General features: G+C 32.4%; 12 protein-coding genes, 1 non-coding gene and 1 pseudogene across 14 annotated transcripts in view; 6 read left to right on the top strand and 8 right to left on the bottom strand.

The window, feature by feature from the left end:
* The window catches only part of LOC129889812 (nudix hydrolase 8-like), a 3,828-nt gene extending 881 nt beyond the window's left edge, over positions 1 to 2,947 (bottom strand). Inside the window, exons 1-8 of the mRNA XM_055965265.1 lie at positions 2,642 to 2,947; positions 1,379 to 1,638; positions 1,066 to 1,131; positions 805 to 942; positions 648 to 725; positions 493 to 543; positions 363 to 397; positions 1 to 2 (exon numbers count right to left, since the gene is read on the bottom strand). The exon at positions 1 to 2 is cut by the window's left edge and continues 107 nt beyond it. Coding sequence (XP_055821240.1) covers positions 1 to 2; positions 363 to 397; positions 493 to 543; positions 648 to 725; positions 805 to 942; positions 1,066 to 1,131; positions 1,379 to 1,638; positions 2,642 to 2,771 — 760 coding nt within the window. The 5' untranslated portion in view covers positions 2,772 to 2,947. The remainder of the gene's footprint in view (positions 3 to 362; positions 398 to 492; positions 544 to 647; positions 726 to 804; positions 943 to 1,065; positions 1,132 to 1,378; positions 1,639 to 2,641) is intronic.
* A 1,592-nt stretch (positions 2,948 to 4,539) lies between these two features.
* Positions 4,540 to 11,105, bottom strand: LOC129888506 (plasma membrane ATPase 1-like). Its single transcript, XM_055963468.1, has 21 exons — positions 11,046 to 11,105; positions 10,709 to 10,828; positions 10,513 to 10,611; positions 10,154 to 10,291; positions 9,926 to 10,060; positions 9,668 to 9,847; positions 9,309 to 9,515; positions 9,071 to 9,190; positions 8,439 to 8,558; positions 7,992 to 8,114; positions 7,638 to 7,742; positions 7,411 to 7,555; positions 7,126 to 7,290; positions 6,570 to 6,808; positions 6,441 to 6,473; positions 6,239 to 6,320; positions 5,971 to 6,131; positions 5,683 to 5,889; positions 5,380 to 5,565; positions 5,114 to 5,292; positions 4,540 to 4,970 (listed from the first exon to the last, which is right to left on the bottom strand). Exons 1-21 carry the CDS (start codon positions 11,103 to 11,105, stop codon positions 4,874 to 4,876), a joined length of 2,901 nt encoding a protein of 966 aa, XP_055819443.1. The 3' UTR covers positions 4,540 to 4,873.
* A 10,953-nt stretch (positions 11,106 to 22,058) lies between these two features.
* On the bottom strand, positions 22,059 to 23,256 carry LOC129889811 (ethylene-responsive transcription factor ERF105-like). The gene has a single exon (XM_055965263.1). It carries the CDS (start codon positions 23,166 to 23,168, stop codon positions 22,200 to 22,202), a length of 969 nt encoding a protein of 322 aa, XP_055821238.1. The 5' UTR covers positions 23,169 to 23,256; the 3' UTR covers positions 22,059 to 22,199.
* A 24,560-nt stretch (positions 23,257 to 47,816) lies between these two features.
* On the top strand, positions 47,817 to 48,892 carry LOC129888505 (ethylene-responsive transcription factor 2-like). The gene has a single exon (XM_055963467.1). The coding sequence runs from the start codon at positions 47,933 to 47,935 to the stop codon at positions 48,620 to 48,622; it is 690 nt and encodes a 229-aa protein (XP_055819442.1). The 5' UTR covers positions 47,817 to 47,932; the 3' UTR covers positions 48,623 to 48,892.
* A 16,868-nt stretch (positions 48,893 to 65,760) lies between these two features.
* On the top strand, positions 65,761 to 67,002 carry LOC129888503 (ethylene-responsive transcription factor 2-like). The gene has a single exon (XM_055963466.1). It carries the CDS (start codon positions 66,022 to 66,024, stop codon positions 66,709 to 66,711), a length of 690 nt encoding a protein of 229 aa, XP_055819441.1. The 5' UTR covers positions 65,761 to 66,021; the 3' UTR covers positions 66,712 to 67,002.
* Positions 67,003 to 76,439: 9,437 nt separating this feature from the next.
* Positions 76,440 to 78,122, top strand: LOC129888502 (oleosin 1-like). Its single transcript, XM_055963465.1, has 2 exons — positions 76,440 to 76,720; positions 77,754 to 78,122. The coding sequence occupies exons 1-2, from the start codon at positions 76,446 to 76,448 to the stop codon at positions 77,893 to 77,895; spliced, it is 417 nt and encodes a 138-aa protein (XP_055819440.1). The 5' UTR covers positions 76,440 to 76,445; the 3' UTR covers positions 77,896 to 78,122.
* A 1,756-nt stretch (positions 78,123 to 79,878) lies between these two features.
* On the bottom strand, positions 79,879 to 82,929 carry LOC129889810 (receptor-like protein 9DC3). Its single transcript, XM_055965262.1, has one exon. It carries the CDS (start codon positions 82,721 to 82,723, stop codon positions 80,420 to 80,422), a length of 2,304 nt encoding a protein of 767 aa, XP_055821237.1. The 5' UTR covers positions 82,724 to 82,929; the 3' UTR covers positions 79,879 to 80,419.
* A 4,169-nt stretch (positions 82,930 to 87,098) lies between these two features.
* LOC129889809 (pentatricopeptide repeat-containing protein At1g79490, mitochondrial) lies at positions 87,099 to 90,080 on the bottom strand. Its single transcript, XM_055965261.1, has one exon. The coding sequence runs from the start codon at positions 89,849 to 89,851 to the stop codon at positions 87,476 to 87,478; it is 2,376 nt and encodes a 791-aa protein (XP_055821236.1). The 5' UTR covers positions 89,852 to 90,080; the 3' UTR covers positions 87,099 to 87,475.
* Positions 90,081 to 92,960: 2,880 nt separating this feature from the next.
* Positions 92,961 to 102,232, bottom strand: LOC129889807 (ubiquitin carboxyl-terminal hydrolase 3-like). 2 transcript variants are annotated; one of them, XM_055965259.1, is made up of 9 exons: positions 101,945 to 102,228; positions 101,311 to 101,442; positions 101,196 to 101,234; positions 99,773 to 99,884; positions 98,757 to 98,815; positions 98,594 to 98,668; positions 95,190 to 95,238; positions 94,872 to 94,948; positions 92,961 to 93,340 (listed from the first exon to the last, which is right to left on the bottom strand). In XM_055965259.1, exons 1-9 carry the CDS (start codon positions 102,002 to 102,004, stop codon positions 93,239 to 93,241), a joined length of 705 nt encoding a protein of 234 aa, XP_055821234.1. In that variant the 5' UTR covers positions 102,005 to 102,228; the 3' UTR covers positions 92,961 to 93,238. The 2 variants fall into 2 exon arrangements, with proteins under 2 accessions (XP_055821234.1, XP_055821235.1); XM_055965260.1 differs by lacking the exon at positions 92,961 to 93,340 and adding an exon at positions 93,385 to 93,942 and having other exon boundaries at positions 101,945 to 102,232.
* Positions 102,233 to 102,824: 592 nt separating this feature from the next.
* Positions 102,825 to 109,803, bottom strand: LOC129889806 (probable enoyl-CoA hydratase 2, mitochondrial). The gene is made up of 9 exons (XM_055965258.1): positions 109,786 to 109,803; positions 107,168 to 107,360; positions 106,902 to 107,071; positions 105,382 to 105,456; positions 105,017 to 105,107; positions 104,888 to 104,939; positions 104,555 to 104,658; positions 104,158 to 104,234; positions 102,825 to 103,102 (listed from the first exon to the last, which is right to left on the bottom strand). The coding sequence occupies exons 2-9, from the start codon at positions 107,355 to 107,357 to the stop codon at positions 102,926 to 102,928; spliced, it is 936 nt and encodes a 311-aa protein (XP_055821233.1). The 5' UTR covers positions 107,358 to 107,360; positions 109,786 to 109,803; the 3' UTR covers positions 102,825 to 102,925.
* A 1,252-nt stretch (positions 109,804 to 111,055) lies between these two features.
* TRNAV-AAC (transfer RNA valine (anticodon AAC)) lies at positions 111,056 to 111,129 on the top strand. The gene has a single exon. It is a non-coding gene; the product is annotated as a tRNA-Val (tRNA).
* Positions 111,130 to 116,604: 5,475 nt separating this feature from the next.
* On the top strand, positions 116,605 to 117,576 carry LOC129888501 (increased DNA methylation 1-like). The gene is made up of 4 exons (XM_055963464.1): positions 116,605 to 116,784; positions 116,869 to 116,968; positions 117,114 to 117,328; positions 117,489 to 117,576. Exons 1-4 carry the CDS (start codon positions 116,681 to 116,683, stop codon positions 117,574 to 117,576), a joined length of 507 nt encoding a protein of 168 aa, XP_055819439.1. The 5' UTR covers positions 116,605 to 116,680.
* A 519-nt stretch (positions 117,577 to 118,095) lies between these two features.
* LOC129890764 (gibberellin 20 oxidase 3-like) lies at positions 118,096 to 119,908 on the top strand (annotated as a pseudogene).
* A 1,107-nt stretch (positions 119,909 to 121,015) lies between these two features.
* Positions 121,016 to 123,475, bottom strand: LOC129889805 (probable polyamine transporter At1g31830). Its single transcript, XM_055965257.1, has 2 exons — positions 123,293 to 123,475; positions 121,016 to 122,944 (listed from the first exon to the last, which is right to left on the bottom strand). The coding sequence occupies exon 2, from the start codon at positions 122,902 to 122,904 to the stop codon at positions 121,501 to 121,503; it is 1,404 nt and encodes a 467-aa protein (XP_055821232.1). The 5' UTR covers positions 122,905 to 122,944; positions 123,293 to 123,475; the 3' UTR covers positions 121,016 to 121,500.
* Positions 123,476 to 144,179: the final 20,704 nt, after the last annotated feature.

Below are 144,179 nucleotides of genomic sequence, written 5' to 3'. Positions count from 1 at the left end.
GCCTGAAAAAGAACAGTAATTAAATTGAATAATGGTCTGTTCTTCGGAAAATGTAAGTCAACAACTAGTGTTAGATAATACTCAAGGTCTGTTCAATAGGTTTTCATTTTGTAGAACGAACAAAAAATTAATTAGGTTCACATCCTTTGTACAAATGTCTAATCAGAAGCAAGAAGTGAAAATCATGATGAATGAAGTTTGGAAAAATACTATGTGTTTGACCAAATCTTTAGCTTGGATAAATAACATGTTCGTATTCGTGTTTTTATTCTTGCTAGTTCTTTCCTCCTAAAAAGGCATCAAGTATCCACTTTTCATAGAGATAGAATCATGGCCATTTAAAGAGTACAAACTTTTTTCACCTGAAAGCCATAACCTCCACAAATTCAGTATCAATCTGGAAAGATAACCAGAAAAAATCATAGTTAAGATTGCGAATACTCGTTTTAGATTACATATTTATAGGGAAAATATGTTCCTATGAGTACGTACCCCAGTCTCCTCCTTCACTTCTCTCACAACTCCTGTATAGATCTCCTCCGACTGATATTGGCATTAAAAGGTAGAATGAGTTTAGGGATTGAGGCAAAGATTTCATGTTCCTATATTTACTGTTGTTAACAAACAAAATTGTAACCAGAACATACCGCAAGAATGAAACCAGTTGGTATTTTCCATAGGCCTGAAAGAGCTGGTGCAGAATGTTTTTCTTGTACGACAAGCACCTAAAGCAGCCATTTCTCTAGGTCAAGGGACTGTAGAAACAATATATTATATTTAGGAGTGTCTTCTAAAATCTAATACCTCGTTTTTGTCGTTGATCACAAAACCCCCAACTCCAACTTGATGAGATGCATTAGAAGGAAGCATGCAGGGATCATCGGGAAGCCAATATGTCATCATGAGATAACCTCTTTCTGCGTGATGGTATTGAAATCCTTCCTACGAAATTAGTTACTTTAGAGTTTGGCTTGAAGGAAGAGTTAGCATCGGAACCTAAAGGAACATGATATAAACTTTGTTCTTCAAAAAAGCTATCTGTGTTCAGATATTCATAGTCAATACCTTTACTGCAATAGGAACTAGATCACATTTCTCGACTGGTAGTTTAAGCCAAACTCCTTTCTTACCCTGCAGCGTGCAACGTCAATTGGAAATTAGTTGTTCCATGAACTGTAATAATATATTTATATCTGAAGATACACCAGACTGGTGGCACCAATCGTCTCCAATCAACAAGCATTTTGGCAATAGGACAAGCCAAAAAATGAAAATGCAATAGCTTCCTCTACATAATAAGTAAACAACATAAAGGTGTTGTGGAATTCTAAATAAAGATAAAGAGAGGTCAACATCTTTATTGCTGCTTAGGAAGTACCTTTATTTTCCAGTGAGACAGCGATTCACGAAGTACAGATGCAAATATGTTGGGATTTGATGGTAGTGTTTGTGGATTAATGAGTATTCCTCCATATTCATCATCAGAAGCATCAAGAACTCTTATGTCTCTAAGATACAGTCCTGAACAATTTTTTCCATTTATCTGACAAGAAAATTCGTCGAGTATAAAATTCTCTTTGCTAACTGAGCTTGCAGCTTCATAAGAAGCACTTGAACGAGAAGCCTTGAGTACAACACCTGGATGTAAAACAGGCAAAAGCCAATATCAATCCCAAACTACGGACACCTCAATCCCAAACATGTATCAAATTGATATCATCTATTTATGGTATTACCATACGAAATGTTATCATCTTAGATCTAGGCACTACATTCTGTAGTGAGAACTAACATGTCTTGTCTAATGAAACAGCAAGTGTGTAGTCCTCTAAGCTAAAGATGCACTTTGTACTACCTCATGGTACATTGTTCTACTTCAAGTTCATGCTCCCCATTGTAATCACTTGGTGCCAAAAGACGACAACAACACCTCAATCCCAAGCAAGGTGGGTGGCTATATATATATATATGAATCCTCACTGTCCATGCCACTCTATTTAAACTCGTCTAATTCCAATATTATATGAAATAAAACTAAGAAAAACACTTTCCCTAGCACACGAAGTTCTCTACGCTTTCGGCTGGAGATAAATGATTACGAAATCCTCAAAAGGGCAAACATGACTCAAATGGGATAGACTTGGTAAACACAAGCTTAAGTCTTCTCAGATAATATTCAAAAACTGGAAATTGCACTTTTCTCCCCTTCTTTGCTATGTTGCTCGGACTCTTCAAGAATGTTGACAGGTGACTGTCGGATCCTCCAAAAGTAGTGCATTTTCGGAAGACCCACATTGGCGTGACATCATTTTGGAGAGTTCGAGCAACATAGCTTCTTTATACATGAATTGCAAGTAAGAAACTTTTCCACTCCTTTAGGTTGAATAAGAATAAGCTCAAAAATGCACACAAGACAACAAAAGGACAGTCCACAACTTAAGCAAAGCAACAAGAAAATGCCTGCATAAGTTTAAAATAAGCTCATGAAAATGTTGCGCTAAAGGGGGGGTGGGGGGGGGGGGGGGGCTTATTCTTCTGACTAAACCAAGAAAAATCCAAAATCTAAAGAGGACATACAATGATGAATGATTAACACTAAAACAGAAAAAAAAATCTCATTTTGCCCACATTAGAAAATTACCTGTGCAAGAACATAACTTGTGAGTCCCAGTAAGACCAAAGCTTAGCTTTGTGTGAAGAAATAAGGTAGATTTCATCACCTCAAAATTAGACAAAAATAATGACTTGGAATCAACCAATTTCAGCTCCATTCTTTTACACACTACAAAAACAAAGCCTTTTTCTTGTCTTTTAAACAAACAAAAAACTGCAGATTGACAAACTCCCTTGTCAACTTAAAAAACAAGAATTTCTTGGGCATATTCCACCAATGGGAGAATACTAAAAAATCTTGAAGAAACAAGTGAAAACTGAGGAATAACAAGTGAACAAAAGAAAGGGATATTTTAATTAAGGTACAAATACAATACTACCAAGAAAAAGTATCATAGTCTTAGGTGGCAAAATGTTGTGGTGGAAAATGAACCTTCAATTAGAAATTTTTTATTAAAAGACAAATAAGGTGGAAAAGATATTTATGAAATCATGTTATTAGTAGTAAGTAACAAATACTAATTATAGAAAACGGGCAAGTAAAACTGAAAGGAAAGACAAGTATGAAGTCACTGTAGAGACTTTTATTAGAGAGGAAACAGGAAATGTAAATTTTTTTGGCATGATTTGAGTGGATGCAAAGATTTTAACAATTAAGGGGAAAAAACAACTTATTTTTCTCTGTTTTGTACTTCTTTAGGGTTGATTAATTTTAATTTGCAACAAGAAGTTCTCTTAGGGCGAAGATACTCACCGTCTAAAGCAATTTTATTCTCAAAGCTCGAATCTTAAATTCTTTTGATATTACTAATGAAATTTTATTATTAAAGTTTAAACTAAATTTTTTGATTAAGAATAAAACATTATGCTTATTTGATTTTTGATTAAGATATATTTTTTACTCGGCATACAGAGTCCGTATTAGAATCTCGACCTCTGATGAAACTACTTCACTCTTAATCAGAGGTCGAAATTCCAATACGGACTCTGTATGCCGAGTAAAAAATCAAAAAGATTTTTTTAATTTTCTTAAAACATTTTTTTTATTTTCTTTTTTATCACATGAATCATGCATGATGTGACACGTATATAATAAAGCCAATTAATTAAACTTAATAGGTAAGGGGCTGCTTTCCCAACATGTGAAAAATTAAAGTAGTTATCATACGTGTTGCCACTATTTGTCCAAGTCATCGATGACTAGGTGCCTTATCTCAATTGATATGCCCATATCACTGGCATCCATATAGGAACGATATTATATAGGTACTTGAATGATTAAAATACTTTAGGTAGATAAAATACTGTAATAAAAATGGTCTTAACAAACTTTAATGTTTTGATTTAATGGGAATTATGATTAAAAAGTTCTATTTTTTTAATGAGAAAGCACATTTGGAAGTACAATAAAAAGTGTGAATTTTTGCCAGTTGTGACTACAGACACTACTTGTACAAAATTCGTTGTATGCCACTTGATACCACACAGCATCCCAGATCCCTTCTTAACTTGCTGTACATTATAAGTATGTAGTTTATTAGTCTGTTTGGATTGAGTTATTTTTAAGCAGTTTATAAGTTGAAAACTGTTTATAAGTAAAAAAAAAAAAAAAAGTAGATGCAGACCAACTTTTTTTTTGACTTATAAGTTGTTTTCAACTTATAAACTGCTTAAAATAAATTCATCTAAATAAACCCAACTATTTATTGGGGCTTATTTTAAGCACAAAATGACTTTAAGTTAGACCAACAAAATACTTAAAAAAAATTGAAAACAACTTATAAACAGCCTATAAGTCAATCCAAACGGCCTCTATAACTTGAAGTTCATGAACACATAAACTAAAGATTGTATAAAGAAGAGTTAAAAGAACAAACAGCACATTTATGAAGAAACAAGTATTTAGCTTTACTCCAAATACTGGTATAATTCAATAATCTATTCCATGAATCTTTCATTACATCAGTCCAACATCGCATAGTAACTGAATCTCTTTTTGGTGCGTGCTTCTTCTTGTCACAGCTTCTGTGGACTCTCAAAAGAATTAATTAAGGGGACTAACTCAAACTTGCACTTTGCTGCAGTCGACAGAATGAAGCTGGAAAAGCTGGATTTTTATTGACAATATTGTGCAAATGGTTGGAGTTTTTTGCACAAGCTAAATCATGAACTAAAAATGCAAACGAAATTGAAGAGAAGAACTCCACAAATGAGAAAAGGGGAATGGTATCTGCAGCTTTATCGGAGGACTCTCCTCTAGTTAGACGGTGTAATGTGGATTGACATGATCAACATCTAATCCTCTAAGCTTTGCAAATGATTCTACCCTCCCTTTAAGTGTGTGAAGTTCCCTCAACCTGTCAAGTTGAACAATACAATAAAAAGATTGATACTATCAACGAAGGATAAAATTAAATGTAGGCATGTTCAGCTTCTAATTTGAGATTATAAGACACTCTTAGAACCTAATCTTATAGAAAAAGGTTGAAACGATGTTAACCTTGCAATATCCGCGCGCCTTTTTGCTTCCTCAGCCATCACACTGATCTCCCTGAAAGTGTAATTCTCTGGAAATGTTTTAGTTTCTACAGACTGAAGGCCATGAATTGTCCTCTGTTCAGCAGCCCATGCTGCTTCGCGGGCTTCCTTACCAAAGTCCTTTCTGTTGGTGAAAGCCGTCTGACAAATACAAATACGTTACATTATATGTATGTCTAGTATCAAATTATTATATGGCTTTGTGAAGAAGAACATATAGTTGCTCACCTTTTGGTTCAGTAGTAAGCCCCAGGCTCTCCCACTGAGAGCATATCGAACAGCAAATTTGATGGGATCAAGAAGAAAATATGTAATAATATTAAACAACCAAATCACACCGGTCCATCTCCATCCAATCTTCTCAATACCAGCAAATTTAACTGATGTAACCATAGCAGACATAAAAGTTGCAACCTGCAAGAGAAACGAGGAGTGAAAATGAGACCCCTATAGATTAATTGCGGGGTTGGTCAACTAGATACGTGACTAATTCCCAAAAGGGGAAGGAGAAAAAAGAAGGTAAATTCTTACCATCTGAGCAACAATAAAGGCAGCAACAAGGAGTAGGCCAGGTCTTTCCATGAATGACCATCCTCTCGACCGTGTAACAAAGATCAATGCTTGGCTGATGGTGCTAACTTGGAGATACACAGCTGAAGCTAGTTTGGCATTTAGAGAATCAGTGATGACCTTATTATCTGGAATATGTTTGTTGAAATCTTCCACGTGAAAGGCGTTCTGAAGAAAAAAGAACATGATCAGCTTAATTCATCGTTCAATATTTATCCAAGTTGCATAGATGTAACAAGGGGAAAGTACCGCGAAGAAGCTGGTCTCAAAAGTTAAATAGAAGAATAAAGCGGTCATCAAGGCAAGGTAACTGCCTAGCACAATTCCTGTTGCAAAGATTTCGCTGAGCTTCCAACTGTCAGGAAGTGGAGATGGCTTGACTCTGTCCTTGGATATAGTCATGATTGTGCCTGCAAAACAATTTACGATGATTCAATAAATGAATATAGAGGAAGAATATAATATCATCAAAATCTTTTAAAGTTGTGAAATGTCCAAGACGCGTGTGAGCCCTCACCATCATTGAGAATGGCAATGACAAGGACCATAAAGGGGGGGAAATTGAATTTCCAAAATGCAGTCAGCAACATGAATCCCAACTGTTTGGTCATCACAAACATGAGTTACATTTTGCAAAAGAGAGGGAGGAATATGTTCTCCCTTTTTTTTATCGCGCATATAGTTCAGGTTCCAGAATATAATGACTAAGGGTAACTTACCACAATACGAATTGTGATGGACACTGCATATATCTGGACAAACGAAGATTAAGCATTAGTACTATGTTAAGATATACTGAAAAGTACTAGAATAATTTTCTCTGTGGGATGAAGTGGAATTTTATTAACTGTGTAATTTTTCATTCTCTGGAAAATGGCACGGCTTGTCAATACAGCATGGATAATAACACTTAGTCCTGGTTCTGTCAGAACTATATCCGAAGCACCCCGAGCTGCATCTGTTGCATCTGCTACAGCAATTCCTATGTCTGCTTTCTTCAGAGCAGGTGCATCATTTACTCCATCACCAGTCATACCACAAATGTGTTTCCTGCTTTGTAAGATTCTTACGATTTCGTACTTGTGCTCTGCAAGGAATAATATATTCAGATTATGATACAAAATAAAGATTTCAAAGTCTCTAATCCCTCCATTTCAAATTATTTGTTTGATTTTAACTTGACAAGAAATTTCAAGAAAGTAAAAAAGACTTTTGAATCTTGTAGTTTTAAATTAAAGATATGTAGAATGTACTAAAATATCCTTGAATCTGGTTTTCATAGACATGTCATGTGGAAGTTTAAATTAAAAAGTTGCCAAAAAGGGAAAGAGGCATTTTTTTTAAACGGACCAAAAAGGAAAGACAAAGAAATTGAAATGGAGTGAGTATTTCGCTCTAACTTACCAGGAAAGACACCGGCAAATCCATCAGCGCTTTCAATGAGTTCTTCAATTGGAAGGACTGCAGCTGAGGAATCCTTTTGTTCTCCAAGCAAAAACGATGAAGGATACATGTTCGTACCCATCCCTAGACGTCTCCCAGTTTCTTTACCTATAGCTAACTGGTCGCCTGGTAAAAATACCACAAGTCAGCTAGAATATGAGTCCACATACCAGTTGAGAAGTAACAGCTATTTCTCATTATAACGAGAAAAGGTAATGAGATAAAAGGGCTATCGGTTGAGCAAACCTGTAATCATCTTAACACTAACTCCGAGTTCGAGAGCTCTTCTAATTGTTTCAGCACTGTCATGACGTGGTGGATCGAAGAGAGGGAGAAGACCAACAAATTCCCAAAGTCCACCAGGACTTTCCTTTGTACCTTCTGGTACTTCCTATACGAAAAACAAACTCACAACAGTCATCATCTTGTAAGCAACAACTTCACTGAAATTTACAAGTCAGCGGCCTAATTACCTGGCGAGCGACTGCAAGGGATCGAAGCCCACGCTCAGCAAACTTATCTATCACTGAATGCACTCTATTTTGAAGGTCTGATTTGTTCCAAGCCAGGTTCAAAATCTAAAAGTTACAGAGAACATATCAGAAGAGTTTAATAAGAGTTGAAATAACTGTGGGTACTGCATTCCACCGTTCTGATGAATACGAACCAAAATCAGCAACCTTTACTGTCACGTGCTCTAAATTGACTGACAACAGATGACTAGTGTTGATCAATCATGCAAGTATGTAATCAAGTTCTTTATGGTAAATGTTCTGACTTCTCAGAGTCTTATTTATTGAAATTATTTTAAAGCATACAGTCTCTACCTGCTCCGGAGCACCTTTGCTCACTCTGTGCATTTTACCCGCGCTGTCTAGGTAGGTAAGAGCAGTCCTCTTATCAGTTGGATTGAATGGAAGGAAATGAACCTCTGTGATACCAGCTCGTGCCTTACATGAAAATCAATTAAAATAGAACAATATTAGTCTTCTTCACAGTAACAAAATGATAAAAGATTTTCATAGAAGTTTAGTAGCTAAAGCATACTTGCATGAGAGGGTTCTTGACCATTTAAAATGCATCAGAAATGCTCTGAAAAAGTTCTATTAACTAAGTAACTCTTGAATTTGTTTCACTTTTCATCTCTCTGTGAAGAGAGGATACCGTGGAAGAGAATGGAATAATGCACTAAATCCTAGATCTATATAGAAGTCTACATTTTTCAAGTTGTTTTAGGATGAAGAGACTAAAAGCTGAACAGTTGCAGCATGTACCTCCTTAGGGTCAGCAAGCATGGATACTATCGCAGTATCAATTGCATCTTGGTTCTCCAACCGGGAAGCTCTGGCAGCCATCAAAACTACCATGTCCTTTTCAACATCTTTCGCAAAAACCTATAAGAATTTGATTGAAATCAACTACTTTTGGTTCACAAAATGCACTGATCAATATAGTTTGATGAGAAACTTCTGGTTGCTCAGGAATAATGCAACACATAAACAATTTATTCGCCTCCTTAAAGTTTCATCTATCATTAATCTGCATAATACAGTCTGAATCATGAAGTGATTGCTTGAGCCACTTATTGTCCGTATAAATCTAAGGACTTCTTAAGCCATGAGGTGAAGGTTGTTATTTTATATTACTATGCAACTAGTTTTGACATTTTGATTGCTCAATGCAACACAATAAAAAAATATTACCAAATAAGTACTGATTATATCACAATTTTGCACTATGTCAGTACTATAGGATTTTGGATATGTGTTCCAGAATCGAATTTGCAAAAGTCAATAGGCATTCCAATCTAATGATTATTGTTATGAGACTAAACTTATGATAGTATCAGTTTAGTTTAGTGATGAACATCTGACAAAAAGCTCTTAAAAGAGGATTTAAGGACCACCTCAATCAGATTTTTGTCCACTGATAACTTGTTTAAAGTTAGAGTGCCCGTTTTATCACTGCACAAGACATCCATCCCCGCCATCTCCTCAATAGCTGTCATTCGTTTTGTGATAGCTCCCTGCAATTATAGGTGGTATCAGTTATTTGTCAGTTATTAAAAATTTCAGATACTCTAGAATAGTGTAAACTTTCTTCATATCAACAAATCGATATATTAAACCGGGAACTCAACACACCTGCTGGGATAGTCGATGAGAACCAATTGCCATAGTTACGGAGAGAACTGTTGGCATGGCAATGGGAATTCCACCAATGAGCAGAACAAGAAGGCTGTCAACAGCTTCACGAGGATGTCGATGTTGTCCCCCAAATATTACAATGAGCTCAATAATCATACCAGTAGCAATAGAGCAGATGCAAAAGTTACCAATTGAAGTTAATACCTGAAACCATCAAATAAGATCTTAATGCTATTTAACACCTGCCTCATCACGTACTTCAGTGCATTCAAGTAGGATTAGTTCTGACTAGTACAATATTATGGGTTTAGGTCCTAGAATAAAGGAATTACGAGTAGAATATATGTGCTCTTCACCTTCTGAAAATGTCCAACGTGTGTAGTATTTTCCACCAGATGAGCAGCCTTTCCAAAGAAAGTGTGAACTCCGGTAGCAATAACAACAGCTTCTATTTCACCTTGTTTACATGTTGACCCAGAGTATACACCATCTCCAGGATTTTTGGTAACTGGAAGTGACTCTCCTGTAAGAGCAGACTGCAGGGGTACTCTTAATTAAAAACCAGTCGTTCAGGCCAAGTTGCTTGTGACATAGATCATTGATTCAACTGATACCTGATCAATTTTCAATGGATCACCATTAAGTAGACGCGCATCAGCTGGAATTATATCCCCGAGCTTTATGCTAATGATGTCCCCAGGAACCAACACGGCTGCATCCTCTTCATTCCATTTCCCATCCCGTAAAACCTGATACACATGATTGAATATTCTTGTACTATTAATCTATTGCGACCTTAATAATTACATGAAGAGGTCATGGTATTTTGACCTAGATCTGACCTTGGCTTTTGGAGCTAACCGAGCCATAAGAGCTGCAGCAGCATTTCCAGCATTATTTTCTTCTATAAAACTAATCGTTGAGTTTATGATAAGTAGTGCAACAATGCCAACAAAGTCTTGGTAATCAACTCCCTTGTGCTGTAACAAAAATTTATACAACAAACATCAGTTTCCAAATTCTTGTATGCTCTTGTAGACAACAACATATATTCCCAGTGTAATCCCACAAGTGGGTGTGAGGAGCGTAGGATGTACGCAAACCTTACCCCTACCTTTGCTGGATAGAGAGGCTGTTTCTGATAGACACTTAGCTCAACAAGGCATTAATGCAAATTTGTAGATAACACAAAGTAATCTACCTTTCCGTGTGGAAGAAAAAGAGCCATGATTGCTGCTGCTTCCATTACCCATGAAAGAGGATTCCACATGAATCCCAAGAACTTTAGTATTTTGCTCTCCTGTCAAATGTGGGGTGGAAAGATATATATATATATTTAGATACAAATTAGAAGAATTTCTTCAAGGTGGAAAAGGATTGTATTGAAGAGGAGAGACCTTTTTCTCTTCGAGTTTGTTATGACCAAACACATTTAGACGTTTCTCAACCTCCGCGGAGTTGAGTCCCTCTTCTGTACATTTCAGATTCTCGAAAACCTCCTTAATAGGAATGTTTTCCTGTAAAGTGAATAAAAGATTAAAGATCAGAACATTCTCATTAACACGTCATATGATCAGCGACAGTTTTTTCATCAGGACTAATACTTTTATTGGGAATTAGACACAATATATTAGTCTGCCTCATTTTTTCTTTGAATATCAACTTGCGTCGAACTCCACATATCACAAGATTTAGTACAATTCATTGCTTTGTAATACTTAAAACCAAATTTACCAGATCAACAGTCTCATTGTTGATAGCCTCCAGAGTAGTGGTTGTCTTTTCTGTGCTCATGGTAGTTCGATTTATTGGACCCCCAGCCAACAATTGGTAAAATTAAGATCTACATTTGAAAAATGTTCCATGAAATCACTTTTAACATAAACCTTGCATGAGGTTGAGGAATATGAATGGTAAACAGGACAATACTCACTTACATTATAGGTGTAATTTTACATGTTGTAACAGGTCATTTACCATATTTTGCAATCTATGTTTGCTATAAAAGGTTATCTGTAAAACTTTTTAGGACAACTCGAAAGAAGATTAGCATAAGGAGAAGGATTCCTTTATTCTTCAACCAAATTTTGCTTAATGGCTTTATTTTAACTAATTTTTGCTAAATGACTATTTTACAAATGAGATTTTTTCATAAAGCCAACATTTTAATCTTGAGAGAACATATCAAAATTACACACAAATTTCTGTAGCTCAAAATTCTAAATGCATCAAATTCACTTTTCAGTTGATGGTCAAAATCACATCCAAACTATCATTTTTTCGCGAGTTTCATACCTTAACTATCATTGTTCCTGAAGAATCTATCAAACACATTGTTTGCAGGATCCTTAGTCGGGATGCATAGGTGAGTCAGTCTAACAGCATAATCACATACTAATACGAACTATATCATATAAAGCCACAGTCTATAATCGCATACCTGTTACAGTTGTTCGCTTTTTCATAGAAGAAATCTTCACAAAAATCTTCACACAGGAACCTTTTAGGAATTGGAGAGGGAAGAAGGAAGAAGCGTTTCTTTCTTTCTGAGATAAAATGTGTTGTTTCTCAGAAGAGAAACCTTTTATAAACTTAAAAGGACACAACTTTTCAATGTCTATTCCTTTTAATTAATAAATAAATATATAATAATTATATATTAGTTATTTATTAATAAGGATCCGAATTGACCCACATGGATGACCCAATCCAATTTCCTTTAGTTCCCTTTACCTAGTTAAACTATTAAAACACACCTCGATGATGCTGAGTTGGCCAAATAATTGTTCCCAACCCACAAAAATATGTTTTGACACAAAAGGATGTGATAGCTTAGGTAGGTAACTATAACAATGAATAGTTGATGTATGAAACTCACGAAAGTTTAGGAGCGTGTTTTTGACCATTAACTCTAACTGATGAAAATGCATTATCCATAACAAAATAGTAGCAAGACTCAATCTTTTACCAATATAAGAATTTAAGAAATAGCATACCGTGGTGAGCTGAGAGGAAGGATCGGAGGAATGAAGTAGGAATCTCCATAGAATAAATAAGGGAAAAACAGCATTGTTTGTATCTTAAACAAAATGCATTGGGATTTTCTCAAATGACAACACATAATGAGTTACTCTACTAAGCTTCTAAACCTCCGTCAACAAGGTTTTTTGGTAAGTGCAAATGATTTTGGACTACTTAATTAATTGCCTAAGTAAAAATCAAACAATACTTTGGAGCTTGTTTATGATATTTCAACAAAACTTTAACTTTCATTTGAAATTTTAATTTCAAACAATAACATACTCAATGAAATCTTACAAAATGAAATTTGAATGGGGTAAAGTATACATAGCCGTTAACAATACCTCTTGCAGGTAGAGTAATTCCAAATTTTGATTTCAAATCCTAAATTCACCTAAAAGGTAGGATTTCAATTTTTCAAGTTTGTGATTTAATTTTTAAAAAAAATAAAAAAACTTGACCAACAAGTTTATGTTTTATAAATAAATAAAAGTTCATAATTTTTAAGCAAAAAATATCATTCTTGATGCGAAGAGATTGACTATAGTATGCCGAAAGATTGTTTTAGAGAAAAGTTAGTTATTACTATTATTCATTAAGTGGATTAGTGAATCTTTGTAAAGTTATATGTATTCGAAATTTTGTAATAATATGTAATCACGAGTATTTATTTATAAAAGAAATATGTAGATATGTGATTTATTAATGGCCCCTTAGGATATTCCGACATCTTATTTATGAATTATGATTTACCCATGTGGTAAGATTATAAAAATTATGAAAGTTTTGATAGTTTTCACAAATTGCCGGATGTTCATATTTATGATAAAAAAATACAATACGATTCAAATTACATATCCAAATAAAATTTCAAGTTAAAATCAACCTGAATTCAGATCAATGATTTAAAATCATGTCCAAATGTCTACTTAGATTTTTCGGCATAAAATGGGTAGATTTATGTTCCTAGTTTGAGCCTTAAGTTGAAATCACTTTTGTTAGAATAGATTTACCTCAATACGAGACTTGTCAGCGCAAATGATCAAGAATTTAAAAATTTATGAATTTTTATAATAACTTTAAGTTAATATACAAATTACAATACTAATTGAGTTCATAATTATAAATTTACACATACTTGTATTTGATATTTACAATCTTTTGTGTCCATCCAAAACATATTCATGAATCAATGAAACATATCTTACAAGACATATTCTAACAATTATGGAATCCTTTTTATTTAATTATATCTTTTTAGAGAGAGATTTTTCATTCATAGGACACCCAAAAGATTTCTTCGTCATAAAAAAGAAGAGATTTTTCATTGGTGCCTAAGTAACAGAGAACATTGTACTTGCAATCAATTAGGAGTATCTAGTGAGATCACTATCTTCAGAGAAATGCCACAAAATGATAGTAGTACAAAACGTAGTGGGTTGTACACAGTTGTACCGTCTACGTTCTTGGAATATACAATATTTTAAGAAAAAGTTACGGACATATATCCTTCAGCTAATTAGTTTATTCATATGGTGGAAGTATACATTATCATTATATATGTTGTGCATAGATATTATATATATCATATATTATATTTTTCGTAAACTAGATGGTCCCATATTTATTTATTTTAATTTATTGTACCTACAATACATGTATTATTCTAATACGAATGAAATAAAAAAAAAAATATAAGACAAGTCCCGAGTTTTAATTAAAATATGTGAAGAATTCCTAGGGAGCAAAAATAAGGAGAAAAAGACACATAAAATGGTAACAAGAAATTCTTAGAGAGATCCAATGATGGATTCTTTGAAAATATAATTGGCACAAGGAATAAAATTATTGCGTGAGAGATATTTGTTTTATAGTTAAATTTATTTTTATCGATCTTTATTGAATAGTACCATACAAATGTGTTAGGAAGTTGCAAATCTACTTCTTAATTTGTTTTAAAGGAAGCAAGAAGCATAATGAGACATTAAAACTTTGTTAAGCATCTGATTATCCAATATGTTTTGTTCAGCCTTTACTTTGACTATTCTAATTATCTAATGAACAAATAAATACTAACCAAAAGAGAAAGTGATTGGATATATTAATAGGCATTGTGGTGTACTAACATATGGTTTAATTTAAATGGCTTAATCTTAATTAAAGGAAAATTAAGAGGGCGTTGGTGTTGAACTCTGGAAAACACATTTTGACCAAAATTGTTTCCACTTTAAATTATTCATAAAAATTTAAAAACTACGTTTTTCAAAAATACGAATATATTTTATTGACAAACGCCCTCTAAATTATTAAAATGGGAATCAAAATCTCAAGGAGAAAAAAACCATCTTTGTTCTTAAAAAATTTCAAGATAGTTATTAACAAAGTCAAAATCTCAAAATATATTTTGTTTAACAAAATATTAAATAAAAATTAGAAAAGTTAAGTAATCAGATCAAAATTTGTTCATACGTAGCTTTCCTACCCCAAACTCAATAGGGAAAATTACACGGATAAGCAAATATATACAAGTTAATTAGTTAATATAGATATAGTTTGAATTAATTATGGCTCGCAGCAAACATCGAGTTGTTATTACAGTTTGAGTTTTGTATAATTCGCGTGATTTATACAAACATTGTACGCGAATCGAATTGAATAGCGAAATATACAAACATTACAAATTGTATAGCGAATTATACAAACATTGAGCATGAATTGTATAGTGAAATATACAAACGTTATATAAAAAATAGGAATTGTATAGCGAATTATACAAACGTATACAAATGCTGCATGAATTATACAAACACTGCTATAACTATATCTACGGATTGTAAATAGAAAAACTATAGCTATGGAGCATAATTAAGATATTTTTGAATGGCTATATGCGAAAATTCTCCAATTCAATATGGTGCGGCCCACACTTTCGCCCACAAGAAAGACTTGGGCTATGATCCAACTTTGGATTGGCCCAAAGTCATGAATAGCTTTGGAGGTGTGTCATGTTTGAACTTTTAATCCCGTTCGCCTTAGGTATAAAACTTCAAGTTTAACTGTAACTTTCACGATTTTAATGATTGATATACACAAATATCTCTTTTTAAGTCATCATTTAGATTTTTTCCCCTATAATTAAAAGTTGTGCAAATATAATTTTTGAAAAGTTATCCTTTAAAACAATATTAAATTCAGGTCTAATGCTCGCTCATAAATATATTACTCACACTATAATAGATTGTAGTTTAACATTTTCTTATAAGATTTTCAGTTTACTCATAAATAATCTTTACACCAAAATTGGAATAAAAGGTTCATAAATTACAAAAATAAAAAGAGAATTGAATTTATTTATTTTCTTAAACTCTTATCTAATCAAACATAAAAAATAAAAATAAAAACTAAAAACGGAATAAGTACAAGAAAGAGATATAAAAAGGAAAAAGGAGAGCCACAAACTTAAAACTATTTAATAGTCAAGTCTTGTGGAATCCATACCCCAAAAAAACATTAGCAAAAAAGACTAGTAACTTGTCTAAGTCAAACCACATGATACATATGTTCAAAGTCAACAAAATAAATTAAAGGCCCCAAATTAATGGAATAAAGATCAAAAAAATAATAAAATCTTACCTCACCAACAATCATTTATACTATATTAAAAACATGAAAATTCTTAAAATATTATTTGAACTTTGTACTCTTCATTAAAATATTATACTTTAAACAAAATCATCTTTTCATTATTTTTATTCAATTATTATACTATTATTTTAATGATATTAAATATTAACTATAATATAAATCCTATAATATTGGCCAAAATCGTTTATGGGTAGGATTGGTAATGTAAGGCTATAAAGAAAGGTTTTATTGAAAATTCAAATGAATCCTAAGCTAGCTAATTTTCCTGGAGTTAACTTGTACATATGTTTACTCCTTGATTGCTATGAGCTACTTTTTCTGGAGTTACACTTATACATATTTTTATTCCTTGATTGCTATGAGCTACTTTTTCTGGAGTTACACTTATACATATTTTTATCCCTTGATTGCTACATATATAATAATCACTTTTATGGTGTTCATTATCTTACTAATTTATGATTGTGTTGTGTAGATTTCTGATCTAGATATTGAGATCACCTGAGGCTTAATGTGGATCATTGTCAACGGTATCTTCTTTTTTACAAGCTTTTGTCTTTTCAATATATTGTCCTAATTATTAAATTATTTATTTATACCCTCATCTCAATGTACTACTATTTTTTTTTGTTGATAAAAAATATTGTATTATTTCGACATAAACGTATCAAGGTTTTTCATATCACAAGTGCTGAATACATAATTTTGACTTTTAATACGTGAAATTTTATTCACTATATTTAATTTTATTCCTTCGTTAGCGTGATTGTGAGTTATCATATTCCTTTTTAAGTTCTACATTAATTTCTTAAAAATTTTGTACTTAATAATATAACATACCTAGAACAATTTAAATTCACTCTATAAAATGGAAATAATTACAGAAAAAGAAAATATAGTCAAATTAATTTAACAACTTTAGAATTAATTGTTAATAATTTCACATCATGGAGAGATATAATATCTATATCTATCTATACTATATTAAAAGTACGAAGGTCCTTAAAAATTGTTGTTTGAACTTTTTGCCCTTTATTAAAAGACTATATTTTAGATAAAATTGTATTTTCATCATTTTTCTTAAATAATTATCATTAAATTATTATTCTAATATTTGGAATTTGAAATTAATTAAAGATCTTTACTTATTGCAATAGGTAAGAACTCCTCATATTTAATACTTTAAAATTGATTAAAAATTTTACTCCTTTAATATTTTCTGATTTGAATCAAATTCTAATAGTAATTTGTAACCATACTCTTATAGTAATATTTCGGATAGTTATTTAGTTAAAAAAATCTAACAAAGTCAAAGTGTGGAACATTTTAATAAATAATCTTCTACAGAAAGGATTTATATAAAGAATAGTGACTTTTAAATTTAAATTTCCAATAATAGGAGTTTCTTTAAATTAAAAAAATTTTATAACCAAGTAATTGTTAAATCTTTATCTATTTGTATAGGTAAAAACTCCTAATATTTTATATTTTAAAATTGACTAAAATTTAATTAGAGTTAGGAAAACTACCAACGGTGTGGCCTTACTTTGGATTGTTTTTTAACATATTGTTGATTAATCTGACAAACATAATACGGTAAGGTAGTAATTTTAGAGTGCTAAATAAAATAATTTGAGAGACTAATTCGATACAAACACTACTAGCCCAAGCAAAATTGGAATTATAGTATATGTTATAAAGATTTATTTTCCTTTGCACCACGATCATCATATGTATTTTCAAAATTTATTATTATCCATTTATTTTGGAACAAATTTTACAAGCGTTTTTTTATTTATTTTGATTTTGCTTCAAGTCATCTTTTTGCATTGATATTATCATCCTCCTTTCACTTTTCTTTATTTTTTTCAATCAATAACTTTTAAAATTATATATGAGTTAATACATAATCAATATTTGATAATAGATTCTCCCCTTCTGATAATTTCTCTTTCTTTTTTTGTTGGATTTTTTGATAGAAAAATTGGACGAAATAAGTATGTTGCCGCCAAATGAAATAACCATTGGATTTCTTCAACAAAGAGATTACCCACGTAACAATTCTTATATTTTTATATTTTTTGTTTTATAATGTTCAAGCTTACTACAATTGTTGCTGAAGAACCAGGTCATTCAATAAGTCCAAAAATTGAGGGTCTCTAAAATAGTACTTCTTTTATAGGATATATGTGTCTACTTATTCAACTTTATATAAATTTAAGTGTCTATTTATATGCACCCAAAGTTAGAGGGCATAAATGTTAGTTGAAATCAAGTTAAATGGAACATTTATATATTATCCATATAAAATGGAGATCTTGTATTAAGGGGAACATAAATTGAAAATCTAACCGAATAGAATTAATTTGATTTGGTTTCGAGATTTTAAAAAAAAATGATATTCAATTAAATTATTGATTTTAGAATTTTGATTCTTCGATTTAACCGAATTTTTCATGTTTGAAGTTGTTGTATGGTGTATACTTCATTGTTTTGGTTGTCGTACTGATTGGTTGTTGTTGTTGTTTCTTTATTCATTATTTTCTATGGGATTCCTTTACTACATATTTCTTTACGATTTTTGATATGCTTTACTTGAGTCGGGAATCTATCTGAAACAACATTTCTATTCTCATAAGGTAAGGATCTATTACGTTATGAACTTTTCAAAATTATGTGTACTTAATAATATGCGTCACACATATAATACTTTATTCATGTTATATATAATTTTTATAAATTAGCACGGTCCACACATGCGAAACATATACCCTAAACTAGTCAAATAATACTTGCATGTAGACCCCTCTCATTGTCTTTCATTCAACGTAAACAGCAAACCACAAAAATAGTCACGAGACAATTAACATGCAGATGCTAACATAAGCACCAACATATTGGGGGAGGGGGACCTAACAAGGATAGAGGGGTTCGAATAAACTTTTTTTATTGAAAATTATTTTTATTTATAAATAAAAAAATATTTTTATATATATATAATAGATATTGAATTCCTTTTGATATTTTTATATATTTACTTTTTATATTTCAAATCTTTTTATTAAAAATTCTGACTCTATCGCTACTTACTTGCGAAATTGATGAACATGTCTTATGCCTTTATCTTTCGTGCAGGATAGAACAGCTTCTTTTTTTTCTCAGAGTAAACTGATAAGTATTGTTCTCTCCCTTTATTTTATTTGTCCAATACATTAATTTAACATATACTTGAAAAACACTAAGGGTCATTTAGTTGGGAATAAATTATTTTAAGATTAATTAATCTGAAATTAGTTATTTTGAAATGGGATAACTTATCTCATCATTATGGTATAAATGGTGAGATAAGTTATTTCAAATATGGCAACCAAATAAGACATCAAAAATTTAATCCATGACTATTTATTTTTATCCCTCACACCAAACGATCCCTAAATAGAATAATAATTTTATTATATCATCCATTGAATATAATAAATTTAATGTTTTGAGAAATACACTGAGAAATGACTATAATTAATAATAAGAATATATTATGAATTACGCAATAAATTATCTCTTGATTTCTAAAGTGGACATCTATTTTTAGTATAATGGACAAATAAAAGTGGACGGAGCGAGTAAATTAAAATACTACTCCTTCCATCCCAATTTAAGCGTTTCAGTTTGATTGAGCACGAAATTTAAGAAATATAAGAAGACTTTTAAATTTTCTGATCTTAGATTAAAAATGTATGTAGTCCTTTAAATCGTGTAGTTTTGAACTCATTACATATAATGTTGGAATTGAAAAATAGAAAGTAAAAACTATTTTTTTGAATATGCCAAAATAAAAAAATAAAACACTTAAATTAAGACAATTTAAATCTATAATTTCAGAGGGTGACTTTATTTGCGTTAATGTAACCAATTAACTATATATATGAAATATTCTTTTATCCAAAAATAAATTTAAAAAATACCTTATTTTTCAAAATTGGTCTAAGTCGTAAAGTCGGTGTGACACTATTTTAATTTATATGATATATTTTTCTTTTAAGTCTTTCAAAAAAAAAAGAAGAATAATACTCGTTTAAATTTTAAAATAGTTAATTTTGCTCTTCTCATGTTGTCTCCAAATGATAAGTCGTTATAAATTTTAAAATAAATTGTAGTCACACACAAATCTAGATTCTAGAGTTTCAAAAGTCAATTGTTCTTTTTTAAATTTCATACCACTCAATGTCAACGTAAATTATTAAAACGATGTGAATAACTTTGAAATTTCTTCAAGTTTTAATTTGGGTTTTGATTTGTGTGAGTTTCTTAGTTTTGACAAAGTATTTTGAATACATATTACTAGTATCATCAATTGCAGTCAAAACGATCTATTTCACTTGCTCTTCTTGCTGCCAGGTTGACGTCTTCTTAAATTTTTTTAAAAAAAGAAAAAATAGTAGTACTAAGTACTAGTAATGTTTTAGATAGATAGATAGATTTTTGCATTTTTGTTTTTCTCTTTTTGACTTTGAAAATTGAAATTGCAAGTTTCCTCAAGTAATTATTGACGTACACGTTGTTATTTCTTCTCTGTTGTGTACTTGTCGAAGATTTTACTTTTTGCTTCTATTCTAGAATCCATTGCTTGCTTGCACTCTAGGAAAAAGATAAGGGTAAAGGATATTATATTCCAATACTTGTTGAGTTTATTATTTTGGTTTGCAAACTTAGCTACTAGATGGTATTTCTTTATGCGATAATATGATTAAAAAAAAAAAGTTTTGACGACAATAAATATGCATATTAATAAAGAATACTAAAATTTTTATCGATATTAATTAATTGTCATTAGATTCAATGTTGCTTTAGACTTTAACGACATTTATAAAAAATGCTAAAATATACTCTCTCTACTCCATATTAACTGAATTTCTACAGCTTTTTTCATTGTTCAAAATAGATAAATTTTTCAAAGTTCAAGAGAAATGTTTGAATATTTTTTCATATTTATCCTTTGTATTAAGGAAGTTTTGTAATTTTCTAGGAGTTAAAACAACACTACTTATAAAGTTATACTCTAAGAAGGGACTATTTGTATTTATGATTTCACATTCAATCATCTTTATGAGACTGATTAAACAAAAGGATAACAAAGAAAAATATGATTCAAATTTTATCCTTGAATGTTTTTCTTAATATATGTGTATTACAACAACAACAACAACTCAGTGGAATCCCACAACGTGGGGTCTGGGGAGGATAAATTGTACGCAGATCTTACTCCTACCAAGGTAGGACGCCTGTTTCCGGGAAACCCTCGGCTCAATAAAACATAATTTTTTAATATGTGTGTATTACCTTAGAAATTCAATTAATATGGAATAGAAAAAATAATTATCACTTGTAATTACATTTTAAATATATATTTAGCGAATTATTGTTAATTAATTAGCGTAAAAAAACTTTTGTGCTATAATGTGATGACTAGGAAATATCTCCCGAGCTAAAAGTAGAGAGATGAAAACAAATTAAACAAGACTAACATCAAAAGGTGAAATTAAACTTATATATCAAGGATGTCAATAATATAGTATGCTATAAGAAATTAAATCATAGGGTTTTCTTTTCTTGAAAAAGAGAACTTTTTTAGCCTAAACTAGGAACTTTTATCCAACAGTTAGAAGACAATCCAACCTATCTAATTTACAATTTGGGTATGGGAAAAATGATAATAGGCAGTGGTTTTTCCTCTGATGAACTAACACAAATTTGATTTAGTCACGAGGACTTCAAAACGAATATTAAACATTAAAAGATAAAACAACTAAAAAATAATTTACTTATGCATCCTAAAATTACAAGTAAGTCTTGTGGCACACGGTAAGAGTGTCCAAATTCAGCTCAAAGGTTCAGAATTCGAACCTCTGTACAAACCTATGATATGATTATACAGAATATGTTATTGTCGTCCATCACAGGCCTCGAATCTATCCAATGGCCTGCCAGAAAATGAACTTCTTAGTTACATTCAAGTCTTCCTACGACTATTGCTCTCCCTTTACGTGAACGATAAGCGTCCTCAATAGACATGGAGAAATAGTATGAAGTATGAAACAAGTAGGTACTTTGTGTATAAAAGATCAAATTATCTGTTTCATATACAAACAAACATAAACTAGGTTCATAATGATCATATAGTTTGTTTTTACATTAAAAATTAGAAGTATTGCTCTTATAGTTACTTCAGATTTGAATAAGCTGCGAACAGCCCAGATGAGGAGATAACGGTGATAATGGCGGGAGGTTAAACATTCCGTTACAATTCTGTTCCCAAACGAAATTCCAACTTGACGGCGTTAATTGCCATGATTCCTCTTCCTTACACCTCTCCACTTTCTTCAGTACCCTCTCTTCTCCAGTTTCCGCCGATTCTCTCCGCCGCTTCACTCCGCCGTCCACGGCGGATCTCGAATTTGCCAGGTTCTTCCCGACATCCAAAGGAAAATTCAGTATCGCTTTACTTCCTCGCATCGTAAATGCCGCTTTATCGTAAGCCTTCGCCGCTTCAATTGCGGTGTCAAATGTTCCAAGCCAAACTCTAGAACCACGGTGTCTCGGATCTCGGATCTCCGCCGCGTACTTTCCCCACGGCCGCTGTCGCACTCCTCTGTAATGCCTCTTTTCCTCCGCTTTCCTCGTCTGTTGAACGGAAATGGAAACAGTCGGATTCGAGTGTGCGGAATTACCGAAATCGATCCACTCATATTTCTTCACCGGAGGTAAATCAATTCTCAGTGAAGGTTTCCGATCACTACCGCTACTCGATTTCGGCGAAGTAAGATCGATGAATACTTGAGGTTCCGATTCAAACTGAAAGCATTTGCTCTGACTTTTCTCGTAATCAGAGCTTGAAATCGACTGCTCCGATTCAAGTTTAACAAAATCCTTTCGATTATTCACCGAATTAGCTGGTTCGGAACTCAAATTAGAAACTCCAGTTCCAAATGGAAAGAAATCAGCTTCAAAATCGGAGAAAAAATCGAACGGAAGAGAATCTGAACTAGCAGATTCAGAATTAGAACTCTCCATCACAGTATCACTACACTTATTACTCATCAATTCCGCTCCAAATTTCAAAGTTTTTGGTGAAAATTCCCCGAGAAGATGACTTCTGATTTTCTCCAAAGCAAAAAATTCATCAGCATATTCCATTGAGAGTATCAAAAAAAAGGAAAAAAATACAGAGAATACTGAACTAGAAGAATGAATTTTAGAATTGGAAATTTTGTAAGTGTTTGAAGAAGAGTGGAATGTGGGACTATATTTATACAAGGAATTCGGGTAAAAGAAAATTTTGTTGTTATATAGTTAGAAGGTTCCTATCTGGTGCTTGAACGAAGCTTCGGTCAAATAGATGATGACTTAATAATTGAGTATTTTTCAAAGGAGATTGGGTCTTCTTTTGTTTCTGAACCGTTCGATCATTTGTTTTTTTGTAGGACGTGCAAGATCAATGGTGCAGATTTTATCAAGTAAATTTAACCACGTTGTCCTTTTTAATTTGTTAGTTTGTACCGTTGTTAAGTTTCTTTCCCAGATATTTCCAGTAATTGGATTATGGATTAAAAATAAATTAGAAAGTGCTAAGGTCATCATTAAGCTATGATTATTGCATAATGCAACAACAATACCAACGTAATCACTAAGTCAATTTTTAACTTTACATATATCGTACAATTTTATAGTTAGGAGAGTTAAGATGGACGTGGATTCCTTCGCCAGTCGCTATCTTCTAGATTCACCGGAGAAGGAGAGACTGTTTTTGAATGATTATTGTTTTATGCTGATTTGAAATTAAATTCAAAATTAATAATATAATGACATATGCAATATGTTAGTTGGTACATGTTTTACACTGATTTGAGTAAATTAAAGCTTGTTAGCTTAGTCCGATTTCTTACATTAATAGCATGATCATAATGGAAGTGATTGGAAATGATTTTGTCACGACCCGAATTCGGGTGTGATGGCACTCATCTCAACCCACCGAAATAAGTCAGCCTAAAACTCAATGGAAAGTAAATGCGGAAGTAATTGAGATAAAATAAGGTTTAAATTAGTCAAAAACAAATAAATAATCTCCAAAATCCCCCAAGACTGGTTGTCACGTATACAAGCCACTAATAAATTACCGAAGTACGAAAGAAAATACAGTCACAATGTCTTTGTCACTAGAGTAGGACTAAAACATAATAAAAGAGTAAGAGGTGTCCGCTAGATGGATATAACAGCTACCTCAACACTCAGAATTGATAACCTCGGATGTAGTAGAAAATAGTAGGAGCTCAAGCAGGTCCGGGCTCACAACCTACACAAGTGTGGAAGCAAGGGGTGAGTACCAAACAACACGGTACTCAGCAAGTGGATAACTAAAACTAAGCAAAGCTTAACAGATACAAGTACTCCTGTCCTCCCAACCGAACCTCCTTAACTACAACCTGCATAAAATCAGCCCAACTCTACACTTGTACAATAACAACAGTAATACAGTCCACAAATTCTTATCAATGAATCAACAACAGTAATACAATCCACAAATTCTTATCAATGAATCATACCAAGTCAAGTTCAACATACACAGAGCAATATAGGGGTAAACACAAATTCACAAATGTCAGAAAGGTGCAATGCAATGCAATGAAATGATGCATGTCTGTCCTATCGGTACACATCCGCTGAATCACAGTCCGGAACCCATGGGGGACATTTCTGTCCATGTAACCTGCCACGGAGCGTGTGGCCCGTCCCCTCAATATATATATCTTGCCACGGAGCGTGTGGCCCGACCCCTTTATTTCATAATACCTGCCACGGAGCGTGTGGCCCGACCCCTTTGTTCATATTACCTGCCACGGAGCGTGTGGCCCGACCCCTTTTGTTTCATATCATTTTCAGTATCAACACAATATGTCAGAACCAGTGCAATCAATTCATGTTCATATAATTCACGATAATAACATGACAACCACAATAATTTTTCATATCTCACATCAACATAGTCATTTCACATGTCCAAAATCACAACATATCAATTCCATCAATACATGTCATTAGATCACCATTTTATACCCTCATCTCCATTTTTTTAAGGTCAATCATACAGTCAATAATCCAGTCCAATTCTCATTACTTCCTAGTATATATGACACGGAAATACAAGCATCTATAAGCTTAAACTGAGGTTTAGAAATTCACTTGCCTTAATTAATCAAGCAGTCACTCTGGGACTTGAGCTTTCCTTTTTCGTTGGGCCTCCAAATCAACGTAATCTAGTCAAATGAATAATCACAATAAGATTTTCGAAACTAACAACACCCTTATTACCATATGTCTAGCCTAGACCCAAAAACTTACACAAATCTATAATCACGTTCCTAATCTTGATGCCACTTAATATGTCAACTCCCATATTTTCTGAATTTCAAGCCTAGGATTAGGTTCTAATTTGTCCAATATAATAAATTTAATGGAATTCATAAAATATAATATACCTAATATTTAATTATCTATCTCAATATATCAAAATTCGGAAACTAACTCATTCTATGTCATTGAAGTCAAATCTGAAATTTTCTTTCCGATTATGTTCACTCATGATAAAATAAACTCACATGTCAAATTTCAGCTAAAACGGATCGTTATTCGACCCCCAAATCAAGATTTTATATGAAGAACCCTAGGGTCATATTTTCTTATTTCAACATTGTTTCTCCACCAATATACCCTAAAAATATATTCATAATCACATGAAAATTTAATGGAAAGGATGAGAATAATTACCTTGACGTTTTGGAATAAAAATCCCTATTTTTCTCTTCTCCTTTATTTTTCTTTTCCCCTTTCTTTTCTTTCTTCCTCCATATTTTTTTTTTCTTGTTTCTGCGGTTTTTTTTTTTCTTGTTTGCCGCCGCACATCTGATGGCTTAATGCCATCAGATTGTGTGTATATATATATAATTTATTATTATTATTATTATTATTATTATTATTATTATTTATTCCCTTCTTTTTCTTTTCTAAATTAATTATGTACTAAAATGACAAATCATACTAACCTAATTTATTAAATATAAGAAAAGTGGTATAAGTATTAAATAAATTAACACTTTAGCCCATCAATTAAATTAATTATTTAAAATCACCCATCAATTAATTAAATAAAGTTATCGAATAGTCTAAAATTTACAATTTAAATGTACGGAATGAGTCTTTTATGAAGGAAAGAAGACTCGTTCTCAAAATGACCTAACGGGTCATTACAGATTTCCTTTTTAAAATATAAAAGTTGCAATCAAAGTTTGAACACAACGTTCCACGATTGTTTAAGACAATATCTTAATTTGGATCAACTAAAATGCTATTATTTTCTTTGTCCTAATTTATATAACTTATTTTTCTTTTCAGTCAGTTTTAAAAAAGAATAACATATTTCTATTTATTAACGATTTAACTTTAAAATATTCAATTTTACGCTTAATGAAATGATTTATAGCCATATAGATATTTATAACTCATTTTAAAGACAACAAATTTCAATTTTTTTCATACTCCATGTCAAATTAAACTATATCACGTAAATTAAGTCAGCGTGAGTATTTATTAAATAGATGGAAAGAAAGAAGTTCCTCATTTGGATCATGATTGATATTTTCTTGCCTTTGAAGGGGTTCTGGAATGGCACAAGTTGACATTCGCAAGCACACACAAATATAGAAAGAATCTTGATTTTTATGTTAGTTTATACTAGGAAGAATTCTGAATAAGAAGAATGAGGGAATTAATTCTTGTACTTTAAGGCAGCAAAAGTTACTTTGGTCTAAAAGTATAACAAATAATACACACGTTGTATCATCTGAACAAATCCAAGGGACTAAGTCATCAATAGAATTTGAAAAAAGTGAAAGTCCAACGTTGCTCTTTTCTGTCTTTTTCGGGTTTGAGTTTACACAAAGTCTATTATAGTTTTAAAAAATGGTAACTTAGAGAAATCTTATTAGTTACCGGAAAAAAAAACTCATTAGTTTAGAAATTAATTATTTAGATACATATTAATTTGTAATATCACAATTTTTATTAGATTTTGGACTTCGGATACATGTATTTAGCGTGTTCTGATACGTCTAGATACATGTATCTCGAATAAATGAAATCAAAATTACGTGTAATTTGTTCTTGACACACTGTATACAAGTAGATTCACATATATCTGGGATACATATGCAAATCTAGCTCGCCTCCCTTCAATCGCACTCTTACCACTCTCCTGTCTCCCTCGTGTATCAATCTCCCGCTTACTACTCTCCTATCTCCCTCGCGTATCTGGTTTCCTATATACATGTATCTAGTGCCAGATGCATATATTTAGTTGTTTCTCATGTATTTGGGATACATAGATAAATTTCATTTGTCTCTCTCCCTATTTCAACGTATCTGGTAGCAAAACACATGTATCTGATTTGAAATCTGATATGAAATTATTAATTAGTAAGACAACATGTAATAATTTAAAACTATAGAGAGAATTAGTAAATATGATAGGAATGTTTGTATAATTAGGTTGAATTTTCTTTAAAGAACAAGTATTAAAGGGTCGTTTTGTACGAGGGATAATAGATAATTAATTCTGTGATGAATTTTAGGATGAGTTTATCTCATTTTTTGATTGGGATCAAATTGCGAAATAACTTATTTCAGAATTAGTTTTCCTGGAATTGAGTTTAATACGTTGTTCATGATCTTGAGTACATATGTTAATCTTAATTACTTTGGTTAAATCTTGATAAACTGGTAAATCCTTGAACAAATCAGGAAGGAGTCAAATGGTTCGTATTACATTGATGTTAAATAATTGACACGGTCTTTTTTCAACTACTCTCATTGAATATTGTTAATTGTACTTAAAGTTCATCTGTCGATAGTAAAATCACTAGATGAAGTCATTAGTTTCTGTTTGGGGGAGGAAGCACCACAACTAAAGTTTGATATGATGAAAATAATGAAAATAAATTGGACACGAGAATTTTACGTGGAAACCCCTCTAAATGATAGAAGGGAAAAACCACAGGGTAGAAGGATCTCACTATTTAATATGGAATACACAGCTCTCAAATACAAGGACAAAACAACAATTAACACTTCTCTCTTGTAAAAGGAACAACTACTAAAGAGGACACTCAAGACTAAAATATTTATCTTGGTGTATAACTCTCTTTGTATTCTTACTCTCTCTTTTTGGGATTGGATAAATGAGGGCAATAGGTCTTCTATTTATAGGAAACTAGAAATGCGTAAAATCCGCGTATTGAACCTCCCTTTTTGACTACGCGTTCAAAACGCGTTTTGTTCCTTTTTTGACTACGCGTTCAAAACGCGTTTTGTTCCTTTTTTGACTACGCGTTCAAAATGCGTTTTGACTATCTTGCATTCTCCCACTTGAAGATTTAATTGAGAATCAATTAAGTCTTCACACCATCCTTTCTATCCAATTACTGCAATGTTACGTTTCTACTAGGCCAATAGAAGATCGACACCATATGAACTTGTTACTGTTGATCGGCTTCGTAAACATATCTGCCAGGTTGTCATTAGTGTGAATTTTCTGAATATCCACATTGCCTTCTTCCACCTTCTCACGGACAAAGTGATACTGAACTCGTATGTGCTTTGTTCTTGAATGAAATGCCGGATTCTTTGCAAGATGCAAAGCGCTCTGACTGTCACAAAACAGAGCAATCTTCTCTTGTTTGTGCCCGAGCTCCTCCAATAACATCTGCATCCATATTGCCTCTTTGCTAGCTTGTGTAGCTGCTACATATTCTGCTTCCGTCGTAGATGTAGCCACGATAGACTGCAGTTTTGAAACCCAGCTTACAGCTCCTCCAGCAAGAGTAAACACATAACCTGTGGTGGACTTACTTTTATCAAGATTACCTGCATAATCTGAATCAACATAACCTTTAACAGTAAAGTCTGATCCTCCATAACACATTGTAACATCTGAGGTACCCTTGATGTATCTCAGGATCCTCTTAACAGTATTCCAATGCTCTCTACCAGGATTAGCCATGTATCGACTAACCACTCCCACTGCTTGTGCAATGTCAGGTCTTGTACATACCATAGCGAACATTAAACTTCCCACTGCTGATGCATACGGTACTCGAGACATCTCCATCCTCTCTGCTTCATTGCTAGGACACATACTTGAGGATAACTTGAAATTAATAGGAAGTGGGGTAGAAATTGACTTACAGTCTTGCATCTTGAAGCGTCTCAAGATTTTCTTCAAGTAGTTCTTTTGAGAAAGCCAAATCTTCCTATTATTTCTGTCTCGGTGAATTTGCATCCCTAGAATCTTGTTTGCTGGTCCCAAGTCCTTCATTTCAAACTCCCTAGCCAACTGTGCCTTTAAATTTGTAAGACGATCTTTGTTGGGGCCTGCTACCAACATATCGTCAACATACAACAGCAAAATAACAAAATCTTCATCACCAAATCTCTTGTAATAATCACAAGGATCTGAACTATGTCTGTTGTATCCAAGGCTTATAATGAAGGAATCAAATCTCTTATACCAACATCTCGGCGCTTGTTTGAGACCGTATAGATATTTGTTCAACCTGCAAACCAAGTTCTCTTTTCTCTGTTCTTCAAAACCTTCTGGTTGGAGCATATAAATTTCTTCTTCAAGTTCTCCATGAAGAAATGCAGTTTTGACATCTAACTGCTCCAAGTACAAGTCAAATGTAGCACACATCGCCAGGACCACTCGAATTGTTGTGAGTCGAACCACCGGAGAAAATATCTCATTGAAGTCTATACCTTCTTTCTGAGCGAATCCTTTCACCACCAATCTTGCACGATACTTCTCCACTTGATCATTACCATTGCATTTGATCTTGTAGACCCATTTGTTTCCAATGGCCTTCCTTCCTTGTGGTAATTGAACAAGATCCCATGTTTTATTTTTATGAAGAGCTTCAATTTCTTCTTGCATTGCTGCCACCCACAGAGATGATTCTTGGCCTTTTATAGCTTCTTGAAAGGTTGAAGGCTCTCCATCTTCTGTTAATAGACAGTATGCAATATTACTCTCCATAGAATAATCTGAGTGCCAAGCTGGTTCTTTTCTCTCCCTAGTTGACCGTCGAACTTCTGGAGTTTCGATCTCAGCTTGCTCTTGTTCTTCGTGCTCTGGTGCTGCTTCAGAAGAAACTGGAACTTCTTCTATTTCTTCAACTTCAACTGTAGTAGTCTCTGATTTTTCTTTTGAAGTGCTACCTTCTTTTGCTTGTATCTTGTTTTCAACAAATACAACATCCCTGCTGATTACCACCTTGCGGGCTGTGGGATCCCACAAGCGATACCCCTTGACTCCATCAGCATACCCTAAAAAAATACATTTCCTGGATTTTGGATCCAACTTCGATTTTTCTTGGGTGTTGTACATAACATAAGAAGGACTTCTGAATATATGTAAGCGAGAATAATCAGCTAGTTTTCGTGTCCACATCTCCATTGGCGTTTTCAGATCAATTGCGGTTGATGGTGACCGATTGATCACATAACAGGCGGTTTTGACTGCTTCTGCCCAGAATGGTTTTTCCAACCCTGCAGTTGCCAACATAGCTCTTGTCCGTTCCAACAAGGTTCTGTTCATCCGCTCTGCTACTCCATTTTGTTGTGGAGTATATGCCACCGTGAACTGCCGTTTAATACCTTCTTGTTTACAGAAGTTATTAAATTCATCACCAGTGTATTCTCCTCCATTATCTGTCCTCAAACACTTGATCTTTTTCTCAGATTCAAGTTCCACCCGCGCTTTGAATTCTTTGAAAACTGAAAAAACATCTGCCTTCCTCTTGATTGGATACACCCAACTTCTCCTGGAGTAATTGTCGATAAATGACACAAAATATTTCGCTCCTCCTAGAGACTCCACCGGTGCTTGCCAGACATCAGAGTGAACTAGAGACTCCACCGGTGCTTGCCAGACATCAGAATAACCGAGGGCTCTGATACCACTGTTGGGGGGAGGAAGCACCACAACTAAAGTTTGATATGATGAAAATAATGAAAATAAATTGGACACGAGAATTTTACGTGGAATCCCCTCTAAATGATAGAAGGGAAAAACCACAGGGTAGAAGGATCTCACTATTTAATATGGAGTACACAGCTCTCAAATACAAGGACAACACAACAATTAACACTTCTCTCTTGTAAAAGGAACAACTACTAAAGAGGACACTCAAGACTAAAATATTTATCTTGGTGTATAACTCTCTTTGTATTCTTACTCTCTCTTTTTGGGATTGGATAAATGAGGGCAAGAGGTCTTCTATTTATAGGAAACTAGAAATGCGTAAAATCCGCATATTGAACCTCCCTTTTTGACTACGCGTTCAAAACGCGTTTTGTTCCTTTTTTGACTACGCGTTCAAAACGCATTTTGACTATCTTGCAGTTTCTTCCTAATTAAATGCTAGCTAATTCACGTGGTAGCTAGAACTAACTTATTAATGACATATATTGAAGTATAACGAAAAAAATATACTAAAAGAACATGAATATATTTTTATTTATAAATCTATCTCAGGAGTATGTAATTAGTTGCTCTATTCTTGTCGTAAATGTATTTATCGGCTTAAATAGTAGAAATACATGGGTGGATCTAAGCAGAGACAACCGGAAAATTACACCGTATATACGAGTTCTTTCTTTTTTTTCTTTTGTTTTTTATTAAAAATAATTAGAGTAGGGAAATTAAGGAATTTTGATCTGAATCTTCACCAATAAGATGAAAATTAAAGAAAAAATGGTTAAATATATTAATGAATTATTCAAAATAGGTCAAATATAATATCCATTATATTTTTTGCTCAAAAATACCCTTGTTAATATGCTTTTGGCCAAAAAAAATAAAATCCCTCCAATTAGCCAAATAGTTCAAAAGAAGGGGGAAATAAGTCAATTTTGCCCTTGAACTATTTTATGAGGCAATTTTACCTTCCATTTAAAATAGAGGAGCAAATACTCTTAATTGTAAAGACTTGAGCAAAAACTTATCTTGGAAAGAGGTTACTTTGACTATTTTAAATAGAGTAATAATTTTTATATAATACCAAATTTATGTGATATAAAAATTAATTTTCACCATCAAATTTTCAACTAAATGTTTATTCTATTTCATAAGGACACACAAACAACTTGAGGTTCAAAATAATTTTCTACTTTGTCTATATTTTTATTTTGTTTTATTTCCTGTTTTTCTGATTTTAAAAACAGAAATTGGTTTATTCAATTACTGTATGGAACTCAAATAATAACATTATACAATTGTCTTTGATTAGTGATGATACCATCTGATATAATATAGGGTAAACAATCTAATGACACAATATTCCTATCATATTTATTAATTATTCTCGTAGTTTGAAATAATTATATTTTATATCACTAATTAATAATTTCATATCAGATATCAAGTAAGATACATCTAGATACATATTTTTATTGCTACCAGATACACTAAATTAGGAAAAGAGGCAAGTGAGAATAAGAGGGAGGCGAATGAGTTTTGTCATGTATCTCAGATACATGTGAATCACACTTAATACATGTATTTATATGTATCTAGTGTGATTTGCATGCATCTGTAATAGTCGCGAGCGAGATGGGAGGGAGGCGAGCGAGATTAGTCTATGTATCCCAAATATATACATGCATATCCACTTGGATACAGTGTATCTAGAACAAATTACACCTAATTTTGACCCCATATATCCCGAGATACATGTATTTGAACGTATCTGAACATACCAAAATCTGGTAAGATTCGTGATATTAAAAATTAGCGTCTATCTAAGTAATTAACTCTTAAACTAATGAGATTTTTGTAAGTTACCCCATACTATAAGAGAATAAGTATCCAAGAGTTGTGAAGGACTTAGCACAAACGAATGCTGTCGCTAAGTTATCAAAATACGTCGCTAAAATTGATTTAAGTACAAAATCGTGATGGATTTTAATCAGTAGATAATACGTTTGCAACTTCATGACAAATTAATTATGGAATAAATCTGTCATTAATCTTCGTACGTTGTAATTTATGACAAAGATATACATGGTTAATTTCTTTTATATTTAATTTTCTCGACTAAAAAAATAAGATCTACTACTAATAAGTAATAATAACATAAATATAACTTGGTTAATTATCTATCAAAATTTCGCTCAACTCATCCACGTGACAGTTCAATATATGTAAAACTTGTAATAAGAAAAGACCATCAAATTATGTTCTCAAATTTCTTTTTCTTCTTTTCTTGATCGTCAGACTTTATAACTTGATCAAACAATCGATCTGAATACATATTTATAAAAAAAAAACACAAAGGAGATATAATATTTAGCATTGTGACTTCAAAGAGATCATCTACAACAATCTCTACAACTCCATCCACAAGAACAAAGATCTTTAAGTAATTCTGGATCATACACCGTGGCGGAGCCACCGGACTGTCAGTGGGTTCATTCGAATTCCCGTCAGCGAAAAATTATACAATTTATATATGATTAAAATAATTTTTTATGTATATATACAACATGTCAAATCTCATTCGGCTAGTTCATTAGTCTATTTTTTTAGATTTTGAACTTCCTTTCTAAAAATTCTGGCTCCATTACTGATCATAAACTATATTTATGTCGCTCAATACATATAGGTCTACAATCACAGTCCTTCTTGCAATTTTTATTCAATTGGTCGACGCATTCTGCAATACCCAACAATATTTTTACTAATTGTGGATGGTCTTGAGAAATTGCTAAGTTGAATACACAGAGATATGTGACAATAAGGAGAAGGAGATTGAAAATTTTGCAATAATTTATTATTCTTGACTAAATATTATGGATTGTTCTTGATGTTTTTGGAGTTGTATATTGGAGATGGACTAATTTGTCATTTTAAGCGGCATGAGAAATGTGGGTATAATTAATTAATGAGATTTACTTCATAATGCTATTTAATTTATCAATTATAATTGTGGTATATGTGGAATTATTTTGGTTTTATCCATAATTAGTGTTGTTTTCTTATCTGGTTACGTCAATTTATTTTGACTTAGACTTTTTATTAATTTTGTCATATCACATAGATAGATATCTTAATTTGACTTTAACTAGTAATTAAATATATATTCCAACTTTGAGAATATGACATTTTAACTCGTAATCACAATCATCCTACATAGCATTTAATGCGTGCTTAAAGGGCCAACATAAAGCAAATTGAGGTGTCTAGATGTACATTGTCAAAATTGTGATGTTTACTTGTTAGTTGATACCAAGTTGAAATGTCAATCTATGTATTATACCTATAAATTTATAAAATTTAAAGATTTATATAGGAGAAAGAAAATAGAAACCAATGTATAACATTGACAATCTTTATGACGAAACTGGAATTTGATTATTGTTTTCAACTAGTTATGACTTGATATTATGGTTTGAGTTGAGTTCCAAGAGATCTAGACAAGTTAAAAATCTTAAGACAGTGGCTATTGCAAAATTTCTGCAATTTATTGTAAAATCGTGATCACGATAAAGAATTCTTGATCGTGAAAAGAGAAATTGCTTGAAGATTTCGCGAATATGAAGATTCAATATACGATAATGGACATGCTCTACCTAGCATGTTTTATTATTGCAAGATGGTGCTCCTGTTAGCGGAAATAATCTAGTTTACTATGATCTGCGATTGCGAGTAAAAGTCTACAATAGTGCAGATAATCCACTAGAAATATATAAATCCCAAAGTAGGAAAAAATAAGTAATTGAGCTTCAACTTAAAATCTAATTGTATGTTTGGACTCACTGTATTATGAGCTCGTTAGCGTATTGGGTCGAGGTTTTGATACTATTAACCAAGGGTTGACCTTTTAGTTGACTATAACGTTGACCTCTTTAAGAATTTTAGATTGACATTTAACTTTTGTCCATGTTAAGAAAATTATACTTTTTTATTTGTTACATGAGAAATGTATATGCTACTTACTTTATAGAATGTTATTATATTTCTTATACGTTAATAATCAAAAGAACAAGAGGAAAGATTCTCATTTCAAATAGTTCAATGACAAAATTAATCAATATATTTTTTATTTTAAAGCAATCGTTAGTTGAAACAGTATTTTTGAACTATTTGATTAGTTGGAGGATATTTTTGAGCCAATAATATAATGGTAGAAATAACTTTGAGCGAAAAATATAACAAAGGATAAATTTTAGAATTTTGTGAAAGATTATTGACAGAAGAAATCCGTCATCAATCCTAGCTCATAAGTTGTAATTAATGATGAAGTTATACACAATTAATTAATTTAGTTTTCATGACTAAACATAATATCTTTTACTAACTAGGAACATAAATATAACCTGTTTAACTTGACAAAATTTAGCTCAACATATCAATTAGACAGTTTTTAAAATAAAGTGAAAAACATACTGCAAGAAAGATCATTGAATTATGTTCTGATTATTTTTTTTCTTGACCGTCAAACTCCAACCTTATAATTTGCCATTTTAAGCGGCATGAGAAATGGGGTATAATTACTTGATGAGATTCTCCTCCATAATGTTATTTAATTTCAATTATGATTGTGGTATGTGTAATTATTTTGATTTTATCCATAGTTAATGTTGTTTTCATAAATTGGTACATCAAATTATTTAAACTCGACCTCTAATAAATTTGGCATATATACAACATATATATATATATATATATATATATATATATATATATATATATTATATATCTTGGCCGTGATAATAAGTAAATATCTCAACTTTGAAAGTGCATATCTAGACTTCAATTTTAAGTTGGCCCTAAAACATAACCATCTTACCTAGCATTTTACACTTGTTTACAATGCCAACTTAAAGCAAATTGAGGTGTCTAAATATATCTGTATTTTTAAAGTTGATGTGTTTACTTGCTAGTTAAGGCCAAGTTAAAATGTCTATGTATGTATTATGCCCAAAGTAAATTTAGGCGGGTCATGACCCAACCCTATTTCTAATTCAACCCATTTTAATCTCTCTAAATTAAGCTCAACCCACTCGTTTGACACCCTATATGACATTGAAGATTGAGTCTACGATAGCGCACATGCCCTACTTGACATGTTCTATTATTGCAGGATGGTGCTTGCGAGTCGCGAGAGATAGTCTAGTTCACTAATCTCTGCGATCGCGAGTTAAAGTCTACAATAGTGGAGATAATCCACTAGAAAAATATATGTCCTAAATCCCAAACTTGAAGGATATACATGTGATAAAATCTTCATTGTAGGGCAGTAATCGTTTCTTGAATTGATGTAAGTTGAGACTTTGACCTCTTTAAGAATTTCCAAAAATTAAGCATGATTGCTTAGGATATGTGTTTTGTATATGTCAGTAATTGTGCTTGTAAGTTGACGAGGAAAAATACGAGAACTTAGTCACAAGTATGTACATAATGTGACATATTTTGTTGATCATTATGTGCATATTGTATATATTGGTATAACAACCTTATGTTCATATTGTATATGTTGGCATAATATTGTTAACAATATATGTATATTGTGGGATATCCATGCACACTATATAGAGAGAAATATTGTATGTTCTTTTATTCATTCAATTGAGTATTATTTTGCACTACTATAATTAACTACTTTCCCATTGAAAAATACATCACGACTATTTTCATAAATATTTTGATTTAATTGATGAGAAAAGAAAAAATAGTTATATTTTCATATGAAAAAATTAGAAAGTTTTTCATTATTTCAGTATGAATCTGTTTACTATCATGCATTTTTTAATAAGCTGATTTGGTGAAAAATGAGTGGAAAAAAAATCATATTCTATAACATAAATTTTCAAGTAATTTGCGATTGGGAAAAAACTTTCGTCTCTCACAATGGATACATCTTATATATTCAGAATACCGTAAGTGGAGGTTAGAGGATTAAATAACCGATTAACTACCAATAGGATTTCTAACTACTTAACTAACTATGGAATTACTGTTAAACAATTATAGTGATTTGCCTGGTTCTGTAAACAATTTGTTCCAAATTACGGCACAATCTAAAATTCTATGAATTTGCCATGATTTGTGACAAACGCATCCACCATAACATAGTCGGAGCTAGAGTTTTAGTTATGGATTAACAAAATCCAATATCTTTCGAAAACAAACCTATATCAGAACTCATAAACTCAAAATTTCAAATACTCCACTACATCAGAATTTCATTTGATCCTCCCGGAATTTCTTGTAATATATATCTTGATGATCCAACATTTAACATCAAAGAATAGTTATCTAAAATTTCGAAAATCTTGGCGCCTCAAATCTTGTTACTAAAGCGAAAATGACTTTTTTTTGGTTTATGTAGCCATAATTTCGGACTTGCAAAGGTATTGATATTCAACAATTAGGAGTTATTTCATTTTTATTTTAGGGAAAAGGTCTTGATATACCTCTTAACTTTGTCATTTCGAGCTGATATACCTTCGTTATGAAAGTGACTTATATATACCCCTACCGTTATATAAATGACTCGCATATACTCTCCACAGCTACAAAAATAGCTCACATATACCATTTTTATCTTAAGAAAGTTTTTATTTGTTATTTTTAAAAAAAAAATCATATATGGGGTATATATTTTTTGAGAAAGTAAAATAAAAATAAAAATATATATATACTCATACATGTAATTTTTTATTTTACCAAAGTTTAGGGATATATATAATCTTTTTCACGCATGAATTATTTTTTGACTTCTTTGATTATCATTATTTGAGTTTATAATTCTTATTTTATTTCTGTTTTTTCATTCTTTGGTGTAAATATAAGAGAAATAAAAAAAAGTGTGAATGGAAAAAAGAGAAAAAAATAAGAAAAAAAATTAAAACTAATTTTTTGCAGCTATCTGCTAATTTAAAACTAATATTTTTGCTTCTATATTGTAATTTAATTTTTGTATCAATAAAAAAAATTGGGGCATGTATAATAAATTTTGCAAATAAAAGTAGTAATAAAAATAAATTTGACCATCAAAATAATAAATTCAAATTAGTCGTTGAATCAAAAAGTCAAAAACATAAATTATGTGTGAGAAGGATCAAATATACCTCTATATGTATTTTTTTTAATAAAAAACTTTTAAAAAATTAATTTAAAATTAATTTTTTCACTTCTGTTAGAAGAACAACGTATATGTGAGTCATTTGTGTAACAATAGGAGTATATATGAGTCACTTTCATAACGAAAATATATATCAGTTCTAAATGACAAAATTGAAGGGTATATCAGATCCTTTTCCCTTTATTTTATTCTTATGTGATCTCCCTATAGTGGGTATGTTCATATAGTTCAACATTAATTTCAAGAGTTTCTTTTGAGTACTTATACTCATGATAAAGTGTTTCTATTAGATACTTTAAATTTAAATTTTGAAAAATAATAATTTAAGTGTTCAAACATCTATTAGATAGTTAAGTTAATCATATAAAATATGTCACCTCAATTCTTTAATTATACATATCAGCCTCAATTGAAACACGCGCAAGATTTTATGACGAGCAGTTAAAAAAATTGAAATGGGGTTGGAAGAAAAAATTGATTCAAATTCCACGGATTAATCTCAGCTCCCCTACCTTTTTTAAAAAATAATCTAAGACAAAATAGAAATTATGCACTATCAGTCTATCAAGGAGAATTTCTACGAAATATTAGTTCTTTTCTTTAATTTTTTCTTTTTCCACACCAAACTGCATGTACTATCATGACTTTTCATGATTACTAAGAAACTAATATATCTCACACTAGTTAGTTAGGTAAAATATAATTACATAAAAAATAATTAGTTCCTTTTCAAGTAGAGAATAAAGCAAAAATGTGTTTAAAGGGTAAGACTTATTTAGCTTCTTTATAACTTTGTCATTGAAGTATCACCCAACTACTCTAGCTTTTAAAGAATAAAATTCAAATGTATAGAGCATTTTATGTTTTTCTTTTTTATAATATGAGTGGTTTTTTTCTCCTCCTTTTGTGAAAGTAGATGTCCAGATTACTTGTACCCCGACATCGTATGATAATTTTCCCGTGTGAATTAAAATAATTTCTAAAAAATGCAAAAACCAAAACGTGAAAATAATAATAAAAATAAAAGACAATAGAATTATTCTAAGTTATTTTTTCGATCCCACCAACGAGAGGTATGAATATAAATAAAATTTAACTAAGCTGTCTATTTTAAGGAACTAATTTAGAACTGTTGATAACGTAAAAGTATTGATATACTAACATTGTGAAGCTCATGACAGAGGATGGGTCGAAAAAAGGATTGATAGACTTCTAAATTGATAAGGTTTCGAGGAAAATTGCATGTTACATTTGTTGGGTTTTCCTTGATTTCATTATCATAATTGAATTTTCTATTTTTTAAAAACGAATACACTTTTTTTATAAATATATTTGGCTAATTTTTTCTTTTATAAAAAAAATTGGACTCTATAAATTGAGGTTATAATCATTTCTTCTCGCTTGGTAGTATCTACAATATAGTCCTAAGGATTTTGAAAGATTTGTTTGGTTGGAGAATTTATGAGATACAAGTGTGTTACTCTGTCATTTGCATGAACCTTTTTAAATTTGAAGATAAGGCTGCGTACAATAGACCCTTGTGGTCGGACCCTTCCCCGGACCCTGCGCATAGCGGGAGCTTTAGTGCACCGAGCTGCCTTTATATAGTGGGTTGCTCATAACTGCTTATGGATGTAGACTGATTGACCAAATCACATTAAAAATATTATTATATCTCATTTGGTATATTTCTCTTTTGTTATCTAATTTATCATCTTTTGAGATTTATTTTGTTAGCTTTCACATGACACTTAGTTATTTTGATACTAATACACTTAGAATCGCACATAGAAATAGGAAAAGAAATAAAAAAAACATTCTAAGTCATAACACAAGCTCACGCATACCACACACACTAGCTTTTGAGCTTGAACGATAAATTAATTAATTAATATATATATATATATATATATATATATTAAAAAACTATTATTTTTTTAATTGCAGCCCCGAGAATTCGTCAAAGACTCACAAGCCCTCCAAAAAATTAAATTCATTTTCCTATAACACAAATAGGAAACCAGAAATAAACTATAATACATAAAAGTAAATGCTAAAAAGTTCAAAGCATATAATCCCTCAAACATTACGGCCAAAAATGCACGCTTAATTTGTCATTTTTGGCAAGTAGAGGCTGTGTTCCTACATTTTTTTTCTATCTTAAGATTTTCATTTATTAATTTTTATAAAATACATAATAGAAATATATGTCAAGGTCATAGAGCAAATACAATTTGATCTGCATTGTTATATGTGCCAACTTCATAAATATCCCATATGTTTTTCTGCGACCAAGTAAAAACATTACAACTAGTCTTTTATATATAGAGATAGAGGAGTACATTTCAAAATTGGTCAAAATTTTGAATAAAGTTGCTGATGAATTGTTAATTCAATATATATATGTCTACTTGCTTAAAAAGAGAAACACAAATGATGTCTAAGTGATATGTATACAGTATAATAGATTATAATATTTTAAATTTACATTCTATCTAATTCTCAAAAGTTAAAAAAATAAAACATAATACTGTTTTTGTTCTTAATCAATTTAGAACAGCTATCGTCTTTACATTATTTGTGGAGGCTTTTTTAAAAAAAATAAAATAAATACAACAACAACAACAACAAACCCAGTATAATCCCATAATGTGGGGTCTGGGGAGGGTAAAGTGTACGCAGACTTAACCCCTACCTTGAAAGGTAGGGCGACTGTTTCCGAAAGACCCTCGGCTTTAAGAGAGGAAAAAAAAATGGTGTTGATTATTTAGAATATATCTTAAGTTAAGATTCATCTGTTTCGTAAATCTTGCAAATTTAGTAATGTACGTAAAAGTCAGAAGCAGATGCAAAATATTGTTGTTTATGCTAATACTCATGTAAGCAAATATCATTAGCAATTTTATATTTTAAAGTTGGATTAATTGAAAGAAATAAAAATTGATTAATCACCAGTTCAGTGTCGTGAGTTGTCGGCTCGATACATGGGGTAGTATATGTTCTTAGTATTACGCTGAAGTACGGAAGATTTCATTTTAAGGAAAATCACGCGAATAAGCAAATATATACTAGTTAATTAATTAACATAGTTATAGTTTATATAATTTATAATTCGTTACTAACATTTATCATTAATTACAGTCCGAGTTTGTATAAATCGCATGTTTGTATAATTCGAAATTTGTATGATATAATTTGTATAACTCTTGTACAATGTAATTTTATATAATGTAATTTGTATAACTGTTTAAAGTTCATATATGTGTGTGTATAAATTCGTTACTTCGAGTTTGTACAAAAATAGTTTAATTATCAGCGAATTATACAAATGAGACAGCTTAAACTATAACTACAATCATAAATTGCAAACTATAGCTAATAAGCCTAATTAAGTTTATTATAGTAATTATTTGAGAAATTTTCCCTTGATTTTATAATTCTTTATAATCTTATTTTTAATTTTACGTCTTTTCTTATGTTTCCATAAGAAAAAAGTTCCAGTTTCTTAAATTTTATTATAAACCCAAAAAATCGTGTCATTCATGCCCAGGATAATAGTACATGCAAATTATTTAGTAATCAGTAATGTACAAAATTTATGATAAGTTTTTTGAGTTATTTTTATACTAGCATTTTGGATTAAAGATTTTTCGATTGTTTTATAACTCCTGTCTAATAGTTGTTATTTTTGTCCCTAAGTGTGTTTGCTTATGATTGAGTTGTGTTTTTAAACATTTGTATTTCATTGAACATTTTTTGGCTCAATCTTTGAAAAAATTGTCTGTAATATAGAAAGTGATTGAATTCAGAATTTTCATTCAGGAGATTCAAAATATAAATAGATGTAATGACCTGTTAGATAATTTTGAGAACGAGTTTTTTTTCCTTCATAAAAAACTTTTTTCGTACATTTAAATTGAGAATTTTGGACTATTCGATAACTTCAATTAATTAATTGATGAGTCATTTTAAATAATTGATTTAATTGATGGGCTAAAGTGTTAATTTATTTAATATTTATACTACTTTTCTTATATTTAATAAAATAGGTTAGTAGAGTTTGTTATTTTAGTACATAATTAATTAGAAAAAGAAGAAAATAAATAATAATAAAAGGAAATATATATATATATATATATATATATATAAAATCTGATATAAGCCATCGTATGTGCGTACAAAGCAGCGGAGGTGGAACGCAGGAACTGGAGAAAAAAAATACGGAGGAAGAAAGAAAAGAAAGGGGAAAAGAAAAATAAAGGAGAAAACAAAAATAGGGATTTTCATTCCAAAGCATCAAGGTAATTATTCTCATCCTTTCCATTAAATTTTTATGTGATTATGAACATATTTTTAGGGTATATTGGTGGAGTAATAACGCTGAAATAAGAAAATATGACCCTAGGGTTCTTCACATAAAATCTTGATTTGGGGGTCGAATGACGATACGTTTTAGGTGAAATTTGACATGTGAGTTTATTTTATCATGAGTGAACATAATTGGAAAGAAAATTTCAGATTTGATTTCAATGACTCGGGATGATTTTTTGACTCAATTTTTTTATCCAAAAATAAATATAGCAATATGGGTGTAATTGAATTCGTATTCTTATGAAGATTATGTATTTGAACAGATTTTAATCGTTCGGAAGTGTTACGAAAGGCTCAAGTTTTAAAATGATTATTCAATTTTAATTGAGGCAAGTGAATTTCTAAACCTCAGTTTAAGCTTGTAGATGCTTGTATTTCCGTATTATGTGTATTGGGGAGTAATGAGAATTGGACTGGGTTATTGACTGTATGATTGGCCTGGGTTATTGACTGTATGATTGGCCTTAAAAATGGAGATGAGGGTATAAAATGGTGATCTAATGACATGTATTGGTGGAATTGATATGTTGTGATTATGAGTTTATTTTGGACATGTGAAATAACTATGTTGATGTGAGATAGGAAAAATTATTGTTGTTGTCATGTTATTATCGTGAATCATATGAACATGAATTGATTGCATTGGTTCTGACATACTGTGCTGAGACTGAAAATGATATGAAACAAAGGGGCCGGGCTACACGCTCCATGGCAGGTATTATGAAACAAAGGGGTTGGGCCACACGCTCCGTCGGAGGATATATATATTGAGGGGATGGGCCACACGCTCCGCGGCAGGTGACATGGACAGAAATGTTCCCTATGGGTTCCGGACTTTAATTCAGTGGATATTTACTGATAGGACAGACATGCATCATCTCATTGTATTGCATCGCATTTTGTTGATATTTGTGAATTCGTGTTTCCCACTTATTGCTCTGTATATGTTGAACTTGACTTGATATGATTCATTGATGAGTATTTGTGGACTGTATTATTGTACAAGTGTAGAGTGTTGTTTGGTACTCACCCCTTGCTTCTACACTTGTGCAGGTTGTGAGCCCGGACCTGTTTGATCTCTTAGTGTTCTCTACCACGTCTGAGGCTATCATCTCGAGTGTTGAGGTAGCTGTTACATCCATCTAGCGAACACCTCTTACTCTTTAATATGTTTTAGTCCTATTCTAGAGACAAAGACATTGTGACTATATTTCTTTTCGTACTTCGGTAATATATTAGTGGTTTGTACACGTGACAGCCAATCTTGGGGGAGTGTAGTTTGTTTTATGTGGTTTCGATTAAGTTAAATTTTGATTCATTTCTTTTTCTTCCGCATCTACTTTTTGTTGGATATTAGGTTGACTTGTCTCGATGGGTTGAGATGAGTGTCATCACACCCGAATTAGGATCGTGACAATACATAAACGTGTGATTAAGTACATAAAATACATTAATTGGACCTTAAACGTTGGAGGTGCATTTTGAATGTCTCAAACTACTGAACTAACCTTTTACATCTTATTTAGGGGTGAACATCCTCCCGCTCCTAGATCCGTTCCTCATTATAAAGTTTAAAATTGGAACTCTTATGATAGTGTTGGAGTCCGTGTCCATAGCCAAACTATATTGTAGTACACATAGACACGTATCTATCGAGTAGAGATGGTTCAATTGGATATCGATAGTGAAGGCAAATGGGTAGGTTGGATCAAATTTGAGCGGTGAAAAGGGTCAACATAAAATGGTTAATAATTCAACCTGCTCATATTTTATATAGGTAAAAATGGATTGGGTTAAAATACTAATTTGTCCATATTTACCCATACTTTCATGAGTAAATAGTTCTCTGCATTAAAAACAAATCAATATGGAGAAAATATTTTAGTCTTTTTTTAGATGAAAAATGTTTAAAATATTTTATTTAATTTTATTTCATCATAAAATTAAACCTGACACCTTATGCAGGACCCGACTTCTAAATCGATACCTGACTTCGAACCAAATCCAGGACCCGACTTCTATATTAGGATACGACCCTTGACTCCCGACTCAGGATCCTACCCCGATCCTCGACTCGAGATCCGACATTCGAATCAGAATTCGATCTCGATACCTAAATCGGGGTCCACTTCTGACACCCAACTCGGAGTCAACTTTCAAATAAGATTTAGAACTCAGCACTTGATCTCGATGATCGATTCGGAATCCAAACCCGATACCCGATACCCGATCAGGGATCCGACCCGAATTTGGGATCCAAATTGGGACCCGACATCTAATTTGGGACCCTATTTTTGAATCATGATCTAACCCGACACCTGACATTGGACCTAATCCCCACACTCGATTCCGAACCTGACTTTCAAATCGGGATTTGACCCCGACACCCGACACCCGACCTCGACGACAGATTTGAAATCCAATCTCGATACTTGATTTGGGACTCGATTCCAACTCCTGATTTGTAACTGACTTTCGAACCGAGACCCGACTTTGAGGGCCAAAGGCTTCACCTTTTCAATTATATATATATTAGTTATAGATGAGAATAATTAATTTTAATGAAGAACATAAAAGGAAGGGTAATTACTATATTTTTGGCAATATCATGAATTTTAAGTAAATAAAAAATTAAAAGCTTAACTCATTTGAGTAGCCCATAATTTATCCATATTTTACTCATAAATATCCATATTTATATGGGTTGAATATGAATTTAAACCCATTTTTTACTTATTTAAAAACTCACTCACCCATTCTATTAAAATATGAACGAATTGAATGAATTACCAATATATAGGCTCACTTTGCCATCAGTAGACTCATCAGTAACACAATTGTAAAATGTTTTACATTGTATATATGTCTAAGTTTGAGAGGATATATGTGTATTTGGCCTACAAGTACTATCAAAGGATTGAGTTTATTCTTGGAAGTACCATATAACCAATTAGCCATCGCTTATGTTGACTAGAGAATTTAGACGGTTAAGAGAAATCCAAATAGAGACTTGAATATTTATAAGAACAAAACAATTAAATATTATGGGACACGTGTGCTAAAGAGACCAACTAGGCTGTATACTAGAACAAAACAATTAAATATTATGGGACACGTGTGCTAAAGAGACCAACTACGTTAAATAGTATACTATTTAATTAATATAACAAGTGGGATATTCTTATGTTTTTAATCCAATGACGAGTTCATTTTTGTCTAAAATCAATGAATAATTGTCAATTGAATGCCCAATAAGATATTTGCCGTTTTCCTTGTCCAACATTTTGGCTCTCTTGATGGGGGAATTAAAATGGAAAATATTATACAAGTTGATGTTATTATTGTTAGGAACTTACAAGTGTAACTTCCTAGTTACTTTCAATTGGTGTACTGATAAACCTAAAATATAAAAAGAAAGTGGAGAATTTTACTTTCAAGTTTCGTGTTTAACTTTTCTTGTGCAAGAGAAATACCTTACTTACCTGCAGAAAAATCAAACTATGCAGTGACGTCCTTAATGCCAAGTAGAAACATTGAGATTTGATAAATGTAACATACAGGAATTCTCATGTTCAATATCATGCATGTTTCCTATTGTCAATTCAAAGTATTCTAAATTTACTTAGCAAAGACACACTTGTTATAACCACAGATAAATATATACACGTTACAATGGAGACCACACAAAATATCTTATAAAGATTTTTTATTGTGCAGAGTTTGATTATTATTTTTTTACTTTTTTTTTTTTTTGTGCAGAGTGATTTGAAAGACACAAACAATATCTTCACCACCACGAGGTTGGAAATGGATGACATCTCTATCATTAACTAAATATCTCGAATTCACCTTTCAGAATGAAGAAATTCATGATAAGAACAAAGAAGGGATCTCTCTTGTTAGTGTACATTAAGTAGCCAAGGGGTTGAAAAGCAAAAGCGAAGCCACAACTTTAGGTGTCATTTCCCCACAAATAGTTTTTGGGAAAGATTTGAAAAAAAATTGAAAATTAGTGTTTGGTCATATAATTTGTTATTAATTGGCAAATATATTGGTAATTATCCCCAAGTTTTAGTTTTAAAATTACCTCAAACTTTTATATTTTATAAAAACACTCATCATTTATTAACTCCAACTAATATTTATCTACCAACTTATTTCATTAATGTGGTCAACCAACACTTTTAAATAACGTCTCTGTCTATTAATAAATAACCAAACTATTCTTTTCTATAATTTGTTTTAATGAGATTAATATATTGTCCTTGCCATAGTGTATATTCGGCACATAGGAAAATAGTATTCGATCTTTTCATGTTTAATTGGTCAAAAAAATTCCTTACAGAAAATAAATTCTCGTAGTATTTCACATTTATTATGTTCCCTCACCCTGCAACACACTTCATCTTCACCCTCATCCCTCGTTCTCCCCATCTCTTCCATCCCACACCCTTAGGGGTCATTTGGTGTGAAAGATAACATCAAATAGTCCCGAAATTAAATTCTAGTGCTACTTAATTTGTCGTTTGGTTGACAAATCTGGGATAACTTATTTCAGAATTAATAATTAATACCGGAATAAGTTATCCCTCTTCTTGAGTTATCCCGGGATAAAGTAGATAAATGACAAAAATATCTTTTAAACCCTTTTTATAAATTATTTTTCACATTCATAAAAGATATTTTGTAAACAAATAATTTATTCTTAAAATTTATATAATGCATATTATTTTGAATGCAATAAATTAAAAAGTCAATAAAAACTAATCTCATTATAATTAATATCATCATAACTCGTATTCAAATCAAGCTACCCCTTACTTTCTTTCCCCTCTTCCCATGATATTTATGTAAATTAATCACATCATAATTCTAACGAAAAGTAAAAGAAAGAATTTAGTGAAAGTCATGGTCCAGATGTACACTACAAATAGTGAACTACTGAAAAAATGCGGCTCACAAACAGAAAACGACAAGTTCATTTTACCTTATAATTCTCTATCATTCAAAATTTCCAATTTCCAAATTTCAAATACAACATGTGATTATTGAAACTCTCTCTTAACTTGCAACTTTTCTCCATTTAGAAGTTTCAAGGAAGCTCAAAATACTAACCAAAATCTAACAGTCTTTCCAAACAAACAATATTTTAATCATTGCAATAATTTAATTTGCCAACCGTGCATGAACCATTTTTCATATAAATATTCCTACATTAACCCTTTTCATCAAGCAAAAAAAGAAACTCTCATAACTTCCTCTGTTTTCTACTAAATTCAATTCGTTAACAATATATAACAATCCAATACCAAAATTCAAGAAATCCTATTAACGATGCATTCGAATTGTGAACTAGAAAATGATTATGCTATTCTTGAATCAATTAGGCGTCACTTACTTGAAGATTGGGAAGCTCCGTTCACCAGCTCTGAAAATTCAACAACCTCAGAGTTCAGCAGGAGCAACAGCATTGAATCCAATATGTTTACTAATTGCTTATTGGATGAATTTGATTATACACCTAGAAGTTTTCATAACGATATTCCTAACGAAGGATTTGGATTTGGACTCGAGACTTCTGATTTTATAATCCCCAATGTCAAATTGGAAATGTCAATCGAATCGCCTGAAATATGGAATTCACCGGAACTTGTGGCGGCAGCGGAGGTGAAAGTGGAATCTCCTGTGGTGACGCCGCCGCAGCCAAAGGCGGCAAAGCATTATAGAGGTGTGAGAGTGCGACCGTGGGGGAAATTCGCGGCGGAGATTAGGGATCCGGCGAAAAATGGAGCAAGGGTTTGGCTCGGTACGTATGAGACGCCGGAGGATGCAGCGTTGGCCTATGACAAGGCGGCGTTTCGCATGCGGGGATCACGTGCATTGTTGAATTTTCCATTAAGGGTTAATTCCGGTGAACCGGAACCTATTAGAGTCGGTTCGAAGAGATCGTCATCGTCGCCGGGGCATTGTTCAACGGCGTCGTCGACAAAGAGGAGGAAGAAGGTTGCTCAGACAACCGAGTAAATAAGTCCCAAGTGGGTCCTGTATAGCAATAAAAAATAGAATTATCTCCTCTCTTCTTTTTTTTTGCTGTAGTACTTTCTTTAATTTTTCGGCTGTGGTTGATGAAATTAACGAAAATTTAATATAATTTTAAAAAATAAAACTTGTGATATTGATGTAAATAACGAAAGTCAAACTTACGTATTCCATCCAACTAGTCGAATTTTATTACCAAAGAAAACGATATTAAGATAACGAGGGGATTCCCATCTACATGTATAATATAATGTGATGATTAAATCGATATATTTCATGATTTATGAGTTTATTGGAGCTATTCACTCATATATACATTATTTTTATTTTATATCAAATAGCTTATTGAAAAATCTAAGATAGCGTGACATTATTTTATTTTAAGGAGGTGTTTGGATTAACTTTTAATAAGTAGCTTAAAAGTTAAAAGTCATAAGTTGGTCATATTTAATTTTTGGCTTTTAGCTTATTTTTGTACTTTTTTGACCTAAAAGTAAAAGCTTAAAAGCATTTTTTTTTATTTTCCAAACATAAAAAAAAAACTTAAAAGTCGCAAACTACTTAAAATAAGTTAATTCAAACACCCACTAAGCTTAAAAGCATTATTTTTATTTTCCAAACATAAAAAAAAAACTTAAAAGTCGCAAACTACTTAAAATAAGTTAATTCAAACACCCACTAAGTTTTGCCTTCCTGCCCACTCACCTCCCCCCTTTCCCCAATCTATTCAACCTCAAACATTTTTAAGTAGTGTTTGGTTCCAAGTAAATCTTTAAAAAAAAATTGAAAAATATTTGGAAACTTTTGGTTATCAATATAATTTATCATTACTTGACAAATATTTTTGGCAAAATCCCTAAGTTCAAAAAAAAATTATAACTTGCGAACTTGGAAACTTTTAAAAATTTAAAAATAACCCCAAACTTTTATATTTTATAAAAATACCAATCATTTATTAATTTCAACTAAATATTTATCTACCAATTTACTCCATTAATATGATCAAGCAATACCATTAATCCCTCTTAAATAAAACTTATCTATAAAAATATCCACCGAAATGATTAATGTATTGCATATAATGTTATTTTATTGTTATTGATTGTTATCAATTATATTATAAAGTTTATTTTAACGGAACATGTTCATTATAAAATAATAACATAAACTTAGGATATTTTTAATAATTTTTAGAACTTATAGATCTAAAATAATATTTTTATAATTTCACCAAAACTTGGAGTCAAACGCATGATAAAATTCCACCAAAATTTCTCTCCAAAATAACTTATCAAGAATATTTGGGAACTTGGAGCGAAACAGAGCGTTAAAATAATGTCTTTTCTCTTTTTCTAATAGAGAAATATGTACTTATCAAAAGTTGATTGTTATCGTCACAACTCACAAGTAGACAATTTATTTTGAATTTTTCTTTATTTTATCAATCTTCCAACCAATGTTTTTATTTTTTTGGGTGGGAACTTCAAGTTCGTAATCTAGTGTCGAATTTTATTATCAGGTAAAACATATGTATATATCAAAAAAGAAAGTAAAGTTGAACATCAAGCACCAAACAAGTACTCCCTTTGTCCAAATTAATGGTTATCTTTTATTTTTCAAAAGTAAATAATTAATTGAGACCAAGGAAATAAATATTTGCATTAAGTGTTTATATTAAATTATATAAATTAATTATAATTAAATAATTATAAACTAAGAGTATATATTAATTAACTATAATTAAATACCAAAAATCTATGTACAAATTCATGAATGAGCTTATTGGCCCGGTTAATATAAAGTTTTTATTCCTAAAAATTCAGTAGCAACCGCCTATCTATTCTTAATAAGATCAAATTCATATTTATTAGGTAATTTTTCCAAAATTCCATTACGAAGAAACCCAATTACAATTTATTCTGACTTTTTCGGTAATTATCCGAATTCCTTTTTTTTCCTACATACGAATGACGCTGATACATCGCGATTTGATACATAAGTCTTTTTCATGATACATCGCTAGTTGATACAAATCAAACATTGTAATATCAATAAAACTTATGAATCAACTTATAACACTTAATATATCATGAATACAACAAAAATAACATTAAAACTTATGTTTTACTGATACATTGTGTGTTTGATTTGTATCAACTAGAGATGTATCATTAAAAGGATTTATGTATCAAATCGCAATGTATCGGCGTAATTCCTATGTATCAGAAGATGGATTTTTGAATTTTTTACAAATGATAGAGAATAATTGAAAATATAGGAATATAAGGTGTGTAATTTGATAATTTTTCCTATTTATTAATGTTCTAAATAGGCTCTCGACTTTTTCATAATTGCCAAAATATATATAGGATGAAGAACTATTTAAGTAATCCACGATTGTTGTTACTATAAAAGTTACCTTTTACGTAGCATAAAACTAAGAAATGTCATGATAAGACAAATTTCATCTGTCAATTTAAAATTCTAGCGCTTTGTTTGAATTTAACTATTAAAATCTGATTGTAAATATATAAATCCAAAAAATAGTACATTTAAAATTTGTTATGAGATTAAGAATGTACATCTTGATTTAACACTTTAATCTCTTTTATTTGTTAAACCTCCATTGATGGAGGTTGAGAGTAATCTGCCATCGAAGGGAAGAGAGGAGAAGAGAAGATAGGAAAGTAAGAGAGAGAGAAAGACAAGAGAAAAGTGAGAAAGGTAGAGAGAGGAAAATATTAGTGTCATTTATTCAATACATCATCACACACTAATACATATACACTACATGTGTATTTATTAAGTATTTTGTCTAATTGTTCCACTCACAGTTCTAACCAACTTCTAACAACTTTACTAACAAACTTAGTTAGTTTTAACTAACCATTAGCTTGCCTAACTAACTCCTTAGTCAACACTCCCCCTTAAGCTTATGGTTTAAACAGATTCATGACTCCTAGGTGACTTAGGAGTAGTTGATGTTGTGCTTTGCCAAGGCTCTTTGTGAGCAGATCAGCAAGCTGATCTTCAATGTGAGTGAACTCAGTTTTCAGGGTTCCTTGACAGATCTTTTCTCTTACAAAATGACAGTCTATGTCTATGTATTTGGTCATTTCATGGAAGACTGGATTTGCTGCAATTTGTATTACAGACTTGCTGTCACATACCATTCTAACAGGAAGATCAACTTGATTACCAAGTACTTTGAATAAGCCAATCAACCAAGTTACCTCAGCTGCAAAGTTTGTCATGCTCCTGAATTCAGGCTCTGCTGAACTTCTGGAGATTGTCTCTTGTTTCTTAGACTTCCAAGAGATGAGAGCTCCACCAAATTTGATTAAATAACCAGTGAAAAACCTCCTAGTATCTAGACAAGCACCTCAGTCTGAGTCACAATAGGCAAGAATTTGATTTGAAGTCACTGCTGGCATAAAGAGTCCAAGGCCTGGAGCTTCTTTAATGTATCTTACCACCCTGAGTGCTGCAGCCATGTGAAACTCCTTGGGGCAATGCATATATTGACTCAACTTCTGAACTGAGAATGTCAAGTCAGGTCTGGTCATTGTAAGATAGAGAAGTCTACCAACTAGCCTTTGATATCTGCCAGGGTCCTTCAGCATAGGATCTGCATGTTCTCCTTTTGGAGTAACCTGCTCATCAAACTTTACAGATGTTAGTTTCAGATTTTGTTCAAGTGGTGTACCTGCAGGTTAGCTCCTCCTAGAACAGCTTCAACTATTAACTCTAATGCATACTTCCTTTGAGATAAGTGTATCCCTTGACTGGATCTGGCAACTTCAATTCCTAAAAAGAACTTAAGTTTTCCCAAATCCTTCATCTTAAACTGTTTTTGCAGGTCCCTCTTTGTGCAATCTATAAGTGGTTGCCTGTTGCCAGTGATTAAGAGATCATCTACATAGACCAATACAATCACGATGTCACCCTCAGCTTGTCTAGTGAACAAAGAGTAGTCATAGTGGATCTGAATAAAGCCTAGTTGTACCAGGGCTTCTGTCAATTTCAAGTTCCATTGCCTAGGAGCTTATTTGAGGCCATAGAGGGACTTGTGGAGTTTGCAGACTTTACAATGCTCCCCCTATCTTGCAAAACCAACAGGAATAGTCATGTAGACCTCCTCCAAGAGATCACCATTGAGGAAAGCATTGTGCACATCCATTTGGTGAATGCACCAGCCTTTAAAAGCAGCCAAATCAACAATGGATCTAACAGTAACCATCTTTGCAACAGGGTTGAATGTCTCAATGTAGTCCAGACCTTCTTGGTTGTTGTACCCTTTGGCCACTAGCCTTGCCTTAAACCTTTCAACTTTACTTGTAGCCTTGTACTTTACCTTATAGACTCACTTGCAACCAATAGGTTTCTTGCCAGGTGGAAAGTCCACCAGAGTCCAAGTATGATTGTCCTGCAAAGCAGCAATTTCAAGTTCCATAGCCTGGATCCAATTAGGATCAAGTGAGGCTTTAGAATAGGAGGTAGGTTTAGTGATAGCTTAGTAGGCAGCCAGAGAATGAGCATAGGATGGGGACAAATGAGTATAGGACAGATGTCCAGAAATAGGGTATGAAGAGAAGGTGATATGGTGTGCAGTGAAAAAGTCCTGAAGCCAAATAAGAGGCTTAGTTTGTCTAGAGGACTTCCTAGAAGGAACATTTGTCTGAGAGGAAACATAAAGGTCTGGAGAGGGTGAAGCATGATTTGGACAATGTGATGGAGAATGGGATAAAAGAGGAGATGGAGAATGTGGCACAAGAGGAGGATCAACAGTTTGTGTAGGTAGAGACTTGTAAGTCTTTGAATGGAAAAACATCTTTCTTGAACACTACATTTCCCTTTTGTGACAGAGAGTATCCCATCATGACTGCAGGGATGGCTCTAGGTGCAAATTTGTCTGGGATCTTTGGACAGGCTGCATAGCATAAGCATCCAAAAGTTCTTATATGTGAGAGTGAAGGGGGTGATGAATGTAGCAGTTCAAAGGTAGATTTGTAATGAAGAAGTTTGGAGGGAAGTCTGTTAAGAAGGTAGACAGCAGTGGTGACACACACACCCCAGAATTTCAATGGAATGTTAGCTTGAAACATGAGTGCTCTAGCCTATCTAAAATAGTTCTTAGTTTCCTTTCAGCAACACCATTTTGTTGAGGTGTATAGACACATGTAATCTGATGAAGGATATCAAGAGTAGATAGTAGAGACTGGAAATCATGACTGAGAAACTCACTACCATTATCAGTCCTAAAAGTTTTAACAGTAGTAGAGAAGAGGTTGTGAACCTGTGCAAAAATAATTCTCTGCACCACTATAGTATCGGCTTTAGAGGTAATGAGAAATAACCAAGTAAATCCAGAAAAATCATCTACTATAGTAATAAAGTACTTCATTCTAGAATGAGTTGGTACTCTGTAAGGACCCCATATATCACAATGAACAAGTTCAAACACAGACTTAGAAACATGAGAACTAGCTGGAAAAGAAAACTTAGTTTGTTTAGCTAAGGGGCAGACAGTACAAGGTAACTCCACAGTGGTATGTACAATATCAGGACCTGTAGACTTCTTTATTATTTCTATAGGTGCATGACCTAATCTTCTATGCCACAAGGAGCTAGACTCAGGTTGACTTGATGGAACAGAAGAAGTATTTGTTGAATGTGTTGAAGGAGGAACAACTGGGACTGAGTTGATGAGATCTTTCTTGAGGATGTAGAGACCTTGCTCTTCTTTAGCTTGATCAACATTCGTCTTAGTTTGTCACTTATATGCTTGCGTTAGTATTGTTTTTGAGTTCCTTTTTACAAATGTGTTTAAACTAGTAGAGGTATTATCAAGTTCCACTTGGCCCTAAATTATTGTGTCCAATAGTCATTCCCTACATGGAAATACTGTTATGCATGCCAACTAATATTCCTCTACAAGTAATAGAGTCTCGTATAGATATATATCTAACGGATATGTCCTTTTGCTCTTTTGACATATCATTGAAACACGAGTTCTTTTCCACCTCTGGATCACGAATTTCTCTATTTTTTCCAATTACGATTACCTTACGACCCCGTTAATGAGTTGTGGTAGAATTCACCGAGCACTTTATCAAAAAAGTCTTCATGGATATTTTTTATTTATCACATACTTTACGTGCTTACTTAGCATTCTGTCACGTATACGTCCTACTATTTTTTCCAATACATAATCTATTATATTATAATTAAAAAAATTACAAGGGTGTCAAATTTTCTTTACTAACCTGTTGAATTATGACTAAAATAACAAATATCAACTAATGATATGATATATACATGAAGTCATAAACCATTTTTGAATAACGGAGGAACGTGAATACTCTCAAATCCAAGAAAGTCGTAATAACTTTTTTGTTTGGTCAATCGAATGAATAGTTCCAACTAATGATTATTGGATGAAAAAAACAACATAAATTCATTTTAACAAGGTGTTACTTTTGTCCCAAATGATGATGTTTGGCATTGAATTGCAGAAACGAGTCACGTTCTTGTATGCTATTTTAATCTTAAGACTTTTTGTACATTTGAAGAAAAAAAATACGTAACCTTTTTTCTTTCTATTTCTTTATTCAAAATTTTCAAACTTTCATTTTTTTATTTAAATATGGCATGTATTTTCAGTTTGATGAATTCATCAGGCATGTGGCAACACCCAAAATAGACCAAAAAATCAACCTTCAATAGAACGGTCACAACTCGCAATAAACAAATGATATCCTTTAGAAACTTTAAGGTACTCTGTAGTCAATTATTGTCACTATATTTAACAATGAGACCATCAGAGTGAGTAACAATCTCTTTATTTTTAATTAAAGGTATAGACTAAAAGCTTTGGACATGAAGAAATTCTTGATCTGAAGTGTTTTCTTCTTTAATGAATTTTACGCAGCGCGAATGTAAAGTGATATTAAATCATGTAGGTACCTAATGTTGGGATTATGTGAACAAAGTTCCACATTAGATTGCTAGAGAAACAATTAAACGACTTATTACGTGTTGAATACTCTTAATGATGTGATGCGTTTTGAGGAAAATCGTAGGCTTAACTCAAAGTAGACAATATCACATCATAATAAAAATATTTTTGAACTGTTCTAACCTAATAAACGTAACCTAATACCAAACTATTATACCAAAATTCTAATGGGAGGTTGTTGTTGGGAAAAATAATACAACATTGATATTGGATTGGAATTATAAAATAGTAATAACTTATTACAAACATTATGTCGTGGCAAGCCACTATCTTGAAAGCAATTTCGATTCGATTCCAGTGCAATTATTGTAGTCAGTCGTTCCCCAAGGTTCCACTGTTACTTTCAAATACGTACACTCGTGGCTGAAAATTTGGAGGTTGCCCAAAATCAATTACAAAAAAATATTCTAAGAAGAAGAAAAGAGAAAGATATTTTCTTTTCTTTCCAGTTGTTTGTCTTATGTTCACTAATGACATTTCTTATATAAAATTTGCAAGAGGAGGATTGTGAATGTTAACAACATTAAAGGCCATAACATCACATTTACAAAAAAAACCTTTCTTTTATTTTTGAAACGAATATATCTTCTTCATTAAAGCGTATTTGTTTTACATCTTTGCGTTACACTTAATTAATAAGACAGAATTAACTCAACAGTTATTTCAGTAAGCAAATTTATAATACAATTAAGTGTAATACAATTGCCCTAAAGATAGAGTAGGGATATCAATTCATACTTGATGAATATATATTTTCAACAGAGAATTATAGTAGTACCAAACTAATAATCAACTAGAGGATATATTTTCAACAGAGAATAGTAGTATCGTTAGTACGTACACACTGCACGCAGGTTGAGTAAACAGGGGCGGATCCACTATCAAAATATATAGAGTTTAACTGAATTAAATACTTTTAATACAGAGTAAATAAAAAATTACTAAAAAATTATAATAAATATTAGATAGAATTTTATAATTTTAAATATAATATAATATTAATAACCTTAAAGATTAAACACGTATAAGTTGAATTCTGAATTTTATCACTGTCAACAAAAGTTGTAATGAAGTAGATAAAAGCGGTAATGAAATAGATAAGACCCATTATTTTTTTTAAAAAAATCTCGTGGATTCAAAATTTGAATATAAAAAATATAATGATATTAAAGAGTATGTGTTGGAATGCGTGATATTATTTAGCTATCGTCCAACCAAGTTGTCAAACGTCCAACCAACAATATAATCAGTAATCACAACTTGATTTTACTTTATAGCAATGATGGTTATATTCAAGATTTTTAAGAAACGGAGTTTGGAAAATGAAAATATAGTATTTAGAATTTATGTTTGGAATTTTAAAATAAATTTTAAACCCCTTAAAGTATTGAGTCAATTTTTTTTTTGTGTTCGGGTGATTTAAAATGAATATAGTAATAAAATATTTATATTAATTATTATTTTTTTAAAAACGTGTAAATTTCTAAATGAATAAATAAAAATGAGAAGATGAAATAGTAATTTCAAGCGATTGATAATTAAATAATTTGATTCTCATACTTAAAATGTTATTTGTTAACAGAGTTTTAAAAAGTGTTTTTGAGACGACATATGAAGTATGTCGTCATATGTAACCAGGAGGTCACATGTTCAAGCCTTGAAAACAGCCTCTGGCAGAAATGCAAAGTAAGACTGTGTACAATATACTCTTGTGCTTTTTCGAACTCTGCGCATAGCGAAAACTTTAGTACACCAGACTGCCCTTTTATATGAGGTGGGTCGTACGAAAAATGCTTTATGATTTAAATAAAAGGCGTAGATCCATATGACACACACTCTAAAATTTAGGGTGTAAGATTAACATTAATATTACACTTTTTATCCTTCTCTTTGTTCGATACATATATTATTTGAGATTGAGAAGGACTAGTAGATATGAACAACGGCTATTCTTATTTTTTGTGGTTTTACTTTTCTCAAATAATAATTATAATATTTTTTTATTCTTATTTTCTCACTAATAAAATTAAATATATATATATATATATATATAAAATATACGTTGCGTATTTCAAAACGTCCTCCTGACTTTATGCTGCTTAAAATAGCTTGTCGAAAAGCATGTGGGGTTGAAGGTTCCGGTTAGCTTGAAACCGCATGGTTGTTTGCCCATAATCATATAGAGCAGTCAGCAAATATGGCTAGAGCTGTCTAGCTTATCCATAACTTTATTGACTTGACGACCTTAGTCATACGTTTGACTTTTTCTTTAAATCTCAATCGTAAAAAGTATTTTATTTATTTTATATTAACTGAATTTCTAAGATAATGTATAGATATTAAGAAAAGTATTTAATGATTAAATTTGAACTATATTTTCCCCCATTAACCTTTTGTTTAATTAGTTTTATAAAAATAATTAAATATGAAAATCATAAATACAAATAATCACTTATTAGAGTATAAGTTTGTAAGTAATGAAGTTTAACTTCTAGAAAATTATAAAACTTCATTAATGCAAAGGGTACAACAACAACAACCCAGTGAAATCCCACAACGTGGGTCTGGAGAGGGTAAAGTGTACGCAGATCTTACTCCTACCAAGGTAGGACGGCTGTTTCCGAGAGACCCTCGGCTCAAAAGAAACATAAAAAGAGATCAAATAACGCTAAGAAGTTCAAAGCGATATGGAAAAGCAAATAACGAATAACGCAAATAACGAAAGCGACACAGATAAAATAGAGTAATCAAAGTACAGAAAGTAATAGAAAGATAATAATAGAAGTCAGAGCACAATAAATTATATTGCATTAGTGCGCCTACTAATACGGAAGAATAACGAGACTATGCACTAGTCTTCTACCCTAATATGAGTCCTCCACACGCTCCTATCTAAAGTCATGTCCTCGTTAAGCTGTAACCGGGCCATGTCCTATATAATCACCTCTCCCCAATATTTCTTCGGCCTACCCCTACCTCTTCTAAAACCATCCATGGCCAACCTCTCACACCTCCGCACTGGGGCATCTGTGTCTCTCATCTTCACATGTCCAAACCATCTCAGTCGTATTTTTCACATCTTGTCTTCCACCGAGGTCACTCCTCCTTGTCCCGAATAGCCTCATTTCTAATTCTGTCACTCCTGGTATGCCCACACGTCCATCTCAACATTCTCATCACGGCTACTTTCATCTTTTGAACGTGAGAGACCTTAACTGGCCAACACTCTGCCACATATAACATAGTCAGTCTAACCACCACTTTGTAGAACTTGCCCTTAAGTTTTGGTGGCACCTTCTTGTCACATAGTACACCGGAAGAGAGTCTCCATTTCATCCACCCTGTCCCAATACAATGTGTGACATCCTCGTCAATCTCCCCGCTGCCTTGCATGATAGACCCAAGGTACTTGAAATTACTTTTCTTTTGGATGGCCTGGCCACCAAGCTTAACTTATGCGCCAACCTCCTAAGGTGTCTCACTGAACTTATACTCTAAGTACTCTGTCTTGGTCCTACTCAGCTTAAACCTTTTAGACTCCAAGGTATGTCTGCAATCCTCCAGCCTAGCGTTAACTCCGCTACGGGTCTCATCGATCAGGACTATGTCATCCGCGAAAAGCATACACCATGCCACCTCACCTTGAATGCAAAGGGTAAACATGAAAAAAGATTCAAACATTTTTCCTGAACTTTGAACAATTAAACTATTTTGAATAATGAAAAAAGCTCTAGAAATGTCATTTTGTGTTATCATTTATTTGGTTGAGTTAAATTTATCTTTTCAATGAATGAGAAATAGTTATGATTTGATGCGGATAAAAATATTTTTTGAAAAATTCACTATAAAAATAGATTTTAATATTTCAAGTTTATAATTTCTTGAGCATTCGAATACTCTAATCCTTTAACTCTTGATAATCCCACCTCTCGTCAGTCCGCCATTCCCGACTTCACTTCTCATCTCATTATATTTTTTTAGTGTTTTGTTAAATTATATTTAATTTAAGTAGTACTAGTACCTATTTAATAAGATTGTCATTAAAAAATAGTTGTGATAGCGGATTTAGCTTCGATAAAAATTTACATTGTATACATAAGGTATTTTTCAAATTTTAATATATATATATATTGAACCTCTTAACACAAGACTAGAGGTTAATCTAGTGATTTAAGGAGTTCAAAATTCACCTTGAAGTTTTAATTTCAAATTTCATGCAATATATCTTTAATTTTAAATCCTCTTAGTAAAAATTTTGAGTTCGTGATAACACGTACATTAGATTAAATTAATCAGTAATAAACTAATAATATGTGCTGTGGTTTTATATTATATACTCGGTTGCAGTTTGTAGCAGTTAAATTAATTGAAATTTGCTTAAACACAACTGAACAAGTTCACCAGATTCCATGTGTTTTTACATCTGAATATATATATATTTTATACTCATAAAATATAAACAAATGCATGTTCAATTTTGATTTTCACGATGCTTGAATACGACAATTCTAGAATAACATGCAATAATGTTTAATGAGTCTCTCAAATACACATTTTAAATATAAGAAAATTAAATAGTCAATTGTTTGACCACAAAATATGTATACTTATCAGAAAATTGAAATATTTATACTTTATAGTATTTTAACTATTTTCAACTTAGACGAAATTTTTTATTTTTCTAACTTAAAACTTTGAACCAACACAAAAAATTGGACACGTAACAACTCTCGTACTTTGATCAAATAATTCCTTTTGATACATAGGACTATTTGGAGTTTAATACAATCAATTATCTGAGTCAAAGTAGAAGGGAGAATCTAATAATTTAGTCAGCATTGTTGTACGTGCAGTCTTCAGATCCAACGGCTCTTATGGCAGCACTGCAAAATTTAGACGACTCTGCTTAATTCAAAAATATATTATTCTAAACATATTCTATATAGATAGACTGCAGGACCAAATTGGTCCAACTTTTGAAACAAATTAGTTGTAAATTTGTAATTATTTATTCTCACTTGGATTTATTTAGAGTTTATAGCAAATGAGATGTACTATTAATTATTATATCCGACTGTACTTCCTTTATATATATATATATATTTTTAATGTCATACCTTAAAAATAAAAAATAAATGGAGCAGGTTAAAATTTGGAAAATCTTGGTACTTTTATATTTATTAATCAACATAGGAAAAAACAAAACTGTCTAAAGGGTTTGTACAATTCCTAAAGTAGTTAGTTTTTATAATATGCTTTTGATTACCTTATTAGGAAGCCTTAGTCTTATTATAACTTTTTAAAATAAAATAAAATAAAATTGGGGAAGGGGAAGGGAAAATGAGTCGAGAATTGTACCCTCATCAACAAGGTGATAGTTCATGTAGCTAACAAACTGAACTACTAAGATTCTTCTTTGGTTTATAATATGATGATATTAACAAGATTTATTTTTAATAAGAAGTGTGAGTTCAATTATCACCGTGCTTATAGTTTCTTCTCCTTCCCTGACTTCTAAATGAAAAAAAGATTTATTTTTAATTATAAGCGTGAGTTCAATTATCGCCATTCTTATAGTTTAATCTTCTTCCCTTGCTTCTGAATGAAAATAAAAAGAAGAAAACAAGTCAAAAATAGATAGTATGAAATTTGGTTATTCATGCCCGTGTTAACGTAAAAACGAGTACATATGCCATTCTATATGTGTAATTTAGTTTTATATGTAAAATGTGTGTGTTGTTTATGCATGGGAATTACTAGAAAAAATTATTTGAATGCCATAAAAGTAATTAGTGGAAGCATTTGTAAACCATTTTGGATGCGTTTGATAGGAAAGAAAATATTTTCTACAAAAATATTTTTCTTGAAAATACTAATTTAAGTAATAATATGGAGGTTGGGGTGCGAAAGCGAAACCTAAATGATGGGTAAAAACTAATCAAAATAATGTATCAGAACAAAATTAACAAAAACCACACATAGCATCCTTGAAGTTCAATAAGAAGTTTAGTTACTCGTTAAAGTTATACATGTATTTGTGATGAAGGTATTAGTAATGTAGAGATTTTGTTATACAAGATTTAATTATTTATGTATTAGTTATTTTATCTTATACATGTATTAATCATGCAGAATTCTAAATTGTTAATCAAAAACTATATTTGGTGTGTTGAATTTTACACATAATAAAAAAATATTACTTTCTATATTCAGTTTATTTGTCGAATATTCTAAAAATAAATGTCTACTTTTACTTTTCCAGTTTAAAAAATTTAAAGATAATATATCACTTACTACTTAATTTACCCTTACACTAATTTTAGTCAATTTCCCAAAAAATTTCATTTATTATATTCAAAAAATTATATTTTTATTTATTACTTTAAAAAAATATACCAAATCAATACTAAATAATTATTTACATGAATAAATCACCTGGCCTAACTAGCAATCAAACGACTCCCTAAGTGCCTTGTGAAAACGGAATGGCTTAAGGAACTAGTTTCGAAGTGAAAGCATCATATTTTTTTTTTCTTAACACGCACACAAAATATATTTGAATTCACACTAGAAATAATAGATATTTTTATTACCTGTATTTTAAAAACCCGTCATACTTCTAGGTACGCCTTCCACTCTTTTTAGTTGTTATAATAAGATTTGATATAATTTTTTTTAAAAAAATAATTAGAAATATTGTTTGATTACTATATCTCTTATTAATTATTTAACTTTTATTCATATATGTGCTTATTAATTCTAGAATAATTAATGTTAAGACAAAGTTGAAAAAAAATAATCAATTCTCTTTTTGATTGTTTAAATTGATAATTATTTTAAAATAAATATTTTTAGTATATATGATAATTAAAAAGAGACAGAAGGAGTATAAGAAAGATACAAATTTAGATATAGGTTATATGTACATTCCCAAATTTATTTTCCTCCTTTAAAGATCAGAATATTCAAAGCCTTTCCTTTTCTTCTTTTCTTTCTTTTGAATGAGATGGCTAGCTAATAATATCCTGAAAATTGGACCTTCTCCTTTACACATGTATATTAACTGATTGAGGAAACTTAAAGCTGATCAGAAACAATGGATACAGCACAGAATAGATTAGCCACCGTTTATTATTAGAGACAAAATTCTCATATAGACATGATATTTTATTTTATTTTATAGAAAACAAAAACAAAAATGTAGGCGCAATTAATTGAACAGATCAAATAATTAATAATATTATATATATATTTAAATATAATTATTTGGATCAAATGTTTTTTATTGTGTCCAAAGTCATAATTGATAATAAAAAAATAAATTTATTAATTTCTTAACTAAATTCACCAAGTGCCAATGTGCCATGTTCGAAATTCGCCAACGAAATAATGAACACACGTAGAATGATGCCATTTCATATTTAAATTCTGCCAAAGACAAAAAGTACCAATTAAATATAGGATATATATTTGATTTAATTTGTCACATAATTATTCCCTAAATGAAGTATTTATTTGTCTTAATTTATTTTAAACAGCTTATAAACTAAAATTAAATAAATTGGAGTAGTTCAACTTATTTTTTTTGTCTTTCAGCTTATAAATTATTTTAGATAAAATAAATCAAACATATCCAATTATTTTTTAAAACTTATTTTAAGCATAAAATAACTTTAAATTAATCAGCTAAATATTTAAAAAATTAAAAATAATTTATAAACAACTTATAATCTTACGTCCAATAATATTAAGAGTGAATGATGGATGCAAATTATCTCGAATCGATGAACCAGAGATATCCCAAAAGTGGATTGTCTTTTGATCTTTTCCAACATATATTGGAGTGAAACCTTCGAGTGTATCTTCCCCTTTTTTTTGAGAGGGGAAGAGAGTTTCGGTGTTTTATATTTATATTGGAGCTTAATTATGTTTGAATTTGTATCGCGTAGAATTTTATTTGGAAAAAGTATTCCATATCAAGAATTTTTATATATTTAAAATTTAAATTCGAGATTTTTAATTAATGAATAAGCACCACATCCATTCGTAATCCTATTTTACTTTTAATATATGAAGTACTAACCTAAAAGGCCTTGTTAAAAAAATTAAATAAACAAATTTACTATTACCTCTTTTCGGCTTAATTTGTGAAAGCAATGTCCACTTCGATGGAAAAACAAGATTTGGAACGTAACATATCACAAAATTTTTAATATATATATCGACAGTGTAAAGCTATTTCTTAAATTATTAGTAACTTTTAATATAAGGTAATGAATCAAATTATTCATCAACTATGTAAACTGAAATAAATTTGGCCTCGGATAAAAGTTAGGGTCAAATTTGACCCTTTTTACCCTTTAATATATAATAACAAATCAATTATCATTTTTTTTCAGATTTTTAAGAAAAAGTGATCTTTTGTGATAACTTACAAATTAAATAGAAGAAAATAATTTTTTAAAAAAATTTCTCTCGTGTATAAATTAAATCAAGTTTGTAAGGATTTACTAAATCAAATCTCTGATTTGGCTCATGAGATTAGGTGGGATATTCAATACGAATATAAAATTCATACTTTGCGTGATTAAGAATATAACTATTCAAAATAAATTTATACTTCTGACGTAATGTTATTTTATCCTATTTGAAAAGTGAGAAAATAGTCCAAAATTTATTATCCCAAAACTATAATTTCAAGATTTCGAAATTATCTCACTATTCAAGTACACAATCTTATCGTCGACAATTATAGGTGAGGATCACAAACAAATTACGACAAAATAAGAGTTGAAAATTTGGAAAAGTTGTTGCTGAGGATCCAATTTGTAGTAACATTTTTTAAAATTTTTTTAAAAGAAAAAGTAGACAAAAAGTTAAATGGAGAAAATTAAAAAAATGTAGTTTAAGTTGACTATCTGATTTCGTATCTCTTAAGTAAAGTATCCTAAAACAGCGGAAAAAGAAATTAAGTACGTATAATAATTAAAAACAAAATTTTAATTAACAGCCCCTACTTTATAAAATCATTTACTCACATTTGAGGTTTATATTAAACCTATGAACACATGGCATATGGTTCTATACGCATTTTAATCATTTTATCATAATTAATCAATATGTATTCATATATTAATTATCACTTGGTCATAATAAATTTATATAATTTATTTTACTCACATATAAAAATCCAGTGTATAACTTATTAGTTTATACGAACTTAGTAACTTTGGTGTAATCATGTATATATGTTTAAAATCTCTAAGCACGTACAAATGATAGATTTAAAATAGGAACGATCCTAGTGTGTTAATTATGAGTTCATCCAAATTATAGTTTTGATTTAGATTCAGTATGTGTTAAAAACTTATTAAATTAGTATAAATAGATTTCGAACCAATCAATTGAATGAGTTGTGATAGAATTTCGAATCAATTAATCGAATAAGCTGTGATAGAATTTCGAACTTAAATCAATAAAAAGTTCAAATTTTGAATTTAGCTATGATTTTGAAATCTATAAATCAAAAGGCTGTGATAAAATTATGAATTCAAACTGTCAAATTTAATTTGGACTTAACTCACACCTTAAAATACTAACTTAAAAGTGAAAAAGAATTTTTCTAGTCTTATAAGGAGTTCTCGTACTTCACCACTTTAGAATTCATATTTCATCTCATTCATTAATCTACCTCTTCGTCACATCCGGGCAATACAATCATCTAAAGTGTATATTTATGGATTGTGACCCGGAAACCTAAAAAAAAAAAAACAATGAGTAAAAGACTGGGGCGGAGCTAACTTATTGTCAGGGTTCATCTTCGACGAAAAATTATATCATTTATATATATTTAATTTTTATATATATATATAATATGTTGAATTTCCAATTTTTTTCTTCAGATTTCGAATCGTCGTGAAAATTATTGCTCCACTATTCAGTGGCGGAGCCAGAATTTTCAATAAGGGGCATAAAAATTTGAAGAAGTAGACACACGAACTAACCGAAGGTGTTCAATATCTACTAATTGTAGATAAGAAATTATTTTAACTATATATAAATAGTATAAGTTTTTGCTTAAAATGTGGCTCCGCCCCTGCCACTATTGATGAAAGAATTATAGTAAAAGCAAACCTCCAGTAAATTTTCTTCAGGTGAGAAACTTCACGGAAGCTCAATTCCCCCGCAGCAAATTCCAAACTTTCCTTCAACAAATATTATTTTAATCATGAAAATTAGCTCCTTGCATGAACCACTTTTTCTTATAAATACTCCGTTTCACCCCTTTCAGCAAGAATGTTCTTAACTTTCCCTGTTTTCTCTGTTTTTAGTCTCAACAATCTAAAACCATCACCAATAACTAAATATGTTTGGTTATATAGATTTTGAAAATGATTATGCCCTTCTTGAATCAATTAAGCTTCAATTACTTGAAGATTGGGAATGTGAAAATCCTCTAACAAGCTCCGATGATTCAACTTCAATTTATAGCCGAAACAACAGTATTGAGTCCAATACGTTTCCTAATTACTTGTCCAATGAATTTGATTATACAACTGACAAATTTCTTTCCGATTCCCTAAATGATGGCGCTGGATATGGATGGCAGCCTTCGGATCCTACAATCTCAAATGCGAAATCGGAGCCTGAAATTTGGAATTTCGCGGAATATGCGGCGCCGCCGGAGACGGCGGTGGACCCACCGGTAGTGACAGCGCCGCCACAGTCGCTGCGGAAGGCGAGGCACTATAGGGGTGTGAGACAGAGACCGTGGGGAAAATTTGCAGCGGAAATTAGGGATCCGGCGAAAAATGGGCAAAGAGTGTGGCTGGGTACCTATGAGACGGCGGAGGACGCAGCGTTTGCTTATGATAAGGCGGCGTTTCGCATGCGGGGGTCACGTGCAATGCTGAATTTCCCACTGAGGGTTAATTCTGGTGAACCGGAACCCATTCGAGTCGGTTCGAAGAAGTCATCGACGTCGTCGGAATGTTCTTCTTCGTCGTCGGATAATGCGTCGGGGAAGAGGAGGAAGAAGGTCCTTCAAGTGGTATAAAATGGATCGGGTCGGTTTTAATGGGTCGTTTGGTAAATGGTACGAGAAAAACAAAAATAATTCATGAGATTATGCCATGAAATAGAAATGATGGGATTAAGTCATTTTGAGATTAGTTAATATATGCGTCAAATCTAATATATGATAAAATTAATCTCAAAATTATTATCTCTTTTCCGTACTAATCAACACCTAAGAGTTCTAAAAGAACTATAGATAGGCATGTAATCCTTTTTTTTTCTTTTTACGATAGGCCACCTGTTGAATGAATGGATTTTCATTGTAAATTAGTAACCATCATAATAATAATGAGATTTTTCTTTTGTTTTTCTCCAATTAATAATGTAGTTTTCATCGAACATGATTAATTATATTAAGCTAAAGTTACTATCTTTTGTAAGTAATGTTAATATTTTAAACAACGGGTAAATGTTAAAAGTTTTGACAAAGGATTATCCAATTACATTGCTTGATGCAATATACATCCGTCTAATTTTAAAATGAGTCTTTTACTTCTAAAGACTTGTCAATATAAAATCACTTACTTTTTTTTCTAGGAAAAATTATACGAATAAGTAAAATATACTAGTTAATTAATTAATATAGCTATAGTTTAAATTAATTATGGTTCGCTATTAACATCTAGCTATAATTACAGTTTGAATTTTGTATATTTTGCACGATTATACAAACGTTGTGCTCGATTATACAAATAATGTGAATTGTATACCAAAATATACAAACATTGCGAATTGTATAAAGAATTATACAAACGTTGTGCACAAATTGTATAACGAAATATACAAACGTTACACAAAAACTGCGAATTGTATAGCAAATTATACAAACGTTATACAAAAATTGCGAATTATATAGCGAATTATACAAAACGCTGCGCGAATTAACAAACGCTGCGCGAATTATACAAACGTTGCTAGAACTATAGATACGAAATATAATTACCCAAACTATAATTACGAAGCATAATTAAAATATTTTTGAATAACTATATCCGAAAATTCCTCTTTTTTCTATCAAGCTCAGAAATTTTCCTACTAAGTCCTCCTCCCCTTCTCTTCACCTGATACAACCATATTTAGAAAATTTCTAAGATGTCAAACATTATAGAATGTACATCGCAAGAAGCAACCATTATACCATTTGGACTATATATATTTTTTTGTATTTGACATTAGTCTTGCAAGTTTTTTGTGTGCATATACTTTTTATTCTCAGATACTACATAACGATTTTCGATGAAATGCGTATTTTCTCTGATAATGTTAAATAGCAATTTGAATACTTCCTTAAATGTGATGGCTTTAGTTATTATCACATTTCCAACAAACAATATTGAAAAATATAAATTTTAAAAAAAGAAAGAAGCGAAGTGTATGTATATTTTTGGTTAAAATGAAATTTTACCCCACAAGTTGCTACACTAACAAGAGAGTCATAGATTACAGAAAGAATGATGGTCTCAAACTCTCAATAATTCTTGTTATCGTTTCCTATTCAATTTTCAATTAGAATTGCTTAAAATGAATATAAAAACTATCAAATTCATTCAATTTGTACATAATATCGTACGTAGCTCCGCCGTTAGGATATCAAACCATCACCCAAAAATGGTTTACAATCAGAAACTGAGTATGTATGTACTTTTTTTGCTAGAATGTGAAAAATATTTATATAATAAGTTTTTTTTAGAATAGTTATAGATAAATTTAACTTACGATAAATATTAATGGATAACTTAATAAATATAAAAATTAATCACTATATAATATGTTAAACAACATTAATTATGAACATATTTTATACTTCTTAGTACAACATTGCCTATTAGCTTCCTTCTTTTCTTTAATATAACTTTAGTTCCGCATATATATTTCGATATATAAATTCGGAATTGCTCATGTGTGTAACTTCTTTAAATATGTGATCAATATAATTTGTGGTCGGATAGTTGAGTCTTTGGTATAGAAAATTTTTGATGGGAGTGTCATCATCAAGAAATAAACTTTACAGTGCACGAATTTAAATTGAATCGAATTTCAATACAAATACAAACACCAGGTGTGAACTAAAAAACCAAAAAAATATTAATTAAGCAGGGGACATTTGTTAGATGTCACATAGAATGGTTACTAGTCATAACCAAATATAATACTAATACTAAAAAAAGCATCCATTATTAATACTGCTCACATTATACGTGTATTTATGAATGACCTAGGCTTATTAGTTGTCAAAATCTTCAATAAAATTTTAAAATATCAGGTTCGAAATAATCATGATTCCGTTATGAGGTTTAGACGATATTTAATGGTTGAGGTTCAAAAAAGAATCTGAAGTTGAATGACATTTGAAAGTAGGTATGGGCATTTAGACAGGTCGAATTGAAAATGTAAATTTAAATTAAAATTTTTAACCCAAATAAATTCGAATTAGATCCATTTTTTAAATTTTGATTCCAGATTAATTGATTTTCTTATTTCTCATTTTCAGTTCTGAGCTTATAGAATGAACTATTGTTGTTATTGCTTCTTATAAAAATCAATATCCAAATAAAAAAATATTCATTTTAAATTGCATAATTCCTCATTTTCATCATAATTATCCAAATGCAAAGTATTCAAGCAAGCAATGAAATCATCAAAAAATAATAATCTAGCAATAGTAGCATTAGTTCCTGGAATTAACAAGTTTAAACTTAGTAAAATCATTTTCAGATAGATCTAACTTTTAAAACTTAATTAGTTCATCTTCAAGCTCTAATCTCTCTCCATTAAATGTTTACACTTAATCCATGTATCATCTCAGCTAATGAGTATGCAATTGCAAAATCTATGCCCTCGTATCAATAAAAATGAGTTGAAAATCTAAATAGACACATAGATTAAATTAAATTAACAACTACTAGAAGTAATAACATCCCATAATCAAGGACTTTATACTACAACAACAACAACCCAGTGAAATCCCACAACATGGGGTCTGGGGAGGGTAGAATGTACGCAGACCTTACTCCTACCAAGGTAGGACGGCTGTTTCCTGGAGACCCTCGGCTCAGTAAAAGCATAAATGCATAAAAAATGTTAGATAAGAATAGAAAATTAAAAGCTTTATGAGAAAAACAACAAACAAATAACAAATAGATAACAAATAAATACAAATAAATAAAGACTAATAACAAATAACGATTAAATAAATAATGAAAGCTTCACAGGTAAAATTGAGTAATCAAAGCATAGAAAGTAATAAATAATAACAGAAATAACAGAAATCAGAAGTCAAAGCGCAAGAGATCGTAATGCACTACTACACCTATGAATAGAGAAGAATAACGAGACTATGAACTAGACTTCTACCCTAATGTGGGTCCTCCACACCCTCCTATCTAAGGTCATGTCCTCCGTAAGCTGTAACTGCGCCATGTCCTGTCTAATCACCTCTCCCCAATACTTCTTCGGCCTACCCCTACCTCTTCTGTAACCATCCATGGCCAGCCTCTCACACCTCCGCACTGGCGCATCTGTGTCTCTCCTCTTCACATGTCCATACCATCTCAGTCGTATTTCCCGCATCTTGTCTTCCACCGAGGCCACTCCTACCTTGTCCCGAATAGCCTCATTTCTAATCCTGTCGCTCCTGGTGTGTCCACACATCCATCTCAGCATTCTCATCTCAGCAACTTTCATCTTTTGAATCAAGGACTTTATACTCTTTAATAAAAACTATATCAAGGATAAAAATGAGTAAAAGTAATTAATTTTATCTTATATTTTAAAAATAATTAATAATTTGATATAAATATTTTTAGAAAATAATAAATAATTTAAGACAAATAAAGTAATCAGTCTTGCCCGCACCATTCTGTTTGTATTATTTATAATATACAGTATGGCAAAAGGGCACAGTTTACCCATAACTTTGACTTGGACCTGCTTAATTGTGTCAAATAATTTGACTTTTCAGATCCCTTGGTTAATCTCGACCGTAAGTTAAATTGCAGTCAATTTTAGCAGTAATTGTAGTGGGTAGTTAAGTAAAAGTTTGTCTAAAAAGTTATTTTAAATTAGAAAGACAAACAATATTTTCTTTTCTCGGATATTTTTTATTAACAAATAAAAGTACGAGTAAAGAGAAGTAAACCTTATCTTACAGGACAAAAGAATTTGTTCGGATAATAAACACTTCTCACTTTCAATCAATTTTAAAATATTGAGTTCGAGTCATCAATCAAAAAAAAAATAATCCTAGAAAGAGATTAAAAAAAAGGATAATGTAAACATTACTAGTTCTATTTACACCTTGAGTTTCTTTAATATAGAGAGTATTTCTTGTTTTTTTTTTTTTTTTTTTTTTTTACTTTCTTGAGGTGAGACGACTTGAAATAGTTATCATTCTATTTCTAGCTATGGAATCAGCAAAATTTAATATTTTTAATTAAAATACTATAAAAAATAAATTTTTCTAATCCATCGATCGAAAGTTTCTCGAAAATGTTAGTCTAATTTCGATGGATTTTCGATTAGGGTTAATTATGGCCTTATTAGTCTTCAACAAAAATCTACAATCTAAGTAGATATATTAGTCATCGTAAAAACTTTTGCACATGAATAAAGTCAATAAGACACAAATCCAAGTTACCCAACTTCCAGAGGTGAAGACTTAATCTCAAAATACTTTATTCAAAGATTTTCAATTATTACATTGAACTTGTCAAAAACATGAACTAAGAAAAGTGCTTATCCATATATATATTAGAATGTGAAAAAGAATTTTAAATGCCTATCTACATAAACATAAGATAATCGAAGATACCATTTAATTATACTAGTTCAAGTTTTGGTTGTACAAGTTAATTAAAATTTTCTTAAACACAACTCAAGCTCATTGCATTTATTGTCTTCCCATAAATGTTGCAGATTTGCCAGACATTTAATTAATTTATCAAACATATATAAAATCCTTTTGACTTTCTAGAAGCTGACTACAATCTAGAAAGAAATGATAAAGAGTGAACTTGAATTTTGCTTGACATGTTCATGATGTCAATATATAGTACTATATCTCAAACGGAATATGACAATGTGAATTTTGTGATCTACACGTAATAAAAATAATATTGGAGACTGCATTAATTTTGATAACAAATATATATGTTTTCAAGCATGGTGATGCCTTAGTTTGTTTAAAAGAAAGATTCTATATTTCTTAATCCTATTTTGTGTGGTATAATTTCATAAATAGGATTTGAAAAGAATAGAATGTATACACATTTTAATTTTATTTTGTACAGGTAGAAAGGTATTTCGATAGACTCTCGATTTAAAAAAAAAACATACACTCAATATTTGTAGAAACATATGCAACAATAACAACAAGATAGTTAAAAAAAATATAAGAGACAATAAGTAGTAATATAAAATTAAGACTGAAAAGTGAAATAAATAAATAATAAAAATATCGAAAATAATATTATTACTACTGATAAGGAAAAAGCAAAACGCGAAACTACGTACCTATTACTAGCCTTCTATCCTAATCCTCGACGTTCACTCGATCCTATCAAGTGTCATATCCTCAGTAAGGCAAAGCTCTTACATGTCATGTCCTGGTTAATCATCTCTCCGATCCCCAATACTTCTACAACCTAGCTTTACCTGTCCTCGGACTTATAGCGTCAACCTCTTGCATCTCCTTGCTGGGTCTTCTGTACATCTCTTGTTTACATGCTCGAACAATTTTATTCTCGTCTCCTACATCTTTTTCATCACATAAATCACTTCCACATTATCTCGAATATCTATATTTATAATAATATCTTTTTTAGTAAGCCCACAAATCCATTTAAATACAACTTTAATAAACAGTTACTATTGAACTTTTAAGTTTTAAGTAAGATTAAATTTTCAACATTAACCACCAAACCTGCTGAATTTTCACCGTTTTGTAAATGCTTAATTAAGACCTAAATAAGCATAAACCAATTGGAGATTTTGTACTATTATATACGTTACCGTTGTAATAGTTGATTGAAATTTGATTAAAACACTCAAAATTCACTGCATTGAGTGTGTTTATTACATCTTTATAGTTTTTTTTTTCTGACATACATCTGTTTATTTATACTGATATTGGAAATTAATTGCTTCCCGTCTGAAAATATTTGATAAAGTAAACTACTGAACATGCCGAGCATTAATGCAAGAATAAATAGGTCACTTTTGACTTTCTAGAAGGTTATTATCCACACAATATTCTAGAAACACATAAAGGTAATTATTGATTGTTTGTATTTGTGAGAATCTAACATGTTATTTCAACTATAGTATATTGGTTCAAGTTGTTCCATTTCATTATTCGATCTAACATTATTATAATTTCTCGTCTCACGTAATTATATCATCATTGTTTTTGTTGACAACTTCTAGAAACGGAATATTTTTGTTTTAAAATGTTCCCCTTCTTTTATTTCAATTTCAATCTTGAGCTTGGCTTAGAGAAAAAAAATCTACCAATTATTTTGGAAGGAGGCGACTTTTACACCCAAATCGTTTCTTATAGTCCAAAGTTCTTTGTATAAGGAATTCACTGGACCTTACTGTGTTTTCTCCACACACAAGCCCAACACTAATACTTGTTAGAATCCAAGTAAGCATGCAGTATAAATAAATAAGGAAAAATTATCTAAGAAGGCAAATATGTTATATGTATTTACTATACACAATATAATTTAAAAGATTATGATTCATAGTTGTAGTTAGGATTTTATAACAAACTTTTCTCTCTTCTCTCCCTCTTTCCCTCACCTCTCTCTTCTTTCTTTGCCCTTTCTTTCTGCAATAATACAAATGGTAACAATCAATTATGATACAAATACAAATGTAACAATCAATAATGCAATATAAATGATAACAATCAGTGATACAAATACAAATGATAATGCAAACACACATAAATACAATACACAAGACAACGTATGAATACAAATGCATTTGAATATAAATACAATATATTACGAATTACAACACAACGATACAATTGTATTTATTGATATAATTGTATCCGTTGATAAAAATTGCATTTGGATACAAATTCTATTCATTAGTATATTTTGATACAATTGATTTGCATCGACAAATTGATCGTCTCTCATACAATTGTATCCATTGATACAAATCAATTGTATCAATTGTATTCGTGGTACAATTATTGGTCAAATATATAATTATCGATAAGATTTACAAATCAATTGTATCTCTCTCACCTCTCTCCTCACTCTCCCAGTATTGCTCGTCTCTCTCCTTCTTCTAGTAGCTAGTGTTCAAATCATTTGTACTAATGGTACAATTATCGATCAGATATACAAATCAATTGTATTTCTCTCTCCTCTCTCCTCTCTATCCCAAATCTCACTCGTGTTTGTATTCCCGCTCCCAATCTCGATCGCCTATCTCTTTCTTCTAACATGTGGCTATGAATCGTAATTAGAAAAATATTAGCTAAGAGCCTGATATTTCTAAGAAAAAATTACCAAATTACACACCTTATATTCCTATATTTTCAATTATTCCCTACCATTTGTAAAAATTTCAAAAATCCCTCTTCTGATATATAGGAATGATGTTGATACATCGCGATTTGATACATAAGTCATTTTCATGGTACATCGCTAGTTGATACAAACCAAACACAAAATGTATCGATAAAACATAAGTTTTACTGCTATTTTTATTGTGTTCATGATATATTAGGTGTTATAAGCTGATTCATAAGTTTTAATGATATTACAATGTTTGATTTGTATCAACTAGTGATATATCATGAAAAGGACTTATGTATCAAATCGCGATGTATCAACATCATTCCTATGTATCAGAAATCTGAAAAAAAGAGGAAATTCGGATAATTATAAAAAAATTGAGATAAATTATAATTGGGCTTTTTCACTATGGGATTTAAGTAAAATACCCTATTTCTAATGTTAGCTATTTTTGAAATTTCCTCAATAAATAATAAGCCCAATATGTTACTCTTCGGCCCAAAAAATGTCACATTTATTTGAGTAGAGCCCATGTTACTTTTCGGTTATATGTTTTCAAAAATAGCCACAGTAAGTTTTGGAATTTCTTTTGTGAAATTTAAAATTTGATAGTGGTGACTATTTTTCAATTCTAAAAACCAAAAAATAATGAGTATTTACATATTTTCCCCTTTGTTTGACCCAATTACTTACAAAAAGCTTGCGGCTTACTTTTTCTTCGTTCTTTTATAACAAAAACAATCTGAACATTGTTTTTTATTTTCTTCCTATCGTGAAATTCGTCATTCGAACTTTTAATACTAAAATTTAAATTAAATTTACCTATTAAAACCGGCAACATCTTGATAACTGGTAGGTTAGGTTATAAAAAACTCAGTATAGTTTTCCAATTTCATTATCTTCAGCTCTAGGCACCCAATTAACATTGTAGGGAGCTACTTCAAGGTTGGTAAAGATTCTAAACAATTATTTTCTTTACCTTATTTTATCTGATAATCCTTTTTTATTAAACCAAAAGAATATTGTAGTTATATACTTATAAACAATTTAATTTGTAATGATTTATTATAATCTTATAATTAAAATTATAAATTTCAGATGTCTTATAATTGCACAAATATGATAGGATATATTTAAGATCATAAATTTTTACAATATTTTTTTTCTTTTTTGAACTTCATATCAAATTAAATTATGTTATATAAATTGAGTTATAAATATATTTTAAATAATCTAATAATTTATGAAAAAGATCATATCAGGATATATAAAAGTTAAAACTCTTTTGTTTGGCAGTAATCTAATTATATATATATAATCTAATTCAAATTTCCTCTTTTTCTGACACTGGTAACAGAGTATTGAAATGCGGGATGATTTGGTTTTAATATTGTTTTAATTTGAATATCAAAGTGTGACTTACCTCTCTTTCTATCAAATATTTTATCTATTCAAGTATTCATCCCTGATACTATCATTATTATAAATATTTAAAATATTTTATATTATTTTTATATAATTTTAAAATATTAAATTAATCTAATCTTAATTTAATTATTAAAACTAAAAATTTATATAATTCTCAACCACATAAATTGAAAAATGAATAGGAGTAATATATTTGTTTACTCTGTTTTTTTATGTATTATGTTTTTTTTTAGACCGTTTGTAAAAGAATATTACCTTTCATAGTTAAAAATTATTTGGGGAAATCTAAATCCTATGTTCTGGTCTAGCATGCACAATGGCCCATGAACATTGGGAATTAAAATTTATTTTTCATTTTAATTAAAATAATTTATAATATTTTTAAAAAACATTTTAAAAAATTTTAATGTCAGATTTAATAATATCAAGGGGAGAAAATTTTAGAACTTAAAATTCTCGTTATGATTATGAGTTTATCACTACCAAATTTATGTTAAAAAAATGGTGCTTTGTTGATAATATCTCCCGAAATTAAATTCCAAAAGCCAGCTAGTAATTCAGTTTCGGTCTCTAGGAAAAAAAAACAAAATATAATACGTGTCAGTCAAGCAACGCATGCAACCTCATATTTTGACACGTAATCACCATGCAACTATACTCCAATTACCTTTTCCACTATATTTACTCTCCTTTTAGTCCTCACAAATTATTAACTCTTTAAAGAAAAAAATTTAGACAGAAAAAAAAAAAGATGTCTCAAATTCAACCAGCGCGGCATGAGCAGCAGCTGTCACGTCAAGTGGCTAAAACCACTACGGCTGTGACGGTGGGTGGGTCGATGATGGTGCTTTCCGGGTTGACCCTGGCGGCTACGGTTATTGGGCTTGTTGTGGCTACACCTTTGTTGGTTATTTTTAGCCCGGTTCTTGTACCCGCTGCCATTACCATTTTCATGATAATGGCTGGCTTGTTGGCTGCTACTGGCTTTGGTGCTACTGCTACTTTTGTTTTCTACTGGATGTATAGGTTCGTTTTTTCATTTAATGAAAATAGTATCTTTCACTACTAAAAACAAAGGTTTTTCTCACCGCGATCAATGATCAATGATAAAATTGTGATATAGAACATGAATTTTTCGTTCATTTTCATCTAACCAGCTCTTGGATGAATGCAGGGTGAGAAACAGATTTTAACTAAGATAGTGGGAATTTTTTTTTGTGATATAGAACATCAATTTTTTTACTCATTTCTCATCTAACCAGCTCTTGGATGATAATGCAGGGTGACAAACAGATTTTAATTAAGATAGTGTGAATTTTTTTTAATTTTTTTTAATTTTTTCGTATGGAAACATTACTATTTTTTGTTCAACCAATTTTTTCCCTCACCGATTCAGTGGAATAATCACAGAATATTTTTCCATGGAAAAATAATGACTTTTTAATAGTGTGTTCTGTCCCAATTTATGTGCCATTTATATATCATTTTATTTATATTTAAAATGATTAATGTTAAAATTTCTATTTTTCTCTCAATGTCATTAATGACTCGAGGAATTGTTAGGATGATACTCCTTCAGTCTAACATTACTTGTTCATTATTAACTTTGCACAACTTTTAAGAAATTATAAATAGAATGATAATTTTATCATTATCATCCTTTAATTATAATAAATATAATGTATTTTTTCAAAGTCAATAGGAAAATGACTACTGAGTAATGGTAAATTAAGAACCAAGAGCAAAATTATCTCTTGATTTCATAAATTGAATAAGTATTATTGGACATATATTTTTATAGTATAGTGGACAAATAAAAATGGATATTGAGATTAAGTTGTATTAATCATGCTACCTTAAATTCCTTGTCGGTCGAGTCAAGTAGTGGCACATAATTTTATGTTTCTCTATGTATAAAGAGGAAGGTAGGGAGTATCACATAAACTCATAATGGAATTAACGAGGGGCGGATCTAGAATTTTTAGTTTATAATTGGTTCAATGTTAAAAGATTTTTCTCAAAGATATAGGTTGATATCTATTATTTATTGCGGGTACAGGTATACTACTGGGAAGCATCCAATCGGAGCGGATAAGATAGATTATGCAAGAGAGAGGCTAGCCCATGCGGCCCATGATATAAAGGAGAAGGCTGAGCAATTGGGACATCAGGCCCAGCACCAGGTTAAGATTACTACATGAAACGCCCCAACATCATGAATGATTCAAGGAAGAAATGCTTGTTCCATGCTAGTTCTTGTACCTTTTTCTATTTTTTTTTTTGTTTTAATTCTGTGTTGAGAGTGTGAGTCATGTGCTGTTAGTTTGGATTTTGTGGCAGAGTTTATGAATGGTGTTGTAACAACATTTCTATTTGGCGTAATGGGTCATGTGTGTTCATAATTGTTTATTTGTCTTTTTTCGTTTACTTAAATCTATGCTGACTCGAACTCACCACCTATACCATAACATTCCTCATAACATTCCTCTAAGAACCGGTATCATAATTGATTCAATTATGGAATCATGGGAAATCGTCCCCTTTGTGATTTCGAACTAACTCACCACTTTCACGCTGGAAGTAGTTTCCTTGGTGACTCTAACTCACCACCTTCAGGTTGGATGGAGAAAAATAGAAAGATGCTGTTTTTGCTTTATTGAAAAAAAAGAAGAAAGATCCTCGTTTGAAGAAGAGTTAAGGGTGCTCCATTGGTGATTCGAAATGTGGTAATGTAGACTCGAGCAATTCCCTTTGGTGACTTGAACTCACCACTTTCTTTGGTGACTTGAACTCACCACTTTCTCATTTGAGCAACTCCTTTTGTGACTCGAATTCACCACTTTCAGGTTGGAACTTGCTCCATTGGTGATTCCACCTCACAACCTTCAGGTGGAGTGCTTACAATTCAAGCAATTCCCCGGTCAAATCTAGGTACCTTTGTTATAGATTGAAAATTTAACCAAGCTAAGCTTTATAAAGAAGAACGAAAACAAGTCTCAAATTTGATGGGAGACGGTAGAGGAAATGGATTCATATTTGGGAGGGACATTCATTTTTCCGGGTATCGACTTTGACTGTATTCACGGTTACCTTCTACGAATACGCTGCAATTTCGATATATCTTATTTATGAAGGTACTCCATTTCAATATATCTTTATTTATGAAGATACTCAAATTGAATTAGTGATTAGTTTGAGACGAAACCCAGTTAATGTAAATTTATGTAGGAGCATTCAAATTGGATGAGCCAGCAAATTTTAGACTTAAAAAATTCAATGGAGGTTCCGAAACCTAATTGAGGCATATTTTTATAGGAGCATTCAAATTGGATTTTAGTGATCAATTTTATTGAAACTTAAAAGGTTAAAAAAATAAATAAATTGATAGTTTAAACCGCACCTGACCTTTTTTTTGTTTCCAGATAAACTTCCTTATATACACACTTCATAATATGTTTCACTAAGATACTTGTGCATCCTGTACTAGCGCATATTGCTTCAAAAAAACTAATCAATCTCTATATATTCTATATTCCATATGTGCGAGAGATATCTCCATATATTTTATATGGACGAGAGATATGTACAAAGTTGATTGCTTTAAAAAAATTCATTAATTTCTATATATCCTGGCAAGTTGACGAATGACCGAATGACCCATTTTCAGTTTAAACAATGGAAATCAAATAATTCAAAGCGCATCAAGACGATTTTTCAACACCAAGATAGCTATAAGAAAAGGAGCACCATTTTGAATGTCAAATCAGGATCAATTAGAATAAAAATAAGGGAAAAGAACACTTGGACTAAAAAAAAAGAAACTATTTACAAGTAGAAGTCCTTTAATATTTCAGTTTTTAACTGCCAATTCGCGTTTACGGCTTGATATCATCGGAGTATATATATATTCTGATGGTATCAAAGAGAAGTAAAGAATAGTACTCAGTTATTTCTTGATGTCATTAGAACATATATATAACATGCAGTGTTTTAATGAAAAGATTATTCAATTACTGCTTAATATCATCAAAATATACAGATACCATCAGAATATGTAAATACTATCAAAGTATACTCAATGGTATCAAGGATGAAAAAACAGTGGTTCAGTGAATAGAATAAAGGAGCAGGCGGGTAAATAATTTAGATTATGAGTCCAATTAGGATAAGTAATTTGAACTGAGTTCAATTTGAATAAATACTTTACCTAATGAGTCCAATTTACATAATTTTTCCTAAAAATAAAGTATATGGTCAATAAACTCGTTTTTAGTGTTAAGCTAATAGTTGTGAATAGTCATCCAACTTCCGGGAAAGAGGTAAGGCATGGGCAGGTTTTATAATGGGTTTCATGTAATGGCCTTGACAGTTTCCATGAGCTTCTGCACTAATAACATGTCTGAATTCCAAACAAGTCTAGCTACTTTGGTATTAAATGGGTTGGAGATATTTAGTTGAAAAGAAAAATTATGTATCTAGCTAACAACTGTGTGTGATATACATTAAAATATTATTTGACTAGCTTGAGACATCAACAAACGCAGAACCATTTCAAAATCAAATATGCTTAAAGATAAGAGCATATTGATTAGTAGTTGTTATAACCAAAGTATAAAAAGTAAAAGATTTGTGTATAGTTTAACTTGAATACCTTATCTACAAGCGACTATTTCTTCTTCTGTAATTCCTTTGCATTCGCTGCTTCTTTCTCCTTCTCATCATTAGTTAGTGCTCCAGCTCTAAAATGATTTTTGCAAGCCATTTCGGATTTCCAGTTGAGATCATGAAATATATTATGGATAATCCAATACATAGTCCACTTCCATAGCCCATAAGAGCAGCTTTCCAAAAATCATCCAAAAATTCGGAATCGCTTTCTTGATCGGGAAAGGATGTTGTGAAAGTTGGGTCTATTACACCATCACTACCACACCCTTTTGAAATTGGGAATCCACGTAATCCATCATTGCCTTCAAATGAATTGTTCTCAAAAGTATGAAACTGAGGTCCTTGAGGGATGCATCCTTGGAGATGATTGCGGGAGAGATTTAAGAATGCAAGAGACGTAAGAGAAGCCAGTTGTTGTGGTATCTCTCCCGAAAGTTGATTTCCCGATAGGTCCAATGATTCAACTGAAGATAAATCTCCAAGTGATGGTGGTATATGACCTTGCAATTCATTATGAGACAAGTTCAACACATGAAGTGCAATGAAATCCCCCATGACACTTGGAATCTGCCCTCTAAATTTATTACTTGAAAGATCAATAGCCGTGTAAACCGTCAAAATTCTAACAAGTTCGAGCATCATTCCCTTGGTTACAATCGTTACAGAATCTTGGTAGTACTCGTCTCCAAGGTATGTCGGTGCCTTCACTGTTCGATTGATTGTCTTCATGGCTTTCAAATGTTGAAACAAACTTGTTGGCAAGCTTTCTGTGAAAGCATTATAAGCGACATCTAAGATTCGAAGCTCAGGAAATAAGTTCATCATCCTTGATGTTCTGATGGGACCATGCAATTTGTTTGATCTCAAACTTAAAACTTGCAGCTTCGGTAGAGTTGCCAACCACATGGGGAATGTGTCATTGAGGTGATTATCTCCTAAATCAAGAACTTGCAGCTCTTTGCAATTGGCCAAAGATCGTGGGAGTTTCCCCTGTAGCTTATTGTCATGCAAGTTGAGGCTTCTAATTTGTAAACTTCCAATGCCAAAAGTTGTTGGAATTGTCCCAGACAGATTGTTCTGATGCATATCCATAACCTCGAGGCCACTGATATTACCCAAACATTGCGGAATCTCTCCCATCAAGTTGTTTTTCGCCAAATCTAGGACCTGTAGTGATTTCAAATTGCAAACAGATGAAGGAATTTCCTCACTAAGATTATTGTTTGACATGAACAAGTATTGTGTGGAATTTGGTAGAATAGGAAGTGACCCTTGAAGAAAATTGGACCGCAAATCAATAATATATAGAGAGGGATAAGAAATTGAGTTTATACTTGTTGAGTCCATATCTGTCAACATATTGTGGGACAAATTAAGACGATCCAGTGAAACCCAGATAGGCCATGCCCAATCAGGAATTCTTCCCTGAATCTTATTATGTGAAAGATTCAAGTCCCAAAGTTTCTTTACTGGCCTTAGAAACTCCAATTCTTTTACTTCACATGCGGCCAATCGCAAACTAAAAAGAGATTCTGGCAAAGTAAAATTAACTTTGTTCTCATTGGTTAATGAGAAACGATTATATGAAAGATCAAGACCCACAAGATTTTTGAGGTTTGAAAATAAGCTGATATCCACATTGCCACTAAAATTATTTGATGAAAGATCAAGCCACGTTAGGTTCACAAGGTTTTGAATTGACTTGGGAAGATGGCCTTGCAGCTGATTATTGTTTAAATCAAGAGATACTAGTGAATCGGACTTGAAATCCTCAAGATGACCAGAAAAGTGGTTATCACTTAAGTCTAGTTTAATTAGTGATGGAAGGGAGAACACACCGGACGGTATTGTTCCATTCAGGGAGTTACCTCTAAGGTATAAGGATTCTATGCGTGTGAGATTTGACAGAGAAAATATTTCAGAAGGAATTTGACCTGAGAAATGCGAGTTGGAAAGATGAAGATGAGTCAAGCTTGCAAACCTGCCAAATGCAGGTGAAATGAGTGAAGAAGAGAAGTCATTCATAGAAAGAGCAAGCTTTTTGAGATGAGAGAGTTGGAATAAGCTACTAGTGGAATCAATCACTCCAACAAGTTGACTGCAACTGAGGTCAAGCTCAATAACATGGCCACTCATCGTATCGCATGTTACTCCATCCCATAAGCAGCAATCACTGCTCATATTCCATGAACTCATTTTTGAAAAATTGTTATGACAAAAATCATATGAGGGATCAATAGTAAGTGATTTCTTGAATTTTAGAAGGGAAACAGTTTGATCTTTGGGGCACAAGGAGGAAGAAAAAGCAATTTGACCGAGAAAGACAACTACGAGCACAACTGAGAGTTGCATGTAGCCCATGTTTGAATTTTTTTTCAAAAAAAAGAGCTGGTACTGAAAGTATTGAAGAATCTATGCAAATATATAGAGAGGAAAAAATCAAATTTTTTTGTCAAAGTTGCTGCAAAGTCTCTGTGTTGGATAAAGTAATATATTACAAATAAGCAATTTGACAGAGAAAGACAATTAACAGCACAGGTGAGAGTTGCATGTAGCCCAGTTTGAATTAAAAAAAGAAAATATAAAGAATTTATAAAAATATATATAGAGGAAAAAATCAAGTTTTTGAAGAGTTCTCTGTGTTAAAGAAAAACAATATGAAAGGGAAGACAATTAAGAGCACAGCTGTAGTCCATGTTTGAAAAGTTCAAAAGTCAAGGGTAGGTTTGGATAATCAATTATACTATTGCAAGTTGTTCACTAATTCACATATAGTGAATACTTGCTTAATATTCACTTTTCATGCAAAAGATTTACGTGTTATATATCTTCAAAAGCCTAAATAAGTGATTTTTTTTTGTAGACTTCCAAACATGCAGTATTCTAACTGATCTCACAGGTTAAAGAATTCAGATTGTGGTGGATGAAACTCGGGTTGAGGTCTGAAATTTGGGAATTTCAACCAATTTTCCCAGTATCCAGGCTAACTTTCGGCAGCTTTCAAAGGGAAAAAAACAAGGAAGGATACCTGTAATAATATATTGGAGTTCATGCACCATGTGAAATTGGTCCGGACCTCCTTCCATTAAGTTCATAGAGTTGTCCTGCAATGTGACAAGTTTTATGCAGCTTCTCATCTTCTGTAATATAGCTTAAGGTCCAAATCTAGGTAGTTAAGGTTAATCAAGTTGATAAGATCCTTATGCAGACCATAAAGAGCCATCAGACAGACAGAGTTACCATCAACACATGTGAAGCAGATGAAATGGATGTCTACATTTTCAGAAGCCTGCAAAAAGAATGTACTGATTGTTGCACACTATTGACAGACATCATCAAGTTAAATATAATATGTAACACATAATATTATGCACTGGATTGTTAAGTTAACCGTCACTTTCACTATACAAAAGCTGATATAAAGGAGGTTCATGACCTTAAAACTTTGTAAGAATCACTCTATTTGGATCCACACACTCAAAGTGGTAGAAAACTGGCTGAAGTTCCAGCATATGGTTTTGCTATCTTTATAACTAAAGTCTAAGCAGAATAACCACTATGTTCATGTGAAGCAAACAACAAATATTACCGACTTTGAACTGAGATGGCCACAGATTTGATGATGATAATATTTGAACGCCACATTTTCTTCAAACCTACAACCTTCGTGCTGACGTTTTCCAGTTAATTAAATACACACTTTATAGAATGAGTATCAAAACAATGCTGAATATTTTAAGCTGCAACCACCAGAGACAAAAACAAGAAGGGTTGTTTTCTTTATCTATTGCCCAAAACAATTCAACATTTATGATTCTTATGGAGCTACATTGCAATGAATGTACTTTTTCTCCTGTTTCTTTTGCACCAAAAGATCGCCTACGTAACAGATAATAGAAGCACCAGCTATATAAAAGATAAAAGAACTGTGAACTTAAAGATGCAGCAAATGCAACCATACATAAGGTTTTCAGTTGTCATCAAAATTCTTTAAATCAGAAAGAACATCTATTTTGCACCGCACAGCTACAGCAGGCTTAACCTACCAGTTACCACCCTCCACTTGCGTGAATCCTTCTTCTCACCAAAGAAGGTTGTTAGTCTTCCTCAACATTATTCATTAACACCAAAAGATAAAATATTTCTTCTGTCACAAAGCTTAGCAGGTTTAACCCTACCATCCTCCACTTTCCAAAAATTTTCTTCTCAACTCAAGACACTAGCTCTTCTGAGCTAATATTAAGTACCCTTCTCTGACTTCTTCATTTACTCTTCCTAGATCATATTTTCTCTTCAGGAAGACAAGTGTATTTATGGATAACTGAAGCCGGGAATGTGTCATACCTGGCGATAGTATTTGTTCTCTTCATGTTCCAAGTGTACCAAAGGAACAACCAAACATCACAGTCGAAGTGAGGCATGACGATACTTGAAGATGCTAACCCCTACAGTAAGAGGCTGTTATTTGTCCTCTTAATAGGTTATCATTCTTATCATCATGTTGTCAATATCCTATGAGCAACTGCATGGTCATTTTTCTCTGATGCACGTCAGCCTAAATTGCATTCAGTGCAGGACAAATCTATATGATGTAACAAGTCTCAGCAAATGCTGCCCTTCAAGATTGGATTCTATGTTTTGCTTGAATCTAGTCAATAGACCTGAATTCTCAAAGTATATTCTTTTTTTTCCTCCTTTTTTCAAAATCTAAATCTCAGATCAGAACTTTAGAGAAGGTCTCCGTAGACTGATATAACAATATACATCACTATAACTATGAAACAATATATTCCCATAAAAGCAGCATTACATATCTTTACTCATCCAAAAAGACAGAAAAGCTACGAAACAATGAAAGATAAAGAATATGAACTTAACAAAGGGATGTAGAAGGATGCAATTTTTTTCAATCAGGTTACTGTCCATTTCAAAGAGCACAAATGAAGTGCATCTACCCATGTGTTGCAAATTTGACACAGGCACATTAAGGCAAATGAAAGGTGTGATTAACATATTCGGAGATTAGTATTGCTCTCAGAAGAGACCAGTCAATCACAGTTGGTGCCACGTCATAAAGATCTCTTCCTTTTCTTTTTCCTCAGAAGAATAATTCAAGATTCAAGTATTATTAAAAACTAGACAACCACTAGTGGCATTAGGCATATATTTACCTTCCTATTGGAAATCTTATGATAAAAGCCTCCTTACCCATGTGTAGACAGCTTGAACAGTTTCACTTGATTCAAAGAAAAGCAACGTATAGAGAAGGAAAAATCCAAGATGGATAGTTTAAATTTGTTAACATAGAAGAGAATATAAGAGTAATACACATGAAATATCAATTCCAAATATTCAATCTAATAGAAAATTTATAAAATATTAACAACTAAAGTGCAATTGAGGCGCCGTTGATCGAATAACAACTAACAAGAGCATTAACAGGAGGGCCTCCCATGAGTTATAGGGTAAGCTTGTCAAACTATGAAGACCTTGAGGAAGTATCCTGCAATTCAATTTTTAGTTCAAAAACTAGAGCACAAAAGTGGTGCTTCACACCAACAAAGTGGTCCAGTTCTATGAGGTTGGCTTTGCAAATAAACCCAGACTCTTTAGCCGGCATACAAACATATAGGTCGTGGACATGGAGACAGCAAGTTGAAAAAACTGGGCATGACAAGAATTGACCAGAATACTGCAAAGATTTTATACCAGAGCCCCCCATCAGCAGAAACTGTCGAAAGCAGAGAAAATTTACATATTCCATAATCCATAGCTTGATAAGGGAAGCAAAGTAATAAAATAGATCAACAAAACTAAAACACAAAACTAATTCTAATTATCCAAATATACTTCAATCATATCTTTCCAAGGAAGTTCACAGGTTTCCATACTACAAGACATGTGATACTGGGTGATTTGACATCAAAAGCAATAAAAAATCCAATATAAAAGATTATTTCTAAAACCACAGGATATGACTGATTAACTGATGTTTCAAACGTGTACAAGAAATAGAAAAGAAGTGTTGTCACGTCTAAGATGGTATAACACATATGTGTCCCTAGATTTTCAAATTCAAATCTTTCTTCTTTAATTCGGCAACAGTGCACACTTAAAAGGAACTTCTCAGGAATGACATTTAGCATGAACACTGCCTCATTGTTGGTAATATATTTATGACTACACTTGAAGAATTTGGTTTTCTTGCAAGAACACTGACACATTTCTATAAAGGTCTTCAACCACCTTCTAAAATTGTATACTATCCTCAGTTGTCTGTTTACCATAACATAATCTTTTGAACTACATACTTATGAAGTAATTTCTCAATTGTGGTAATAATGCAACTAAGCTTTGAATGTCTCAGCAGAATCAGGGCCTTAAATCAACTAGAACCAAAGTCAAATGTTAATCACACTTTATGCTGGTTCAATTTGCACCATAGATTCATTTGTAAGAAATTTGTTCACTCCACTTTTTTTTTTGTGGGGGGGGGGAGGGAGGGAGGGAGGGTTCAGTTGTTTAACCAACTTCTTTTCTAAAACAATTTCAAGCATTCACCATACACTTGATTATAAATCACATTAGCACATTTCTAACATAAGAATTTCAGTTTCTCTATGCCAAGGAATAATATTGAGGCACTAAGAATTATCAGACTTCAAACTAGTCAAAAGATTAGTATTGCAAATGAACAAGTATATTTTTCCCTTCAAGAGGACTTTAAGAAACAAAGTGGAGTCAAACGTAAATTTAAACCATACGAATGGGGAAGATTCGAGACATCGAAAGCAAGATACAAGTAGCATTAGCTTTGATTCTATTGTTTGATGAGAGCACTGAACTTTTGGGAAAAACCACTCACTCACTATCGATTGTTGAGTAAATAGGTTTAACAGTAAATCAGACCAGCACTGCCAATAAGTTTCTAATATAAGACTAAAAAGTGCAGATATCCAACATGCGTCTTGTATGCAATATTTATCCTTTGGAATGGACTCAGATTCCAATCCACTAAAAGACATTAGAACTTTGATACATAGAAATAGTATCTCCCGCACCAGCAAAAGTGAAACCAATCTCTAGCTAGGCCATTTTACACATAAGAAACAACTATAACGCTTTTCCAGCAACAATAGGTTTAGGAGGGGACAACGACCTAATTTCAGGTGCAGATGTTGGAAAAAGTATGTTGAGTTTATGCATTAAAATATCAGCCCTTGATGGAATCTCATTCAGAAGAAATTGCTGAACAATTGGTTTCTTAAACCAATCCAGGACTGCATCTCCTGGAGCTCTCAAAACAACCTTACTAACCTCGAAGGGCGATTCCACCGAGCTTAACATCTGTGCCACCACAATTTTCAAAGTTGGTCCAGTAACCAATTTGATCCGCCTGGGGACAACACCATAATACAACATCCGTTTCCTAAACCTATGAAGCGTATGTACCACTGCTACGAGAGCTGCTCCCACTGACAAGTTTCTAACATCAAGGGACCAGGCAATATGTTGATCAAACACTATAGCCTTGGGGAAAAGCTTGTTTTCATAGGCAACTTTCCATACACAACGAGCACGATTTATTTGTCCCATGAGAACAAGATAGTTAAGGAGAACATTAACAAAATACCTTGAAGCTCCTTCTTCCAGCTCATAATCAATGCCTTGGAAGAATTCTCTTACAAAAGACAAAACCGGTTGTTTCCTCTGCTCTGGCCCAGTAAAGAGCCCACACATGAAAGTGTGAGCCTTATGTCTTGCAGCACTCAAGATTGACATTAAATGCCTCTCATTGTTCTCATCTTGGCATCTTACTAAATGTGCTAAAATTGAAGTGTAAAGAATGAGGTCAACTTTGGCAGCAGAGTTCACATATGTTTCAAGAAGAGGCTTGGCTTGCTCGTACAAACCGTTCTTCATGCATGATTCAAAAAGCTGCCGGATAATGAAATTATTTGTCCTGATGGCTGATGAACCCATAAACCGTAGCCACCTTAAAGCAAGATCAACAGAACCATCTTTAATGTAAACCATCAAAACATCACTAGCATTCACATCAACTGAATATCCCATGGCCTTCATTTCCAGCAAAATCTTTGCAGAAACGTCCAAAAGCTTCTTTTTGGCAAGAAGGGTTAGCAAGGCTGTATAAGTACTCAGTCCTGGTCTCAGACCTGCATTTGTCATTGAGTTATAAAGCTTCATGGCAGCATCTACATGACCAGAAGCAGCATGCATCTCCAGGAGAGAAGAATAGGTGGACGGAGTGGGCAAAAATCCCGCCTTTTCCATATCTGAGAAGACAGACATTGCAACATCAAGCTTCCCAGATTTTGCATGGGACTCAACAATCATGGTGTACAGCCCATAGTTAGGTCTAAACCCTGATTTTTTCATTTCATCCCACAGCCTTAGAGCAGTCTCTAGTTTTCCAGCCTTCACAAAAGACTCAATCAATGATACGAACATAGTGGCAGATGGCCTGAGCCCAAAACCCTGCATTTCAGTATATACCTTCAGTGATGTGTCCAACCTCCCAGCTTTACCCATTGAATCAACCAGCGAGGCAAAGATCCCAAAACCTGGTCGGAAGTTATTCACCTTCATCTGTTGGAAGAGCTTGAACGCCGCATCAAGGCGTCCTGACTTAGCTAGACTTGGAATCATTAACTCATAACTCGATGCATCTAATGAACACCCAGCTTTTTCCATGTTCTCATATATCTCAAATGCCTTATATGGCAAACCATTATTCAGGAAGACGGTGATAAGGGAATTGTAAGTCCCAGTGTCAACTATGCAACCAGACTCTTGAATTTTCTTAAAACAACAGAATGCTACCTCAAATTTCTCTGCCTTAGCTAGGTACTGAATGACTCGATTATATGCATTAAACAGAGATGATGCCCCATTCTCGCCTGAATCAAGAACCATATCATCGAAAACTGATTGAATTCCATCAAAATCTCTACTTTGGTTCAATTTATCAAACAGTGTAATATAACACGCGTCATTTGGCTTATACCAAGGTTGTCTCTTTGCCCATCGAAACAAACTTAATGAAGCATCACTATCTTCCATAACTTTCAATGCTTGCATAATATGAGTCATATTTGGTATAAATTGGAGCTTATCCAATTGGGTCTCCATATCAGGTCCCCATCTCCACCTTTTTACTATCTCAACAAGCTTTGCCACTGCAGAAGCATTCAAAATAGGCTTCTTCAGCCCACCTACCATTACATGGTCATCAAGCCCCGGCTCAACCGACCTTATTCCCTTCCCGGAGTAAATGACACTCCCTGATTCATCCAGATATTCTACATCTTCAGTCCATTCATTACCAGAACAGTAGTATCTAGAAGAAAAGTAAGGTCCTTTGACGTTGAAACTACACAACCCAGCAGTGTTCCGAAATTGATGACAATTCCGATAAATTTCGACCAAGTTTCGGGTATGTTTCAAGTTTCTATAAAACAGAAGCATTATATGGGAGTAAGACAGAGACCGTGGGGAAAGTAATTAGGGTTCCGGCGAAAAATGGAGCAAGAGTTTGGCTTGGTACATAGGCGGCGGCGGAGTTGTTTCGCATGCGGCTGAATTTCTCACTGAGCTGGCGAACCTGAATAAGAGTTGGTACGAAGGAAGAGGTATTCTTCATCGGCGTCGGAGGAAGAAGGTTAATAAAACTGGCACAAATTGGTCGGGTCGGGTCGATTTTCCCACGGATTAAATATTGGGTAAATTACCAAACTACACACATTTTATTATTATATTTGCTAAAAGTCCAATCCTTTAAAAAAATTACCAAAATCCCTTATTTTTAGTTTTTCCCTTCATCTTTCAGATACATCACTCAAAAAACATTCTCTCTCCTCTAAATCATTTTCTCTCGTTCTCTCCATTTTCAAGATCCAAAAATTTAAGAAATTTACTAAGAATATCCCTAATTTCTCGTCTAAAATCACTCACACAAGTTAGAGATTACAATCACTCACATAATTTCTCTCGTGCAGTCAAGACGTTTTCTGCCAGGGGCATAGATCTACAAAAGTATACCTCGTTCACCTAGCTTACTGCTTTTCATCTTCTTTCTGTATGAGCCTCATTAATGAAAATGTCTTTCTAATTAGTGCCCTACCGGAGGATGAATGGTTCAGAGAAATTGCAAAAGGAGCCATAAACAAGCTCCTAGGTGGTTCTGGATCAGATACATCTGAGATTGATGATGAACACATCATTATACATGATGAGGGGATGTCGAATATGTCGAATGGTTATGTATCAACTATTCTCATGTATCAGATTCGAATTTAAGAGAAAAGTATATATGTATTAGATTCTCATGTATCAAGCTTTACTGCTTCTGATACATCTACAACCTATATCAATGTATCAGATGTTATGTATCAACCACAATTCAGTTGAAAATTAATACAACAATCTTCAATGTATCAACCCTTAATCTGTCGAATATGTCGAATGGTTATGTATCAGCTATTCTCATGTATCAGATTCAAATTTAAGAAGAAAGTATATGTATCAAGCTTTACTGCTTCTGATATATCTACAACCTATATCAATGTATCAGATGTTATGTATCAACCACAATTCAGTTGAAAACTAATACAACAATCTTCAATGTATCAACCCTTAATCTGTCGAATATGTCGAATGGTTATGTATCAGCTATTTTCATGTATCAGATTCGAATGTAAGAAGAAAGTATATGTATCAAGCTTTACTGCTTCTGATACATCTACAACCTATATCAATGTATCAGATGTTATGTATCAACCACAATTCAGTTGAAAACTAATACAACAATCTTCAATGTATCAACCCTTAATCTATCGAATATGTCGAATGGTTATGTATCAGCTATTCTAATGTATCAGATACGAGGAAAGTATATGTATCAGATTCTCATATATCAAGCTTTACTGATTCTGATACATTTACAACCTATATCAATGTATCAGATGTTATGTATCAACTCATGTCATAAAGACTCAAAATTAAACCTTGTGCCTAAAAACAGTAACAACATGTCCTCCCTAAAAGTACCTTAACCAAATAAAGACCCTTTGTTTTCAAAGAAACAGAGTTTCATCTCCACCCTTCTTCCTTCTGACACAGAGTTTCCTTATAGACGTTGCAACAAATTTAGTCAAGAATCTAACCCCCAAACCTATATCAATACAAGATCTAATACATCGCTGTTATGCTCTGTTTTTAAAATTTTTCATGTCCCTCATAACTGTTACTCTTTGTATGGATTATTTTCCTTATTTAGCAAAGTAATTGATTGAAACAAGGAATCTTAACTTAAATTATGTTACTATCCATAAATAACTCAACAACATTAATTATTCTACACCCCAAAACGTGATGTATCAGAAGAACCACAAATGTATCAGAAATATGGCAAAAATCAGAGAAATCAGATAATTTAAGAAAAATGAGGAATAAGTTGTAATTGAACTTTTTCACTATGGGATTTAGGTAAAGTATACTTAAATATTTGGGTTTAAAATCAATGAAACGTACAAAAGAGTAACATCGTAAATGTAATAATATTTGAAACGGAAAAGGAGCAAAATTATCTTTTAACTATTCGAAATAAATTACATATATTCTAGTTGTTCAAAAATATTTCATGGGATGCCACATTTTATTGAGAAATATATTTTTGAGTCAGAATATAATTTAAGAGTATATGTAGTCTATTTCGAATAGTTGAAGGGTAATTTTAATCTTTTTTCCTATTTGAAAAGATGATAAATAATACTCGATATAATACATAAACGTGTTATTTAACTTGATATCATCTAACATCTATGCTCTTAAATTTTGAGTGTGCACAAATAAACATTTAAATTTGTATAAAATTGAACAAGTAAACACACACGTTCTACGTGCACAAATAACAAGTTGATTTGTATTATGTCATGTAGAATGTGTCTACTTGCTCAACTTTAAACAAGTTTAAGTATCTACTTGTCTAAACTCAAAATTTAACGAAATAAATATCATCTGAATTCAAGCTAAATGACCCATTTATATGTTATGTCAATAATGTTCCCTTCATATCAATGTGATATCCTACTTTCCTTTTTAATAAATTTCAAAAAGGATGTCTCATTCCGACAACATTTCAATTTTAATTTATCACATGATAAATTTAAAATCACAAGATTAAATAATATTTTAATACATTCTATTTATTTTTAATTTAAAATCATAAGATTCAAAAGTCTTCTTAAATTTCATGTTAAAGTTAAAACTGATCAAACAATTTCAAAGGGAGGGAATAGCAAGAATGAAAAGATTGTATGTATATCTTTGGTTAAAATGAGTTTCTATCTTACAATTTACCACACATATAGATTAGTTCTTTCTTGATGCATAGTTGATTACGATAAACATTTAGCTGAATCAAATGTTTGCATCAAATCAATTCAATTCAAATTATCACGGCTAAGTAATTTAATGAAGTATAACTAGGTTGCGATTGGATTGGTGTAGCGGTTGTTCATGGCATATGAATTTGTACAGAAAGGCATGAGTGGAGGCCTAGCTAACACCATTAGGCTTCCAATAGTAAAAACTAGTCATTTCTAAGGCAAACTTGATTAAACATTTGCGCTACAATAGACAAACAGGAAGTGGAGGAGAGATCAACTTCTTGTCTAAGGTTGTAGAACAAGTGCATCTTTGGTTTTATACAACAGAGGCTCAAGCCAAAAGGAACTCAGTCAAGGTATGCAGTGGAAATGGTTCCGTGTCAAAACAGTGATGGCACAGGTCCATCTTTAGCTCTTTGTACATTAGAATGTGACCGAAAGATACATAGGTCATGGAACTCTGAGCTCATGGAGCATCACCTTTAACTCTCTTCGAAATGGCAATGACGTTGAAGTTCATTGAGTCAGGATTTTTCTGCATCATCTTCTGTATAACTTTAGCAGCATCCTGCAACAGTCGAAAATTGATATGATTAGAAAAGGATTTAAACGAACAATATACCCCACACAATAGTTTTACGGAAAAATTCAGATAACTCCGTGGTTACCCCAATAACAAGTGTTATTACAAAATCATTGTTTCATCACACACGTTCTGACTCAATTCATCACTCAATTGTAGAGAATTTAATAAGGTTAATGGTCCCTCCGGAAAGAACATATTGCAGTATGCTGTTCGATTACTTGAATCAGCACCCTGAATTGAGTGTATCAGATGTGTTTGTTCTAAAGTTAATATAACTTATCCGTAAAAAGGAATTTTATCATGACTACTAGTAAAAGGGTAGGTTTGCATCTCCAAGGAAACACTATGGTCAGCCTGCAGCCATTGTCGCACAAATTTTATTGTATTTCCCCGTCTCAATTTGGTCTGCTAGAGAGTTTTCAGATAGCGAGCACTTGCTTAATATTCGCCTTTCATGTAAAATTGTATATCTTCAAAGCCCAGATAAGTGACAATTGTGTAGACCTCCAACATGCAGGTTCTAACTGATCTCACAGGTTAAAGTATTCAGATTGTGGTCGATGAGGTTCAGATTCACATGAAATCTGGATTCAGACCGAATTTGTTAGTAAACTGTATTGTAAATATTAAAACCAGTAACAACAAGTAAAGGTAATAAAACACAGAATCTGAAAAATTAATGCAGAAACAGAATCGAGCCCACTGAATGCACAGTGTGTCCTTAAGGAAATTATTCCCCTCAAAGTACCTGAGGTTTTGGAATTTTTCCTCCCAGGATAGAACGATTTACTCACCAAAGTAGAGGTACTGCAAATCTTTGATGACAGCGAACCACTCGAAGGATGTATATCACACGATTTTAGGAAGTGCAGAAAGAAGAAGAAGAAGATGGTATGTTCAGAATTTCGTATGGAACATTCTGAAGATTTACAGATATATATATAGACTGTTTACACCTTTTCAGAAAAGGCATCTGTTGGGAAAAGGTTTGCCTGTTGAGAAGGTTTGCAATTGCAACCATTCAAAAATCCGTTGGAAAAAACGGAGGGAAATTTTAAATTAATCCGGGAAGAAACGGGTCGCGGGTCAGGATTTTTTCCACTTAATTAATTAATTAAATAAATAATATTAATTAATTAAAAATTTAAAGAAAATTTGGTCCAAAAAGATTATCAATCAAATGACCAAATCCAAATCCAAAGCCGAAGCCGAAGCCGAAGCCGAGCGAGCGACGACGGCGGCGCGAGGGGAGACCCTCTTCTTGACCCTTTAGCAACATGAAAGAGTGCTTCTACTTTTAAGTAGGAGACTTTTCATTTCCACCACCTATGTGGGACCAAAGCTTATTTAATAAATCAAGAGAGAACATATCATTTCCTCTCCACTTCTTTTTCCTTCAATTTCCCATTCAACCTATCAATTAAACCCAACAGAATTTCCCTCATTGTTTGGACTTTGGTCCAACTTTCGGCAGCCACTGAGTTTCAAAAAGGAAAGCAACATGGAAGGTTACCTGTAACAGGCTACTTGGAGTAGATGTACCATGTGAAATTGGTCTGTACTTCCTTCCATCAAGTTCATAAAGTTGTCCTGCAATGTGACAGGTTTATGCAACTTCTCATATTCTGTATGATAGCTTAAGGTGTATATAGTTTGATAATCACGATATAAATGCAAGTTGTTCAATAATATACAGCTTCCAATTGTATGTCCCATGCGACCATATGCTTAAATTGTGCTCTCACAGCTTCCATTGAGTTTCATAACGTAGAATTTGGTCCTTATGTAGAGAGAGAGAGAGCGAGAGAGAGCGAGCGAGAGAGAACGTTACCATCAACACATGTGAAGCAGATGAAATGGGTGTCCACATTTACTGGAACCTGCAAAAAGAATTCACCAGATTGGTGCATACTATTAACAGACATCATAAAGTTAAATATGATATGTAGTGCATATAATATACATTGCATACTATTAACAGCCGTACATTCAAAGTGGTAGAGAAACTGACTGAAGTTCGAACAGAAGGATGGTTTTTGCAGCTTTATTACCGAAGTCCAAAAAGACTAAACACTACGTTCAAGTGAAGCAAACAACAAATATTACCGAGATCGCCACAAATTTGGCTATGACTTTGTATAACTTAGAGAGAGAAAATATCTGAACGCTGGATTTTCTTGAAGCCTACAACCTTGGTGCTGACATTTTTCAGTTAAATACGCATACTTCACAGGATTAGTGCAGCACAAAAACAATGAAGAATATTGTAAGCTGCTATCACCAGAGAAATAACACGAACAGCCGTTTTCTTTATCCATTGCACAAACCAGTTCAACATTTATGATTTTTATGGAGCTACATTACAATGAATGTACTTTTTCTGTTATTTCTTTTGCACCAAAAGAACGCCTATGTAACAGATAATAGTAGAACCAGCTATATCAAAAAAAATAAAAGAAATGTGAACTTCAGGAGAAAAAAGATGCAGCAAACACAAACCATACAAAGAAGGCTGTCAGTTGTCCTCAAAATTCTTCAAATCAAGAAAAGCATTTCTTTTGTGCCACTAAGATATAGCAAGCTTAACCCTACCAGTCTATGACCCTCCACTTGCGTGAATTATTCTTCTCTCCAAAGAAGGCTATTAGTCTTCATCAACATTATTCAATAACAGCAAAAGCTTAAGACATTTCTCTTGTCACAAAACTACAGCACGCCTAACCTACTATCTTCCACTTCCCTGAGTTCTTTTTCTCGCCTCAAGACACTAGCTCTTTGGAGCTAATATCATGTACCCTCCCCTGACTTATTCATTTACTCTTCCTAGATCATATTTTTTCTTCAGGAAAACGTGAACTAATGGATAACTGAAGCAGGTATGACATCCCTGGCCATAGTATTTGTTCTCTTCATGTTCTATGTGTACCAAAGGAACAAGCAAACCTCACAGTCGAAGTGAGGTACGAGATGTACTTAAAGATGCTAATCCCAACAGTAAGAGGCTACTATTTTTCCTCTTATTAGGTTATCATTCTTATTGCCATGTTTTCAATATCCTACGAGCAACTACTTGATTGTTTTTATTTGATGCAAGTCAGTCCTTGATTTAGTTGAGTGCAGCATCAAATCTTATATGATGTAATGAGTCTCAGCAAATGCTGCCCTTCAAGATTGGATTCCACTCAATTGTGCAAAGAGGACTTATCATCAGATTCTATGTTTTGCTTGAATCTAGTCAACTGACCTGAATTCTCAAAGTATATTCGTTTTTTTCCTCCTCATTTTCCCAGAATCCAAATCTTAGATCAGAACCTTGGATAAGGTCTCCGTAGATTTATAAAACAATATACATCACTATAACAATGAAAAAGATATATTTCCATAAAAGCAGGCATTAAATATATTTATTCATCCAAAAATACAGAAAAACTACGAAACAATGTAATAGAAACTTATACCAAATGGAGAACATATATTTAACAAAGGGACGTAGAAGGATATAATCTTTTTCAATCAGGTTACTGTCCATTTTGAAGACTACAAATAAAGTGCTTCTACCCAAGTCTTGCAAATTTGACACAGAAACAAAGAGTGTGATTAACATATTAGGAGATTATTTCTGCACTCGAAGAGATCAGTCAATCACAGTTGGTGTCACATCATAAAGATCTCTTCCTTTTCTTTCTTCTCAGAAAAACAAATTCAAGATTCTAATATTCTTAAAAGAAGACACAACCACTAGTGGCATTAGGCATTCTTTCACCTTCCTATTGAAAAGCTTGTGATAAAAGCCTACTTGCCCATGTATAGACACTGAACTGTTTCACTTAATTCAAAGGAAAAGCAACATATAGAGAAGGAAAAAACAAAATGGATGTTTAAATTTGTTAACATAGAAAGAAATATAAGAGTAAAACACATGAAATATCCAATCCAAATAACAACTAAATTTGCTGATCGAATAACAATTAACAACAGCACTAATAGGAGGGTCTCCTTCGAGTTATATGGTAAACTTGCCAACCTATGACCTTGAGGAAGTATTGTGCAATTAAATTTTTAGTTCAAAAACTAGAGCACAAAAGTGGAGCCTCACAAGAACAAAGACGTCAAGTTCTATGAGGTGGCTTTGCAAATAAACCTAGATTCTTTAGCTGACATACAAACACATAAGTCGTGTCTGAGATGGACAAGGCAAGGATATGCAGACAATAAGTGGAAACTACAGGGCATGACAAGAATCGACCAGAATACTGCAAAGATCTTACATCAGAGCCTCATCAGCAGAAACTGTCAAAAGCAGAGAAAATTTACATATTCCATAACCCATAGCTTGATAAGAGAAGCCAAGTGATAAGAAGATCAACACAACTAGAACACAATACTAACTCTAGTTATTCAAATCTATTTTAACATCACATCACATGCCCATTTGGTTTCCAAGGAAGTTCACAGGTTCCAATATTACAGGACGTGTGTTCAAGAAATAGAAAAAAGATGTGTTGTCACATATCCAAGATGGTATAACACATATCTGTGTCCCTAGATTTTCGAGGTACAACCATTTGTATTTAATTCGGCAGTGGTGTGCACTTAAAAAACTTCTCAAGAATGACATTTAGCATGAGAATTGCCTCGTTCTTGATAAAATATTTGTAACTACACTTGAAGAATCTGTTTTTTTCTGCAAGAACATTAACACAATTCTTTATTGGTCTTCAACCACCTTCTAGAATTGCAGACTATCCTCAATTGTCCGTTTACCATAGCAAAATCTTTTGAACTGCATACTGATGAAGTAATTTCTCAATTGTGGTAATAATACAACCAAATTTTGAATGTCTCAGAAAAATCAACATGTAGGCCCTTAAATTAACTAGAAAAAAAAGTCAAATGTCAATCGCATCTTATGCAGGTTCAATTTGCACCAGTAATAGTTTTGATAAAACTATTTGAAGCATTCGTCATATTCGTGCTTGTTTATAAATAAGTAATAACATTAGCAACAGTTGAAACATAAGAAATTCACTCTCTCTAGGCCAAGGGATATTGAGGCACCAAATATTATCAGACTTCAAACTAGTAAATGGTTTGAATAGAACAAGAACAAGTATATTTTTTTCCCAACAATATGCAACAGGTTACATGAAAAGAAAACTGTCATTTTATATCTATAGTTGGTCACATCTTCACTACATTATATATTTAGAAAATTAAGAAGACGTGAACTCTCACCTCAGTGTCACCAGCAGTAGCTACTACTGAATGAGCAACTTCCATTTCTCTATCACTTTCAAGGAATGAAGCACGCTGCATTTTATACGCATGCATTAGAGCTTTGTGAATACTAGGAAATGGTATGTCAGTAACCAAACTGAAACTAAACCAAAATGAATACCTCCATCGGGTCCATGTGTGCAGTTGATTTAAAGAACTTGTCCAAGAATGAGCCCTCATCTAGAGCACCAAAAAAAGTATTGGCTTCGTGAGATAGATAGGAACAGGAACGGGGTAGGAATCATGTGGAACTAGACTTAGTGATGGAGTTGCACGAGTAAAAGGAATTGATGATAGATTATCTTATTAAGACTAGAATGGGAAAAATGAGATAATCAACACCATTCGTATGTTCAGCAAACAAGATTAATTAAGGAAACTAAACTAGATTCTAGGAAGATATGGATATCCTGGTCCAAGGGATCTTTACCAACATATCTCTAGGGGGGAGGTCCAAACGGACATGAGGGTCGAATAAGACGGTTTCTAACAAGTAAATGGTTATGGTACCAAAAATGAAAAAGGTTGAGTTTGCCTTGGCGACTTATTATTCAGTTGGAGACTTGTACACCTGTATTCAGTAAAGTGTGAGATTTAGAGAGTTAATAATTCAACTTAAAGTAAAAATTATTAATTGGAATCACGACTTCGAACTGCCGCAATCAAAAGCTGGTATTTAAGTGAAGGGTACAGTGACGGGCCCATTATCCACAAAATATTGAACTGTGACCCAACTGGCCCCCAGGAATTTTTTGGTTATAAGAAAAAATTAATTGGAATGACATGGACCTGAATATAGTAGAATCAACATAAAAGATTGATATAGTTGATTCCAACTAATACAGGATACAACTACAGTTGATTGATTGACCGAAGTGTAAAAGGTCATTTTCAAATAATATATTCTTGAGAATAAGTTTTGATGTATCCAACAAACCCAGTTCCTACACAACACATCTCCTGTAGATGATAAATGAATCCCTTAAAAGCAGAAAACAATATATTAGGTAACTTCCCACTTAAGAGAACACAAGGTGATCCTAAGGAATCCAATGCACTTGTCTTGGTAGTACTCCAAGATAACATATTTGATCCAAACAATAGATACTTACATGTGTGAAAATTAAAATGACCTACCAAGTTTAATCTCTGAGGTAATATTCCCAATAGCATGAAGTAGGCCAATTGTACCACATGCATTTCCCACTGTTTGTTTCATGAAGTAAACGGTACTGGTGCCGTCCCGCACCTGCATGCAACTCTCATGAATAATTCCTAATTTAAAATTATGCAGAAAACAATATAAGATACATGTAACAGTTAAAACACTCATACGTAACAATACCATTCAGTCAATGAAAGGGGAGGAAGAAAATTGTCAAGGATTTCAAGGAAATATTTTCAGAGAAGAGAATGATAAACTGATGATTGCATTTATGTGACGGATCTTTGAAATCCAATTTAGCACCAAACATGTATCATATTGCAATGTCTACCAACTCATTCAACAATGCACACTACCAGTGGGATGAAATAGTAGCTGATTCAGATAAAACACTTAGAAGAACTGATCAAAGATTGAATAGCAGCAAGAAAAATCAAATGAGGGTAAGAACAAAGATCCAACTCCCAAGCAGATGCTACATTTGTAGAAAGGAGGCTGAAAGTAACAGACAACTATTCCTTCACTGCAAGGTGGCCTCAGACATATGGAACCTGTTTTTTTCCCGGCCTCTTTGGTCTCAAATGGACACACGTCCACACTGCTTTCAGTTTACTTAAGGATGCCTATGAGAGTTGGAGCCGATGGAAAGTTGACAAAGCCATCAAGAAGATCTGGAACATGGTTCCTGCTTGTATTTTTTGTGTATCTGGTTAGAGTAAGGAGATGTTTTGATGGGAGTCAACTCCTTTAGGTCTTTTGAAGGTTAAGTGTATTTCTAATCTGTTTAGCTGGTCTAATTTGCATCCTGCTATTAATGCTGAACAGATTATGGACTTTATTAGCTCACCAGTTCTGGCTTAGATAGAATTTGTACAGCCAGCCTGTCATTTTTTGTAAGTTCAGTTGCCATATCTTGTAACTATCGCATCTTTTTGATGCTTTTTATTAATATTACTTACTTCATCAGGAAAAAAAAAGATGCTTAGATTTTAGGCTCCCCGACATCTAGAATACGAGATCATGCAAGGCAACTGCCATCTCAGCCAGCCAGTAAAGCTTCCAATTAATAACTAAAATCTGTCCAAGAGGATTACATGATGAACTAAACAACAGTGAAGCAGATGCAATGACATTATCAAGTAACAACCAACTCAGAACAGCAACGTTCAGTATTAAGAGACATCATGACATGGCCAACCAAATAATTGTTACTGGCATAATAACTTAATGTCTGTCAAGACGAAATATGAACAGAAGTGACATGAAGTTCCTGAATCCTGTAAATACAGCATTCGTCAATAAGAAAAATCAAAGGGTGGTGATGGAAGCACTGCATTCATAATTTATAACAAGATATAGTTCATAAAGATATGGTCATGAGCTCATGACGATCACCTTTGTTTGGCTGTCTTGCTGTACTCTCTCTGCTTCAGTCTGAAAACACATGGCATGTAATTAATGAACTAGCATCAAACTAGAAAATCAATCTAATTTCTTTGTTCCAACAAACCTGTGATGTGAGAGGATACAGAAACAAAACAGCAAGGACCGGCTTAGGCACCATTTCCAAAAGTTCTTCATCCAACCCATAAACATCATAGCACTCTGCCTCATCCGGTGGAACACCACTACCCCAAAGGAACTGCTCAATTAAACAAAACAAATAAGCATATAACAAAATAGAGATAACAAATTACATTATCTCAATTGAGATAAAGGTCTATCGGAAACAACCTCCAAGGTAGGACCCTCTGCCCTCCCCAGACGCACTTTGTGTGATTACACTAGGTATGTTATTATTGTTGTTGTAAATTACCCTAAGTAGGTTCTTTTCGGAAAAAAATAAGATCAATCAGCTGATTAAGGTGAAAGAAACTTGCCCTAATCATCCGAATTATTCGGTGAAGAAATAACACTTGAGCTGATCAACTTATCAAAATGTGATATTTTTATCATACTGAAATCAATATATTTGGAATTTAATTCAATGAAGTCTATACTGTGATGAAGACTTCAGGAAAAAAATCACCAAACTCCATTTTTTACTACCAAATGAACCCCAGAAAAGATTTAAGTCGAGGAAATGAAAATATTGAACAGATTGGGAAAATGTAAATAAGATACAAAAAAGAAAAAGGAGATACCTGATTCATGACATCAGGGTTAGCTTCAAGAGGAAGCCATTTCTTAGCAATGTCGGCCATGGATTCTTCTACTTCTCTTAGCTACCTATTTCTCTCTGTTTTGGAAGGAGAAGTAGCGTATACTGTGGGAACTCTAAAGCGGTCTTCTTTATATAGGTTTTGGAAAGATAAATTTTTTACTTATTACACGTGTTGCTCTTTAGGCCAAACCAAAACTGTACATGCATGATGCGCAATAAAAATTTTACTCATTACAGTGTTGCTCTTTAGGCCAACCAAAAATGTACGATGCGCAATTTAGGTAAAGCTGTTTGATTTGATATAAAATTTTGAAAAGTGATTTTTTTTGAAATTTATGATTTAAAATTACTATAAATTATTTTATCAAAACTAAAGATAAATATTAAATTTGTTTCTAATTATAGAAATATGACATTATTTTAGGAACAGAATAAAAAGAAATAATTCAAATTGATTTGATGTAATTGCTCAATACCAACTAAGTATTTACCTTTCTGCTTTAATTTTTCACCCGATATTTGATATACAACTAATCCAGATTCCCGCATTCCATATTTGATTTTTCTTTGAAAGATACCCTTTTAATGGGAGAATCATCAAAAGTATTCGAATTGGAAATATGCAAATGTGTAGAAATATTAATATTTTAAGAATTTCTAGATAGTAGAATATAATAAGTAACATATATATAGCTTAACTAAATCTTCATGTCCCTCTTACATGTTGTCTCTTGTGATAACAATTTGGTTTGAATGTTGCTTGTGACATCAGTTTTTTAAGTGATTTAATAGAAGCTAGTTTTGAGAAAGAAGAAAAAAAACAGTGCTTTGTTACAAGCAGACACATTGGGCAACACAGAGACATGAATCATGATGAATTAGATAAAGTATAAATGGGGTACTTTGTTTTGGTGTTCGTTTATGAATGATCAGCTTATCTATTAGGTGTGTTACAATCTTTTCATTCACCCTTATACTTGGGTTTTCTCCTCTCAGCAAATGCAGCAAGGCCTTCTACTCGATCTTTCGTGTCTAACAGTTGTTCATAGCAATCCCACTCCAAAGCTAAACCTGATTCCGTATCTAGCTCCACTCCTTTGTCAATCGCACGTTTTGCCATCCTTAAAGCAAGCGGACCCTGTCAGAGAATATATGCCAGTTGACATGCAAAAGACAAGCATTACAGGAGCTTCTATAATAAACACCTCATCAAAAGCATTATGGTCATTCCACTTAGGACTACAAGAGCATATCTAGCTACTTAACAGGGGGAAAAGGAAAAGGATAAAGGAAGGCTCTATACATAAGGAAAGGACCATGTCTTATCCACACAGGCCTGCCTAGTATCAGCAGAATCTTTTTTGATAAACGAGCATCAATAAAACTTTTTGAGAGATTAAACCATCCTTACAGTACATAAATAAAGTGAGCCCCTTTTATGGACCAAGACATTGTATTGAGCTTCTAGGATGGAAAGCATGTGAAGATTACTAAATGTGGCTTTTACTCGTCCTTTTCACTCTGCCTTAGCTCCCAATAATCCAACTCAAAATCATTTCAATCTATACTGAAAGAACAATAGAGCAATACTTGTTGGTTATGTGAAGTTGCCATAAAATAGTTAAGAATTGAGAAAAAGAACAAGGAAATCCAAAGTGACCAACTATTGGTATAATCAGTGATCAGCCACCTAACATAAAACAAGATGAGAAAAAGAAAAAAGACAAAGGCAAAAAGTAAACCTGTCATAAAAAATGAAGGTGCGCAAAGAGGAAAAAACAAGCATAGGATTAGTAAATGCCATTAACTTAAGGCCCAAGGAAGATGATAAAACCATAAAGAAGAACCTTAATATCATACAAAAATGCACAAAAGAAAAGAAAGAGCAGCGACAAACATACTTGATGGCCTTGGAGGGTGATACCTAATTAAAGGTCAAAGGATACAAAAAAGTACTCTTGTCAAAATTACTTTTAATGAATCTTTAGATTACTGGCAATTATCTGTGCACAGTACAGTATGGATGTCTTCATATATATACATATATATAGGAAGTGGTGTAGTCCTTTTAAGTTTTATGTTTCCTTTTTTTTTTCTTCTTAGTTCCTGACTGAATTGCTATTGGAAGTCATAAAGTGTGCCACACTGGATAAATACATCAAACATGTTTTATCTCAATAACATAAGTCTAACCTTCTGATTAATATCCCTAGCAAGTTCAAGTGCCTTGAGACGAGCCTCACCAGCAGGAACGCAGTAATTGACAAGCCCTGCATGACATGTATTTTTCATTCTAAGAACCTGGAAAAGAAAACCATAGGAGAGTGGAGACCAAGGCCCAAAATTCCAGCATAAGCAAAGAAGTTAGCGGATCTCATTATATTCTGCCTAAACCTTGGTGGATACTGTTATCCAAAGTTACTGTTGGAGCATGGTAACCCAATGGAATTGTCGGAGGGGGTTTCAGACATCACCTTTATTTTTGCATTAATAACTAATAAGAGAGTCTCAGAGAGAAGAGGGGGGAGTTTGGGAAAGACAAAGGAGTCCTATCTTTTGACAAATGAGCTATGACAAGTCACACACGTACCAATTGATCCAGCATCTTTCCCACTAATCTTTCGGCCAGTAAATATTATATCTTTTGCAATTGATTTTCCAACCAATCTAGGAAGCCGCTGTGTTCCTCCTGCTCTGTAAAGTACAAGTATGGCATAAGAGGGTAGCATTAAGAAAACATCTTAGCATGAAAAATATTTAAAGCAACTTCCAAAGTTGGAAACTTATGAACAGTTAAAATGATGAAGTGACTGCAAGATAGTGGAAATATCCAGCTGATCTGATAAAATTAGAACATAACATATCCTTCACTGAATTTACGAATTTTGTATAAGCAAACATATAATGTGAAACTGAGGAATACCCTGGTATTACAGCAAGCCCTGTTTCAGGTAAGCCCATCACTGCATCTTCACCTGAGTAACGCATCATCAAACTAAACAGAAAGAAAGAGAAAATATAGCATAAACTCAGAAGTGCAAGAAGAACGTACCACAAATCCGGATATCACAAGACATTGCCATCTCAAGTCCCCCACCCAATGCTATACCCTCAATGGCAGCAATTGTAGGGATATGAAGAGCCTGAGTAAAAGAATATTTACTCAAAAAGAGAAAAGAGAAGAAGAAGATATGTACAACTGGCCCATTTTATGGTTGTTAAAGTAATAGTAAGGAAGAAGAAATGAGATACAGTATGATGTATGATATCATGAAACAATAATTTTCAAGCAAGAATTCAGAAGAGTATATCTAATAACCTATTCTTTTCATCCCAAAACAAGAAAAAGAACTTCTTGAGCTTTAAGACACTATGATCTTTAATATATTATAAGAAACAGCATTACAAGTCACGTACCTCCAAAAAAGAAAATGTTGATCGCAAAGTGCTTACAAAATCCTGGACTTCCGACAAAGTCATAGTTTTCCGTTCCTACGTAGCAAATGCCAATCAATTGAATTAGCTATCCTTAAGTACAAAACACAGTATGATAACAAACAGTACATATACTACTAAGAGCACTAATCAACATCTAATACCAAAAAATTCAATCATATGACAAACCAACACTAAATCCAATACCCACTAAGAAAACTTCATCTGCAAAGATGTTTTATACCCACTAAGAAAACTTCATCTGCAAAGATGTTTTAAGCCACACACAGGATGCACTTGTGAAGTCCAAAGAGATCAAACAACAGAGAACTTATCAACATTGAAAGTTATATGTTCAGCAGATGTCTCCTAGCTTGTGATTTTTCATTGCTTTTCTTATCAACATGTCATGCTATACAAATAAGCGAAGAGTTGTATGTTCAGAAGATGTCTCCTAGCTTGTGATTTCTTACCTTTTTTTCTTATCAACATTTCATCCTATACAAATAAGCAACCTTTTAGAAAACAACATGACACTACAGAGACAACCCACGAAAACAGCTAACGTGAAATGAGAAAGCAGATAAAACATTTCTTATTCTAAAACTTGGAGCCTTTAGTTATTTCAGTTTCAGTGCTTCCCAAAGCAACCTATTAGTTACTTTTCCTTTATTGATCATATTGTAAATAGGATTTTTCTTTCTTTTTTGATATAGTAAACCCCACCATCCAACTCCCTCCTAGAGACCAACAATGACTTTTCCTGCTTGCCCCCTTTGGTGAGTTGAACCCACAATTTTCAAGTTGGCACAATCAGCTTTTATCCTCATCAAACTCCAAACAGATTAGGAGAAACAACAGAAAGAAATATGTAATATATGCAAGTATGACACCATTCGCAAGAAATATTCAACAAAAACATACCCAGTATAATCCCACAAGTGGGGTTGAGTACATAAGGTAAAGAGGCCCCACAAGTGGGGTCAGGTACATAAGGTAAAGAGGCAGTTTCCGATAGACCATTGGCTCAGGTAAAGCATATCAAAAAAATACGAAAGTACATAAAATATAGTAGCTAAAAAGTCATGCCAAAAACAATTAAGGAAAGAACAATTAAGCAGCTTCTGATAGACCATCGGCTCATGTAAGGAAAGAACAACTAAGCAGCTTCTGATAGACCATCGGCTCATGTAAGGAAAGAACAACTAAGCAGCTTCTGATAGACCATCGGCTCATGTAAAGCATATCCAAAAAAAGACATGTAAGTAAATCAAATACAGTGCAAAGAAGTCATGCTGAAAACAAATAAGAAAAGAACAAGTAGCAGCAACAATATGTACAATAACTAAAGCAAATGAAATAACAGGCAACACTAAAATCGAAAAATAAGACGGTAGGAGCCTAATAACAAATAATAATGATAGGTGAATTAGACAATTCTCCGCTACCTACTAATCTTCCACCTGTTTAAAAAAGACAAAACATAAGGGAAGCTGTTCTACCTTCAAATCAGCTCCAGCACAGAACACTTTAGGAACCGAACTGCAGATCATCAAAACATTTGCTGAACGTTCATTACTCACAGATTCAAACGCTTGCTGTAATCCTCTAAGCATATCCTTCCCAATCGCATTTCTCGTCTCGGGTCTATCCAATTTAACCTCCAAAATCCCTGTAATTAATCCGCCAAGCCTCTGTAACCAAATTAAAAAAAAAAAGTTGTTCGATTCCACAAATAGCTACAAAGGAAGTAATAAAGTGGAATTACCGGAATCGGAATCGGAGAGTCTTTCCAATTTGACGGATTGAGAAGCTGACTGTAAGATTAGAGTTCTATGACTCTGAAATTGCCATTTTTGGACTCCATAAATGGAGAAGTAAAAGTGGGAATAGGGTTTTGATCGCTTCAAGCATTGTTGTCCGATGGACTTAGCTATGGCTACAAATGCAACCACCATTGCCTGAGAAATTAATCGATTATGAAGTACAGAGCAAAAAAAAAATTCTTCTGTTTGATTATTATATATTTTGCATTCTCATTATTAAAGTACTAATTAATTCTAATTTATACTATCACATTAAATGATAGAGATTTGAGAAATGATTAGTTGGAAAAATAATTTTGATATATCAAACCTATTATTAGCTAGATTCATGGAGTATCTTGTTAATCAATATATAATATGTTAATTATTTTAATATATTCATGACTTATTGTCTTTTTTAGACTCTGTTTGGTATTGCTACAAAAAATTATTTATTTTTATAAGAACTTTTTTGAAAATAATTTTTCAGAAAAATGTTTTTGAAAAAAAGTAATTTATGTTTGACTAATTAATCTGAAAAGTGTTTTTGATAAGAAAATTATATTTGACTAATATTCTTCAAAAAATGCTTTTAAGAATTAAATTACGAAAAGTGACAAGTATCAAATACTTTTCATATAAAGATTTTTGTTTATAGAGAGAAATTATTTTAAATATTTATTATAAAAAATTTAATTACATTTTTATTTTTATTAAAGTAAAATGTACATATTCAAATTTTAAATCAATATCATACATAAATAAATTAAATATTGATATAATATTAATATGATAATTTAAATTTAATTAAAAATATCAAGCAAATAAATTTAAAAATCATTCCACAAATTAAATTACAACCTACGAAAAATTCACCATAATAAATAAATAAATACAAGGAACATATTGATATTGTCTTGAAAAGATTGATTTTCTGGTTCTACTTTTTTTTTTTTTTTATGAAGCAGAAATTTATAACTTTTTTTCAACAATAGAAAAATGTTTGTGCTTTCATCTAAAAATAGTTTTACCGATTGGCTAAATATTTTTATTTTTTTTAAAAAAAAGTGTTTAATAGCCAAATAATTTTAATTGACAATTATCTTTAGTACCAATTCTAGCGTTCCTATCTTTGACCTCTTTATTGTCATTACTCCTCATTTGCTCTTTGCTCAAATCAATTAATCTTTTTAAAATTTTAATCATATCTTTGGGCTATGAAATTCCATACTGACCTTTATTGGTGAAAATAATATAAAAAAAAGTTTTGCATAAAATAATAAAGTAAAATAGTAAATTGGCATCTCTATCCAAAAGATAAAGATTGACAGGCTAATTGCTTTCTTTATCCATTTATTAGATGAATTTTTTGACCCTCCTAACTAAATTGCGTGTTGTAAATTGTCTTGAAACCAATCATAGAACCCCAAAGCAGGACTTAAGAGGTATTTTGTAAAGGATGATGCATAGTGGCACTTTGAGAATATATTGTTGGAACTTTTGAAAATATCGTTAAACGGTGTTAGTTAAATTTTTAAATAGGGATCTTTAAATACTTAATTACCTAGCAAGAGGAGATTTACTCCTTTTTATGACTCAAAAATTAATTTAGCAGTTAAATGTATTCTCAAGATCTTATATAAATTTTTGTTTTAGCTTAACTATAAAGGTTTTTTGCTTCTCTTTTTTTATATCCATTTTTTCTCTTTATGTCGTACTATAGATTTAGCCTCCAAGGAACATATTGCTTTAGTTGAAACTGTTGCAGAGGATGACCAAGATCTGATTTATTCTTCAGGGACATCTCTATTTTCCAGCAATTTTCATAACATTAATGAGGAATCGTCTTGCTTACATGCTAGTTATTCGTGAATTATTTATGTGAAAAATAATAGTAAATAAATTGTTATATGATAAATAATACATAAAATCACATGTATTATTAATTAAGCGAAATGGTCTGATGAACCTTTATATTTGTATGAGTTTGTATTGTGATCCCTTCTACTTATCTCTTTGTTATTTGGACCCTCTAAACCCATCTAAATTCAACATATTAAACACATTTTTTGACTTCGCATTCTATGTGGCAAAAGTCCACACGGATAGTGTGAAACACACAAAATAAGAGTGTGAGACATTCAAAAAAGGCATTAACAGTCCTTTTTTGAGCTTTAAAGACCATCTTCTTCCTTCTTTGCACTCAACATCATTGTTGGACAAATTTGAGCTTTTTTTTTTTCTTGCCTCTTTGTCGATCTTCTCTCTCCAAATTTCTTCTCCTTTATTGTTTTTCTTTGATATACTCATCTCTATTTTTTGTGCGATTCTAGTTTGTTGATTTTATTGTATTTCGTTGGTTTGATTCAGTTGAAATTGAGATTTTACAAATAAATCCTAGAATCTACTCGAATTCATGAAATATGTCATTGAAGTCACTCAAAGTCATAACACCCACTACGAAATTCCCAAAAAAATTTAGAAAATCCAATGACATTCGACACTAAAATCAAACAAGTATATATGGAGAAAAAGAAAGAAATATAAACTAACAAATAGCTGAAAAAACTCAAAAACTTACAATGAAAATCAAACATAGAACACCCCTCAACCGAGCTTGTGGGAGAAAGGGAAATGGTGGAGGAACTGAGCTCGTGGAAAAAGGGGAAAAGGGGGAAATCGCTGAAGTGTCTAGATGAACAATGAAAAATGACTTTTCTTTGTTCATACTAGTCATTTTCTACGTGGACTAAAACATTCCTATGTGGATTAAAAAAAATAAAAAAATTTAGCCAACATGTAAGTATTTGTGCAACACGCACAATACCAAGTCAAAAAATGTGTTTAAAATGTTGAGTTTAGATGGGTTTAGGGGTTTAGATGACAAAAGAATAAGTAGAAAGGTTTACAATACAAACTCATACAAGTACAAGGGTCTATCAGACCATTTCGCCTATTAATTACTTTATGTAAAGTTGAGAAGAAACTTTACAGAAAAATTTGAGTGGATCAGTTAGAAAGATGAATAGAGGGAACTTTCAGTATAAAAATTGTAGTATATTAATTGATGATTGTAATCTATACTATATAAAATATATAATGCTTTATATGAACGAAATGAACTACAACTCAATCAACCGATTCCTTTCGTATAATTGCTTCGAACTTGGCGTAATTATATGTCGTTTAACTATAGAATATTTGAAAAATCAATTGAATTTTATGTATCAAATAGTACATTTTTTTACTTGAAATAGATCAAAATATGTAAGTTAAAATCATTCTTATATCATTCATAAATGAACAACTTTTCGAAATGTACTTTTAAGAGAACTTCATTTACACTTTTAACTTCACAAAAAGTTGATCAAGAATGCCTTAGACACAAGCCTTTTGCTCATACTCACTATTGAAATCCTCAAAGTTGATACTAAATTCTATGTCATAATTAGAAAGTGTGAAATTTGACATTTTATATTTATTTGTCTATATTTTGACTCTCCTTTATGAAAATCGTGGTTACACCATTAATTCAAGGTTCGTGGACATACCTAATCATGAAATTGGAAAATCATACCCTAAATATACAGCCACAAAAATCATTAAATTGGAAGAGATGCTCTGGTCCATTTTTATTGTTCCATATAATATTTTGGACTTTCTTTTAAGAAAATATATTACTAATTTTAATTAATCTCAATTAATATTACTCTTTCAAATCCTTACTTTTGAATTCATTTTTCATTGGAATTTACATAATTGAAATGGAGCAAACAATAAAGTGAAACTTTTCACTTTCTAATATCCAGTAATTAAAATACTAAAAAATGATAAATGGTGTTAGAGCAACAGGTTTCGTGGTGTAGTTGGTTATCACGTCAGTCTAACATACTGAAGGTCTCCGGTTCGAGTCCGGGCGAAGCCACTTAATTTTGAATTAATGTTTTGCGAGTGCCTCTAGAACGACTGGATTAAGATTTATGGTTATTATTTAGTATGTATTTTTTTTTTTTTTGAAGAATGAGTTGATAAGTTATGTTAGAACTCAAAAGAGTAAGAACAGGTGGATTAACATTTACGATTATTATTTAGCATGTATTTTTTTTTAGAATGAGTTGATGAGATGTCAAAACTCAAAAGAGAATCATTAGTTATGGCTAAGAATATAATTAAATAAGTTTTTAGATGAGATGGTCACGCACTTCGCCATGGTATCAGAGCAGGTAGAGATTTTGAGATCGAATCTCACCGTCATCCATATCAAAAAGAATTTCCACGTGTTTGACCCATGAAAAAAGAATCAGACTAGCACGTGAAGAGACTTGTTGAGAATATAATTAAATAATAAAAAAACTTATGAGTTTTTTCTTTCTCCTTGTTAGAGATTATCAGGACAAAGAGCTAAAATAAGTAATATTTTTTACTTTTTATGGTAAACACGAAGTAAATGATCTTAAGAAATTAGATGATGGTAGATGCTCTTCAGCTAAATCTATTATTTACTAGTTGCATGTTTAACATTCTCGTTAGGTTTCTTAATCAGTATTATTTTAATAGTAATTATAAGAAAAGCAAGGATATAATCAACCCATTGAGACTTTCAATTGCTGAATAAGTGGATATTTCTTTCCTTTGTAACTTGCAAATAATGAGAAAAGAACACTTGTAACAAAAGGAAAACTATTTACGAGCGGCTATTCCTTTATTTTTATATATCTATTTCGATGGTATCAAAGAGTAAAAAGTAGTTCTTCAGTGGAAATACTATTCAATTATTTCTTGATATCATTAGAGTATATACATAACAAACAGTGTTTCTTTGAAAAGATTGCTCAATTACTGCTTAATATAATCAAAGTACACAAATACCATCAGAGTATATAGATATCATTAGAATATATATAGGATGAAGAAGCAGTGGTTCAGTGAATAAAACAAGGGAGTAGTTGGGTAAATAGTTTGAGTCACGAATCCAATCAGAGTAAATAATTTGGATTTGATCCAATTTGAATAAATATTTTATCTAATGGGTCCAATTTGTATAACTTTACCACAAATAATTTAGATTTGTCTTTTCACCTAAACCCTACAAGTAAAGAGTGTCTTTTTTCACCTCAAATAGATCAAAACATGGATTACTATCATTATCGCAACTGAAAACTTCATAAATGAACAACTTTAAAAGATTACATTAACCTAACTTCATTTAAATTTTAACTTCACAAAAAGTAGTGTATTGCAAAAATATAGATATTGCTCAAGCATATTAATAAGTTGTTATATCTCGAAAAACTTATGATGTGATGTCCTTGCAACTATAGAGTAAATGACAAAAAAAAATTAGGTTAAAAAAGTTCGTCTCAATCTCCATTTCAACTTATGTACTGAAATGTTAATCTCTCACTTAATTGGCATATTACTACTTTCAATAGATCGATTATATCTCAAAAGAATGATTTTTCACATAACTTATGAGATGCTCAACCTGTTTAAGTTTGAATATCTTTATCAGTTGACATAATATTTATTAGTCAAAATTAACAACTTAGCTTTGACTTTATATAACAAAACAATTTAAATAATATGGGGAGTCAGAAAGTGAGCAATGTATATATTTTAAAACAATTAGGCGACATAGTTATCTAAATTTTAAAAAGTACTTTACTAGCCTAAACAGCATATCAATGGTTAGTGAAAAATATTAAAACAATACGCAAAAGGTTAATTTGATAAATCAAAGTTTACAATAATTTTCCTAATGACAGTCACTTTTAATTCAACATTAAATGACACCCTCATGATGATGTTAACTTGTAAAAACTAAATATAGATAACTTAGTTCTAATTAGCTCAGATGTGATTTCTTTGCTCGATTTCGGTTGCTTGACAACACTTTTAATTCTTTCACTTATTTATGTACTATATTAGAACATGGGCGTCTCTTTATTCACACCTTATCAGGTTCTTGATATAGGAGATGACACTTCAGACACCACAATACATTTATTATGAAGCCACAAGTGATAGTAATCACATGGTATAATTATGAGTTGGATGAATAGAAAGAAAGAAAGGCGAACGATTTGACTATAGTATAAGTCAGATAGGAGATCAGAATGGCGAACGATTTGACTATAGTATAGGTCGGATGTTTTGATGAGTAGTAAGCAACAAGTCTGCCCTATTTTGGAAAAGCTGATGGTCGCACTTGAATTCTTTCAAGATAAAGGGTCGACATTGTTGTTTATACCATATAATCTTTATTTTGGAAAAGTTGGTGGCCGGGTGTGAATTCTTTCAAGTCAAAGGGAGGCCTGATTCGACACTATTGTTTATACCATATAATCTTTATTTTGGAAAAGCTGATGGCCGCGTGTGAATTATTTCAAGACAAAGGGCGGCCTGACTCGACACTATTGTTTATATCATATAATCCTTATTTTGGAAAAGTTGGTGACCGCGTGTGAATTCTTTCAAGGCAAAGGGTGGCCTGATTCGACATTTTTGTTTATACCATATAATCCTTATTTTGAAAAAGATGATAGACGCCGTGTGAAGGCGGCCTGATTCGACATTATTACAGTTTAATACACCATCTAATAATTACACCATAGTTTCCAAATAGGCCATAGATTTTTGGAGCACTTTCAAGTCCCCGGGCAACAAAATGAATCAAAATAGAGAAACAAATGTAACCAATTTAATTATTTGATATATTTTTCCAAACCTATTAGAATTTTAGAAATTATAGAATATGCGAACTTGATATGAACTTGGTATGCTAATTTTGCAAAAATGTATTAACCAGCTGACACTTATAATAATGTCATTTGATAAGGAAATCTACCCTCCCTCTTTTCCACCTCTTCAGTTACCATTCCAAAAAAAAAAAAAAGCTATCAATTGCATTAAAAACAAAGAATCATTGTGAAAAGGGTAACAAATCACTCATTTATTATGTTTTATGCATGCATTTCTTATTCTGGAAAAATTTGTACACAACTGTTATTTGACCTTTTTATGAGTTTATCACCATTTGTTTCATTGTCAAAAGCAAGAGGAAAAAAGAAAAAAAGAAAGTCAAAAGAGCTTCTTTTATGATTGAAAAAATGGCTGGAAGATCAAGAAAACAAAAGAAACAGAGAAGCAGTTCTAGTTCTTGGAGTTCAGGATCTTCATATAGCATGAGTGACTTGCATTATGGTGCAAAATTACCTGAGAAAAAGGCTAAAAAGGAGTTTTTGGCTAACCCCATAAAAGGCTATCTCACTGAAGATGACACAAATCTTGATAATTCTTCAATGGGGAGAAGCAGGAAACGAAATCGTCATTCGAAGAAAGAGCAAAATGCAAAACTGGAAATGGTTAGAGATGAACCATCTTCATCAGAGGATAATCACGATTCTTCTGTTTTAAGTAAGAAAAAAAATACATGGGGTAGGAGAAAAGGAGCAGAAAAAAGTAGGAGGAAAGAAATTGGCCAAAGGCAGAGAAGAGCAACAATACTTTCATGGCTTATAGATTGTGATGTAATTCAAGAAAATGCAGAAGTTGTTGTCATAGAAGGGGAGACAAGAAAGAAACAGGGGAGGATACAAAAGGAAGGCATACTATGTTCTTGTTGCTATAATGTTTTTACAGTAGGAGACTTCTATAAGCATGCTGGAGGAATATCTAGCAAACATTATGAGAAAATTTTCATTGCTGAAACATGTTCTTCTCTCTTGTCTTCCATGATTCAAGCTTGGAATCTACCAGAAGAACGTAAATTTCATCGATTTAACTTAATTGAAACAAGTGATGAAGCTAGTGACTCGTATGATGATGCTTGCATGATTTGTGCTGATGGAGGGGACCTGATGTGTTGTGACAAATGCAGCTCTACTTACCATCATGGAAAATGCTTGGGAATGAAGGTGATAAATCAAACACTTTCACTATATAGTTATTTTAAATGGTAGCCTCATGCACTAAGCTCCTGCTATATGCAAGAAATGAGGACCGGTTGGACACATATTGTATGCAGCCTGCCCTGAGCTCTTGCAATATGCAGGGTTCGGGAAAGGGCTGCATCTGTTGTACGCAACCCTAATGTTGCATTCTGCAACTTGAACCCGTGATCTTCTGTCAGATGACAACCACCCTTGTCATTGCGACAAGGCTCCCTTTTACTAGATAGTTATCTTCTTCTTTTTTCTCTTTAAATAATTGTGGTGTCCGGGGCAGCTTTTACGCACCTCGACTAATACCACGGGATACCTACCACCTCCCACTAGCAACAGCCAACAAGTACCAAGTAATTCTGTCCACCAAGGCTCGAACAGATGGGAAGACATCACTTAGGGTTGTTGTCTCTGTTTGGATTTAAACCTGAGACCTCATAGTTCTCAACTCACTTCATTGACCACTAGGCCACACCCTTGAGTGCTACCACATAGTTATCCTTAATTGAGTTAAATCATATTGACACTGATAAATTGTGGAGTTTCTCAATTGCAGGAGGTTCCTAATGGTTCATGGTATTGCGCATTTTGTGTATGCAAATTCTGTGGTGATCCTGCTTATGAAAATGATTATTTGCTAAAATGTCATCAATGTGAGAAAAAATGTAAGTAAAGATATGTTTTTTTCTGGTTTCTGTCTGTATCCTTTTGAGTTTCTTGTTCTATGGTGCAAACTCTTGTCCTCTAGGAATTGCAATTTTAGACCGTACATTTTATTTCCTATTGTACAGATCACTGGGAGTGCCATCTAGCCAGAGAACCAGCCAGTATAGACATTAATAACACCCCACAAGGCACATTCTGTGACCATATCTGCAATGAGGTAACACATTCAAAATCCTAAAGCTTTTGAAAACAGTTTTTTTTTAGCAAAAGTAAGTCAGTTTGTGTGCATGTTGACTATTCCACGAATACTTGCTACCTCCCACCAACACAAGTACCAGACGACTGTGTCTTCTAAGGCTTAGGCAGATGGGAAGAAATAACATATTGTCTCTGCATTAGGCTTAGAAATACACATTGACCTTGTACTTGTAAATCACTTATAGGCTTGTTAGCTACTACTAATGATAACTAAGATGCTTCTGAATATAAATGACTTATAGGCTTATTAGCTACTACTAATGATAACTAAGATGGCTTCTGAGTTGAATTATCATTGTGAAGATCTATGATAAACTGGAGAGGGGCATTCTTGGTGTTGAGCATGAGCTCGATAGAAGCTACAAATGGACACTTCTTCAGAACACAGATGATGGCTCTGGCATTAATATAGAAGACCATTATCAAAGAACTGTGTGCCACTCCAAGCTAGTCGTGGCCCGACGACTTATGGAGGATTGTTTCGAACAAATTATAGACAGGCATACTAGAATTGATGTCGTCAAAAGTGTGGTCTACAACTGTGGGTAAGCTACAATCTCTCATCATATATTGCACGAAGAATAAAATGTGAATGCTCTTTATTTCCTAATGAAAACTTCTTGCAGGTCAAATTTCAACAGGGTGAATTTCAGGGGCTTTTACACAGCTATTTTAGAAAAGGATGAAGAGATCATTTCTGCAGCGACCATAAGGTATATACCTCTCTTGAACCAGCTTCAACATCAGCCATAAGTATGTGTTTTTTTAATGCTTATCACCTAGTTAATATATTGAAGGATTCACGGAACAAACCTTGCTGAAATGCCCTTCATCGCGACAAATAAGGAATATAGGAGAAAAGGAATGTGCAGAAAGCTAATGGTTGCCATTGAATCAGTAAGAATGCCATCTCAGTTTTACACTATCAGTATATTTCTAATTTTTGAGGTCACTAATCTTATTGTTAATGAACGGTTACCTATAGTTATCTTATGACCTAACTTTTACACTAATCTTGAGCTGATGATCCTATTTGTTGCAGGCTCTTTGCTATCTAAAGGTAGAAAAGCTGGTAATTCCATCAGTATCAGAGCGCATAGGGACCTGGATAGAAAACTATGGTTTTCGTCTCATTAGCTCTCCATTACCAAAAGAGATAAAATTGCACAATACATTGATGTTCCATGATTCAAAAAGATTGCAAAAAGACCTCCTTCCATCTGCTTTGGCTAAGATATATCGAGCTGATTCTCGAGGGTTTTTTTCATCCTAACTAATCCTCCTCCATCCTAACCAAAAAACAAAAAAATAAAAAGTTATATGCCTAATATTGACTTAATGGTGTGGAACGGATATTAAGGATTCATATAACCAACTTCATTTGGAACTGAGGCAGGGTATTTGTTGTTGCAGCCAGAGAGACATGGAGTACCGCAAAGAAATGTGAAGAGCCAAGGCCCTTTGACTTGAATGTTGAAGCATCTCATCAACAGGACAAAGACTGATAATTGAATTGCATTTCCAAAGCACTGTAGTTCCTATATTTATGATAAGGATTTCAAATTTAGAAAAGGTATCTTAGCTAGTCATTAACATATCATAGGTCACGCCTATATACTCTTTTGTTACAGTTGTACTCCAGATGTACCTCAATTACAAGATCATTATGCTCATGTTCCCCTCACCCCCCCACCCACCCCCTTTTCTTTTCTTTTCTTTTCTTTTCTTTTTTCTGTTTCATTCTTTTTGTTGAGATTCAATAGAGGTTTGTCGCTTAAACATGAATTTATTTACATGTCTTGAATAACGTATTGTTTTCCAAAGTAAGTGCCAAAAAATCCTAGAGACCTTTCTTATGGTACATTGGTGGCAACAACAAGAAAACAAAAGCCACAACAATGCAAAAGATATACCATTTTACTTTTCTTAAATCTTGAGAAGGACACCTCAAAATTCTGTATATATTAAGTAGCAGGGCCAAAAGAGATTGACCAAATTAAGTAAAAAATCTCTACAGTCTAACAATGGCACCTGGAATTGAAGAAGAGCATGTTGAGACACTTTCAATGAATGGAAACAGAATGCAAGTCAAGAATTTCATATGGTCTGAGGAAGAATGGCCTACACTTGAGCATGACGATTTTGGAGATGCAATTCAAGATATTCCAGTTATTAGTCTTAATAATTGTATTTGGGACAATAATCAAGAATTTTACGAAAATATCTGCCAAGATATGGTGAAAGCAAGCGAAAAATGGGGATTCATTAAGCTTGTGGATCATGGGGTGCCTAGTGAGATTGTTGAGAATTTTACCAGTCGCTTGCACGAGCTTTTTGATCTTCCCATGGAACAAAAGCTCAAAGGTGGCAAAACATCAAGCTTTCCATTGGGGTATAACGCCTCAAATCCCGAGTATGAGAAGAACTTGCCTTGGGCTGAAATCTTTAAGCTGCTGCAGTCACCTGAAATGATTGTCCAATTCGCAAAAATGGTCTATGGTGACCAATATCACACATTAGGTACACATACAACAACTTATATCTTCAACAAGTCCCTTAATGTGCGAGCTTGGTTCATTTTGATGGGCTAGGCACGAAGACGAATTCAACCTTCAAAGTTTTTATATATGCTCCATATTGAAAATGGTTAGGATGAGCCCAGTACAGGAGAGTTGCATCCATCCCTAGCTAAGCACATACAAATTCTTTTTGATGAAGGGTGGCGGCGAGATTTGAGATTTGAACTCAAGATCTGAATCTCTAATTAATATCATGTTAAATTGTACAACCAGTTCATCTAAGCTTAAGTTGTTGGAAAAAAGACACTTTAGTTTACGTAATTCTTACCAAATATGCTGTTTTTAATTCTGATAAATTAAACAGCAACATAATGATAGAGCACATGGAAGGAATGGGCAAGCTGGGAATGATTTTAATGGAGATGTTGGCTCATGGATTATGCCTTGGAGACGACTTATTCAGCAAGAACTTTGAAGAAAAGGAGGCTACTATTTTTAGAATAAGCAGATATCCTCATTGTCCTCTTCCAGAGAAGATTGTAGGAAAAGGGATCCATTCAGACCCCCAAACATTAACCATATTGTATCGAAACCAGTTTGGACATTGGTGGCCTTCAAGTCCTCAAGGATGACAAACAATGGATTGGAGTTGGGCCACTTCCTAAATCATTTGTCATCAATATTGGTGACACCCTTGAGGTCATTCTCTCCTCCCTTTCTCAAAGGATCAAAAAGAAGAAATTATAATTATTATTACTACATGATCAGGATGCACCTTTTCTTAATGTGTGTTTGGAATGACGGAAAGCATTTTTAAAGAAAATGTTTCACTAGGTAGTCACTTGATGATGTTAGGTTACTAGATCATGTTCTTCCAGAAAAACACTTTCTATCAGAAGGGGAAAATGACTTTCCCTCACATATGGATGGAACTTGGAAGTCATATTACTTATGACTATCTCAGCTTTTAATGTCATATAACTTGTTCCAACCAACATTTAGACATTATTACCTATTTTTTAGTACTCGAAAATTTCATCACTAAACTATCTGACTTATGTCATACCAAACACGTGTTTTTTATATATTGAGTAATTATAAACCCTCATATGTCAAGCAGGCTTGGACAAATGGAAGGTTAAAGAGTGTTATACACAGGGCAGTGGTGAATAAGGAGAAGCAGAGGCTATCAATGGCATATTTCATGAATCCAACAAGCAGTGCAACAATTGAATGCCCTCCACAGCTTATTGATTCAGTTTCTAATCCAAGAAAATATGTACCTTTTACGTGGGCTGAACTGGGCACCTTCTTTTGACTACCAGGAGGGTTAGGGGCAAAGTTGTTGCCATCAATAAATTCCTTATTTCTAGTTGAAACTTGAGAATCCTTCTTTATTTGAAATCTCTAGTCATGATTGGTAGCAAGATTGCCAATAATTTGGATGAGACTTCAACCTTGAATGCAAAAATACTTCTTGATATCTTCTTCTTATCCTTCGAAGAGAATAAACGCAAAGTGACAGAAGAATACGTGCTCAGCTCACCTAGTTTAATAAACAAGCTCAAGTTCCAGTTTGGAACTTGGTTCGACTAAGTATTGGCTTGAGCAAGACGGTGAACTTAGTACATATCAAGCTCGACTCACTCATCTCATCCTAAATGACCATAACTTTTCTTCTTTTTTTTTCATAAAGGTAACTTTGTATTCACACCAAAAAAACTCATCAGGAAAGACTGATGAGGTTGGTGGCAGGGGTCGGGTTATTGACGTGAGGCAGATCCAGAAAAGGGGTGGTTCTAGTTATAATATAAGAGAATCCTTCTAGATATTTTGACGCTTGATTCTCAAATTAGATTCCATAAAATAGAGAGTCTTGACCAATTTGAAAGATAATTTAATGTAGTTGAAATAACTGAATTTAGGGTCGTTCGATCAAGTAAAGGAAACTGAATGAAATTCATAACTGTCTCAATCTTATTTTTTCCGTTTTTCTTTTTATTGTCTGAATATTCAGGAGCTAAGACCATTCCAATGTCCCCTTTCGCCATGCATAAACTAAACCAATAGGATTTACAACCCCCTGGGGGCATCATGGAAACCAAAAACCCAAAATATGACCATACTTTTCTAATAGGAAAACATTATTACATGCAAAATAGCATGACCACTAGAACTTCCCTACCAGATCAAAAAAGGCATAAAAATCTAAGGTAGACGAGCTTTTTCTAACTATAAAAACAAGTTGAATCGAACTTCTGGAAACTCCACTCATTCTATAATCAAGATTCAATAAATCGGAACTAAGTCCACTTATTAAATAAGCATCCTGAGTTCAAACTTATATGACATGGGACTGATTAAATAAGAATCCTGAATTTAAACTTATATGACATGGTTTCAATTGCGAACGTAGAGGATTCAGTTGCAGCTCTACCATTATCATTCTTATTAGCTCAATGTGCATTACACAAGTAATATAGTCACTTCAGGAAAAAACAAATTACAGTCTGTTTCTTAAGCAATTCCTAAATGACTATCACTAATACTACTTGACACTAATATAAATAGGAACAAATGATGGGAAATACAGAATAAAAAGCAAAAGCTACCACTATCAGATCCTTAAAGAGAAAAGGATCATCAAACCTTCCATAAACCTCTTCTGCTATTGATGCTCTAGAAATTGTAGCTGCTGGCACTAAAAAAATAGGCACAAGAGCGAGGCATATAAAGCTTACAAGGTTAGAAGCTTCCATAAGATCCTTAAAGAGGAGGATCGTCCAAACCTCGACAACCACTTCTCCTGTTTCCATGCATTCCATGATAATTCTGCATTTGAAGCGTCCATATTGTGATTGCTGTCATGATAGTGGAATAGTTGTACCTTATAGAACACTTAATAGGTAATCAACGAAGTAAAGGTTCATGTGTTGCAACATCAGGAAGATCAGAACTAACAGAGAACTTCAACCATCGCTTCTTCTCAATAAGCTTAAGACAAGGTTGCATCACCAAACCAATTGCAACGGCAACGAGGCTTACAACCATGACTTTGACCGAAGACAAGGCCAAAACAACACATATGAGAATGGTTGGAGGTAAACACAATAGGATGGCTCCAACAGTTCCCCCAGGTATCTTGAATGGGCGTGGTGCATGGGGGCACTTTATCCTTAACAATACAAATGCAATAAATTCCAAGATCATTCCAAAGCAATACAAAAAATTTTCTGCAGCTACTATCTCTTGAAAGCTCAGCCATGAAAGTAAAATCACACCAGAAGCTGAGAAGAGGATCCCAAATATAGGAGTTCCGTAATGAGATCTCTTAGAGAAGAACTCAGGGAGCAACCCCCTCTCTGCCATACCAAGTAACTGAAAAGAGTCGCTGCTCATCTCGGCCACAAACATTCCCATATTTGACACTGCAGCTGCCCCTTGAATCCAAACTCTGAGCCAGACTCCACCCAATATTTTTGCGATATCAGAGAAATAGCCATCAGTCCACAAGTCACGCTGAAGAGGAACAGCTCCTGTACCAATCAGCAATGGGAAAAAGTAGGACAGAACAACTAGAATAACAGCATAAAAGAGAGCCTTAGGGAGAGTCTTCTTTGGGTTATGTACTTCTCCAGCAAGAGTACTTATTGAGTCCCAGTAATTCAGATTCCAAAAGAGAGTATTCAGATACAAGTTCCAATCAACACTTTGTACATCTACCACTAACCATCTTGAAGGCCTTAATTTGGGAATCGAAATGAGCCCCATAACAACAAAAGGAAAGATTGACAGTATACCAAGAGAAACAGCAACCCATCCTACAATAGTTAAGCCTCTGTAATTCATGTAAGTAAGAACCACAGTAAGGGCCAAAACCGCTACTACTCTAGGAAGCCCGCCACCTAATGCAGGGATGGCTGATTTCAGGTAATCTAAGAACAAAACAGGGTAAAGCGCATTGTCAATGACTCCACTCAACCATTTCATCCAACCTAGCTGAAAGCCCCAATAAGGACCTAAAGCCGATGAAACCCACACAACATAACCACCATTTTCGGGGAACATGGTGCCCATTTCAGCTGTAATCAATGCCTCAGGGACACTCCATATGAATGGGAAAACCAAGAACCCCAAAAGAGCAAGAAGAGGACCAGCTGCTTGCACAGTGTCCTCAACACCAAAAGGACCACCAGAAACCTCATAGAAAATGAGGAAAAGTAAAGGCAAGACCGAAACTTTCCTAGCATTGTTTTCTCTGGGAGATGGAACCTCGTTAATCCCTACGTACTCTGCATCATCTAATTCTCCCATTGGAATTGCAGTTTCTCTATGAGCAGAAAACCCTCAATTTCTGCATTTTCCAACAAGTTTCAAGTTACAAAATCATCATACTTCTCAAGAATCATCACACACTAGCTAACTACAGGAATAAAACAACAACAAAAAAAGCGATTTCCAACAATTGACAACATGGGTCAGCACAAAACTGCAATGTAATTTACCAAAACAATCCATAATGACAGTTTTACATAATGGGTCGTCATATTTTTTCTATACATCGGCATAGAAGAGCAAAAGATTCAATCTTGAACAATCTTGAAGAGAAAAAAGAAAACCCCACTGCCTATTCATCATGCATCAGATCTTCTACAGCAGGCAGTATAAAGAAAAAGATGGACATAGGTAAAGAGAATCAGACCTTGAAAGAAAGGCAACTCAATTGGGAAATTTCACCATTTGTAGCCCTCGAAAGTTAACGCCTAGCAGAAGCGTAGATCATAAGGTATCACTCCCCAGTATTTTGCAGAAAGTTAAAGAAGTGTGTCACTTCTCTTGAATTGTTTGGTAGCCAAATAAGAATAAAGAACAGGGATGGGGTAGCGGTGGAACTATTTCAACTATAATTAGAGGTCGGATATGAGTTCTAAATATAGGTTATGTAATGTGTAATTTGAATTTAATAAAAAATAAATTTATAAATATCAAATTAAATTATTTTTATTGAATTTTTAATTTATAAATTAAATTAAATTAATAAAATTCGAGTTTTTTGATTTTTTTAGATTTTTTTGGGTCTCTCAAAAAAGTATAAGAAATATCTATGAATTATATCAAACTAAATACTTTAATGTATAAAATAAATTTTAAAAATTATATATATAATGTCGGGTTGATTTGGTCTAAAATTGACTTTTTTTTTATTAAAATCAAGTCAAATCAAGTATAGTCAGGCTTTTTTAATATCAATTAAGTCAAATCAAATTACTAGTCGAATTTACGATTTGATTCAATTTTCTTTATCCCGAAATAAAGTTTTGGAGTTAAAATTATAGTTTTCTAATATATAAATTTTGTTTTGGATAAAAAAAATATTATAATTAAATAGAATACAAATTTAAACCAACATTAATCTGAATATTTAACATTATTATAGTTTGTAATCTTGGAATGACTCCACGAACCAGATGATCCCTTCGGATAAGGGTCTTTTAAGACACAACCAATAATTTTCTTCATTTATAATAGGCTCAGCACATGTATTCTTTATGTGTTTATGCTTTATAGACTTTATATTCAAAGCTTGTATCAATATATTGTAGAATTCGTCGTGATAAGATTATTTTAAATTAAAAAAAAATAATATAATAACAAGTACAGTTTATTTATTTTCAAGATTGAAAAATATTAAATTCAGCTCTAGAACTATAACATTCAAAAATAGAAATAAAACCTAGGACCTTTTAACATGCTGGATCAATGGGACAGACCCTTTTATGGGATGAGATTGGGCCATGCTAAATCCGAGTTAATTGGATCAATCACTCCAATTTGAGAACTTGGGCCCAGGAACTAAATGAGCAATTTAGTACAAAAATCGTCATTTAATTTAGAGAAATTCATTTGCACAAATGTCTTGTTTTAGAGTGTTGTTTAAATTTGTAGTCTTTAATTTTTTCCATTTAATATTTTAAGTAATAAAAAAGTAGTCAAAAATACGTTGACATCAAAATACTTTTATGGGGCATAACTTTCTATTTTCGCGTCATAATATCCTGCAATTTATAGTATAACTTATTTCCTATATAACTTATATTGATCGAGTCAAAAGTTCTCTAAACTTATGTCTAGTGAATAGAGTCGTAGAAATACTACATAACTTATGTTGCATAACTTAATTTCTATAGAATTTATATTGAGCGAGGCAAAAGAACTCTAAACTTATGGCTAGAGAATTGAGTCAAATAAATACTATACAACTTATGTCACGTAGTTTAATTCCTATAGAACTTATGTTGAGCGAATCAAAAACTCTCTAAACTTATGTCGAGTGTATTGGGTCATAGAAATACTTAGGGGTGTCAAATGGGTGGGTTGGGTTGAAATTGAGAATATTAAAGTGGTTGAAATAAAAATTGGGTTGGGCCATGACCCGCCCAAATTTACTTTGGGCTCAAATGGGTTCGGCTAAAATTTAGGTTGGGTCATGACCTGCCCAATTTGACCCGCTTAATCTCAATAATTTTAACATATTATTTATCTTTTATAACCACAATTTGAATTTCAACTCAAAAAAATAAAATTAAAATTTACAAATGGATAGATTAATCCTAAAAAATATAAAATAGATAATAATTCATACATTTAATATGAGAATACACATTATACCAATGCAAATAAAGAGCCTTAAAACGAGTTGAAATTGGAGATTAAGTTGGGCACAATTGAAAAAAAATTAAATGGGTTAAGGCTTGAATTGGTTGAGATTGAATCCAATACAAATTATTTTGAACTCAACCCATAAAAGTTTGGAAGAATTAGACGGATTATCTATATTTGAGCTCATTTTGACACTCCTAAAAATACTACACAACTTATGTTGCATAGCTTATACATAACTTACGTCGAGTTAATTAGGTCGTAGATAAGGACACATTAATTAAAAAAATTATTAAATGAGCAATAATGACAAAAATTAAAGACCGTGAGGGCAAAAATTACATCACCCCAAAATAGGGAGAATTCGTGCAAAACTTCTTTCATTTATACCCAAAGTTGATTTTTTCTTGTAAATTTATCCGCTTTGGTGTTGGCAAGAAGCCATCTCTGAAGTTGAACATGCAGCAAGCAGATGAAGTGAAGATGAAGAGAAAAACAAAGAAGAAAGAAGAAGAACTCAACCGACAGAAATAAAAAGAAGTCTCCAGAAGAAGAGAAAATAGAGAAGATATTTATGTCCAAATCTCCAAATAATGGACAGGTTCATCACAGCCATTGATTTGCCACATTAAATCATAGCCATTGATATTCAAGATAACATCACAACCATTGAAGCAATCTTGATGGATCAAATCTGGACCATACATCTCAATATACAACACCTGTACATAAAAACAAATTTAGTTAGTTTGTTATATTTTTCAGCCAATGAGAATAGCACAAATATGTAGGATTTTTTATTTTCTTTAATAGATTATTAGTTAGGTATTTGTATATAAGATGGATGGATAGAATATTAATAAAAAAGATATACAGAAAATTCCCAAATTTCGTTTCTTCAATTTTGATTTCCTTCATGGTATCAGAGCACTGATCTCGATCCACCTCTCAATTTCTGTATCATCATCTTCATTACTGTTGTCACATCTTCACCTTACTCACAAAAGGGTAAGCAGAAATGGGTGACAATGTTGCAGAAATGGGTGACAATGTTGCATCAGTTGCTGAAGCTGCAAATAACACCATGGTGACTTATGATGTAGGCCACCCATATCACCTCAATCCTTCAGATTCCCCTGGGATGAATCTCATCCATTCTATATTTGATGGAAAAGGTTTTCCAGGATGGAGAAGATCAATCTTCATAGCCTTGTCTGCAAAGAAGAAATTAGGCTTTATCAATGGATGCATTAAAGCACCAGAACCAACATCTAAAGATTATGAACAATGGAGCTGTGTAAATGATATGATAATAGCATGGCTTTTGAATGCATTATCTCTAGATATTAGAGATAGTGTCATTTACTCAAAAACAGCTAAAGAGCTATGGGATAGTTTGGAACAAAGATTTGGAAAGCTGGATGGAGCTAAACTCTATCAACTTCAAAAGGAATTGTCCACTGTAGTGCAGGGAAACAACAACATAGCTGGGTATTTTACCAAGCTTAAAAGGATATGGGATGAGCTAGATTCTCTTAATCTTGCTTCATATTGCACCTGTGTCTGTCTATGTGATGGTAAGGGTAAGTTAATGAAGTCACTAGAAGATCAAAAGTTAATTCACTTTCTCATGGGACTCAATGATGCCTATGCTCAAGCTAGGAGTACCATCATCATGATGAATCCATTGCCATCAATGGATGTTGCCTATTCTTTGCTACTTCAAGATGAAAATCAAAGAGAAGCTAGTGTTACTGCTTTCAGCATCCCACCTGATTCTGGTTCTTTTATGGTTTCTGGGAGAATGAAAGGAAACTACAAACCTGGAAATCAATTTAATAAGGGAGGAAACAGTCCTCATTTGAATGGACACAGTGCTGCCAAACCTACAAGAGGAGGAGTTAGCCAGAGGTTCAAGCAGAGGAGAGCAAAATACAACTCTAATGTGTCTTGTACTTACTGTAAGAAGATAGGACATGTACAAGATGACTGCTTCAGACTTCATGGTTTCCCTGAAGATTTTGAATTCACCAAGCCCAAGGAGTATGGACACAATATCAGAGGGAATGCTGCTATAGGAAATGAAGAAGCTGAGGACATGAACTCCACACCTGCTGCTCAACCAACTCAATTTAGCAAAGAACAATACAATGAAATAGTCCAGCAGGTGTTAAAGGAAATGAAACTTTCCCACTCAAACTCATCAGGTTCAACTGTCAATGCCAATGCCATGGCTGGTACTATTTTAAAATATTCAGGATCATGCTTTGCAGCTTATAACACTAGCTCCTGGATCATTGATTCAGGGGCCTCAGAACATATGTGTTTTAATCCTAATTCCTTTCTAACCCTTAAGCCCTTGCCTGCACCATTGAATATAAGTTTGCCCAATTCTTTTAGAATTTCTGTCACACATGTGGGAAGTGTTCCTGTTCTCCCTAATCTAACCCTGAATAATGTCTTGCTTGTCCCAGATTTTAAATACAACTTACTTTCAGTTCATAGATTGTGTGTGCAACTTCAATGTGATCTTTTATTCACTCTTACTGGGTGTGTGTTACAGGACCCTTTCCTGAGGAAGGCACAAGTTTTTGGTGAAGTAGGGGATGGACTCTATCTACTCAAGCCTACTAAAATAGAGTCAAGTCAAGTCAAAGAAGTCTTTTCTATTCAAAAAGGAGGAAATTCCACAGTTCCTGTTCCTAGGGAAGTAGTTTCAAAGGTAGTAGCTACCAAAATTGTTCCCAGTTCTGTTTTAGTGTCCAATACAGAATGTAATACTTCCTCTGTTGGTGTGCATGCAAATACTATTTCTAATGTAAGATTGTGGCATATCAGACTGGGGCACCTACCCTTTCCAGCAATGAAAAACTTAAGTTTCATTCATTTTCCTTCTTGCTCAAATTATGTGTGTCCTATATGTTCTCAAGCTAGACAAAGTAGACTACCTTTTCCATTGAGTTTCATCAAAACACAAAGAATATTTGAATTAATCCACATTGACACTTGGGGTCCCTTTAAGGAACCTACTTATAATGATTATTCTTATTTTTTAACCATAGTGGATGACTATAGCAGGGGGATATGGACTTTTCTCCAGAAAACTAAATCTAATGCATTTCCAGTCCTCAGAGATTTCTTATTAATGGTGGAAAGACAATTTGAAGTAAAAGTTAAAAGGATAAGGTCAGATAATGCCTTAGAACTTGGAAAAGGATCACTAGAGGCTGCTTATCTCAAATCAACAGGGATCATTCATGAGACATCTTGTGTAGCTACACCTCAGCAAAATGGAATTGTTGAGAGGAAACATAGACATCTGTTGGAAATAGCAAGAGGGTTATATTTCCAGTCTAAAGTTCCTATTCAATACTGGGGTGAGTGTATACTCACTGCCACTTATCTCATCAACAGACTGCCTACTAAGGTCTTGAAGAACAAATCCCCATATCAAGTTCTTTTCAGAAAATCACCATCCTACAACAATTTTAAGTGTTTTGGATGTTTGTGTTTTGTTTCTAGTCTGGCACAACATAGAGACAAATTCCAACCTAGAGCTAAAACATGTGTTTTTTTGGGATATTCTCAGACTCAAAAGGGGTATAAAGTTCTGGATATGGAAACCAGGAAAGTGTTTGTTTCTAGGAATGTAAAGTTTCATGAAGAATACTATCCTTTTGCCAAAATTCCTCATTCAGGTGGGACTCTTTTTCCACCATTTGATCTTGCTGCTGAGCCTACCAAGCCTATCTCTAGCTCACCACATTTTCATTCAGCTGCTCCACCTCCACCCTCACTCACACCCACACCTAACACTCCCAGTTCTTCCTCAGATTCACCATCTACTTCTCAAATTCCTCCTCATGATGTGCCTTCTGGCTCACCTTATGTCTTTCCTGACCTTCAACCATCTCATACTCTAACTCTACCTCTTTCCACTAGACAATCAACCAGAATTAAACAGGCACCTGCTTACCTTCAAGATTTCATCTGTAACAGCATTCAGTTGACTGATGTTACAAATTCCTGCTTCATTCATCCCACTACACCAACCATTTTCTCTTTTGCATCTCTATCTCTCTCCAACCAGACTCTGCTTCAATCCTTTTCACAAATCTCAGAGCCTACAAGTTATGCTGAGGCAAGCCAACACCCTGGTTGGGTCCAAGCAATGGAAGCTGAAATTCAAGCCCTACAAGATAATAACACATGGTCAGTAATGGAATTACCTGCCGGAAAGAAACCTTTGCCATGTAAATGGGTATTTAAAGTAAAACATAAATCAGATGGATCCATAGAAAGGTTAAAAGCCAGACTGGTTGTAAGGGGGGATGTTCAACAAGAAGGCATAGATTTTACTGAAACTTTTTCCCCAGTGGTCAAAATGACCACTATTAGATGTTTACTCACAGTTGCTATCAAGAAAGGCTGGAGAGTGTCTCAACTTGATGTCAACAATGCTTTCCTACATGGTGAATTGCAAGAGGAGGTTTATATGAGATTCCCAGCAGGTTTGGACCCTCCTTCACCTAGGCATGTTTGTCTTCTCAAGAAGTCCTTGTATGGCCTTAAGCAAGCATCTCGACAGTGGTATGCTAGGCTTGCTGGAGCTTTAAGTTTCAAAGGATATACTAGTTCTTTAAATGACTATTCTCTGTTTTTCAAGACTACTGGTGGTCTTGTTTCCATTATTGCAGTTTATGTGGATGACATTTTACTCACAGGTGATGCTGTTTCTGAAATTCTTGATGTTACTCACTTTCTCAATGCTGAATTTAAAGTCAAAATGTTGGGTGATATCAACTATTTTCTGGGTATGGAAATAATCAGGGAAGCCTCAGGTTTCATCATCAGTCAACGACAGTTTACTATGAATCTTCTTAAGGAATTTGACTGCACTGGTTCAAGTGTATCCTCACCTCTTGACCCTTACATGAAGTTGCAAGCTGATGATGGACCTTTCCTGGACAACCCCACTGCATATCGGCATCTAGTTGGAAAATTGAATTTTTTGACTCATACTAGACCTGATCTTTCCTATGCCGTTCTGTGCCTTAGTCAATACATGCAGCGGCCTTGTCTTTCCCATTTCTCCGCTGCTCTGAGAGTGCTTCGTTATCTTAGGGAAGATCCAGGCCAAGGTATTCTTCTCTCATCTCTGCCTTCTTTTGATCTCCTTGCTTTTTGCGACGCCGACTGGGCTTCCTGCAAGGACAGTCGTAGATCAGTTAGTGGTTTCTTTATTACACTGGGAGGTGCTCCTATTTCGTGGAAATCAAAGAAACAGATGTCTGTTTCCCTTTCTTCTGCCGAAGCAGAGTACAGATCGATGAGACGAGTTACAGCGGAGCTTACCTGGTTAGTGCGTCTATTGGATGATCTATCTACTCCTCCATCTCTCCCTATTCCTCTTCATTCTGATAGTCAGGCAGCTATTCATATCGCTCGGAATCCGGTCTTCCACGAACGCACGAAACACGTTGATTTGGACTGTCACTTCGTGCGTCAACAATTTCTCTCCGGTCTGATTTCACTGCACTTTGTTCCTTCTCATCATCAGCTTGCCGATTTGTTTACCAAGCCTCTTTCTGGGGCTTCTCACCGTGCGTTGATGGACAAGTTGGGTGTTATGACCCTTCCCCCCAACTTGAGGGGGGATGTTGGCAAGAAGCCATCTCTGAAGTTGAACATGCAGCAAGCAGATGAAGTGAAGATGAAGAGAAAAACAAAGAAGAAAGAAGACGAACTCAACCGACAGAAATAAAAAGAAGTCTCCAGAAGAAGAGAAAATAGAGAAGATATTTATGTCCAAATCTCCAAATAATGGACAGGTTCATCACAGCCATTGATTTGCCACATTAAATCATAGCCATTGATATTCAAGATAACATCACAACCATTGAAGCAATCTTGATGGATCAAATCTGGACCATACATCTCAATATACAACACCTGTACATAAAAACAAATTTAGTTAGTTTGTTATATTTTTCAGCCAATGAGAATAGCACAAATATGTAGGATTTTTTATTTTCTTTAATAGATTATTAGTTAGGTATTTGTATATAAGATGGATGGATAGAATATTAATAAAAAAGATATACAGAAAATTCCCAAATTTCGTTTCTTCAATTTTGATTTCCTTCATTTGGAAACAACTTCAAACCTACACAACTAAAGTTAAAATTCATGTTTGATTCAGACATTTTCATATGAGATAGGTCCTTGTGAAAGTCAAACATTTGACATTTTTGCCAGAAGTTGGTAGGACTTGCGAAGGTTAATTTCAGATATTTTGATTGAAGTTGTGGATTTTTATACGATCAAGTTTCAAATATTTTTTTGCTAAAGTTTTACTTGACTCGTAAAGGCTAACTTTAGACATTTTTTACTAAATTGCATATAACAACAGATCAAAATTTCATTTATATATGCTTATTTTTCTAAATTGACTAAAATTTCACTTTAATCACGTATGATTGAAATACATGTAAAAATTGATTAAAATTTTAGTCATGTGTGCATGAACTTTTTGCCAACCTTTTTAAATAAAAATTTTGAATTTTAGCAATTTTCTTACATCTGAAAAAAAAGAAATTTAAATTAAGAAGTTGTTTGGCCATGAAATTTTTTAATTTTTTTTTTCTAAAATAAATTTCTCCTGAATTATTTCAAAATCAGTAGTTGGTTATAAGTTTTTCAGATTTAATTTGGAGTTGGTTTCAAATTTTGGAAAGTGTTTCGCACCTTTTTTCCTGCTTCATATTCGCAAATTTCAAATAAAGTGTTTACTTTTCTTCGTTGCAAAAAGTATATCTAAACACAACTTTATCTTCAACTTCATAAATTTCACATAAAGTGAAAATACTTTAAATCTATACTCAAATGCCTCTAAGATTATGTGTGGGGAAAATATTTTCTCGAAATTGAATTATATTAGAGATGGCAAAATTAGCCCATAAAAACATGATACATATTGATTAACTCAGTCCATTTTAACCTGACCAGTTCACCCCATCTAAAATTTGGACTAATATATTGTTCAAATTGACCTATAAAAACTTTATCAAAATATTTTTTTAATAGCATTTGCGTGAACTCACTGAAAGATTATTCAAATATTAAGTCTTCTCCGACCATATAAATAATAAAAAAAAGGGGATAAATTAAAGAATTAATAGGTCAAAATGTAGTAAAGCTGTGTGAAAAAGGGAAGCGCTGCAATTGCAATACTCCTAAGTCCTACCCAAATATTGATTGATTTTGTCATTCACTAATAATGCTAATTCGAATTGATTTAATTAAATTTTTCACTTTCATTTCTAATAATTTATTTTCATAGTTAAATCACTATTGTTATTTCGATTGAGATAAAAGATTCAATTGTTAAGCTCTTAGACTGTCTCCATGAAAAGAATATCGAATATCCTTTTCTCTATATATATTCATGCAAGTGAAATAGAAAAGTGCTTACCCCTTGCTTGTACTTATTAGAGAATTTTATTTATTATTAATAAAAAATCGCTAGGCACTCTCAATTTGTAAAAAAAAAAAAAAAATAGAAAAGTGCGTAATCTTGGAAGTGAAGGAAACAGAAGCAAAGATGAGGTGATTTTCTACTTTTTCTCAGAGTCAACTTCTTTCTCTTTCGTTTATTTTCCTACCAAATAACTTTAAATAATAAAAGGTTGTATGAAGAAAACTCAACTTAAATTGTTTGACATCAAATTATAGGTATAATATATATGCATGAATGTTTGGTCATGCCTCATACTCAATTGTTTTTTTTTTAATCTGCTGTCCCACGAATCAAACGACTCCGTAAACCTTAGTGGAAATACATTTCCTTAGAGTGTATCATTTCGCAATTGATGACTTTTGGACCTATTTCAATCCTAAAAGTTAGCTTAAGAGGGAAAGAGTGTTCAAGTACATATAAACATACTACCAACTCATTCCTTAATTAATGTGAGATTTTAACCCACTCTATCACCCTCTTTACGCCCTAGAGCTTTGAATGGGAGTCCAAACGGGATGAACCTGATTCTGATATCATATAAAGCTAACTTATGAGATTAAGTTAGATTCATGTGTCGTCATATCTTTATCTTGTGTCTAGATTAATATATTATTTATATATATATATATATATACATAGTTAAATAGGTTTTTAGCAAAAATTATATAATTTGATCCAAAGTTACTTAGTTTTGTTGAACTCATATATATTTATATATAACGGTGGCTCCACTCCTGTACGTAGTGGACCTCCTCAATCAATCAAGGTAAAGACTTTATATATATATATATATATATGTAAAATCATTTTGCCTTCTTCATATATGAATTGTGTTACAACTTACATATACGTATAACTTCCGTTAATAAAAATCTTGATTCTGTCATTACGTACATATAAATAAAGGGAGGAACATGATAATGAAGTTACATGCTCTATTCCAAGAAATTTCACAAAAAATAAAGCTATATGGGGATTTAATTGGCATGTATGGCGTAGAGTTGGAAGCAGCCAGTGATGTAATCAGCTTGAGATCGATCTTGACATGTAATTTGTCCATTTAATTCGAATCATGTCACTTTGACAAGTAAAATTGACTGCCTAACTAATTCATTTCTCCGCGTTGACGATGAATTTGCAAGATCTTGGTTAAGATATATTCAAACCGTTTCGAATTATTTATCGTGTTTCGTTTTTTTTTTGTTATTTACATACTTCTTAAAAAAATACTTAATTATGAGGTTTTATTTTTACTACTTTACACTTATTTATGTCTAAAGATAAAATATTTTCTCATTAAATATTTACTGTATTGAGGATGTTGCTTGTAATCTGCTTCAAAAATAATTAATACTAAAGATAAAAATGAGAAAAACGTAATTAATTATTTTTAAAATTTTAAAATAATAATAATTTAAGATAACTATCTTTAAAAATTACAATAAATAAATAAATAAAATGAGACAGAGAAAGTATTTTGAAGTCTATATGTTTAGATGAGATTGGTCAGAATAAGAATTTTTTGAAAGTTGAAATTACAACATCCCAAGTATTTGTTGAATGGTACGTTCTGACTTGTAGAAATATATATGGCGTGTTTAATGACATACCTTGCCTGATGTCATCTTACATTAAGTTTTTTCTTCTTTTATCCAGTGGAGGTTGACAATATATCCTAACTATGTCATATGATATCTAAGTTTTGTTTTTTTAATCGATGTTTAATATTTATATTGAAGCTTGACTTTTAAAAATTCACACAGGGAAAGTACTCTCTACTTATTAGGATTATGTGGAGTAGAATGTTTATAGTTTGAAATTTCATGAAGATCAGTTTGATTTTCTAAATTTGATTTTTTATCTTAGTTGTAAATAATTCTTATCCTAACCAATCTCATTTTATACACAATCTTCCAATTTTGCCCCCCTGTAGGCACATATTATCTGAAAAAACAAATAAATTATATAACATGTAGGACATAAGCAGAATATACAATTTTCCTCCATATTTTATTATAGAATATACTTTAAAAAAATATACTAAACCAGAGGGATTTTGTATGACGTATATAACAGACGCGTCTCATATATTATAAAAAATAAAAAAAAAAAAAAACAGGTGGTGTATTTTATTGGCTTTCTTCTCACTTTCTTTCTTCTCACTTTCTTTCTTCATTCTAATTCCAACTATAGGGCCCAATTTTGCTGAACTCTATAACTGACTTTCATTGATTAGATAATAAAATATAATAATATGTGTCCTATACACGTAAACGTTTTCAATATACATTCTACTAAAAATATAATATAATTTTATTATAATGTTTTTTTCTATAACGTGTGACACGCTAGCTAGCTAGTGTTGATCATATATATATTTAATAACATGGCTGTTGTATGTCACTATCATTCTTTAGGTTGCCACTAATTGTTGTCTCCGAATTGAAGATTCAACTTGTACATGATTTTGGCTCTAAAAAGAGCCATAAGATATAGGAATTGTGTAGATACACAGAAAATAATTCTCTTTCAGTCTCTCTGTTTCTCTTATTCTCTTCACTTTAATTTGATAAGTTAGTTTATTTTATAATACGTTATTAGCACGAAGCTCTAATTTTTTTTTCCAGAAAATTAACTTTTATATCAGGTATATCTACTAAAGAAATTTAATTTTAATTGTCTTTGTTATTTTTAAATTAATTTTCATCATGTCAAACTTGTCAAAATTGGAGTTTGTGGCACTTGATATTTCTGGTAAAAATTATTTATCATGGGTACTTGATACTGAAATTCACCTTACCGTTAAGAGTCTTGGTGATGCTATAATCGAAGGAAATAAAGCATCAAGTCAGGATAAAGCGAAGGCTATGATTTTCATTCGTCATCATCTAGATGAGAGCCTGAAAGTTGAATACTTGACAGTGAAAGATCCACTTAAATTGTGGAAAGATTTAAAAGAGAGGTATGACCACCTCAGGGCAACGGTATTGCCAAGGGCTCATTATGAGTGAATGCACTTACGGTTTCAAGATTTTAAAACTGTAATTGAGTATAATTCTGTTGTATTTAGAATAACTTCTCAATTAAAATTATGTAGAAAAATTATAAATGATGAAAACATGTTGGAAAAGACACTAACTACTTTCCATACCTCTAACGTGATATTACAGCAGCAATACCGTGAAAAAGGTTTTCAAAAATACTCTGAATTGATCTCATGTCTTTTGGTGGCTGAGCAACATAATGTTCTTTTAATGAAAAAATTATGAAGCTCATCCCACTGGAACTGCTCCGTTATCGGAAGCAAATATGGTAGAAGCACATGGCCAGTTTGAAAGAAGACAAAATAAAAACCAAAGCCACAATAATGTGCGTGGACGTGACAATGGCAGAAGATGATATCATAATCGTCATGGTGGTGGTCAACATAAAAGGGAGAACAATATGAGTTTTCAAAGTGGCACTTCAAGAAGTAACTGCCATCGTTGTGGCATGAAAGACCACTAAAAAAATGAATGTCGGACACCTGGTATTTTGTAATGCTTTATCAAAATTCCTTCAAAAGAAAGGCAAATAGAGGTGGTGCCTCTTCTTCTAATACTCGGATAGAGTCACACTTGGCGTTTGAAAATAATGTTAAGGCAAGACCTTCGCATAATGATAATATTGAATCAAATATAGCTTTGAAAATATGATAATTTTAATAACCTTAATGATATTACTCATTTGGAGGTTGAAGACATCTTTATGGGTTATAATTGATGCTTAATTTCATTATATGATTTATAATATGTTATCGTTTTTATGTACTTTTGATTATCATGTTTTTACGTTTATCTATTTAAAAGAAAAGAAGAAAAATGACTTATGTTTTTCTAGCAATATTGTTACTTATTTTATCTCTTACAATGTATTTTTATTTTATGAAGATAAATAAATTTCTCAGTCTTCAATTGGATCCAAGATGAATAATGGAGATATGTGCCTTTTGGATAGTGCCACAACTCATACAATATTAAAAGAAAAGAAATATTTCTGTCATTTGATTATGAAAAAGGCCTATGTCAATACAATATCCGGTAGTACAAAATTGATTGAAGGCTCTGGAAGAGCGGCCTTATTACTGCCTGAAGGAACGATATTGATAATTGATAATGCATTGTATTGTAGTAAGTGTCAAAGAAACTTGTTAAGTTTCAAGGTTATTCGTCAAAATGGCTATCATATTGAGACTGCGAATGAAGAAAAGGTTGAATACCTTTATATTACTACAATAAATACGGAGAAGAAAATTGTGCATAAAAAATTTCGTGCACTTTCTTCTAGATTGTACCATACAAATATTGATATTGTTGAATCACATGCCATAATAAATAAAAGATTTACTGATTCTAATAATTTTATCCGTTAGCATGACCGATTGGGCCATCCTGATTATAATATGATGCGCAGAATTATTGAGAATTCAGATGGACACACTATGAAGAATCAGAAAAATCTTCAATCTAAGGAATTCTCTTGTATTGCTTGTTTCCAAGAAAAACTGATTATTAAACCATCAGCAACTAAGGTTAGGATTAAATCTCCTGCGTTTCTGGAACGTATACAGGGTGATATATGTTGGTCAATTCACCATTCATGTAGACCATTTAAATATTATATGGTCTTGATAGACGCATTTACAAGATGGTCAGATGTGTACTTATTATCAACTCGCAACATGATTTTAGCAAAATTGTTAGCTCAAATTATAAGGTTAAGAACACAATTTCCAGATTTTGCAATAAAGACAAATTCGTCTTGATAATGATGGTGAATTTATATCTCAATCCTTTAATGATTATTATATGTCGATTGAAATAAAAGTTGAGCATCCGATCACTCATGTTCATACTTAAAATGGTCTAGCAGAATTATTGATTAAACGCCTCTAATTGATAGCTAGACCATTGCTAATGAGGACAAAACTTCCTCTTTTGGTATGGAGGCATGCTATTTTGCATGCAGAGGCACTTGTGCGCATAAGGCCAACAAATTTTCATGAATTTTCTCCATTATAGTTGGTTTTTGGAAAGGAACCAAATATATCCCATTTTAAAATATTTGCGTGTGCGGTATATGTTCCAATTGCTCCATCGCACCGCACAAAGATGGGTCCCCAAAGAAGGTTGGGAATATATGTTGGGTATGAATCTCCTTCTGTTATAAATATTTGGAACCTATGACATGAGATTTATTTACGGCAAGATTCGTTGATTGCCATTTTGATGAATTAGTATACCCAATATTAGGAGGAGAACATGAGCAATTGAAAATGAGATAGATTGGAATTCATTTCACTATCTCATTTAGATCCTCGAACAAATCAATGTGAGCAAAAAATTCAAAAGATGATTTATTTGCAGAATATTGTAAATTAAATGCCGGATGCATTTACTAACCTACCACGGGTTACTAAATCGCATATCTCAACTACTAATGCACAAGTTCGAGTTGATGTCCCTGTAGGATAACTTGTTTAGGCAAATGAGTCTGGGCCACACTTAAAATATGGAAGACCAATTGGTTTCAAAGATAAAAATTCTCAAAAAAGAAAGAAATAAATGATCAAGATAATCATAATTTGGGGGCAATTACTCAAGAAGAACCTAGAGACGCAACAAATGATGATACCACCGAGGAGGTCCAAGTACCTGAAAATAATGAGAATGAAGAAATCTCAATAAGTTATGTCTCGACAGGAAAATGGTGGAATCGAAATGATATTGTGGTCGATAATATTTTTGCTTTATAATGTTGCCATTGGAGTTACTGGTAAAGTTGCTGCCATGTGACCAGGAGGTCACGGGTTCAAGCCTTGGAAACAGCCTCTGGCAAAAATGCAAGGTAAGGCTGCGTACAATAGACCCTTGTGGTCGGGCCCTTCCCCGGACCCTGCGCATAGCGGGAGCTTAAGTGCACCGGGCTGCCCTTTTTAATGTTGCCATTGAAATAATGCAACAATATAAAGATCTTAAACCAAAATTTATCGATGAATATAGACAGAGAAATGATTGGCCAAAATGGAAGGATGCAATTCAACCAGAGTTAACTTCACTTGAAAAATGTGAAGTTTTCGGATCAATATTTCGAACACGTGAAGGTGTCAAGCTAGTAGGGTGCAAATGAGTTTTTGTGCGTAAACGAAATGAAAAAGGTGAAATTGTAAGATATAAAGCACAACTTGTAGCCAAAGGTTTTTCGCAAAGCCTGACATTGACTATATGGAAACATATTCCCCTGTGGTGGATACAATTACCTTCAGGAATCTAATGAATTTGGCAGTTCATGAAAAGCTTGAAATGCACCTAATGGACGTGGTCACTGCCTATTTATATGGCTCATTGAACCACGATATTTTTATAAAAATTCCCGAAGGGTTCAAACTGCCTGAAGCATATAAGGATTCTCGAGAAACTTGCTCAATAAAGCTTCAGAAATACTTATACTGATTGAAACAATCAGGAAGTATGTGGTACAATCGTCTTAGCGAATATTTGCTAAAAGAAGTATATAAAAATGATCCAATTTTCCCTTGTGTCTTTATGAAAAGGTGTTGATCTGAATTTGTCATAATAGTAGTATATGTTGATTATTTGAATATTATTGAAACTCCAAAAAAACTTTTAAAAATAGTAAAATGTCTGAAAAATGAGTATGAAATGAAAGACCTCGAAAAGACTAAATTTTGTCTTGATCTACAAATTGAACATTTTACAAATGAGATATTTGTACATCAATCAACATATAGTGAAAATATTTTAAAGAGGTTTTATATGGATAAAGCACATCCATTGAGTACCCCAATGGTTGTGAGATTTCTTGATATTAATATAGATCCGTTTCGACCTCATGAAAATGATAAAGAGCTTATTGATGTTGAAATACTATATCTTAGTGCAATTGGTGCATTAATGTATCTTGCCAACAATTTTAGACCAGATATAGCTTTCTCTATAAGCTTGTTATCAAGATTTAGTTCTTCTCCAACACGAAAACACTAGAATGGAATTAAGCACATATTCAGATACCTCCGAGGGACCATTGATATGAGATTGTTTTACTTAAATGAATTCACATCACAATTGATTGGTTACGCAAATGCGGGATATTTATTTGATCACCATAAAGATCGGTTGCAGACAAGCTATTTATTTACATGTGGTGGTACAGCTATATCATGTTATTCAACAAAGCAAACTATGATTGCCACTTTCTCAAATCATGCAGAGATAATAGTTATCCATGAAGCAAGTCAAGAATGCGTTTGGTTAAGATCAATAACTCAACATATTCAAAAAACATGTGGCCTTTCTTTGAAAAGAGACGTTCCAACAATATTATATGAAGAAAATGTTGCACGTATAACTCAACTGAAGGGAGGATACATCAAAGGAGACAAAACAAAACATATTTCACCAAAATTCTTTTTTACTCATGATCTTCAAAAGAATGGTGAAATAGATGTCCAACAAGTTCGTTCAAGTGATAATTTAGCAGATATGTTTAACAAGGCATTGTCAATTTCAATCTTTGAGAAAATGAGATAAAAAATTGAAATGCGTCGTCTTCGAGATATCAAATGAAGTTTTCATCAAGGAGAGTAAAATACGCGCTGCACTCTTTTTCCCTTAACCAAGGTTTTGTACCACTTGATTTTTCTGGTAAGGTTTTTAATTAGGCAGCACTCAAGGCGTATTATCAGATATGTGTACTCTTTTTCCTTCACTAGACTTTTTTCCCACTGGGGTTTTCCTAGTAAGGTTTTAACGAGGCACAACATCTATGAGTGTTCAGGATAACTGTGTATATTATTTCTTGTAAAATTTCTTTTATTACACGTGGATATCCAATGGGGAGTGTTGCATATTAATGGATGTCACTATCATCCTTTATGTTGCCACTAGTTGTTGTCTGTGAGTTGAAGACTCAACTTGTACATGATTTTGACTATAAAAAGAGCCATCAGATATAGAAATTGTGTAGATACACAGAAATAAATTTCCTCTCAGTCTCTCTCTTTCTCTTATTCTCTCCGCCTTAATTTGCTAAGTTAGTTTATTTTATAACAATGGTCATAATATAATTTTATTTCATGTATTGTCGCTTTGTTTGTATTCATGATTTTGTATGAATTTTAATATTGCCATGTGTACGTCTCCCAACCTAATAAAAGACCAAAGTACACACGACATATTAATAATAATAAAAACGTTTATAAGAAGCAGATATATATAAGGGATATATTAATGAAATAACTTCGTGTGTGATTATATAATATAATTTAAGATTTTATTAGAAGTTGATGTATAACAAATAAAGACAAATTAGAATAAAAGGTACTAAACATATACGCATGTATGTAAATGCAGAAAAGAAATATATTTAGAAGTAAATAATTACTTGTTGTATAAATTGACTTTTCAAACCTCTTCAATTCTGTTGTTGGTGAAGCTGTTATGATTAAATTTTGTGTGATGAATAATTTTCAATTATGATATATTTTTTCAATTGAGCTTCCACCATTTTTGGATTTGTGCGCATTAAGTGTTATATTTGTTTAAAAGAAAAATTATCTAAACACACAATTTATTTTACTATATTCTCTAAAATTTCATACTATTTGAAAATATTACAAAAATTTCTTTTCTTTCTATTATTAGATACACCACTTTACGCGATGTATCGATCGGATACAACACTTTACGTGATGTATCGGAACATACGTGATGTATCGGGGACGTTGAGTGATGTATCCGAAATCGAGACGTGATATATCATGACATTTTGAGATGTATCCGAAATCGAGACGCGATGTATCAGAATGTTTTGAGATGTATTTGGATTCCACCAAATTTAAGGAATTTTTATAATTTGAAAAAGAATATGGATAGAATGTAATTAGCTCTTAATACTATGAGATTTGTGTAATCCCTACTTATTTAAATTGTAGCTCTAAAATGCTCTTTATTACTTATTAGTATGATTACCACAACAATTAACTCCTTACTGTTATAGGCAAAATTAGAATTTCAATTTTATACGTTCTGAATTTTATAATTTAAATAATACTATTGAGTTTTAAATTTAGTATTTATACATATTTAATAAATTTATTAATGCAATTATTTACTATGAGGCTGCTTGCAGCATATCTTATAGAATAATTAATTAATCTAAATACTTTACTGCGAGAAAGCCTCAAAGAACAAGCATAAGTGTTCCACTTTTGTAAGCCAACTAAACAAAAGATTTGGGCCCTAGAAAGATGAAGACCTTTTTCTCACTCCCTTTTACCCTTATTTATTAATTAAGATTTAGAATTTGAGTTATAGTTATTATAATTTTATAGGAAACGTTTCCTTTATAAATGGATTATATGATGATGTAAATTTAAATTAATTGAAGCTTTATTTCAATAGTATATAATAACGAGAGAAAAAACAAAAAAAATATATAATATGAGTGAGTTCATTTTGTTTTTGTATTTATTTTTCTTTTCTATTGGCACTTAAAGTATTGATAAATCCCCAAAAAGTATTCCATTTAATGGATGAGGTGACAAGATTATGTTATGACCATATATTTGTGCCATAATTTCTATCCACTAATTAAAATTGCTCCACTATTGATTTACACAAAAGTTAATGGACACTTACATCCTCAGCTCATTGTCCCCTTTTACCCCACAAACTTTTTCTATTTTTAGTTTTCAGGACGCAATAATAGAGTTAGAGCCCGTTTAGATGGGCTTTAAGTTGGTCAAAATTAATTTAAAGCTTATTTTTAGCTTTTGAACGTGTTTGTCTAATGCCAACTTTAAGCCATAAAGTTTTTAAAATCAGTCAAAAATGAAAAGTTAGAATTTCTAACTTTTTTTTATAAGTGCTTAAAGCCGTTTTGTTTGACCATAAAAATTAATTTTATATCCCTTATATTTTAACTAAATTCCCAAACTACCCTTTTTATTCTTTTAACTCTAAAATTCAAACACTTATTTTCAACATAAGCACTTTTATCCAAATACTCAACTGTTTATTTATAAAAATAACTTTCAGCACTTCAAAGTTCTAAAATCACTTCATACATAAAAGTTACATTTTTTAAGCCCATCCAATCGGACTCTTAAGTTTCGCATATATTTTTTTTTTAAAAAAATATTTAAGAAATGATATAACAATTCATTCATGCTTAACATTCATAAGCCATTTGTCATATATTCAATCATTTTGAAGTCAAAGTAAAAGGGGGGAATTAAGGAAATGGTATAAAGAAGAGTTGTTAATCAAGTTTAGGCATAATATTTCCGCACCCCTTAATTTGACATTATTTCTTCGATATATATTTAAATTATTTTTATTTTTAGTTACTCACTTGAATTTGGCAGCGAGTAATTTTTTATTTCTTCTTTAAATATAATAATTATTTATTTCAACAATATACTTTTTTATTTTTGGGATCAAAACTATATTAAATTTTTTTGACAGAAACTCCAATATTTATAGTCAGATAAAAGGGAATTTCAAGTTGATATTTCTCTTTATTTCTTATTTAAATGCAATACATATTTATTCTAACGGTGTATTTCATCTTCTTCTTTTTTATTTGGGGGGGGGGGGAGATGGGTGGGTGGTCAAATCTAAATATTTTTATGTTATGGTTAGCCAAAAAACAACCTAAATAACAAAGTTCCAAACAAGATATCTACAAATTTGACCCAAAAAATCTTTTTAAAAAATGAGTTTAATTAAAGGTTAAGAAAATTATTATTATAAAATACCATGTGTGTAACGACCCATTATGTCGTTTTGAGAAATAGAGCTTTTTATTTCATAAAAGACGCAGTCCGTATATTTTTATGAGTACTTTAGACTATTCGATAACCATATTTATTTAGTTGAGGGGTAAATTTAAATAACTAATTTAATTAGTGGGCTAAATTGGTATTTTACTTAACATTTTATATCAATTATTAAAGGAAAAGGATAGGATTTATTAATTTTGATTCAGAAAAAAAAAAAGAAGAGAAAAATAGAAAAAGAAAAGAAAAAAATATATATATTATATATATAAAATTTGATGGCATTAAGCCATCAGATGTAACGAGAAAACGAGGAAACGCGGAAACTAGAAGAAGAAAAAAAAATACGGAAGAAGAAAGAAAAGAAAGGGGAAAAGAAAAATAAAGGAGAAGAGAAAAATAGAAATTTTCATTCCAAAGCGTCAAGGTAATTATTCTCATCCTTTCCATTAAATTTTTATGTGATTATGAACATATTTTTAGGGTATATTGGTGGAGAAATAATGCTAAAATCAGGAAATATGACCCTAGGGTTCTTCACATAAAATCTTGATTTGGGGGTCGAATAGC

This window comes from Solanum dulcamara, chromosome 5 (assembly GCF_947179165.1).
Source record: "Solanum dulcamara chromosome 5, daSolDulc1.2, whole genome shotgun sequence".
In the NCBI taxonomy this organism is placed as follows: Eukaryota; Viridiplantae; Streptophyta; class Magnoliopsida; order Solanales; family Solanaceae; genus Solanum; species Solanum dulcamara.
Note: the sequence above shows the minus strand (reverse complement) of the source record. Positions and strands in the feature narration are given on the sequence as shown.

Coding starts and splice junctions, on each gene's coding strand:
- LOC129888506 (XM_055963468.1), bottom strand. CDS start 11,105: ATGAGCACAGAAAAGACAACCACTACTCTGGAGGCTATCAACAATGAG. Junction 10,292..10,512: donor TTTTTCTTCCACACGGAAAG/GTAGATTACTTT, acceptor TTTTTGTTACAG/CACAAGGGAGTTGATTACCA. Junction 6,132..6,238: donor CATTGCCATTCTCAATGATG/GTGAGGGCTCAC, acceptor ATTGTTTTGCAG/GCACAATCATGACTATATCC.
- LOC129889811 (XM_055965263.1), bottom strand. CDS start 23,168: ATGGAATATGCTGATGAATTTTTTGCTTTGGAGAAAATCAGAAGTCAT.
- LOC129888505 (XM_055963467.1), top strand. CDS start 47,933: ATGCATTCGAATTGTGAACTAGAAAATGATTATGCTATTCTTGAATCA.
- LOC129888503 (XM_055963466.1), top strand. CDS start 66,022: ATGTTTGGTTATATAGATTTTGAAAATGATTATGCCCTTCTTGAATCA.
- LOC129888502 (XM_055963465.1), top strand. CDS start 76,446: ATGTCTCAAATTCAACCAGCGCGGCATGAGCAGCAGCTGTCACGTCAA. Junction 76,721..77,753: donor GTTTTCTACTGGATGTATAG/GTTCGTTTTTTC, acceptor TTGCGGGTACAG/GTATACTACTGGGAAGCATC.
- LOC129889810 (XM_055965262.1), bottom strand. CDS start 82,723: ATGGGCTACATGCAACTCTCAGTTGTGCTCGTAGTTGTCTTTCTCGGT.
- LOC129889809 (XM_055965261.1), bottom strand. CDS start 89,851: ATGCTTCTGTTTTATAGAAACTTGAAACATACCCGAAACTTGGTCGAA.
- LOC129889807 (XM_055965259.1), bottom strand. CDS start 102,004: ATGGCCGACATTGCTAAGAAATGGCTTCCTCTTGAAGCTAACCCTGAT. Junction 101,443..101,944: donor ACCCTGATGTCATGAATCAG/GTATCTCCTTTT, acceptor TTAATTGAGCAG/TTCCTTTGGGGTAGTGGTGT. Junction 99,885..101,195: donor AGCAAGACAGCCAAACAAAG/GTGATCGTCATG, acceptor AGTTGCATGCAG/GTGCGGGACGGCACCAGTAC.
- LOC129889806 (XM_055965258.1), bottom strand. CDS start 107,357: ATGGTGGTTGCATTTGTAGCCATAGCTAAGTCCATCGGACAACAATGC. Junction 105,457..106,901: donor GTGCTGGAGCTGATTTGAAG/GTAGAACAGCTT, acceptor TTTGCTACGTAG/GAACGGAAAACTATGACTTT. Junction 104,659..104,887: donor GGGCTTGCTGTAATACCAGG/GTATTCCTCAGT, acceptor TGTACTTTACAG/AGCAGGAGGAACACAGCGGC.
- LOC129888501 (XM_055963464.1), top strand. CDS start 116,681: ATGAAAACTTCTTGCAGGTCAAATTTCAACAGGGTGAATTTCAGGGGC. Junction 116,969..117,113: donor TAATGGTTGCCATTGAATCA/GTAAGAATGCCA, acceptor TATTTGTTGCAG/GCTCTTTGCTATCTAAAGGT. Junction 117,329..117,488: donor TATCGAGCTGATTCTCGAGG/GTTTTTTTCATC, acceptor TGTTGCAGCCAG/AGAGACATGGAGTACCGCAA.
- LOC129889805 (XM_055965257.1), bottom strand. CDS start 122,904: ATGGGAGAATTAGATGATGCAGAGTACGTAGGGATTAACGAGGTTCCA.